The sequence below is a fragment of the Strigops habroptila genome, chromosome 3 (genome assembly GCF_004027225.2).
Source record: "Strigops habroptila isolate Jane chromosome 3, bStrHab1.2.pri, whole genome shotgun sequence".
Taxonomy (NCBI): Eukaryota; Metazoa; Chordata; class Aves; order Psittaciformes; family Psittacidae; genus Strigops; species Strigops habroptila.
In genome coordinates, this window is record NC_044279.2 from 71,306,980 (window position 1) to 71,445,838 (window position 138,859).

The 138,859-nt window shown below is 36.2% G+C and overlaps 3 protein-coding genes across 5 annotated transcripts; 1 reads left to right on the forward strand and 2 right to left on the reverse strand.

Annotated features, from left to right (window-relative positions):
* Positions 1-1,228: 1,228 nt before the first annotated feature.
* On the reverse strand, positions 1,229-17,813 carry WASHC3 (WASH complex subunit 3). 3 transcript variants are annotated; one of them, XR_003990400.1, is made up of 8 exons: positions 17,678-17,809; positions 15,945-16,043; positions 13,519-13,584; positions 11,993-12,121; positions 11,605-11,715; positions 7,502-7,566; positions 2,336-4,202; positions 1,229-2,292 (listed from the first exon to the last, which is right to left on the reverse strand). XR_003990400.1 is itself a non-coding variant. In XM_030478137.1 (7 exons), exons 1-7 carry the CDS (start codon positions 17,726-17,728, stop codon positions 4,118-4,120), a joined length of 603 nt encoding a protein of 200 aa, XP_030333997.1. In that variant the 5' UTR covers positions 17,729-17,813; the 3' UTR covers positions 1,229-4,117. The 3 variants fall into 3 exon arrangements, 2 of the variants coding, with proteins under 2 accessions (XP_030333997.1, XP_030333995.1); XM_030478137.1 differs by having other exon boundaries at positions 1,229-4,202; positions 11,605-11,712; positions 17,678-17,813; XM_030478135.1 differs by having other exon boundaries at positions 1,229-4,202.
* Positions 17,814-24,313: 6,500 nt separating this feature from the next.
* NUP37 (nucleoporin 37) lies at positions 24,314-48,808 on the reverse strand. Its single transcript, XM_030479809.1, has 10 exons — positions 48,718-48,808; positions 47,163-47,373; positions 45,289-45,413; positions 44,325-44,397; positions 37,124-37,218; positions 28,410-28,500; positions 26,447-26,628; positions 25,874-25,924; positions 25,437-25,530; positions 24,314-24,651 (listed from the first exon to the last, which is right to left on the reverse strand). The coding sequence occupies exons 2-10, from the start codon at positions 47,316-47,318 to the stop codon at positions 24,538-24,540; spliced, it is 981 nt and encodes a 326-aa protein (XP_030335669.1). The 5' UTR covers positions 47,319-47,373; positions 48,718-48,808; the 3' UTR covers positions 24,314-24,537.
* Positions 48,809-48,851: 43 nt separating this feature from the next.
* Positions 48,852-99,058, forward strand: PARPBP (PARP1 binding protein). Its single transcript, XM_030479811.1, is given in 14 exon segments — positions 48,852-48,904; positions 49,854-50,006; positions 54,790-55,020; positions 56,883-56,993; positions 58,422-58,592; positions 62,010-62,164; positions 77,018-77,201; positions 82,442-82,465; positions 82,467-82,579; positions 82,581-82,619; positions 86,852-86,933; positions 96,799-96,949; positions 97,596-97,926; positions 98,598-99,058. Coding segments are annotated over 13 exon segments (1,755 nt in total). The 5' UTR covers positions 48,852-48,904; positions 49,854-49,856; the 3' UTR covers positions 98,611-99,058.
* The last annotated feature ends 39,801 nt before the right edge of the window (positions 99,059-138,859 follow it).

Consider the following 138,859-nt stretch of genomic DNA (forward strand, 5'->3'; position numbering starts at 1 on the left):
GGAAGCACTAACAAATTTGTAATTTAGCTCTGAACATCAATCTCTGCTCACAGCTGGAGTAAAATGTTGGTGGCAGGAAAAGGGACTGCTGGAGCACTGTGTTTCTCCTCACGTCTTCCGCTGAAGCATTCAGTAGTGATTTTTACCAGAGCCAGAACTGCAAAACTAAGCAAGCCACAGGCCTGAGCTAATGTGGCAGTTCCTGTTTTGCCTGTAAAGGGGCTGAATGGAGACAACATCACATGAAGGATCAGAATTAATGCTTTGGACACTACTGCAGGCATTTTACCTGCAGTCTCAAGCAACAGGTTGCCAAACTTTCTTAAGGGTAAGAAAATACACATTATGTTTTGCAGACAAATACATTGTAATGCTGTAACCTTCTATCAGCTTTTCAGAGATAAAACTGTAGAAAAGCAAGCTTAAGACCATGATGAACTTCAGTTTCTTGCTATGTAGCATTACGGAAAGCAACTCAAAGTGCTGACCTTAGTGATGTTCTCTTTTTCCAAGTACAGGCTATAGCTTGTTATGACTTTATTTCACAGAATGTCAAACTATACGCTTACATGCTGGTGTACACATAACACACACTGGAAAGAAAAACAAGAGAGAGGATGAGACCCAGCTTGGAAAAAGAACCATCAATTTTCTTTTCAAATGTAGCTGAACAGGAGAGTAGAGAGGGAACAGATTAATGATTAAGAATGCAAACTAGGATTTCAGTATAAATTTATTATCATGTCCAGATGTTGTTTTTGCCTTTGAGAGTTGTTGGAGGTTTCACTTAAAAAATACAGATATGCATCTAGTCTTCAAGCACTTACATGCATTTAAAGTGCCTGTAATATATTTAAGAAACCAACCTTTATATATTCTGCGCTCCAGTTCACCTGCAAAATGAGAAAGATGGTGACGTGGCAAAACAACAACAAAAAATTGTTTAAACATCAAGTACATAATTTGCTAATAGTACATAATGAGTATTAACAGATGCATCCAACAGTTATTCCAGCAACAAGCCTACAAATTGTAATATTGCCCCAGATGATGATTGTAAATCCACGTAAAATTTGGGTGTATTAGGTGTGTATGACTGATATGTCTTATCTTAACAGCACCTTTTAAAAGTTCATTACTGTTGGAAGCTTTTTAAAAATAAAAGTCACCTAAAAATGGACTTCTTCCCTTGAAAGTATTATGTATATCTGATTACTATGCAGCCAAGTTGAAATACTCCCTCCATCTTCTATTACAAAACAGATGGCAAATAATGAGCAAGTTGGAATATTGTCTGCTTATAGTATTTAGCTTGTGGTTAAGGACTTTCCAGCTTTCTGGGTTAGCACCATCTCACTAGAAAACTGCTGTAGATCAAGAAGGACAAGCACAGCTGACATAATTCAGTTGAAAACCAACCTTCCCTTACTTAATAGCCTCTTGTGTCAGCATGTGTCCTAAGCTGAAACATCTTGGATTGAATTTGGCTACAACCTAAGAGTACAAGGATCTGTTTAGCAGATGAGACTGGCAGGAACAGAGGAGCTTAATGTGGTCAGAAGTTCCGAAGGCAGTGGAAGAATTATGGCTGCTGATGCACTGAAGGTAAAAAGTGCGCTGGCAGCCATACTCTGCTTCTTTTACCCTAGTTCCTCACAGTTTACATGCTTGGATTCCTACTGTGCAGTGTGCCACCACTCAATTAGGAGAGGAGACAAAGTGGCAAGGTTTTTCTGAATGTTTTTGCAAGCCTACCAAGGCTGCTATATTCCAAAGTGAACAGCTCCCCTGAAAAAAACACACAAAGTCTTTAGCAGTTCAATTCACCATGCCGACTAATGAAATTGTATTCTGTGACATAGGTGATTACCAATTAATTATCCTTCATTTTAACATGTGACAGTAGGCCAGAGGCATTCTTTTTCATTCCACATAAAAACACATCTGTAGTGGTGTAAACGACAACTGATTTCAGGTTTTTCAGACTTAAAATTACTTTACACAAACAGCTTCTTCAAAATGATAAGCAAGGGAAGTCATACCCCCTTAAAAACGTTTTGCTAACCTTGATTATTTCTTAAAATAAATAAATAAATTCATTACTGTGTCTCAAGTCAACTTGTTATATTGTGCTACTTCCTTACATAGGTTAAGATAATTTCAAAAGCATCAAACATACAGTCCACATTAATTCCAGTCTTCCATAAATTTTCTTGTTAGACTAGCAGCTACAGGATGATCAGTTCTCCTCCAGCCAGAGTGCTAACATGGCTTAGGTTAAACTCCAAACCCCTATCTTCAAAACTCTCCCCTTCGGCTAGCAGACTGATGCAACTTCAGCATAACTAGTTTTGGAGAAACATGAATGGCAGAGATTCCAGAAGAATTTTCATTATCTTTTTTAAAACAACATACAGGACATACAGAAAAAAAATAGAACCACAGCTTTGGTTTACAAAGCATAGCTTTAATTATACAGATTGCTTCAATGAGTTTTCAAATATAGATTTTAAAAAGTTACCAGTGTTTTAATATATGCTTTCTGAAATAACATTATAACATTTACTTTTGAAATACTTATTGCTAATATGTATTTGTTGAGTTTTACGAAGTGTCAACTATTGAATATTTTTGTTTATGTTCAGTAATAACTAACTCATCATTGATAGGCCATCTTTAGACATTCTCTAGTGCATATATGCTTTTGAAGGGATTCAGGTATTACTCTGATTTACAGGTTATGAAGAGCTTAAATATGTTTGCCAGACTCAAATGGGAGCCATGCTTAAGTTACAGAAAGAAAAAGCAGCTAACCTACTGAAGTGGCATAAATAAATAAGACAGAAGATAATGACTTAGTCATAAAAGCTAAAAAGTGTATATACTTAGAGCTTCAGTTTAGTCTTGGTCTTGTGAAGAATGTGAAATACCAGAAAGCAAACAATTGCCTGGCCCACAGCATTCTGGTATAATCACAGTCATCTGAGGAATTCAAATATATCATGAAGAATTTCATGTGGAACAAATTCTGTTAAAGAAGATTCTTTAATGAAATGACATTTTTGACTCATGGAGTAGATGAAGTAATTTGGAGTGAAGCCTTCAGGGCCAGTCAGGCTCCAAGTGGTTTTCTTTATATTGTTCCCCAATGCATACCTTAAGGGGTAGCAAGGTAGTTTTATTATTATACAAACTGAATTTTGGCTTTTTTTCTGAAATTATAAGCAAAGGCACCAACTTGGAGGGAATTTCTTATCATATGTAAACTGCTCAGCAACAGCTCCTTTCGAATAAGCCCAACAGCAGTCAGAAAGTGGCTTCTACTGACCCACATGACAGTGAACAAGTAGCAAGAATCTGGTATTCCATTAATAACCTCCAAGGCACACACTTTTTTCAGTGTCCTTTTCAAACCAGTCTTGCAATGTTTGTAGCTTTCTACACCACTGAAACCTGAGTTTGATAAATCAACTCTTCTAGAGAGCAGGAATTTCTTTAGCAACTTTGTACAGACTCTAACATGACTTCTAACAGCAGTATACACTTTGAAAATAGATTCAAATTCGTTTTTTAATACATTTTTCATTTGGATTTTAGGTTCTTTCAATAGAGAGTATCACAGATTTGCAATCACCATGAGATAGTTGACTTTATGTATTTTTTGTTGTGTCACTTAGAATATATTAGAAAAAAAATATTGTTCATCAATAAAACAATTTCATTTTGAAAAGTGACTTTACGTGTAATTCATGGCACAGAAAGAAGGCAACTTAAATATGTTACAGAGAAAATCCAATAATGACAGTCTTAGAGACCTGGAGGTTTAGACGTATGAACTTTTTAGAGTTTTACAAAGTCATTTCAGAAGATTCAGAATCTGAAATGATGCAGCATAAAAAATGCAAGGATCTCACAACTAACTTTCATGGTGGAAAGGTTCAGGTTGAAACACGCTGCTTATTCAAACTTTTTGGGAGAGAACATGAAGGATCTTAGTTCTTATAAATGCTTTCTGAAAAATCATGTCACCCACATGACTCACACAAAACTACTGTCTGCTAAACTTCCAAACACATCAGCATTTAACAGAGGTTTCCAAAGGCCAAAATGAGTCTCTTCAGTCACTAAATGAAGATTCACTATCAGAACTCTCTTCCACTTTCCCATCGTCTCCCCAGGCAGGCACAGGGGCATCTGGGGTCCTGCAGGCAACAAAAATGTTCTGTGTTGTAAATCCTAGAAGGAGGCTGAGAACACAAGCAACTTATCATGCAATGCTAATGTCCTTTCACCACAAGTGCACACACTAATAAACATTTAGCACATTAACTGTCTACAGTGTACGAACTCGCACCTTATTGATATTGCTTCACTTACAACTGAAAGATAAACAACTAGGAACCATAACTCACTGGACATCAAAACTCTGTAGACATCAGTCTGAATGCACACCTTTGAGGTTATCGGAAAGAATGACAGATCACTAAGAAGTGGCAAACACTTGTAGAAAGAGCTGAAAGCAGGCAATAGTGATTAATTCTTTTTTTTTTTCAACCTTCAGAGGTTCTAGGGCTGAAGGGAACATGCTGTACACCATTCAGCAGTGTAAATAGTACATGAAAAAAATAAGACAGGAAGTGAACGATATTGTATCCAACTAAAACTGCAAGGATAATTTAGAGAAGAAAAAAAGAATTACTCAGAGTGGAATTTGGCTAGAACATTGGGTTAAATCTGACATGCAAGAGCAGCCATGGAATTTTTATTGACTATAAATGATTAGACTTCTTGTATTTAGTTTTTAAGAGAATATTTAAGATAGATCTTAACATCATGTCAAAACATTAGCTCAGGGAATCTACTGGGAATGAAGGGTGGAGAAGTAAACCACCTAAAGACTAACACTACTGACTGAAGATGCTGGCTCTCCCCGGAGCCTCCCTCCTAAATATGTAAGGAGTTTGACAATAGAAGTAAGACTGAGCCTGGTAAATTCTGAAACCAAGGTAGAAAACATAAACAGAATTATACTTAGGGAAGCGGAAGAATGATCTTCACAGAAACTAGCTTCCAGTATGACAGTTAACTGCTCTCTTTTTGATAAAATATTACATTCTAAACTGACAATTGTATTATTTGTCCCATTGTTATTTATCTCAGGTCTACCCCTGTGTATCATGCCATAAAAATTCTTTTCCAGCTTTAGTTCTGTTTGTTATAATTTCTCTGTTGGATATCCCTCAGGTACCTCTGAAGTACTTCTAAACATTTTGGGTGCAAAATAAGAAGTTGAAAGTGCATTAAAGAACTGTAAGAGAGCCTTCTCCCTCACCTCAGCACACCTCTAAAATAAATTAAGAAAGCATTTGCTTTCTCATGCAAATACCACTTCACAATATTATTCCTTGTTGCCGTGGTAATGACAAAACAGAGGAGCTGTACAAAGACATGTGATCTGGAGACATCAGTGCAAAAACCGTCCTCTAGTAAGAAAAGGAAGATGGGAATGAATTCCTTTAGTTTGTGAGAGGAGGGCAAACTCTCCAGGAACTGTAGACAGGCAACAGAGGAAGAATAAGAAACATTAAGTTAAAAACAGGTAAATTGGGAGCTTGATAAAACAGGCAGTTATCAAACTCCGTAAAATATTGAGAAAGGAGTGGTAACAGAAGTAAAGCAGCCAAAGGAAGAGAGTATAAACAACTCCATGTTATTAGAATTAGCACCTCTGCAGCCACAAACACCCCACACTCAGTCACTGGCAAGTAGCTGGGAGAGTCTGCAGTAAGGTAAGAAACTGAGCATACAGCAATAGGTACATTTTCCTAATTTTCAGTGGGACTCAGTAAGGCCTAAGGAATAAAAAGACACAAAAAATGTAGTGTGAATTGCCAATATAAAGGAAAGAAGAGTCTGATATTAAGACAAGAAAGCAAGAAAATTAGAAGAATGGTTACCCGCTCCTGACTCTTTAAAATATTAGTGCATTATGCACCTTGCCAAACAATTAGCTTTCTTTAACCAGGTAGAATTGCTATACAGTTTTCAGAACCAGTACCATTTTAAAGAAAATCTGCCCAAGCATTACTGTTGCACAGAATCTTTGAAGATGGACTTAGAGACCAAACAACAAACATATTCCCTGAGCCCCAACCCACAGGAATAATGTTTCTATCCTAACCCAAAACAGACAATCTGAAAGTAGGTTCTTTATTTTAAGCTTTTGAAATTTTAACCTGTTATTTTTATCTACTATAAAATTCCATCCCAACATGAAGAAATAGCAGCAGGTACAGAAAGGTATGGACCAGAAATGCAGAGTAGAAAATACAAGACATTTAACACACATATAGTAAAACCATGTTTGATAACCCTGATTCTTATTTGTGTTATCTTTCCTTTTTCTCATCTGATTAGTAAAAATATCAAATGAGTAATAACTACTTTAAGCTTTTTTAGACACAAGGAAGTAGCTGGGAGTTTAAGTGACTCGACATACGACGATACTTCAGTTTCCCTGTACTTTCATTTATTTTATTAAACAAGTTGCTGGTTTCAGAGTAAGCCTTTCCAAAATGTAAAAAGATGTCACTGGGGAGGAGAAGTGGACTTTCTAATACAGTGATGGTTCCTGAAAAGGATGCAAAAGTGTTTCAAACAGTTTAGTGGCTATTAATGTAAGAATAAAAGTTAGCATTTTCATCAGTTTAACAAATTCTGTGAAATTGTACAGTAAAACTAAATTATATGTCAAATGTAAAATAAGCCTAAAATTCATACTTATGACCATGTAAGTAGTTTTGAAAATGAGTATCTATTCTTAATAGTTTTCACATCAGATTAGCTCTATCAGCAGTCACAATTTCAAACTGCTGACTTCAATTTACATTGTCAATACTCACGTCAAGTTGTACACTCCATCTACTGAGGGAGTCTGTAAATGACTGTGTTGTCCCTCATGCATCCAGCAATATAAAAGAGAGTTTGTTCTTATTACTCTACAATGATAACACTTTCTTACTGAAGTGTTGAAAGAAAATATCTGGGAGAAAACCTCATACTCAGTACAATGAAAATGCTACTGATGTATTATTTGTTTCCTCATCACTAACTGCACATTGTTAAACATTACCTTGTCACTGCTATATCCTTCTCCTTGAATCTCTGCTTGGCTTGGAAAAAGTCCTTCCATTTCCTTCAAGTCTGAATGGTGAAGTCCTGCAACTTTCTGTTTGGGAGCGTGGAGCAGCCACCCATTTATATCCAGTCTTTATATTTCCTGGGCCTTGCCTCTGACTAGATAATACTGAAAAGACAGCTCATACTTGAGATTGCATCCCTCCTGCTTTGGTACTGATGGCCCTCTCCAGACCTATAAATTGCTAAAAATGCTCTTCACAGAAGAATTAGAAACCTGTTTTAATGCTGATGATTTATATTCACAATACTATACAAGCGCATGGTTGCATTCCAGCCCTACTGAAAGTTATAAATTACTTACTCAAGAAGATCTGGATTTAGCCCTTCAGAAATCATTTTGTTCCGTATTGCCATTACAGGAACACCCTGTGTAGGGAGGAGGAAGAATAATATGAAATTAATGGACACAACAGGTGAACTAAATTCCACAGGTTCTTCCAGGCTATACTTTCATATAAATTTATGGATGTCACTTGCTGAACAAGAACATGGAATGATACTCTCAGTTGCCATAAGTATGAACCTAGAAGTGAGAATGATAATCTCAGTTGCCATCAGTATGAACCTAGAAGTGAGAAATGACAGAGATCAAAAGTCCTTTTAATCCTTCTTATATTTATGGCAGAACATCTAGAGGAAGTTGCAGGGAAAGAATCAGGAATGGACAGATATATTTGCAATTCATGCAGACAAAACCAGGAAGCTGAAGTTATGTGTATAGATGAGAATGTGAGGAAAGCACAAAATAGCACAAAGACAGCAGAGAACACTTGTCCTAGAAAGATGAAGAAGACTTGGACACGCTGAAGGTACAGCCAAAGAGGGAGGAAAATCAGGACAGTGGTTACTGCTCTGGACGGGTATCTTAAGACATTGCTAAAAATCGGAAAAGTCTTAAAAAAGCATGCAGAAAAAGGCAAACAGTACATAAGAACAGAAGCACAATTTAAAAGTAGTTCCTCTGAACACAACTGCTTGTACAGTCAGGCTTGAATCTTCTATGGCATGTGGACAGATTTAAGCCAACTATGTACGTGTTAAAAAAAATTCCTTCCTTTCACTGCAAGTCCTTCCACAGCTTCTGCACTTTATTTTATTCAGCAACACCTAAAAATCCCCTCATCTTGGACCGCAGAAGCAAGAACACTTTGACCCACGTCGTCTTATGAGATACATTCCAACAAACTGCTCCTATGTTTCCACTGGAGTTGCTCAAGGACAACTTGTTGCTTTGCCATCCCCTGTTGCAAACCATCAGAAATACCACCTGGACAACTGCATGCCAAGACAGGAGGAAAAGAAAAACAACAAAGGGGATACAATTTCTGATTTCCAGGGGACAAAGCTACTGGTGGTCTAGGAAAGTCAGGAGAGGCCTCACAGCCTAAATGAAAAGTAGTGTAGGATTCTTTTGGCACAGGACAAGTATCTTATGTCCAAAGTAAGTAAAATAGCGATAAAATAAAGGGCAGCCATGACTAATGTTCCAGAGAAGCATGTGGTACTAGTGACAGCTGTAGTAGCTAACCTGGCAAAGTGAGAGCTAAGCTAGCTGTCTTGCTGTTTTCCTTATGCAGTTTCACAGTAAGAACCACAATCAAGACTTATGCATGAAGATTCTGGAATAGCACATGGGTACATAGTTTTAGCAATTTATAGGCATATCAGCAAAAATGTGACTCAGTTGCAAGGTATTAAGGTTGTAATAAAGAATTTCTCAGTAATTCACAACTAATTTACATTACAAAGGGGAAATCACTGCAGTATTTCATGGCAGTTTAAAATACTCACTTATTTTAGTATAGATTTGGACACCAGGGATTGCGTGTCTATACACCATCTTGTACTACCTAATGTTTTTCCCCTCGCTTGACTGTTCTTAGGGTTCCTTTCCCCTGCTCAGAAGTCACTGATGAAGTATTTAAGCATGAATTCAAACCAAGTGAAAACAATATTCAGTCAGATCAGTCAAAACAGAATTCGTATTTGCTTTCAACGAAAGGGAGCTTGGTATAGGAACTTGTAAGAATGGACTGGAAACTGTTATGTTTTCACATTCATACTTGGAGAAGTGTTTTATTCCAAAGTTGTGTGCATCAATATATGTAAGAAAAACCCCATCTTGGTACACCCTCATATAGCATAGATTTACAAAACATATCTGAAGTTTAACCAGAATATCCTTTAACAGTCCACTTTTTTCCTGAATGAAAACAAGTAAGATTGTACCTGTATCTGTTTATAATACAATTAGGAGATTATAATTACTTAATCTTTTATACTTCCAGAAGTTTTAATTCAGAAAATTACAGCTCAATACTTCTGTGACCCTAAATCTTACTAAAATAAAACAGACAACTATTTTAAACCTAAACCAAAACTAACCTGAGCATACAGGCCCACTGAAATGGCACAGGTGTACTTTTCTAACATAGGAGCCAGCGCTGAATTTCCATCGCATTTGTCTCTGCCCAGCTAAAATCTGAAATAATCCAAATCACTATAGATTCAACACATTGTACCCCGGCCCTACTCCCACCCTGGTCCTGTGGCTCAGGAGATGTGCAGGTCCTGAAGAAGCCACAGTGCAAGCAGCAATCTTTTTGCAAAACAGGTTTTGGTTCTCCATAGCACAGAAGGAGGTCACATACCATCAGCACTGGCAATTCCTGAAGATTTGTGCACTCTCCATGTTTGTTTTTTATTTCAATCCTTTAAAGAAAGGATCAATCTGTATCAGGCCAGTCTTGGCATCTGTGCAGTCATGTTTGGTGTTTAGAACCAAGTCAGAGTATTTGTACTTCAAACATGAAGTTCACCTGAAGTCACAGACTGCTCCTATCACACTCTCAATAGAAGTATTCTGAACATTTATTGTAGCAAATATGATACTGTTTTTGTAAGGTTTGCTTGAATATTATTGTTGTGTATTTTAAAAAAATATATGAATACGCTCGTCTGTACTCCATCAAAATGTGTATGTTACTATTTCACAGAACAGCTGTATTTAATGTAAAAGAACTCTCTTCATGGTGGTAATTCTTAAATACTATAAATACTACAAGAAATAAATAAAAGATCAGTTTAAACAAATCTTCAGCTAGTAACTTAATTTGGGCAAAAAATTACACTAACTGAAATACTTGACTGGTCAAAAAGACAAGTTTGGCAAATACAAAAACGCACGTTAATTTGTAGTATGCTAGTTTGACTTTCCTACCACACTGTTTACAACTGGCAGAGGAGTCACCAGGAACTGCCAGTACAAAGGATAAATGTGGAAAGTGAGATCTCACTCCTCTAGCAGTCACCAATAAAGAAAAGTCAAAGTAATTAGACCATCAGGCATTTTCACATCCACTTTGAAGTCTGGCATTAAATCAATACACTAACATAGGATTCTATTCTCTGCTACTACCCCACTGCTAGGTTTTCCAAATGGTTTGTAATAAGCTACCCATAAAGTGTCAATTTTTGTTTCAAATGAAGAATAAGGTCTGGAACATCACCTGAAGTATCAAACACATCAATCGTAATAATTGCTCTGAAGAGGGAGTGAAACCATGAAGTTAGTTTTAACATAAGCAACATCATACTATGAAATAGTCATATTTTCTAGAATCTTAATATATATTTTAGAGGAAATATATATTACTTTAGAGGAAATTTTCCACTGACAGCTTGAAAATAAGGACAGATGTTTTGCTTTGTTTCCAGTCTAATTTTTAATTTTGTGGATGTGAAAAAAGAGATTTTAAAAAACATCACCAAGAGTCTCCCATTCACCTTTTCTCTCCTTCATTAGTTTTCACACATGTAAATATTAGGATTAAATTCATTTATTTCCTTTTTACCTATAGCATAGCCCACAGATAAAGAGACAAACAAAACCTGCATCATGAATAACAGGAAACTGAAGTAGAATGAAGCAGTGAAGCAATTCTTCTATCTCTATTTTGAACCTAAAGAAATATCAAATACTCCTGCTCTGGACTATAATAGCAAACCTGCGTTTTGCACCTACAGAAAACCCAAACTGTAATCATGTCCGTGTGTAGGGAATGACACTAATTCTGCCAGAATAACTACACTTTCAGTGGCATCTCCTGTGACTCCAGCTAATATCACTCTGCATTTACACATCTTCACACCTTCAGTTCACAATTATACTGGCAGAATTTTGTAGAAAGATCTTGCATGAAGCTGTCTGAAGGAACGTATTATATCTATTCCCTACTTAGAGAAGATGTGCTACAAATATTGTGATGTTATCCTAGCTTAAAGATTACTGTTGCAATATATTTACAGACATTTCCAGACATTTAATGTTCACTTACAGCTGTGTGTGACTTTCCACCTAAAAATAATGGGAGTACCCAAAGAATGATAAAAGAACTGACTTACCACTTGTACCATTTTGAGGTATCTGGCATATCTTGGATCCTTGGCCACAGTTCTGACATTTTCTGTTACTACCTCCATTTTCTGTAACCCTTCTTCATGTATATTGTTCTGCTGTATATAAAGAAGATAACACTTTAACAATTAGGTATGCAGACCCAAAGCATGGAGAGATCTCAATCCATAAAATATATAATTTAAGGATAAAGTGTAACTATTCTTTATCAAGATTATTCTCATCTACAGTCATTAGTGAAAAACATAGTTCTAGATCTTTACAGCTGATTGCTCTCTTCCAATAGATCTGTTTCTTCCACATATTTCAAATGAGACTAGAAACTTGATGCAGGGAGGTATATTCCTTCAGTGTTAGTTATGATTCCTTACTTACGCCAGATTGAGGTGATACCGCTGTCTGTTGATCTGTAGTAGCTTGTGCCACAGGACCATTTGTAACACTGTTCATATTTGCACTGGACACTTCAAATTTCACATCTTCTAGGCCAGGAATAGAGGATAACTGAATGTACAAAACATCATCAAGTAAGCAATGAGCATATCATAAGTCTACATGTACAATAAAATCTGCAATGTGCTGATTATGTATTCCCCAGGTGGGTTTCACATTAGTAAAATGGTAACTTTTTATCACTGGTTTTGGTATTCTGATTGGCAAAAAACAACAACAAAAAAAGATTTTTCTATTCATGTGGCTTCTACAACAAAAAACCCAGAACACTCCGTTGGAGCTCTCACTGCTAACAGGGATGCAGTGGAGGAAAGACTTCAACATCTTCCCAGCATTTTGCTTCTCCACTTACCAAACCACACCAGAGCTGTGCCATCTTCTCTGCTACTTCATCTACAGTGAAAGACACCATGACAAGAACAGCTCTATTACCTAACAGATGGGTGACTGGTTACAGATTTTGCAATCTTCTACATCTTTCACTCTCTTTTAAGGAAATGCTGAGAGTGGATATTAAATATGCCACATAGCTACTTGAAGGAAGTTCTATTTAACATGATTATGAAGAATTCTGCTATAATTATCAATATTAATAATTCCTAAATATTCTGAAATAAACAAGTTAGTAAGCACTGTTTGTACTATTACAGAGATCTTAATGAATGGTTTCAAATTGTCCTACCCCTGCTCCCAGAACAGCCAACCGAAATGGCTTCCACCATTACTGAAAGATTGGTTAAAACTTTACAGGGGTTTGTTTTTTAGAATCTTTTTTTTTTCTTTTAGCAAATTAAATGATAATATATGACTATAGAGTATATCCTTTTCTCATTTTAGCTAAAGAAGATACATCAGACACATTTGTGTTAGCTTAGATTCAATTCAGGTCACATTTCAATATCAAAAGGTTTACAAGGCATCTCCCTAGTTACTTATACCAGTTGAAATCCTCAGAGTCTGGTAACACTTACAAACATACTTTCATTTTACAAAGGGTCAAAAATTTCTTACTAGAGTTTGCATGGCAAATGCTATTGCATAATGCAACCCTGCCACACATTTCATATTTTAATATTGGGAAACTTCTCTCCATTTTCTTAAAACTGAGCACTGCAATAAAATCAAGACAACTAAACTGCCATATAGTTCAGTTGCCCTTTCAAGATCCAAGAGTTCTTTTCCTATTCATTATGCTTAACAGAGATAAAACCAACATTTCCTCTATGTGCTGTTGGTTCCTTTCTTCCATATCAACTACACGTTCAAATATAACGCAATGTAAGGGGCACGGTATACAAAGAGAGAGCTTGCTATGTGAGCATTTCATATTAGCTCCTTCAAATTATTATGAAAATTTATTCGCTCAATTCAGATTATGAAAAGGAAGCTAGTTCATGTAGTCCAGGAGGCTGTTACTGTTAGAAGACAAACTCAGTATACATACAAACCTTTGCATCCAAAATATTGAGTGTTGTTTCGATTTGTTGGATACGGAGAGAGAGTGCTGACAATTTCTAAAATAGAAAACAATTAGGATGTGAAAAGACTCCCTTAGGCACTTGAACCTATAAACCTGTTCACCTAAACAAAATCACTTTTGTCTCCTACCTGCTGAAGGCAGAGTAGAATGTAAATGAAATAACATTATGAGTGCAGCAATGACATCCCTTTTTAGTACAGTAGCTACAGTGGTTCAAATTTTTAATAATTTTACTAGGCAGTTAGTTTTGCCAGATAATGACTGACATAATGACTGACAGAAATGAAGACAGATGATGTACAAAAGAAAGCCAAAGTAAATAGGGTATTACTTTGGGCAACTGGAGAATAAAGGTAGACACATTGTACTCTTGCAGTTATCAAAACAGCTTTCTTCCAAGTTTTTTCCAAATGTGGAAGATGAAAAGATCTGAAGTGTGTGTACGTTACCGAGCAAAAGCAAGTAGAAACATCTGATAAAGAATATAGCAGGTGATTGAAAGTCCTATACAGTCAAAATGCATAGTGAACCAGAACTAATCAGGAGCTTTATATGCTCCAGGTGCACCTCAGTAAAATTTTGACACCTTTTTTTTTTCTTTTTAAATACAACCTAAGTTTTTCTGAATTATTCTATAAGAACTGTCACTCTTTTAACTAATCACTACCATACTCCACCAGACCTGTCCAAGTGAAGTTGGCTAGCACACTGGCTGGCAGACATATACCACTCTGACAGCTTTCTGGCACATTGGCAAGACTGCCTGGCTCTGAAGCAGAACTTTAACACCCTAAGAAAATGGCAGTTTCTGCCAACATGCTAGAAAAGTAAAAAGAGACTGACAGGAGTTAGTCTTTTTGGATAGCGCGCTGACTTGTTTACAGATGGTTCTTTGTTCGTGAAGAGGAGTTAGTTCCTGTTGAAAGGAACTATGTGCTCTACATGTAGCTGGGGAAAGGGGAGGAAAGATGTACAAAAGACAGTTATATAACTTTACGGGTCAGTTTGACTAGGCAAGAGCCAAGAAATTTAGAGTTAAGATGGTGTCAGCCCTAATTTTGAATTTTTTGGCTTCTGTTGATTTACACTGGGACCTTTCATATTAAAAACACTTCTGTACTTCATAATAAAATACATTCATAAAAATACATTCATAAAAATTCATAAAATATAAAAACTTTTCAAGGAGTTTATAAAGCAACTATTTAGCCTCTTGGGTAAGTACACATTTAGGTTAATTAACAACCATTCTATTAAGTAGACTTCACAGTGTTGCTGCATGTCTGAGATGGCTTTAAATACCTATGTTCTGGTTTCTACAGTGTCTATGTAAGAGGTAATATTGAGATCATGTGATGACCAAGTTTTGGACAACTGACAACAGCATCACCAGGCAGTTACATTGCCCCACGTATCAAGTTAAAGTAAGTTTAAGAATTCAGAAAAAAGATTACTTTTGTTCCTCTAAAGCTCCATATGTTGATGTGATAGCAAAATTTCATACTTGTCACGGGTCTGGCTCTAAACCTCACTAACAAATAAAAGAAATTCTCAGATTACAGGGCTTAGTCTAATTGCATTTGACAGCTGCCCTAGCCCTGCTGGCTAGGGCTGTATAGCAGTCTTTGTGGGATAAACTAGCGAACAGTTACAAAATAACCACTAATGACAAAAAGATTAAGCTCAAAGCCACATTAGAAAACACCCTTTCTACAAGAGAGGAAGCACTTTTGTCCCCTTCAGGGGACAATTCCAGTCCTGTCAGTCTGCTACATTTCTATTGACACCAAAGCCACCACAAAAACATATTAACACTAAATATCTTTGGTTTTCTCTTTTTACAAGACACTAAAACTAAGTGCTTCATGTTCCATACTAACCGCTTGCCAAAAATATCTTTTTTTTTACCATGTCAGAAGAATTTACAGTCAGAGCTTAGTGTATAACCCTTTAAAATTAAAGGTGGTAAAATCTGAACGCAAGTTCTGATGCAATACCCTAGGACGCAGATGAGAGGGATACTGACTGTCAAAATGGATTCAGCACCATAGGAGGATGGCATCCTTCTTCCAAAACATGATGATATCCACAGATGGAGCTGCTCAGAACAAATTCCATGTATCAAAAAGTTCAAAGACCGTGCCAAACATAAAAGTCTAAGGAAACAACAGGATTAAGTGTGGTATAATCAGCAGCTCATGTGGATATCTTGGGGAAAAAAAAATCTGTCTTAAGCACTTACTCAAGAGAAACCTTGAACAGAAAGCAGACTACATTTTTTTGGTTTAAGCTACCAGTATTGCTGCATCAAAAATATTTAAGTGAATGGTTCTCATTTCTAGGATTTTTATTTTTCATTGTATAAAGTGACAGCTGGGAAAATGATAAACATACCTCTTCACAAACAGTAGAAAAACGGTTGAGAAACTGCACTGTGTGAACCACAAACTGGTTTAGAAATGCTACAGTTCTTTTCTGCTGAATAGCAGGAACCTGCATTAAATAATAGAAGAAACTTAGATTATACACAGATGTCAGTTCTCACATTTGGATTCAAAGATCTGTTAAAAAATGCAAACTTTGTAAAAGAAATTATTTTAGAAACTGCCGTAAGTGTACTTGCTATGAATGCACATATATAAACAATTCTTTAGTGTCTATATGTATACATGTATACAAATCCTTTTTCACTAAAAATCTACTGACAGTTGAAAAGTTGCAGGATATACAGAAAAGGCAACAAGATCCATACAAATGAAGGACTGTCTCATTTGAGAAAACAATTTCAGATGAAATCGTGAACATTGCTGAAAATCAACGTTAAAACTTTTAAAAAACAGAGAGGAAATTAGAATCTTTCCTTCTGAAGTTTCAGAAGGAAGAGCAAACTTGGTCATCCATACAAATACTCAACAAAGGTGGTTACACCACCACCATAATCAAAAATAAAGAGCATTGAAATTGCCGTCTCAGCCTCTAGTCACTTCTCATACTTTTTATTTGCAAATCCCAGACTATTCTAAAATTACACTTTATTGTCACTCCTCCAAGTCAGACCTGAGGCACATGTATTTTCAGATTAAGAGACAGAATGTTAGTTTGCCAAAAAAAAAAAAAAAAAAAGGTCTGGTGCTCATAGTGTAACAGATAGTTGGCTTTTTTATTTAAACCTTTATACAAGATTGTAATCAGGAACATTCACACAAATGTTTATGTATAACATTATAGTGCCTCAGGGTTAATTACCTTGGACAACCGCTTAAGTCTTAAACTTCACACAGGAAATTACCCTATGGAATCATAGTTGGTTAAAGTGAAGGATTTACAAGGAAAAATGTTTCCATCCAAGTTCAGCTGCACTGAACAAGTTTGCAAACAGAGCAACTCTCTGGTCTCCACCTCTTCTTTGGTCTGCCATTTGTCAGCAGAGCCATTCAGTACACTTTACCAGTCTTAAGACATCCTGATCTTTTGTGAGACTTTTGTGGTTACTATCTCAAGTTTTCAGTCTGTGCATCTGCATGGCAGGGTCTGCTAAAGCCTACTTCTGTAGTTCTGAACCTGTCAAGCAGTGCTTACAAACTTATGAGATTTATGGGGTAGCACAAAGGATGGAAGGATCACTGTCCCATCTTTATGCTCTGTACTTGAGAAACAAATGGTTTTGCATCATTAAAGGACAGGAACAGGTAGCTTTGCAACTATTTGCCTCGCAGGGATTTGGCTCACAGTTCTGAGACTGAAATGGCTTTGCCTTTAAATGTATTGCTATCGCAGAACCTGCAGCAAAACGCCTTTGGAAAACATTCACACCGCGCTCCTGGGGACCCCGCTTAAACCAAGACCCCGCTGCGGGATCAATGCCCCTGGCGCAGGGGCAGCAGTGGGGCTGCACGGCCCGGCAGCCCCAGCACACCGCCCCAAAGCAGCCCTCCTCGCCCGCAGCCGCTGAGCACCCCGGCTGCCCCAGGGTGTCCGGGGTGGGTGGGGTCCCCGAGGCCGCAGCCGGGGCGGGCAGCTGAGCGGGGGGGAAGCAGATGGGGCTCGCCCAGCACCAGGGCCAGCGCAGCCGCCGCCGGGGGAGGAAGCGGGACAGCTCCGGACCCCCGGGCGACCGCTGCCCGTACCTTGGTGAGGTCGATGCCGGAGCCCACAATGGGCAGCCCGTCCTCGTCCATCCGAGCGGCCCCGCGCCCGCCGGCCGCGTCCCGGCGCACCCCGGAACTCCCTGGCGCTCCGAACGCGACCTCCTGAGCTCCGCCCGGAAACAAAAACGCCACTCCGAGCACGGCTGCATGCGCGGTCTTCTCTCCCACCGCAAGGCGTCGTGGGAAGTGTAGTCCGCGGGAGGGAGGGAGCTGGAGTGCCGGGCCTCACCTCACCTGGCCGGGCCGGGCCCGGCCCAGAGCAGCCCGTTGTGGCCAGGTGCTCCCGAAGTACAAACGCACTGCTTTTACCTAAACTAGGTAAAAGGCCAGTGAATAAAGGCCTGTTTCTGGGCTCATATGCCTAATTTGAGTGAAGGGCCATGCTTTCAATAGAGAGAATAAAAATAATGAGCACCAAATGACCTTGGGATGTTACAAAAGAAACCCCCAGAAGCATGGCTGTAGTCATGTTAGGAAAGACTCCTGTACCATAATGCTTACACAAAAGGGAAAAAAGGCACATGACAAGAACAGCATTTCTGTTTTGTTCAGCAGTACCCACTGCTGGTTTCACTTGTTTCTTGGCATTTAAGTACTTCTATTCTGTTTGAGCCAAGGAACCTGAGAGGTACCAGGCTCCAAGGAAATGAGGACCAGACCTTAGGTTTCCAGATTTTCCTCTGGAAGAATTCTGTAAAATGACTGATCAGACCATTTAGAAATGGGATCCCAATACAAAGATGGGTTGAAACCGAACGGACTGCATCATCAGAAAGGGTTTCCCATCTCTTTCACTCCCCACTGATGGCTTCATGCACTCATTTCACCATTTATCAGTTAGCATTTCAGCATTTATCAGTTAGAGCACACAGTGATGCCTGCCTTAAGGCATTTCCCATGGCCACTTCGCCAGAGAACTAGTGTTAGAGGAGGGTCTGTTTTCTGCTTGGTTCATGAGTTGAATCAAATCAGCCAAAGTGTACGTTGAACACCAGTCTGGTGAGCAGGGTTACAGAGTAAGACCTTGCTGGCTTTGGTAGCAAAACCACAGGTAACTCTGCTACCTTGTGCAACTTCACTGTGACATTTCAGAACAGTGACAGAAATACTTCTTTTTGGACACACATCTGATCTGTTATATTGTGCTTGATTGAGCCGTACTGGCTGAAACTGAAAAGCACAGTGAAAGCTCAGGAACAGGACCTGAGCTCCTAGTACTGCCAATTTGTCTAGTAGAATTTTTAATGTGATATCTACAGTTACACACAGTAATGTGCAAGAGATTGTGAACTGAACAGAAAATATATTTGACCCCATCTTGTATAATATTAAACTTGGTTTCTGCATCTTTAACAGGTCTTCTATGAGCTAAGACATCTGTTCTCTGGGATGGCCAGAAAACTGATTGGGATCAAAGCCATTAAGGAACAAGTAATTAAAAATTTGAGAATGTTGCCTTTACGAAGAGTCAGGAATGGCAGCTGCATACAGATCATGCGTTTAATCCCCAAGCTAATGAACTATGAATGAAAAATGAGAAATAACCTTTAAATCCCCAAAGACACACGTCCAGACAGAGCATTACACATGCTTGCATTTTTAAGTAAAACCCAACTCAAACAGCATATGGAAATCGTATCTATTAGGTTATTCCATGAAAACTATTGTTGACTCTCAGAATTTATTCTCATGTTAGCCAGGAATAATCAATACAGAAAGAACCTATCCTTTGGAAAAAAGATGGGATGTCGAACTGAGCATTGAATTCCTAGTCCTGATGTCTTGGCTAAGTTTTGGAGAGTCTAGGCTACACAAAGAAAAATCCTAGAATGATGATGTGTGCTATTTGGTTATAACACTAGAAGAGATGATTATCAGCAGCTCAACCTGTTAAGTAAAACTTCATTTAAATTCAAGGTCCTGTACTACTGGAAGGCAAGACAAATTGGGGTGATTTGTGGTTCTTGTTTACAGCACTGAATCCAAACAGAGTGTTAGTGGAGAAAATATTTAGTAAAAATTATTCACCGTTACCCTAACACAAGGGGGACATGGACCTGCTTGAGGGAGTCCTGAAGAGGACCATGAAGATGCTCAGAGGGCTGGAGCACCTCTCCTGTGAAGATAGGCTGAGAGAGCTGGGCTTCTTCAGCCTGGAGAAGGGAAGGCTCTGGGGAGACATTATAGCAGCCTTCCAGTACCTAAAGGAGGCCTACAAGAAATCTGGAGTGGGACTTTTTACAAGGGCATGTAATGACAGGACAAGGGGGAATGGCTTTAAACTGCGAGCATAGATTTAGGTCAGACATTAGGAAGAAATTCTTTACTATGAAGAAGTGGTGAGACACTGGTACAGGTTGCCCAGAGAAGTTGTGTCTGCCCCATCCCTGGCAGTGTTCAAGGCCAGGTTGGACGGGACTTGGAGCAACCTAGTCTAGTGGAAGGTGTCCCTGCCCATGGCAGGGGATTGGAACTAGATGGTCTTTAAGGTCCCTTCCAACCCAAACCATACTATGATTCTGTAATCTAAATACTGCTACATTTAATAAAAAATATGTCTAAATTTAAAGCTGTTTAGAATCTACCTTGGTCTGAAGCTATCAGTGGGAAGCTTCTCATGTGATGAGATGAATAAAGATGCACTAACTACTTTAATAACTTGAAGATTAGAACCCAAATGTGCTATGCTAGTTTTCATTTAAAATTTAACAGAACTCTCAATTTACTTCCAAATTATTACAGCTTGCTAAGCATTCTACTAACCCATACACAGAATCCATGGTACAAGTACACGGAGCACTTCAGTCTTTTACTGATTTACATAGAATTCTCATTTATGTACTGTAGCAGCTTTTCCTTGATTTTGTATTACTTTCACAATATATTTATTACTAACCTGCTGTCATATGCACATCATTATTACTCTCTTGCTGAAATACTGTCGTGATTTAAGCCTAGCCAGTAACTCAGAACCACACAGCCACCCGCTCATTCCCCACCTTCCTCCTCCCCCTGCTTCCAGAGGGATGGGGAGGAGAATCAAAAGAATATAACTCCCATGGGTTGAGATAAGAACAGTCTGGTAACTAAGGTATAATACAAAACCACTACTGCTACTACCAATAATAATAATAATAATAATAACAACAATAATAATGTAAGTAACAAGGGGAGAGAATACAATTGCTCACCACCCGCCAACTGATACTCAGCCCCACCCGAGCAGCGATCTGGGCCTTCCGGGTAACTCCCCCGAGTTTATATACTGGGCATGATGTGCTGTGGTATGGAATACCCCTTTGGCCAGTTTGGGTCAGGTGTCCTGTCTCTGCTTCCTCCCAGCTTCCTCTCCTCCGTGGCAGAGCATGAGACTCAGAAAGCCCTTGATCAGAGTAAAAATTACTTAGCAAGAACTAAAAACACCGGTGTGTTATCAGCACTGTTCCCAGACTAAAGTTGAAAACACAGCACTGCACCAGCTACTACGAAGGAGAAAAACGACTGCTGCTGCTGAACACAGGGCAAGTACTATAGCCAAGTCTTTTGCCTATACTGTTTGAATTACTGAACAACCTGTGTTTCACACTGTTTTGGAACAATGACACGTAGTTGGCCATTTCTCACATGTCCCAAAAGATGGACAGGGGTTAGCCTATCACTAGTTCAGTAGGTTTAACCTATCTTCTAGGAATTATGCAAATTTTTGTTGGGCAAAGGGGCTGTTTGTTTAAATTATCTACGCGATTTATATTGCCACCTTAATTAACTTAAAACTTCCTCCCCTAAGTTGTATCTGGGAAGAATTCATCCTATTTACCATAAAATATCCGTAGTACAAGTTTTCCAGGCAATGCCACAGAAATTTAATGATGTAAATGCTTAATCAAATCTTACCTGAATCTCCTGGTCTGTAAAGCTGGACAAGAAATCTCACAAGAGTATGCTCTTCTGTGAACTTTCTGGTACATCCTGCTTTTAATTTGGCCAAAAATACTGCATAGAAAAGTGCAACACAGCACTTTTTCTCCCAGCTGGAATTAAGAAATCCAGGGCATGAAAAGTGAAAAACAGAGTAGAGGAAAATGATCCAAAATTTTCCAAAACCCTTAAAAATGTTTTAATTGAACTGGTTAAACTGGACCTATTAATGACTTAAGCCCCAATGGGAGGATTTATAAAAAAATAATTGAGTGATAATATCCAGATTTAGTGTGTATAATTTGAAAATGTATTTTGCACCAGTACCCACACTGGATGATAAATGTCAAATTAAGGAATAAATAGTACAGTATGTAACTGCTGGCAGTTCAGTTGAACAGTAGTATTTTGAAAACATTAACCTTTCAAGATGCTGAGGCTAACTTGGAGTGGAAAAGCTACGGGTATTACAGAAAACTGATCAAAGCTTTGTCTTCATAGTTAGTAAAATATATTTTGTCTTATGATTAGTGTACACTAAAAAGTAAACCAACAGCACAGGTTTCAAAGCACTGTAAGTGATCTACTACATATATTTTTATATTGCACAAAATCAAAGCCTGTAGTCAACTGCAAAACAAAACTGCACAAGCTTAAAAAAACCTGGCAAGTGCTACTGTAACATACAATGTCTGTATGCATTTTGCATGCTTATATACTGTTACAGGTCCCAAGACATAGTATTCTGTTAGAATCAGCACAGAACTCAAATAGCTATAAAACTGAGAGGCAAGTTAAACAGAAACAAAAAGCTGATCCAAAAAATATCCAGACATGGTGTCACCTGATCCTCCATAGGGGCAATAGTTGTTTTTACTAAGGTGGTCCAATGAACAGCTGAAAAGGTCAGAGTGTGGATTAACATTTTTTTTATTTCCCATGGAGTCTTCTAAATCCATGCTTGCAAAGGGTATTCTAGTAAAGCTTTCTATATGAAACTGATACTGCCTCGATGATTTTTTCCCTCAACTGAATTAAAAAGCCTACCTCAATAATCTAAGTATGTCAGAATACGTACAGGTTTAGGAAACAGAAGGTTCAGAGAATTACCAATTCTTGACAGTTAAGTTGTCTGAGAAATACAAATGTCAGGTGTTATGTGGGTTCTTTTAAAAAATAAAATTGAAATTAAATGATAAATGATTTGTAGTTCTTGCAAATGGCTCTTCAAGTTTCAGTTTTCCAGGTGCTATGCTAAGGCAACATCAGAGGATTGACTAATTATTTTGTTCTGCATGGAAGGACATGGGGAACATGCTAAAAACATTAGCTGCCTTTTTTTTTTTGTCCTTAATACCTATTTTATACTGGAAAGAAGTAATATGAATACCCTTGAACTTGGCAAGATCATTCCATTCTTAGTAAATAGTTTTAATTAGTCCTTAGAAACAGAGTATTAAAAACAAGCATCCTGGCTTCTGAATTAACTACAGAACAAATGAGTTTCTGCCCTCTGCCCCCTTGGGTTTTAAGCAATTCTACATTAAAAGTCTTAATCAAAATGCACCTGCACATGCCTAACACAAATTGCCCTCGGGTACTGAGTATGGTGTATGATATTCTGCATAGTTAGGCACTATGTACAGCTTTGTTCTGAGAGTGGACAATAAAAAATAAGTTTCTGTTTCAGTTTCTCTACACATCCAGAAGGATAGTGGTGCTCCCGTCAAATCCTTCCTCTCAGACACACGAAGATTTTTAGCTGTGTCTGTGAGCCAGTTAAACTTACCATTAAGACTGTACTCTGGTCAAACTATGGACATGATATGAACAAAGTGCTGCATCTTGAAACATCCTCCAGTCTTCTTATTTTACAGGTCAAGCACACACCAGTCAAGACTGGAACCTATGAGGAACTTTATATTCATCTTTAAGGTAAATTTTGGTGGCAGTTGGAAAGCAAAATTTCTCAAGGATATGAAATGATGAGAAATAAAATATGGTCTTACTTTTTAAAAGGTGACTGTAATCTCACTTTTTGCTGTCCTATTTCTTCATTGGTGCAGCATAAATAAGGACAAACGACAATATTTTAAGATCTAAGTACTGCTAATATGGATGGCTACGATGCTGTAAAGAGCTGTTACATTAGCTGAACATCTTCATATAATTTCACTTGCAAAAGCATGTAGAAAGGATACTGAAGACAGGAGTTGTCCGTCTTACTCTTTCCTCTTTTACTTCATTTCTGTTTTTTTTATAGAAGGGACAAGAAAAACACGCCTCTAGAAAGCAGAATGTCTTTGATTTTCTAGTAGAATGCTGGAAGTAAAAGACTGGAAAGAGAAAAAAACCCACACGCTCTTTGGTATACTTGAAGTAAATCCCTTTGTCATCTTAAGAAAAATAATACTTCTTAAAATTATCATTCCGATTGTACCATTAGCTTCTTCACTGTTAGTGGTACCTAGATTATTTAGCTAATACATTCACAGACAGTACATTATAGCATTTCTTTCTTATATGATAGTCGTTGTTGGGCAATTTCATACAGAGACAGGTGTTCTTCCTGTAAGTACACTGGACAATTTAAAAGTGGTTGAGCTGTGTCACCTGAGCAAGACTGCAGACTGAGATTGCTGGATACAAAATCTCTTAAAGCAAAACACTTTTAAAAAACTCATTTCACACCAAATATCATGTTAAAAAGTGTACATTTTATTTTAAGGGAAGTATCAGATGTATGATAACTGGTTTTACAAAAGTTCTTGTATTCGCAAGCTAAAAATCAAACACAAATGTTTCGTATTTTACTTGTTCCTTTCCTATATCCTCCACGTGAATAAACACCAGTACAAACAGTAAATTCCTTTGTTTTACGATGATGCTGTAATGTTTCATACTGAAGGCAAATACTTATTTTACATTTCAGATACCCAGAAGAAAATTTTATGATCTCCTCCAACTGCACATAATGGAAGAGTTCTATGCCATGTCAAACCAGATCCTACAGCTGCAGTGCCAGAAAGAATGGGCTTTAAAAAAAAAAAAAAAGAGAGAAATATCAATACAGCCTATAATATAAATGATTTCTAAACCACATAAGTTGCATAGACATATAAACATCATAAGATTTAGTACTCCTTAACAATACAGTTAAAATACAACAGAAATCCAGCTGAAAAATCTGTTTATCCACTAATTAGTTCCAGTACCTGCTTACTACATTTAAGTAACATACAAGAAAATAGTTTCAATTATTTCCATTGTTATTATTATTATTTTAAATGCATACTTTTAAACTTAGAAACCTTTTTTAGTGAAATTGCTTCCCGTTATTTAAGTGTACTCACAACTAGTATGTTTGGAGGTAGTATTTTAACAGTAAGCATTACAAATGTATACGAATGCCAGCAAAACCAAACTATTTCCTATGCTTTGTGTTGATTGTCTCTGGATATACTGTTATTAATGATTTAAAGTATTATTAGTTTAAAGCTGGTTTCGGCATCTTTAGAATTAGCAATACTGAAAAAATTATTAAATAACAGGTTAAATCTGGTTTTCTTCCCCTTAGCACTGATGGGGCAAAGCAAAATAAAACAATACAGATCAAGCAGCTTTTAAAATAGCAGGTTAATTGTGGTATGATCTGAAACCATCCTTGGCATGGATGATACAAACCAAAATGAAATAGATAGACCAAGAAGCATTTCTGGATGGTTTGGGCTAGTTTTTAATTGTAGCTTTTAACTACTTACGAGCCTGACTTGAAGATAACAGATGCAATTCTAGTCAAAAGCCAAACTCAAAAATTTACCTGGGGATGTCCTAAATGATGAATTAGCAGTTGCGTATTTGTCTTTCCTGGATATCCAGTGGTTGCAAACAGATTTTCATTAACTCGGGACCACCTATGAAATGAACATACTTTTCAGATATCCCCATTAGATTATGGGAAGTGCACACAAACCGGAGTTCTCTCCCTTGTGGTTAACTGTGTGAAGCTGTCAGATATTCCACTAACAGCAGAGAAATAAATTCTAAGAAATGGCTTGTAAATGATTCACCACCCGCAGCCCTGAATGCATGTCATTGTAAAATATATACACATTCACAAATTTCACAAAGTTTATAAACCAGATCCCACTAAAAATTACTTAAATGAGAAACAACCTGGTTCCTAAACTCACAACTGCTTGGCATATACATAGATTTATATAGACAAAAACCAGAGAATAGAGACAACACTTATACCTGAATAATCTGGCTCGGTCAACATGGATGGGTCTCTTATCCTGTGGATAACTAAAACAGACATTCAGGGTAAAAAACTGTTCTGCAAACAACTATAGCTCATTCTGTAAGTATGCAAAGCATATATCATTTAAACAGTGCAGGAGACACATTGTCGACTCTCTGTGAAGAAGCTGAGGGAAAACCAGAACATTCCTGCAGCTTATATCTCAATTTGGAGTAGGAAAACTGAAGTAGTTATCTAGTTCATTGTGGTCATCATGTATTTTTGATTTGGAACTAAACTTTAACAAACCCATAAAACTTACTGTGAGGTAAACGGTAGTGAGATACTGTCTCAAATGGACAAAAAGACAATGTTACTTTTAACAGATAAATATTGATAAAGATGAGACAAAGAATACCAGTGAATAATCTGTATTGATTTTGTAATTCCTGATGAATGTTTATTTATTTACTGAAGAGGTGATACAATACATAGTATATTTAAGTACTGTATTAGCGAACTAGCCACATCTCTTTGTGTACTGCTTAAGAAGAGAATAAAGAAACCTATCTCGTGTAGAAAAATACCTGGAGCGAGTGATATCCCAGATCAGCCAATCGCTTCCAGCAACTGCTCCAATTTTAAGATTATTTTTTAAACACCAGTCTGCTGACATTAGTGGCTTTTGTTCACATTCTAGGGAGAGGATGGCCTGCTGTGTAACTAGATCATAGAATCGGATTGTTCCATTCTTCTCTGCTACCATCAGCTGTAAAGAGAAATTAATACCACATAAACTGAGCATGTAATGAATCTTAATCTTTTCTACTCTATAGCAAACATAGCAATACTTTTAAGCAAGTACTAATAATATTAAAATAAGTGCAATTTTTCACTTTGTACCAGAAAATATTCTGCTGAACACTCTTCCACCAATAAATAAAAACCACTTTGATCTACACAACTGTCACACTGTTACACATAACGATTACATTATTTTATCTATCTATATATCTTTAGATATCTACGAATATAATTCTGGTGCTTAGAAGCACCAGGTCTTAATGACCAATGCACTGCGCTTTCAGAGTTATAAAGCAAAGTTATTATTATAAAAATAAAAAGTTCTTAAGTACAAAGAACTGACTGACAGACACAGTGCTGTAACAAGGAAACAACCGTATTAATCAGTGGAACTGTAGAATCTGGATTCACACTTACTGAGTTTATATAACATCTCTTACTTCATCCTATAACATTCTGCAACAGATTTTAGCTAAACTTTTTCCATTAAAATAGTAAGCAGTTGTTTACTAAGTATTGTAGGAAGAGCTTCCTGATTAAATGATGAAAGAGATTTTCTCTATGAGATGATGGTTCTCAGATAGTCATGAGCAATAATTAAGGAAGGCAAAGAACCATTAAAACCAACACTCTGATAACATCAAAATTTGTTTCGAAAAAGAGAGCTGTCACCAAAACATGCTCTTCTGCAAACTACAGGACATGGTACAGCAAGTATTTTGATGGGAAATAAGCTTTTCAGCAATCATCAAGTCTGTCAAGTTTTACTAGCTTTTTGAAGTTTTTTTCTCCAAAACACCCCGCCTCCAAATCCCTGTGCCTATTCTTTGATAGGGGCTAAAGAAAAGACAAGCTAATATGTAAGATCGGTGTGATATTGCAATATTTTGAGGCAAATCTAGTAATTTTGTTGTGCTAACAAAGTTGCCCAGTAGCAAACAGTAGCAAACACATTCAACTGTGATACCACCCAAATCAACAGTTCTCCTAGTTTTCTTTATAAGGACTGGGTGTTAATATTGGTGAAGTGTGATAAGAATAGAGATCTTCCCTATTGCTACGTAACTATTTTGATACCTTATTTGACCATTTTCCTCTGGTTTAAGTGTGTGTTTTTGTGGTAATCTGAACAACTATTTGTAGCTGTTTAAAGAACTTACTGATTGGCACAACAAGAATAATCAATCCAAGATTGCAAGGACTACACTATTAATGAGTATTTTGGTATATATCAGCTGATTAATTCTCCCCAGTACAATAGGTAAGTATAAAATCACAGTTTATTGCTTTGTTTTGATTTTTCAGCATATACTTCATATATTCCAAGCAAGAACAACAACAAAAAAAATCCCTGCTAACTTCAGATACTTTTCAAAACTTGGCATGCTTTTTAAGAGTCTGTGTTACTGATGAACTGTGTTACCATGACTCAGAAAAACTTGAACTTTTCTCTAGTAACTGTAAATTAATATCCAATCATCAGAATAGTTATCAACAATTGATGTATGTAATCAAAAAGGAGTATTTCCGATGGGAGGAGGAGGGACTGAGGGTAAAATGACAAGAATGGGAATAAGAATTCATTTACAGTGACTTCACATAAGCAGATCCAACCAATATCCAGTTACAATGTACACTAGCTCCCCAAACTTCAATCTTACTACAGCATCAAAGATTCATAGTTTAGCTAAGTCCACCCTTCTGTTATTTTAAAGGTGGTGAAGGTCAAGAGCTGAAAAACAGCACCTTAAAAGGCTCCTCAGGATGCCAGCAAACACTCATTCCAGGAGAACGTAAAACAAAATGGGCCTTCTCATTTCCTTCCAAATCCCAGACCCTAAAGCAAAAAAATAAAGTATTTATTGCCATTTGTCTGCAAATACATTAACTTTCAGTGCCTCAATACATTCAAAAAGGAGGTGACCAAATGAAACAGTTTGTGTTTTATCACTTCAGGAAGTCAGCAAAAGCAGTCAGTGCTGAAGATAATATATTCTAACACTGATGAACTAGGAAAAGCCTCAATTTAAAAGTGCAATATCCAAATAATTTGACAAGTTTAGTTGTCTAGACATGAAATCTAGATGAGACATTCCTGCTTTATTCCTAAGTCCACACTACAGCCTTTGTACTACACTGTAAATAACAAAACAGGAAGGTAAGTGTTGGTCTAGCTGACAAGAGACCTCAAGTGAAGTACCAAACAACTTCGATCATCCACATTACCAGGTAAAGGCTAAGACCATGCAGTAAGTATTTTGCTCATCTAATATATAAATTTCAATTTTTTTTTTTTCCTGGCAAGAAAAGATTGAGTAATAGAAATACAAGAAACTAAAAATGAATCTAAGGCAAACAAAAGAATCTACGACAGAGGTAACACAAACTCACAAAGGGTCTTAGTAAGCTTTCAACAAATAAATCCTATGTGCCAGTTTAGTATTTTCCTTTAGAAGCACCTACAGTACACATCAAGCAGTTAAGAAAAACAATAAAATCAAAATACTTGGTTAATATGGATTGACAGGGAAGTGTATGTTGAAACACCAAAACTAGGTCAGGTGATGAGTGACTTTTCTTTGAATGCATTCGATATAGAATCATAGAATGGTTAGGGTTGGAAAGGACCTTAAGATCATCTACTTCCAACCCCAATGAGCCAGGAAGCTACTTCATTTACAAAATGCAACAAAACCAAAACTGAGATTATTTTATCTCCCAGCCACTGCTCAATTGCCTCTTTTCCTACAAAATCAGTAGCTCACTTGTAGGACAAAGACATCACAGTTGTTAACACCAGCCTGAAACACAATGCTGCGTACTATTTATATGCATTTGCACACCAAAACGTACACATATATCCTTCCTCCCTGACATGCAAAACCTTAGAAACAACCAATTTTTTAAGCAGTGTTCTGCCCAGTCTTTTGAGTTAGATGAGTGGGTACGTACTATTATTGTTTGTTCTAGAAGATTTTTGCTGACTTCCTCCAGACTTTTTCAGTTTATATCTCATCAGGGTGCTTAGAGCCTTATATTTAAGAGATTTCAAAAACCTCTTAAATAATACATCATAAGTCTAGACAAAATATATGGGAATAGAGGAAATGAACAATGTTGTTTTCTTATGCTAAACCACAACAGATCAAATATTTGTTCTCCCTGTAGAAAACACAGGGTCTCTAATCTTGAAGAATCAGTGTCCTTATTAAAAAAAGTCAAAACAAAAACCTGACAACTGTTTAAAAAATGAAATATCTACTTGATTAGGTAATTTAGAAACATACAATACTTTCTTCTACTGCCAAAAAATTTGCCTTGTAGATTTGTCCAAGTCAAATCAACACTTTCCATGTGTATTTACTGTGCAGGGAGAAAATTATGATACAACACAAGACGGTGAATCATTTTGGCCAAGGACATGCCATCATGTTTCCTTCCCTGAAGTGAGTGAGGTTATTAGGTGTTGAGATAGAAATTTATGCTTTCTACCTCCCTAACTTTGTTATTTATAAAATGCCAAATTGGTATCTCTCACTTTGTAAGAATGGCAAGATTATTAGTATTGAGCAGTATGGGCTGCGGGGGTGGGAAATAAGTGCCCCTCTTATATTTTCTTCTCTCTTTGTCAATAACAAAGATGGTATAATTTAGTTTTGGGGAAGAAAAACCCCAAACAACAAAACAGACCAGGCAATACGTATCAAAATAGATCTTTGTCTGAATGCATCAAGTTCATGCTGGTATGGAAGTTTACAATTACATATGTGTTCAATTAACTCTTTTCAGTATTTTTTTGTGACTAACCCAAGTAAAAAAACATGCAAAGACCAAAAATTTAGCCAAACTGAATTTCAGTTACTCAATTACTCCATAATCATAACCAAACCAGCTGCAGATGCTAAAAGAAAACCCTCTAGTTTTGTCCACATTCCTATCATGAAAATCAATCCAAGACTGAGCATCTTGTCTCCCATTCAAAGGCCTTGAAACTTTACTAATATTACCACGATTTTATAACAAAGCAAACTAGTATGTACTTCTCTCCAAATATTCTTATTTTTTGTAACTCTGCAAAGTGTCACCATCTTATTTCTCCTCCCCGCCCCACCAACCATTGTTGCACAGACATGTTATTTGGCTTGTGGTGGTTTTTTTATATTTTAAAAAAAAGCTTCCACAATATATTTAAAGGAGAAAAGTTTGAATAACCCCAGTTGAAATAAGGGCCAAAGTCTGAATAATGGAAAGCCTCAAAAATAATACATAATCTGCTCAGTAAATTCATTATTTTTAAATAACTAAGGACTGAGAAATTAAATACTGCAGAGCTCTCATAATTTAAACTAACACAAAATACAAATAGTTGCAAATGCTGCTCAAGAAAATTCTTGAGATATGAGTACATTTCTCTTGTCACTCATATCCTGTGATTAAACAAACAAATGACAACTGCAGTTATCTGAAAGTACAAAGATATTCAACTATGTTGACACAACTATATTGTATGTCATATGCATAAATATGGATAATGACATGCTGCATATGTGCAGTAATTTTATCACACAATGGACTTTTATTAAAGTTGGCAAAGTATTCATCAAAACATCTGAAAACCTGTCTTGTGGTAATGGAGATTATCCTTATTTTATATTCTAAGTTTATGAATAATTCTAACTAGAGAGCAAAACCAAACCCTAACTGAATAAAATTGTCATTTGCAATAGTAAAAGAACAAAACCATATCTCCTGACTCGGCATACACGTTTCTAAATTTGTGCCTGTACAGCATTTTCTTCACTTATTTTTGATCCATGAAATAGCCTTTTCATAGAGGAAATGTGTAAATACTTTTTCAGAAAGTTGACCCACATTCACCATTTTCTTTTGGTGGTCAAAGGAAATGCCAATGTTATTAAAGAATTAGTAATGAGAATCATTCAGATTTTGGCATTAAAATCCATTTTACCCACTGTTTCTTGTAATATCTACTTGGATATGTAAGCATTGATCTATTTTTCACTGGTAACTCTGCCATGTAATTCTAATTATCCCCTGCAATGTTGGTAGAAGTTGGAGAGCCAGGGGAACTGCACATATAATATCTATCTCAAGCATTTCAACTGATGGTTCTGCACTAATACGCATTTCAGAACATGCACACTTAGAAATAAATCCAGGAAACACACACTGCTAGTACTACTACTGCTGAAATTCCCTTAAAGTTATCTAAAGCAAAGCTAGAGACTAAGCAGTATTTGGGGGTGAGGGAGGGAGGGGAGCGCTAGGGGGGGAAGCTTCAGTTGTCTCCTTTCAACCAAAGAAAAATTAGCTGTTAAGAGTTATAAGATTATTGTTTCCAATGTAGATTTAGAAAATGCTTCTGTGGTACAACTGCTACTGAGAAACTCAACTACAAATCTGCCAATGACTTTCAAAAATACAAGGTAACTGCTAAACGAACCTAATGCAATGATTTATATTTAAAACAATTTATAGGCTAGACTATGTTCTAGGATTGTGTGACCCTAAATGTAAGTCATAATGCATCACACAGGAAATAGCTACCATTTCATCCACGTATTTTGAAGACTTTCTAACTAAAGACTTACTCATCCACACTTAAGACCAGACTGAAATAGTATTCCAAACATTTGATTCAGAAAATATTTGTTTGTTTATTTTAAGTTGACTGGATGCTGAAACAGGAGACCAGTCAATACATTTGCACAGTGATTGTGAAGTACAACAGAAGTTGTTGGTTAATACTTGCATCGTGGCTGTAAAGTATAACTGAAACTTTGTAAGGCTACATTTGGGGGATATACAGGGATGCATACAAAAAAAGTGCGAAGTCAAAGACTAAACTTAAAAATAATCCAAAACTCTTATTTTCATCAATTATAATGTATAACTAACTTGATAATTGTAATTAGCGTACCTCAGAAAGGATAAATTTTGGTATCACATTTCTTATATGAAGAAACACTGTGGAATTCTATCAAACAGATGAATTTAGAACAATGTGAAATAAGACACCATTTTTTAACAATTTTGGCAAAAATCCATAATTGCATGCACTGGGAATAGGAAGAGACAAATAAAATATAATTTTAGAGGCAGGAATAAGTGAGAATGGCAATTTTTCAATACAGCCAAAGACTGAAGTATTTATTGAATTAACAAGATAAGACTCAAGTGCAACAAGTGCTGGCAATATATTAAGGAATGTAAGGCAAAAAACCCCAAACAGTACTTACCATTTAGTTTCCTTCATATTGTCTAGAGAAAGACCTACACAAAGTAACTAACACATAAGAGTACCATGGTAAACAAATACACTACAGATTAAAAAACCCCTAAAAATAGATTAAACGCTACAATAAATTCTGAGACTCTTAGTTAGTTTCCAGTAATGTCAAACCTTTCCCCTGAAAGTCTGTCCAACCTTCAGATAGGCTGGCATTTGTGGTCCAGAAAGAAGGCAACAGAGAAAGCTGAACTCAACAGCGACTCATAAACAAATTCAGAATCTTTCTCTGAAGCAACATGAGCCGCAGCCTAACTGAACATAACTTAGAAAGGGGCCTAAAGAGCAAGTATGTTCACAGATAAAGTGGAAGGTAAGTCAACCATACATTCCTTTCTATTACACACATAAACAGAGGAAGATGATGTAGTTTATGCAATAATAATAATATAATAATAAAAAGAGAGAGGCAGGGAGAGAGGTAAAGATGAGTTCTTTTCAACTTTTTAAAATACAAGTCAATCCAGCACTTGATGACCATAAGAAATTGCTGTGCTGCCATTAAGGGCCTGACACTGTCAGTAATCTTTCAGTTCAGTATGAGGATGGAGCATAAGGTGGTTGTCAATCACATTGAATTGACCTTTTAACAGCCAGAGGTTAATTTTTAGCACGCATATGAGACTAGTGAGTTTTACCAAGATGGTATTTTGCATGAAATAATTCAAGAAACATCAGGTAAGTCTCGCCAACTACCAACAGCAGAGGGGTGTCTATTAAGCTCCTGCTGTTTTCCAAACACTTCCTGTGTTCTTTTTGCAGAGTCTTCAATAAGTATCAGAACAAAATGATTTGTACGTCTGAATCCCTGCAGCCTCCCATACTGTCTCTGCAATTCATAAAGAAAAAGCCAGCAATAAATTTTGTTGTTTGGTTTTTGTTGTTGGGGTTTTTTTGTTTGGTTGGTTGTTGTTAGGTTTTTTGTTGTTGTTGCTGTTGTTGCTTTTTAAAGAGTAGTGTCCAGGGAGTTGTGTGCACACAGTTCTCGTCTGAGGAATTAAATTAAATTTTCCTTAAAGCTGTCATAAAAGATTTTTTTCTTATTCATTAAGCATGCTCTTAGGATACCAAGAAATGACAAGCAAATTACTTTAATGACATGTAAATATTATATAGAATTTTGAAACTACATATGAAAGGTAGATCATGAAGGGAAAAACCCCTAGATTTGAAGGGAAACAATTAGATTAAATCCAAGAGGTAATTTACTTTTCTGCCATGACCAAGTTTGGCTTTCAGCAGAAATGTATAAATATCCTAAATTTGATTTTTTTAAATGTATATACAAAATACTTTCATTTATTTTTACTTCAGTTGTACTCCATGTTAACACATATGACTTAAAAAAAAAACTGAGTCAATTTTTTATTTAAAAAACCAGTAGATATTTAACAGTAGATATTTTCGCTATTTTCTCTGCTAGTCTTTTACGATTGTCTTTAGAATTTTTCAAATTTTAAAAATAATTTTATTTTTCTATTTTTAAAGAAAGAATAAAGCAATTATGAAATATTAAAAAAGGGAAATACAGCAAAAATTTTAAAATTACAATATTCTGCCAAAGAGATAAATTAACTATATGCTTATGAACAGCTTCATCCATCTTGGAACGCAGCCATCCTTGGGACAAAATGAAGCAAGTAATATACCATATTTAGGACCCAGGATTTGAATTTTTCCATCAAGTTTGCAGATGTAATTTTCAGCTACAGGAATTTTGATCTTTAATATAAGTAATGAAAGTAACTACAACACAGTGGGCTTTAAGAGTCTTCCAAGGTGGCTTCTTTCAGAAAAGCAATTCTTTTTAAGGTTATATTAATTTTGAGATTCTTGGTGCAGGGAAATGCGATATTATTGTTTACATACCTTTTTACACATAACACTTTTACTCACAACTACATAACACAGATGGCTGCTGCAGTTATTTTTATGCAAGAGTATTTTTAATTCAGTTCTACTTCACAGCTGGGAAAAAAACAAGTCTTGCGTTGGCCAACAAAGTCAACAAAGAGTACATGCAAGAAACAAGAATTCCTGAATGACATAGCAGCAATTTAAATGTAAGGACATCAAATATAACCAGTATCTGAGGTTTTTTGCTGTTCTGTATTCCTACCACAATGACTGAAACAGCTCTGTCACTGTTGCAGCAGCTTGTGGCAAGATTGTTTAGTGCATGAAATCTGAAAATCTGAGTTCATTAGAGATCTCTGCTAAACTAGACAGAGTGAAAACCAGGGAAGATCTTAACATGTTTGTATATATTCTTTACATACCAAGACATTGCATTAAGACTTTATTAAGACTTAAAAGTGAAGCTCTAACAGAACAATACTCAAACACTCAAAACCTCCTATTCTTGTACTAATTGTTCTAGAACTTTATTCCAAAAGGATTAACAGATGATGTATCCTGAGAACAATTTCAGGATAGAAACTCAGCACAGACAGAAGAATTATCCCTCTTCTTACATTACTGCTGAAGCAAATTACACAGTAAGTAAGGAATGATTTTGGTAAGTCCCAAGGAATGCATTTTCCATTAGTTTTGAAAGTGTAACCTTTAAATTCAATAAAAAAAGTCTTCATGCTCCACATGCATGAATGGAAAAAATAAGAACTCAAGTAGCCAAAAAAAAATCCTACTTATTTCCCATGGCTTTTAACCAAAGACTTTATGGTTTACTGCAAAATGTCTTTCAGAGTTACTAAGTTGAAATCTTGATAGTGTACATTAAGTATATAATTTTGATTTCATTTTATTTTCAATCAGTATCAATTAGACTACTGGTTTTAAAACTGTTCTCTTTCATCCCAGGAAAGATGAACATACAAACAGCTCTTTAAGCCCAATATTAGTTTAGATTTAATGAAGAAACCAAGGATAGAAAATAAATTAGAACAAGCTACGAATAAGTAATATGTTTTTATTATTCATTCCTAATGATTTTGTTGGGAATATGGACAGGACATCTATGGAAAATCTCCTTGCTAGTCAAAGTAACACTTCTGAGTTCCCTAGGGGTGTTACAAACACAGGCCTTTTAGATTTTCTGTTTATGTAGCAGAGTAAATCAACTGAAGCTACTAAACTGTGATTTATACTAGCTGATGATATAACCTTCAAAAAAATCTCATACACAGAGTAACAATTTAAGAGCTATTCTCTTTCTTAGCATGTAGAAGATGGCTTAAGTCAAAAATTACTGCCCCACCCTGAGTACTACCTGGTCATTTATATAGGAATTGATATGGTGGTAACTTCAAAGAGCAAATATACAGTTTGTATAATCAAAGAAAAAAATAAAACAGTTGCTTAATCAAGTTTTGAGTCATCACAGTGATTACAAGGAAAAGTAAAAGATGACACTTTCTCAAGTTTCTTGCTGCTACTGCAGTGACTTACAAAGCACGCATAGCTGCCCTCCTGATCTCTCCAACAGTGAGCTACACCGGAGGGATAAGAATAGCAGCTTTAAAGATTCATGTGCACTACTAGAAGAGGAAGATGTTTTTCTGACAAGGAAAGACTCCTGTACTACAAAACCTTAAGCAGCCTTTTTCAAAGTATTTAACCATGTTTCCCTTTTACTTCCAGTTACAAATAACTAATACATGGGCTTGAAGCAGCTATAATCATGGTATCATGAGCTGCTACAGTACCACTGTATTAATATGGCACTGTCCTTAGGCTACAAAATCCTACCTCCTAGTAAGGCTAAGAAATTTGGGTAGGCAGACAAGTTCACATACATACGCTGGTTTTAAACTTGACTCATCTGATAACAGAATGCACAGAGAGGGTCTGTACAGTTCAGTGCTGAGCTGTGCACGTCTTCACTCTTCAATTCTCATGCCTTTTATTCCTGTCCCAGCAGGGGAAATTATAGCGTGCTTAATTCCAAGACAGAACAGTTTTCTTCACACTGTGTCTAGTTACTTCAAAATATTGCTTTGAAAAAAAAAAAAAAGCAACCAACAACCCACAAGTCACGAGGAAAAGCCAGCCCGCAACCTTGTTAGTGAGCTATGAAGGTCCACTAAAAATAAACAAATAAATGCTTATTTATTTAAGAAAGCATATAAAGTATACACACAGAGAAAAAGCCAAATACTACTATTTCAATAATGTTTTGAAAATTGCATACCTGCAGGTGTGATCATCACTTACACTTGCAACTTCTTGACCTTCTTTGGGAGCAAACACCAGATCATTAATGTAATCTGAGTGGCCATCAAATGTCTGTCAACCAGAAAAAAATAAATACTTTTACCTTAGAGCTGACTGTTCCATCAGTCCACAATGTATTTAATAGACCCACTAAAGGAAAAATGTATAAGTGTTAAGATAAAACTATCATTTTATATGGAAGGTAAAAAAAGTACTTATCAGTAACCAGAGATCTTTAAAATAGTTAATTCATGTGTAGATTGACACTGTAGGTGAAAAGACCTGCCCCTGTAGTTACCACAGAGGTCAGCTTGATGCTCTTGCTTGACTAAGAACAGTGAATTGCACAAGAATTTTTAATCCTCCTTTCAACCACTGAATTTTGCAGGAAGACGATAATAAATCTCAGAAAGAAAAAAGAGAAGGAATGGGAAGTAAATGTAGGCATGATCTACATAGAATGGTTAGGGCTGGAAAGGACCTTAAGATCACCTAGTTCCAACCCCCCTGCCATGGGCAGGGACACCTCACACTAGATCATGTCACTCAAGTCTCCATCCAACCTGGCCTTGAACACTGGAAGGGATGGAGCATTCACAACTTCCCTGAGCAACCCATTCCAGTGCCTCACCACCCCCACAGTAAAGAACTTCTTCCTTACATCTAACCTTAATCTCCTCTGTTTCAGTTTAAACCCATTACCCCTTGTCCTATCACTACAGTCCCTAATGAAGAGTCCCTCTCCAGCATCCTTGTAGGCCCCCTTCAGATACTGGAAGGTTGCTATGAGGTCTCCATGCAGCCTTCTCTGCTCTAGGCTGAACAGCCCCAATTTTCTCAGCCTGTTTTCATATGGGAGATGCTTCAGCCCCCTTATCATCCTGTAGCCCTCCTCTGGACTTGCTCCAACAGCTCCATGTCCTTCTTATGTTGAGGACGCTAGAACTGCTCACAGTACTCCAAGCAGCATCTCATGAGAGCAGAGTAGAGGGGCAGGATCACCTCCCTCGACCTGCTGGTCACGCTCCTTTTGATGCAGCCCACCACAGAATTGGTTTTCTGGGCTGTGAGTGCCCACTGCCAGCTCATGTTCAGTTTCTCATCAACCACATATCTTAGAAGGACTCTGATTACTGGTAAGTAACTCTTATCTCCTGAAGGAGCAATAAAGCAGCCACTTGTCCAAGCAGCCAGCACGAAATTACATAAAAGTATAACTTCTACTTTTAGGAAAAAAAAAAAAAAAAGTGAAAAAACTCTCAGTGAAAAAAGATGAAACAGAAGACAACGCACACTGAAGGCTTTAAGAAAACCAAAAATGAGGAACAATGTACAAACAAAACCAAGCAAGCTATACAACACCTTAGCTATTAAGCACAATTTCTATTCAGCATTTGAGAACAGATACAGTGCCTTGTGCTCTCTGCTTTAAATGCTGTCGTCCTGAAGAAGCAAGAAAATGGGGTATAGTGCATACTCTTACTGTGAATTAATAGATCATCCATTTTCCAATAGAATATGAGCACTTACGGTGTGAATGTACATATGATTTGTCACTCTAAGGCAACCGTATACAGTTGTACCAGAAAGTCATTCCAAATGGAACCTTGTAACTGTGTAACTGTTCTCACCTAGAGCTAGTTAATCATTACATTTTTATTTCAAAGAACTGATAATAATGTGTAAGAAAAACCAACTTTGCAGCATAGCTTTTCTGAATAAAAGCAAAATCCCTGTTCTAGCAGAAATTAGAAGGTGAATAATTTTTAAGTTTTTTTAAAAGCTTTTCAGTTATCTTGGCCATAATAAAGACACCTTTCCTTCCCCTCTTCCCTCAATTCTATTAAGTATTTTGTACTTATCTACAGACATTAGGAATCTTTTGAGGTTTACAATAGTCTCAAAAACCTAAGTTAAAGAACTTATACACATTTAGCTTTAAGCAAGCATGCAAAACTTCTCATTTAGGGTGCAGTCAAAGTTCAAAGTACTGTCAAAGTCATTCACATAGGAGCTACGTATGAATAAATCACCTCTGGTCTCATTAGAAAATCCGTAGCTAGTTAAAATATCAGTTTGCTCCATCTGAGGATTTACATGTATTTTCTGTCATTAACCACAGCTCCAGTCTTTTCACAGAAATCTCACTTAAAATTTGAAGTCAGGCAAATGTAAATGTGTAGATATTTCATCTGTTACTGTTCCATCCTCTTCAGTCCCACTGATTAAGTCTCAAGACATAGCTGCTCTTGTTTTGCTCAGCAAGGTATCATAAAAAGGAGACAAAAATATCCTCTGGATAACAGCATGACGTAGAGAGATTGCAAAGGAAAACAAGGTCGAATGAAAACAACCAGTTCCACACTCTTCTGAAAGGAAAACACACTATCTGTTCTCTAAGTGTAGCTATTCTGAGGAACAAATGCAGAACTGATTAAAAAAAAAAAAAAAAATCTCTCAAGCACACTCAATAACTAAATCCCCCTCTCTAAAAATTTTATGAATGCCTCATCAATTCAATACAGATACATTTTCAGCAGCCAACTTAGTTTTTTCCAATAGCTCATAATTTTATTAAAACCTAGTGGATTATACTAGAACTAATGCATCCTAAGATGATGCTAAACTATTTAGACAGAAATGCCAAGTCTTTTGAAAATTTTCAGCATTCTGAATTCTAATATCCTGCCTCATTTTAATTCTACAGTCCTGATGAAATATGTTTTTTATTAAACAAAATTTGAAGCAGGAGAAGGAAGCCACAATTCATTTCCAAATGAAAACCTCAAAAGAAGAAAATGATTTCACGAAGATCCATCAGTCATACTTTACCTTTTGTTTGTTGTTCTGGGCTTGATCCAAACCATAAATTTTGGATTAGTCGTGTTGACAAAGTAATGGAAAACTCAGTATGCTTAAAGTTCCTTGTTGATAATTACATCAAGACAGTTTTTCCACTGGGAAAACAGGGTAAGATTACTCTGTCTCTCCCTCCAGAAGCAACACATACTAATTGTTTACTATAAAAGACGAAATGTTCAGAGATTACATTTTGACTGTAATCACATACTTCTTTCAGCTTTGTTTGCACATTCTGTACCTCTCCTGAAAATCCCATGTGTAAAGCATGCATCATACAATGGATCAGAATCTTCCATGTGTTCACAGTGAGCTCAAGCCCGGGTTTATGAAATAGCTTTTCTGAGGTATGAATTGACTGTTAGAAAGAAATCACTTTATCAAATTTTCTTGAAAGCCAGCTCAGCATAGCTCACCGAGTTAACATTTTTTAACATCAAGGACTTTGCAAATACTTTAAATCAGAGTTAAGTGTTACTTTTTTCTTGACAAGTAGTATATAGAACTATGATTGTCCAGGTATAAGAAATGATGATTACCCAGAGAAAGCATCTTCCACACTTTTTGTCAAAAAAAGCCCCAAACAACCAAAACCCAGAAGATAGTCTCAAAGACAACATTTTTACCAATATAAACACACTAGTCCACATTCTTCCTTTTTACTAATGAGTTCCCCATTATTAGGTAAAAATGTATATTTCTAGCTGTTTTCTGATTATTTTTAACATAAACAAACCTAAAACTTTACTGTTGAATTCAAACAAACACTTCTCATTTGTATTGAATAAGCATTAAACGATCTTTAGGCTTCTATAGTGTCAAAAATGAAGAAGCACCCATGATATCTTCAGCTGAAAAAATAAAATTTCATTATCTTTCTATCTACATTTGACACTGGAGGAGCTTATTCATGTCAACTGGAGCCAAATAAATAAGATTGTAATTACTTGTTCCTTCTGGGGCAAAATAACTTGTATATTTCTCATACTTACAGCTGTGTCTGTTCAGCCTAAATAGTACATTCTAATGTCCAACACCTGTTGTAGTAATGCTCTGTAGTCTCTATAATCACTACCTATCATAAGTAATCACTCTGATGTGTTATGCAATGAAAACACTTTTGCAGTAGAAGTTTGTAACTGCAAGTCAGGACATTCTGTGTAGAAAGAAGTCTTAAGGGTAGATGAATCACTTCTCCAACGAACCTTTTTGTATGAAAAATAATTGCTATCTTAATGGAAATGTAAATGTGGCATTTCAAAATTATTTCTAGGCATCCAGTCAAAGCTACTGTGTAATAAATTCCCCTAAATTAGAAGAGCATGTTTTTAAGTGCCATTTGTGTTGGTCAGATACCAGAAAAAAAATCTTGTCAGAACTGGGAAAACAATAACCCATCACAGAAATTCTATTCTGAAAAAAACAGCACTCAGCAGACTGTGCTACTGAGCTGCCGCCTTTGCTTCTCTGGTTGTAATATAGATCATAAATTGATAATAAGCTAGAAAAGGATCATCTCATTTGGTATATTAAAAATTACTGTTATTTTAAAAAGTGTTTGAAATCTCATTCTAATTCAGTAATATACAGATTATTATATTTTTTCATTAGAATAAACTTATTTGAACTTGTATGTTAAAAATTTTAAGGTCAAAAAAAGTATCAAAGGTGTGTTTGTGTGAAGTTATACTGATTATTTCTCTGGAAGCAACTAGTTTCTAATGAGCAAAATGTGAGATCCCATTGGTAATTCCTAGTGCTAAGTCTGGGCTGTATACCACATTAATGTAGAGAGTCTGCAAACTGGTGCAGACATGAAGTCCACTCTGGAAGGTATAGAAGAGTACCTTTTGCTAAGGACCAGATGATGTTGGGACAAGAAGACGTATGAAAGTTATGAACTATCACAGCTGACATGTTCAATTTTTGGCAAAAAAAAACCCCATAAAATTGTTGATCACTAATTAACCCCCAATGAAAGAAATTAACAGCTTTGATATTTATTAAACACGTGGAAAAACCCCACTCATCCATGGCTTGAACCAATGTCCACTGAAGTCAAGAGACTTCTCATTGATTTTAGCAGACAGGCCATTGGGTCCTTTGTTAATCCAAAATGAGTTTAAAACCTAGAATTTAGATGCTGAATTTAGCTGAACAGAGCCTGTAGTACCAGGTTCATCCATATGTTTGATTATTTGCACTTGTTAACCATTCATCTACACTGTTATTAATGATGTCATCAATTCTCTTTTTTCTGTGTGCTTATGAAGTTCTATAAAAATCTCAAATTGCAATACACACATGTAATTAATAAGTAATTTTACATTCTGCTAAAAAGTTAAAAGATTTAATTTAGAACTTAACATGAAAGCCTATCGTCTGTAATATCTGGAAGATATTATGCAGATAACTTTAATAAGAAATGACAGACATGAACTCACAAGCAAACAGCACTAAGAGCTTGTAGAAATATTTTGTCAGAAGTTACCACCCAAGTTGATTGTAACTATGTCAGTTATCCCCCCGCCTGGATGACAAAGCCATATAAGATGACTAAACATGAAACAAGGAAATTAATCATAGAATCATAGTCAGGTTGGAAAAGACCTTAAGATCATTAAATCCACCCGTTACCCCAGGACTGCCACTAAACCATGTCACTAAGGGCCTCATCAACGAATTTTTTTGAACACTTCCAGGGATGGTGATTCCACCACTTCCCTAGGCAGCCTGTTCCAATATCTGACTACACTTTTGGTGAAGAAATTTTTCCTAATATCCCTAATTTTTTTACTAATATTCCTAAACCTCCCCTGGCACAGCTTGAGGCCGTTACCTCTTGTCCTATCACTTGTTACTTGGGAGAAGAGATCAGCTACCTCCTTGCTCCATCCTCCTTTCAGGTAGCTGTAGAGAGCAATAAGGGCACCCCTGAGCCTTCTCTTCTCCAGGCTAAACAACCCCAGTTCCCTCAGCCACTCCTCATCAGACTCGTGCTCCAGATATTTCACCAGCTTCATTGCCCTTCTCTAGACCCGCTCCAGCAACTCAAGATCTCTCTTGTAATGAGGGGCCCAGAACTCAACACAGTATTCGAGGTGCAGCCTCACCAGTTACATGCACATACGAAGAAATATAAAAAGTATTTTCTTTAAAGAAAAGACGTTCTGTTTTATAGTAACACCCATCTTTACATCTTATGCTATGCCTTTATTCATTCCATTATCAGTATGGCCATGTAAGTGACATTCACTTAGTTTCTGTATGTCAAATATCATTGTCTTACTAATACAAATTACCAAACCACAAATGAAAGTCTATTATTTTCTCCTTTATACTCAATACACAAGTCTCACCAAAAGAGGCATTATCATATTTCAAAGCACTAAAAAAAGAAGGAACCCTCTTCCCACAATTTTTTAGTATTAATTAACCTTGTTTATTCTTGGCTGAGGCCTCAACAAAACAAATTCAAACCGGTTAGCACAAACATCTAATAGTTGGACTGGGACATTGTTTCAAAGGCAGAATTTTGAAGAATATCTACACATAGGAGAATATCACACAAGTGACATAGGAGTTGACATGTCTTGCAAAAAAAAGAAATCTCCAGTAAACCAATCTTCAACTTATAAAGTGAAGTCAGTATTTAGGCCTGGCTTCTTTTATATTACTGGTTTAAGAACACTACCACCTACACTGAAATAAGGGGAAGTGAAATTGTATTTGAAGTAGACATTTCCTTTGTTTCTACCTCAGAAATAAACAAGTGACAGCCTATGGGTGTGTTTAACATACTTGTATGCAGTTATGTACTAAATTCAGTATTCTTTCTTTATATTTTCTACCGTTTGAAAGACTTGAAACTTCCAGCTCATCATGAATGAGAAATTACTAAATTTCCTTTTCTTACAGATGAGTCCAATAACCAATGCCACATAGAATTTTACATGTCTTTATATAAAGGAACCTTATCCAACATGGTACTTGAAATTCATCTAATGAATATTCTGTTTATGAGTATATTTTAGATGATCCATAAGCCTCTACTTGCTTTTCTTTAATTTGGTTACATTGTTACATAAATACTTTTAGATCAAGAGATCATGTAGCTGGTAAGTAATTATTTCCACTTTAAAGACAGAAGGGTATATTATACAATGATTTTTCCTAGAGATGAAGGATATAGGATCTGTCACAGTTTCATGCTTTATCTCATACAGTACATTAAACAAAATGGGACAGAAGGGCAGTTAAAAGACTAGACTTCACTAAAGACTAAATATATTTTTAAAAATCAGCTTAGCTGCCCTTACCTTAAATTCATTCTTGTCCTGCAGGTCTGAAGTATATAGCCTTAACTTCCTATCAGAAGCCGCAGTACAAAACCTACACTCAACAGACAAAGAAAAGCCCTTCAGTCAATTAACACTGCAATAGTGGACTAGTGCCCTTCAGTTTGGTTTGGCAACAAGCAGAGTTATAATTGCAACTTATCTATAAAATAATGTGTACGAAGCACCAAGAATACTTTTTCATAGAAAGAAACATAAAACATTTTACAAAGCTAAATCTGAATCAATTACTAATTACCTGAAATATCTCTCATAACTGCCATTGAAGCTTCCCTTGGAAGAAGTGGCAGAGCACAAAAAAGTACCCTCATTATCAGTGCTTTAAAATACCAAAACATAAATTCATAAGCCCATTTCTAACATTTTAAACAAAAGACTGTATGAAAATCTAGCAGTAAGCAGCCGTCATAATTTTGAAGAGGCTTACAAGCTATTGAGAACATTTTAATTCTTAAGTGCATATTTAATAGTCAACTACCTTTCTAGATTTACACCTCAATGGGTCTCACAATAGCATCTGACCTATTCCTAAACACAGCCCTTATTATGCAGAACATTACAAATAGCTTTGTAAAGCAGGCCATTACAGTAGTCTCATCCTTAGTAAAGTTCTTAAAAGAATTCCTTCTTGACAGATGTACAGAGAAAGAGCTAACTACATTTTAGATCCATTTCTAAGAAAAAAAAATTACTGCTAGCTTACTGGGAGGAAGGGCAAGGAACACAAGCAGTAGAACACCACAATCCCCCCCTGCCATTACTCAGAATTAAAATGTTGTTCTGCTGAAGTAAGCATTCAGAGACTTCGTCAGTGATTTCTATGGAGTCAGATTTCACCCATAAGCTTTAAACATACTCCAATATTAAGGAGTTAGGGAAAACAGATTAAAGACCTGGATTCATTGTACTCATTTGTTCTAAATACCTTATCTGGGGAGGTAAACCATCAAGCCTGGTTTCTGGACTCCATGCTATGGCATCAACTCGGATTCCATGATGAAAAGTTCTTAGTGTCTTATATTGCATGCCTTCCACTTCCGCATCCTCCTCCTATAGAAACAGTGTAGTTAGCTAATTTGGAACAATGTCTTGATAACTTCTAACAATTCAGATTGATATGGAATTAAAAGGCTTTAAAAATGTATCTAGGATCTTTTTAGATTATAACACCATCAAAGTGAAAACCTGGAACTTAAAGTATTAACGTGAAATATGTAAGTACTTAACATTAACATTACATGATTGCAGTCTCAAGCCAGAGGCCAACACAGAACAGAAAAAGCAGAACTGAGCTACAAAGATGCTGAGCATACTTTTTGTGCAAGTAATATCTTCACAGAAACAACTAATGCCACTTATAACAGCATGCTAAGAACTTCCAAATACTCAGCGACTCCACATGTGGAAGGGAGGATATGAAAATTACAGAAAAACTATCTTGTACCAGTGGCTGTCAAAATGTTAGTTCCTTTTCAAGGCCTACACCAGAAACAAGATAGAGGGCAATACCAGATGACATAATGTTTTTGTGGTTAGCACGAGGTGCTTTTCAGAAAATGTCCAACAGTAAGACTTCAGGGATTAATAATAAGAGCACTTATGCTGTTATGCATATTAGATAAAGTACCAAAAATTACTGTGTAATTGAAATGGGAGTTGAGGAAAAAAAGTTTAAAAATAGATTACAAAGATAACAGTTGTCTCCTGCATCTTTCAAGCGTCTCGGCAAAAAAAACCCCCAAACAAATCCTAACTTTAAAAGAATCTTATACAGCATATACAGTACTCTACATTTTAAAAACTTTCATAATATGATGATAAATATGATGATAAATATGATAAATAATTTCAAGGTAAGAAAACATATTTTACTGTTTCTAACAGTCTGTGAGGGAGAGCCAATGAAAACAATTCAGAAATTAAAAAAAAAAATATTTCTACAGTCCTTCTTTAAAAGATTTATAAAATTAACAGACACTAGTTGTAAAGGTGAAAGTAGTTGCAATATTCACTGTTTTGCAGGCTAGATGAAAGCTTTAGAAGATAATTTAATCTAAATAGCAAATGTACATAGAACAAAGTATAACTGTGCAAAAAAAGGAGCCAATTATCCTGTGATAATAAAGAAAAACATACAGTAAATATTAAGCCACTTATTTCCAAAGTTGCGTGCTTAAGTTTTCAGACAGCAGTCACCAACATTAGCGAGAGATACTAAAATGGGATTACTCTTCCCGTAGAGTACTCCTGATTTCTTTGCAGTCTATTCAGGGAGTGCAGTGAGAGAACAAGAGGTAATGGTTTTAAACTAAGAGTAGATTTATAGTAGATATAGATAAGAAATTCTTCACTGCGGGGGTGGTGAGACACTGGCACAGGTTGCCTGGAGAATCTGTGGCTGCCCCATCCCTGTCAGTGCTCAAGGCCAGGCTGGACGGGGCTTGGAGCAACCTGGTCTAGTAGAAGGTGTCCCTGCCCATGGCAGGGGTGTTGGCAATAGATGGTCTTTAAGGTCCAAGGTCCCTTCCAAACGAAACCACTCTATAATTCTGTTCAAAAGGAATTTTATACCAGCAGTATGGTAATTTATACCAATGTGTATTTTATATATATACACTTATTTCTTTTTCCAAGAACAAATATCCCAGACTTGTTTTGTAATACGTAAATAAAACCCTCCCCTGGTTACATGGGAAGGGGAGGAAACAGGTAAGTGACCAGTATCTTTGTGCTGTAAGAGGTGCTGGCAAAGTAAGTTTCAGGAAGCAACTAATAAAATCAACAATAACACAAACTAACCTGAAATCTGCAAGTCCCAACAACTACGTAATTATTGCCACCGTATGCAATGAGGGAACATGCATCTCCACTATCAAATGGATTGAATTTTACCACGTGCACGTAATCTTCACAATCCACAGTGTAAGCACTGTTTCTAGTAGAATCTTGCTTCATTTTCAGTGGACTAAGTCAGGTATCATGGAAGTGATGTCTTGTTCAGGATGAAAATCTACAGTCCAACACACAAAGTTTTAAAAAGGATGCATTACTCATTTGCATAAAGAAAACTCTAAGTAGTATTTGTGGCAAAACAAATCAAAATTTCCTGTAGCATCATATTTAGGAACACAAAAACTGCACTTAATCTCATTATTTTTAGATGTAGCATGTAGTTTCATCAATCCAAAGACTAACTAACCTAACTAACATATATTCAAAACTGTCTCTATAGACTTTAGCAATAACTGCCGATTTTGTGCTACTGTTGGCAGCTCAACACCAAGACAAGAAATAACTGTACAGGCCAGAAAAGCCACATACAGAATTCCTGAAGTTTCAACCAAATGACAAGAAGTGATAAATTACTACCTTCAAATTCTTCTTACTCTTGTTACCTCTTTAAAGACTCTATGTGTCTAATTCAATGCAGAGTTAATCAAGGCTGAAAAACTGTAAATAAGAATACAGTCATGCATAATATTTAAACACGGTTTCATGACTTCAGCCACCCACCTGCTGACAAAGCACCTATACCTCTGTGTACCAAAGAACTTTACTGTATTCAACCAAATTTCAAGATAATCAAGTTCCTGTGCTAGAATACGAAAGGCTGAGATACACAACTGATTTCAGATTCACTCCTTTTAGTCCCAGTACATATTTGACACTAGTTTAAGCCTTTTGGGGAAATCCAACTTTTAATTACCACATGGAAGAAAGAATTTTAAATCTCAAGACCTTTGACAGATTTTGCTGTGTTTAACAATCTGAAACTCTAAGCATCCAAGACTGCGTATTTTGCTTGGGAGACACCCAGGTCTGACACAGGCATCACCAAGACGCAAAGAGACTCTCCATAGCTGCAATGTTTATTTATAAACTAATATGACAAACCACTGCATTAACATAAATACTTTACCCACATAACTTGTACAGCTATGGTTCTAAGGCCAAATGCAAATTTTAACCGTATCTGTAGTTTTCTTCCTTTAAGGCTTCCCATGAACACAGGCCACCAGACTAGCTTTAAGTGAAAACACCAAGAATGCTACTAGCTTCATCCATTTAGGAAACACAATGCGGGCAACTGAGCCGTGTGTATGGTGCCTGTTACCTTCTCCCCAACCCCTTCCTCCTTCTTTAACCTCCCAGTCCCTCCTTTTCTCCCAGGGCTCAGTTCCCACTCCCAAGCGAGGCTGCCAGACACCGTGCCAGCCCCCAGGCACGGCCGAGGGCGCGGGCTCTTCGGCACAGCGGCTAGGCCGGGCCAGCTTCTAGGTACAACCGGTCGAAGCTCCGAGTTCCCCTTCACCCCGGCACGGACGGGAGCTCCCTACCGCCGCCTCACACGCACCTCTGCGGCCCCAAGTCACACACTGGCAGCAGCACCACTTCTCCCGCCAACGACCGGCAGCACCTCCCACCCCATGAGCATCAACGCTGTGCTTCCGGGTCAATGGCTCCCAAACTCTAATTGGGCAGCTGCGGAGGATTTAAATTTAAACCGCCGGGAGAACGACGCTCCCCTCCTGGTCTCGCAGGTAGCTGCGCTGGTAAAGCAGGGGTGTGTTGACCCGGCTGCGGGACGCTTGTAAAGGCTGTGTTCACCCCCTTTCTCTTCCCAGAGAGAGGGGCTGTGCCGCTGCTTCGCGTGGCACCTGCAGCGGGGGAGCCGCGCAAGGCGGGGACCGTGGCGAGGAGGGACCCCTGAGGCAGACCCACCGGGGGAGCGGGGCGGCGGTGGCGGTAATAGTGATGTAGGCTCCTCAGGTTTAGGATTTGGGGCTTGTTTTGTAGGGGTTTTGGCTTATTCGGGCTGTTTTTCTGGGAGTGACGGGTCGTGTCTGTTGGAAACTTCTCTGAGCAGGGGTGGAGAGAGAAGAGCCTTTAGAGAGATTTTTGTTTGCCCCATGCTGACTTGCCTGCCCCCTTGTTTCATCCCCTTTGGCCTGCATTTGGTTTCATTTATGTCCATGTAAAATATTAAAGTAGGTTGTCCCCTTTAAACATTTTAGAGAATAACTGTAGTTGCTGTTACAGTCTTACTTCATGTCTCCTGTTCTTCCTGCCCCTTTCCTTCATTTCATCATTTTTCCTGATTACACCAATCACCAAAAAACCCCTGCTGTGGACTGTGCCTTAGCTAGGTGAAACAAGTGGAAAGGCAGATTTTGTGTTCTGAGAGTAAATGGTACGGATATTGCTTCTCTGCTGTCACAGCAGTGTTAAGGAACTGTGTTTCAGCAAAGTACAGGAAAAGTAAGGGGTCTTCATGAAGACATGTCACAGATAAGCACTTTTAACCCCTTGTCTTCATAATTGCCCTGGCACAGTAAGGCAAGTCTAGCTAGTCTTCTGGTTTAGTGGGAAGATTTTGTTCTAAGAACTTGATCTGCAAAAAGATAAAACAGGATTTGCACAGCTTATTGGAAGGTGAAGATAGAGGCCTCTTGCATAGTTATGTTAGTTTTTATTTCTCTTCTACTCTAGATTATGACTGCTTTCCAGCAAAAAATTTTAAACTTGATCAAGTGTTTCAGAAGACAATGGCATTTATTTTCAAGCTCTGAAAGGACTACTGTATGTGGAGCAGACTGCATGATCATGGCATTACAACTATCAATGGCTGAAGTCAATAAGCAGGTTAGCATTCCTTCAGTATCTTCTTGGTACTTAGTGCATCTCAAGCTTGTTCGCTTACTGGACTTTTTGCTTAGATGCCTATTTGAAATGGCCATTTTGGTCACTTTGTTATTGTTTTAACTAAGGGTTATATGGAAGAAAGCACTAAAATTAATATGGCTAAGCACACTGTTGAATCAGGGCTTTCAAAAAGAACCGCAAGACAGATGTGAGGGTGAAAGTGTTTTAAGTGTACATCTGAGTTGTAAACTTTAGTATTAATTACTAGTGTATTTGAGAAGTAAACTTTAGTGTTAAATACTACTGTATCAAATGTTTCTTCTGTGCTGTAGATTAGGGTGGGAGAACTAAGGTATTTGGGATGTCTTTTCTCTGAGTGCTCTGAAAATGCTTGAGAATGGCATGAGAAGAATATAAAATTGATTTGGTACAGTCTACATGAGTTGTACTTACAGCAGTCCATTTTTGGCTGCTGTTTTTCCTGTGGCTCATCAGATGAAGACCTATCATACAAGTCATGAGTGTGCACCCAGTACAGGTAGGAAATGTATGTCCTTCGTTGCATGTGTACAAGAATTGTTTGCCAAATGATAAATAAGAGATGTGACTCTTAATTGCCTCTTTAATAAGCACTGTGGCTGTCACAGCTGGAAGGTTGAGCATTAGCAATCATCTTAAACATACCAAAACCTGTTGCAATATACCGTCAGGCCTTTGCATGGGTCTCATCTAATAAGAACAATTGCAATAATCATTTTGACTATCTAAAGATACATATTTTCCTTTTTATTTTATTTTTTTTTTTTTTTAGGTCAGGAGGCTTAGTTGTTGGAAACAAATGACTGTTGTTGTAAGACTTGCCCAAATGTTGCATAGTAAATTAAACACATAGTATAAAACTTCAGTTAAAAAAACTCCAAACACAAACAAACCAAAACCAAACACCCATAAACAACAAAAAACTCAAATAAACAGAAAACCTGCTTCAGTTCCTACCCTCCTAGTTACAATGTATTATTTAAAAAAAATCACCATCTGTACTGGAAGAAGCTTATATCTTGAGAGAGATGTTTCCAGAACCACTCTTTAATTGAGTTCATCACCAGAAAAGGTTTTGCTGTGTAAAATGTAAAATCTCTTGTCTAAACATTAAATATAAAAATGGTCAATTCATCCCCACTGTAATAAACATTAGCAGAAATATTAAATTGCAAGATTCTAAATTGGTACTTCATGAAATGTAATATATTTCAGCCATGATCAAATGTCCTCACTATATTTGTGTAGGTAAAACTAGAAAATTATTGTGTCAAAATGAGTTCTTGGAGAACTGATGAAGTTCAATAATGCAAAACTTCCTTAAGCTGTTGGTCAGTTGGCATATGCTTACTGCAACACACCATGTTATTTTTTAAATTATTTTTTAAAACCAGAGACTCTTGATGAATTGACTATGTAAGTCATAGAATACGTTGTCACAGTCAGCACCTGCTCATGAGGGAGTACAATTTGACTTAGTTTTAAAATATCTTTGCAGCACTAATATAAACTTCGTTAATCTCTGCAGGTCCTTTGTCTGGTGAGGAAAGATTTTGATTTATTAGATACTATATTAAAGTTGTACTTCAATTTAGTACTCCTGAAGGATTTTGTTTCAAAACAAAGTGAGAAAACAACTTTTTTCTTCCCCCCTGACCCCCACCCTACTGCTGTTTTGATTTGTTTAAATTGGATTTTGACATGTTTACATGCCATTTTAATATTCTGATGATCTGGAGAATAGCATGCAAGTTCATAGTACTGCATTATCATAACCCATGCACAAATTAGAAAGCAAAAAAGTACTCTGAAAGTAATATGTGGGGGTACTGTTTAATTTTCACTCATAGTTCTTAGTCTAGGCAATATCAAAATAGTTGATATTTTGATGTTGGCTTCGTATATTTTAATCAGGTCTGCTGGGAAAGTTGTGCTACATATGCTAGAACCCAAAGGAGGGATCTCTTGGGTGGAAAAACTTAAATTATTAGAACTGCTTCTGACCCATTTTTATATTTAGTTTTGTGTTCAGTTGCTAATGGTGTTTGTAGATAATTATTTTATCCAGATTAAAGTTGCTTTATATGAAAATGTAATGAAATAAAACCTTTGAGCTACACAGGAGTTATCTGCCTTTACTGACATAGCAAAGCAAGGCTTGCCACTCAGTTGCAGGGCATTTATATCATGTTATGTAATGAATTACATGACCATAAAATGTTGGGGTTTTTTGCTGCCACATTACTGGGGAAGGCTTTAGGTACTGGTAGTATGAACTCTGTTTCTTTGATGAAAACTGAAAAACTTGCTAGAGTTGCAAAATTACTTGTTGCATGTATTCTGATGTCTAACTCGAAGGACCTCAGCTGAAAAAGTTTAACAGCTTGAAGTGAGGGCTAGTATGTTGATCAAAGAGCATGGTGGGGACAAAAATGAGGAGCCTGGTTGTGAAAGAGGAGGGGGAAGAACAAGTAGTAAGGAAGTCACAGATTTCATGTGAAGGAGGAAGTGGTGAGGGGAAGTTGGATTGGGAGGATGCAGAGTATAGCAGTATGGAAAGGTCTGCAATAAACATGGCTATGAGAAAGCAGAGACTGTGATGGACATTGGCTAAGAGTGTCCCGAGATTTGAGAGCAAGGTGAAAACAGGCACAGGATATAAGTTATGGGTGTGTAGGGAGATCAGCAACTTCTAGCTGGAATCTTGGAAAGCTGGAGAACAGTACAGGAGTAGAAGCCCAGGGTCAGTGGTCAAGAGATGATGGAAAACAGGTTAATAATTAATTAGTGAATAAAGAACCAAATTGTGAATTAGAGGCCAGAAATATGTGTGTGAATCTGCATCTCAAACCCTGTGTTTTGTCTCCATTACCATTAGCTCAGCCTAATCAGTAGCAGAATTCTCTGTATTTTTGCTTTGATAAGTAGCATCTTCATGCAATTCTTTGTTTGTGTACATAGCTTAGTTTACAGGGATTGAAACTGGTTTTCTGGCTTTCTCAGTGTTGTAGTCTTTAACCATTGACAATACATTCATTTCCTTTATTGGCAACCAAAAGAGATGGGCTCAGATTTCTTGCGGTTCCTTATACCCTCACACTGAACTGGAAAACTTAATTAAAATGTCTGACGCTCAGTGAGCTAATCCACACCCCCGCTCCCTCAACTGTGAATTGCTTGGTTTAAAAACGGGTACTTTACTGAATGTATAAAAGACAATGTGAAGGATTAAACAAATAGGATTATGTATTGTACTTTATTTCTTTCTTAGAGTGCAGCAATAACTGCTCTCTCCTGTTGCTGCTTATTGACACAACTGGATAGTATCTGGCTTGCATCCTACTTCTTTCAGTAGGATGCAAACTTTTCATCACTTGATTTGTGACTCAAATAACAGGGCTTTGTCAGTTACATGGCTTGTCTTTAAATTTCTGTAAATTTCAGCTCTTCTCTCTGTTCCTATCTCCTGTTACACTTTCACCTTTTTATCTGTCATTTATGCTGTGGTGCTGTACGTGTGACCTTTGACTGTACTAGGTTTACTCACAACTTTGTTTCTTTAGTTATTTCTGCTTCATAAATGAGATTACATGTAACATTATGGACTACATAGTGTCTCTCATTCTTAGTCTCCTGTTCTCCCATGTAGATATAACTTTTAAAGAAAAGTTTATTCCATTTTTTCCTCTTAGTTTAGAACTGCACAACAAAACTACAAGCTTATTGCTTTACAGTTAAGCATTCACATTTCTAAATGCTTACGTATGATGACTTAATACACCCCTACATATAAATGTAGTAATAGCAAATGTCCCCATATTAATGTAAGTCCTTTGGAAAAAATATGAGAAACTAATATATAAATATGTTTTTAGTCATTCTTGTTGATGCATTTTCTGCTTCTGTCCACCAAAGTTCAACAGGGCACTCCTCTCAAGAGTTAGAGAAGAAAGGGTCTTCTGTGATACAAGCCTCTTAAGTTACTTTGTGATAAATTTGAGTTTTGTTTTTTTTGCCTAGAATAGGGAAAGGTTCTTCAGTTGCTCTAAAATGCTTTAAGTTACTTTGCTACCCACACATTTGTTATTTAGTTACTTTATCTGCTATTTTAAATTAACTCTCTAATCAATAATTCTACTAATTTTCTGAGAAGCTGTAATTCTTTTTCATTGTTGGAAGTTGGGGAGAATGCAGAGGGGCACATAAAGTGTAATCTAATAGTTTTGACAGGGAGAATGAGCCAGAAGCCTGGGTATAAGGTTGTAGCCTATCCTGTTACTGTTATTGTACTAGTAATAGATAGGTGTGGGTTGCTTTAATGTATTTGTTAGACGTATGTAGCAATACTATCAATGTTATGCTAAAGTACAACTGTACTAGCACAGGGGAAAAGAGCTCTTTTTTTGGACATGACATGTTTTCCTAGATTATTGCTTGAAGCAAGGTGATAGAGCTATAATTGTTGCCTTTGGGATGTAAATGCCTGCTGTGCTGAAAACTACTTCTGCAGATAAATAACTGTGCAAGCAGTAGTCCTGTGAAAGTCAATGTCTCTTCTTACGAGTAAAGTTCAATATGCATACCTGGTATGTAACTTCACTGTAAAGGCAAAGCGCTGGAAGAACTTCGACTATAAGACTTTATTAAATATTAGTTTATTTTTAAAAAATATATATGCAGCTTGGTTAAAAGTTATTCTTAAAGCTACATTGAATACAAAACAATCTTTGCTTTTTTCTATTAGAAACATGGAGATTTCACAGTATCACTTAGTGATTTGTTGGAAACTTGGAAATACTTGTTATATGACAAACTGGGATTATCATATGAAAACATGAAAGAACCTGAAAATTATGCTGACATGAAAAAAGCCTATCATGCCTTCTTAGCAAGAAGCAGTATGCTAGATCTGATAGATATATATGAGAAGTGCTATGGTCTTGGACTTGTATCTGAAGATGAAAGCATAGCTCCTGTGAGTATTTTGTTTGTTTGATCTCTTTTTTTTTTTGTTGTTTTGTTTTGGTTTTTTTGGTTTGGTTTTTTTTTTTTTTTTTGGCATATTTTTATTCCAGTTATGGATTTATGACACTTCTAAATATACATAGGAGCTCTCAATTATTCACGAGTTACTTTGCTCTTCTACTGGAGAAACAGATGAGTTTAAATTCTTAACTCCTTTAAAGAGATCTTAAATTCACTCAAACTATTTCTTCCTGTTGTCCTGATGGATAGGTGAGTCTCATAGCTCTTCTATGATTGTATCGCTCTTTGCCAGAAATGGAACTGAAAAATGAACTGTAGAGATTTGATAAGACTGGAACAAAGCTTAGTGATTAACACGTAATGGAATTTTGATTGTATGTTGATATCCAGTAAAAATATTTTTAATGGTTATCTTAAAAATACCATGCTCTTTAAAAGCAAAAAACTTCCTTGTACTACAAGTAGTTTCATTTTTCCAGGAGCCACTTCAGCCACTCAGTCAGCAGCTCTGTTGCAGTTTATTGCAGCTCAGATGCTCTTATGACGTTGCATGTGATGCCGTGCCCTAAGCTAGAGAAGTTCTAGTGTGTATTCCATTCTTAGACTGTAAAAGTATGAAAAATGAATATGATTAATTTTTTTTGGATAAAAATATTTGTAAATAGCAATTAAGCTTGAAACACAACCATTCCACATGATTTTATTTGATTTTGTGCTCTTTAGAGCATGGAAAGGTCAAAAGACAAAGGATATCTATACTAGAAAATGAATGGATTGGATTTGTAATAAATATAAATATAAATGATGTTGGATTTAGATGCAGGTACTTCTAGCTTTTAATGATAGAGAGGAGTTAATTGTCTGCTTTTACTGTCCACTCACAGTATTACAGACTTAAAAAATTACTGTTTATTTAATCTTCTGGATTTGATGTATGTTTAATTAGATGGTCAGTTTAATATGAGGGAAGATACACCTATCAGTAACTGAAAGTTAATTGAACCGAAGTATGTTATGGACATACCATACTACAGAATATATAATAATATACCATGAATATATAATAACATAACCATGAATTACTAGCAATAGCATGATTAAAACTGTTCACCTTCCAGCCCTAGTAAGAATGAAAAGCTTTCTCCATGTGGTCAAATATTGCCAAGAGAGGTTGTGGAATCTCACCTCTGGTGATATGAAAACTGCGCTCAGTATTTCACTGAGCAACCTGATAAAACCGATCCTGCTTCAAGCATGGTTTGTGCTAGATGATCTCAGTAGTTCCCTTTTAACCAGTTTATTGTGTGATTCTATGACAAGTATGCTTGTAACCAGCTTGTCTACTTACTTAAAGATTCAGAGAGTGTACACTCAAACACTCATGTGATCATTGGGCACAAAAGAGATTATAAGCAGAACTTAAATTCAGTAAAGGCATGGAAACTGTGTTTTTCTTTTTTTTTCTTTTTTTTTTTTTTTTTTTTAATTCCTGTTTTTGTGGGGAAAATGGAGAACTTGGATGGGTTAATGAGCTCTTCCTAAACAGGAAGAAAATATAAGCAAATATAAGCAAAATAAATGCAAAATATAAGCAGCTCCTTTTAGGGCAAATGTATTACATACCTTAGGAAAAATATCTTAAACAGTTATTTTGAATCTTACATCTCTACTGAATGAATCTTATTTCTCTACTAACACAGTTGTACTTTTTAAGACTAAAACCAGAAGTAGGTTGTAAGGGCTGTGTTAACCTCAAAACTCTAGCAAACTGGTGGAAACATAGTTTTGCCAGGTTTTAATACTACTTTTGCTTTTTAGTTATCTCCATATTTATTCTAATCTCTGTTAAAGGTACAATTGTTGGAATTTATTTCTGGAATAGTGAATGTACAAGAAAACTGTGATTCTGTTTTTTCTACTCCTTCCACACCAGTCAACAGACATGGCCATGAGAATGTGAAGGTAAAAATTTTTTTTGTCTCTTTTGTAGTGTTATGTATATATTGAAAAGATGAAATATAACATAGTTTCCTTTTCCAGTCATCGGCATTAAAATGTTATGTATTCAAACTCTGTATTAATTGAGGATATTGTAGGTGTGTGTATGAGGCTAAGAGCGGAATTCTGTAGTCTGGAAGTCTTCTTTTATGGCAGGCATTTGGTGTAGATTTAATCTACCTTGAAACCCCAGGGAATAAATTCTTCTACAAGTACACCATCACTTAAACATTGTCGTGACTAAGAGTTAAATAATTTGCCTAATACTACAAACTGAAGTGGTAGGTGGAGTAAACTTCAATTTCATTTTATTAGCTCCTACTCCCTTACATATGGAATAAATCTGAAGAGCCACTGCAGTCATAGCTATAGCACAGCAACAATGTTTGTCTGTCCCAGTAGAGGACTTGAGGACTTTCTGGGAACACCAGATGCTTTGATTTTTAGCCTTTTAACCCCCAAAGCAAGAATCTCAGAATACTCTGTAACATTACTTTAAATGCAGGAGCTTTAGTTATTTCCAAACATGCTTTCCTCATAATAAGTGGCAATTTCAATTCAATAATTGGGTACAGCTCAAAATATTGCTGAACAAGAAAACATTTTCTGAACTAGTGTTCTCCCCTAAATAGCGCTTCTACCACTTACGTAATGGCTTTTTTCCTGCTCTCACTTGTGTAGTAAAAATAGTCTTTTCAGACTATCACACATAGTTTGGTGGTTTTAGTGCCTATGATTGTCATATACATCCCATCAAATAAGAAGACATTCCATAGCAAATATAGTTTTTTCTCATTATCTTTCCTCTTGTTAATGGCCTTTATTTGGTCTTTTCTTTGCTTGCAACAAAACAGAATTCTTTGGTTCTGGGACCGTTGTTCTTACAGGATCCAGAATAGTGCAGCAATATAAGCAATTACGATCTTATGTTTCGGTTATGTGGGTGGAGCTGGGTTACAGTTTATGTCCAAACTCAATCAGTGGAGTTTCTCTGATTGAAATCCCTTGAGAGCCAAGGGAGAAATTACTGAATCTGGTGCTGAGCTGGTGAGTTGTTTAAAATCTTAGCCTGTTGGAAGTTAATGACAAATGACAAATCCTTATGTGGTTTAATAGTGCTAGTTTTTTGCCTTGGGATAGAGAAGGATTGTACCTGAAGAGGTTTCTAAGTAGAAATTGATAGCCAATTTTAATAGCTGGAGATTCAACCCTCAAATATTTTGTGAATATTCAAGTACAGTATAAATGATTTTAACATGTTAATCATGCTTGCCTTTCAATACTTCTGGAATCCCCATACATATCTAATTAACAAAAAAAGTATATATATAAAAAAAAAAGAATATAACTTAGAGACAGGATGACCAATTTGTGTGATGCTTTCTTATGCAGGTGACAATCCTGGCAAAGAAATGTGTTTGTTCATATTTAAGCCTGTTGGTGAATTCTAAGGATGATCTGGCATTGGCTCATATTCTGAATGTTCCTGACAGAGGACTTGATAGAGAAGCCTTCACTAACCTAAAACATGCCTCACAGGAGAGGAAAATGTCCATTTTCCTGGTACGTGTCAAGAAACTTGCTGTAGATCAGAAGAAATGAAAAACATTTATAAATATAAAATACTGCTTTAATCTCATATGCATGACTGACATTTGCAAGCCAACTCAAATGCCACCATAAATATGGTTTCTAGGTTCAAAAGATGCAGCAGAGATTCTATGTGAATAAACAGGTGCTTGCTTGGTCATAAGATTGTAAAGATGCACAGAAAAATAGTTGTGTGCATGTGTACATTGAGCTCTAAAATGTGATGTTGTAAAAATGGGCATCGAAATTGTTCATCCTAAACAGTGACTGAAATCCTGAAATATTTCCTATCTTAATAATAAAAAGCATATCTTATGTTTGCTTTTAAAATTTTGAAATCTTGGTAAGTAGTGTGAAGTGAGATCATGGCTATGCATATCAAAATAAAAAGGCAAAGGAAGAAAAGATAGCATTAGACTACATGTTGCTGCTTACCAGACACCTCTAAAAGCAGTTGTGGTGGATTAATACTTGCCAGGTACCTGCCAAAGCTGCTCTATCACTCCCCTCCTCAGATGGATGGGGAGAGTAAAATAGAATGAAAGGCTTTTGGGTTGAGGTAAGGACAGGGAGAGATCATTCAGCAATTAGTCATGGGCAAAACAGAGTCTACTTGTGGGAAAAATTGGTTTATTACGAATCAAATCAGAACAGGTTAATGAGAAATAAGCCCAATTCTTAAAACACTTTTCTCCTACCCTTCCCTTCTTCCCAGGCTTAACTTCACTCCTGCTTTTTTTCTCTACCTCCTCCCTCCACAGTAGTGCAGGGTCACAGGAAATAAGGGTTGTGGTCAGTTCATCACATGTTGTCTCTACCATTCCTTGACTCCTCACACTCTTCCCCTGCTCCAGCATGGAGTCCCTCCCATGGGGAAACAGTCCTCCACAGACTTGAGTTGCATCCTCCCAGAGGCTGCAGTTCTTCACAAACTGCTCCAGTGTGGGTCCCTTCAATGGGGTGCAGTCCTCCAGGAACAGACTGCTCCAGTGTGGGTCTCCTGCAGGTTCACAAGTCCTGCCAGCAAATCCGGTCCATCATGGGCTCCTCTCTCCACGGGGCCATAGGTCCTCCCAGGAGCCTGCTCTAGTACAGACTTCCCATGGGGTCACAGCTTCCTTTGGGCATCCCCCTGCTCTGGTGTGGGGTCCTCCGTGGGCTGCAGGGTGGTTATCTGCTCCATCTGGACCTCCATGGGCTGCAGGGGGATGGCCTGCCTCACCATGGTCTGCATCATGGGCTACAGGGGAATCTCTGCTCCAGCACCTGGAGCACCTCTTCGCCTCTTTCACTGACCTTGATGTCTGCAGAGCTGCTTCTCTCACATATTCTCTTTCCTCCTCCAACTGCCATTGTATAGTTTTTTGTCCACTTCTCAAATATGTTATCCCATAGCTGCTACCAGTGTCACTGATCAACTCATGTCTGGCCAAGTGGCAGGTCCATCTTGGAGCCAGCTGGTATTGACTCTATCAGCCGCAGGGAAAGCTTCTAACAGGTTCTTACAGAAGCTACAGCTACCACAAACTTTCCATGCAAACCCAATACAGCAATGAGGTTCACTAAATATCACAAAGCCGTGTTAACATTAACAAAACCAACCTACATATTACAATGCATTTCAGTTTTAAAGTGCTGTATGTTGATTATACTAACACAGCATTTTCTGTGCATGTTAAACTTGAGACATCTGGAACCTAAAGTATTTTTGTGTACAAACTGCTTTTCTTAGAGCAGTCTTGTCATAAAACTGTGCCTTTGACCTCAATACTAGAACAGAGAACAAAATTTGAAAGGGCAGTGCAGTTTTCTCACCTTTGACTCAGAATTTGGAGAGAGTAATGCTTTCCAGTCATTGATAAGTCTTGAAATATTCTTCAAGATGTGATTGATATGGGACACTCTTGATCCCAAAGGCACAGAGATGGAAAAACCCCCTCAAGACAGTGGTATATTCTTTCTTCAATGCTCTTGTATAGGAATATAAAAAGCTACAGAATCAATGTGCAGTGCTTACAGAGGCTTGTTGATAAATAATCTAGTCTGATATGTGAGGTGCATTTATACTTCCAGTTGTTATAGTCAGCACAGAGCCATCTCAAAAATAGTTGGAATAAGATGAGTAAGAATTCTTTCTCCAAATAACCACCGTAGGCCCTCATATTAAAAATAATCAAATTTTGCATGCACAGTGGCCTCAGTGCAGACAAAGGAAAAACAGTATGGGTATGTAACAGTCACTGAAGCAGCTGCATTCTCTGATTTTTATGGTTGAATAAATATGGAAAATTTGTGAAATCTCAATTCCAGAATTAATTATTTTAGCTCCTAATGCTCTGTTAACATTGTATATATATAAAAAAGCATGTATTTGGACTGAATTTGTTATGTCTTCCTCATGGTTGCCAGAGGGGAAACTTCTCTACCGTGTAAAGAAGTCATCTTTCTGTCATCTGTGTATTGTAGAAATCTTGCAAAGCCAGAATATTTTCCATTGAGAAGGCAAGGTCCTATGAACTGCACTTGATCCACAGGAAATCTTTAGCACAAAGGCAAGAATACTGGCAGGTTTACTTTCTTTGCTAGAGTAATTCCAGTTGTACTCTTTCCAGTCCTAAGAGCTTTATGATTTAGCTGTATAGTCTGAAATTAAAATTTATATGTAGAATTAATATTACTGCATCTGTGTCAAGTGTATTGGATTGTTATCTTTGCTTTCACCTTTCTGGAGAACTGCCAGGCTTTTTATTCTGACTGTTGTCTTAAACTTTGAAGGATTATCATCTAAAGTATACTGCTTTTGGGACATCTCTTGGTTTAGTGTCTTTATAGCATATAAAAATATATAGGAACTTTTAGAATTGGGTACCTGTGATAACTTGTAATTTTTCAGAAGCTTTGATTATACATTATTTTTATTTGCACCTTTGAAAATAGATACACTACTGTGGTCACCTTTTGCATGCTTTGTGTTAAGGTTGTTCTTAGGTCATAGAGAGCTTTCTGGATAGAAGAGTAGTTTATGTGGGATCATCATGAGCATTTAAACAACAGCAACAATTACAGAAAAATCCATACCATGTGTTAATAAAGTTTTTCCTAAGCTGTCAAGAAACCAATGTAAATATCAAATTAGCTGGGTCATTTTTGCTTTGGCTTGTGATTGTTTTTTTTAATACTGCTGCACTCTAAGTATTGATCTTGCAAATATTTGTGGTGAGATGTACAAAGCTTGACATTAAGAGGTGTTCTATTGATTTCAGTTAAATTATTTCTGCTATCAACCAGCTGTTAAGCAGTGTTTGCAAATCTGTATCAGAGGCTTACTTCAACACACATACATTTTGCATATGTCTACAGTTTCATATTTCTGAATATTTCTCCTAATAGATGGCAACATCCTTTATCCGAACTGTAGAACTTGGAGGAAGAGGCTGTGCATCTTCATTATTTGATCCTTTAAGAGCTCATGTAAAGGGATTATCAAACTTCATTAATTTTATTGATAAGCTGCAGGAGATTCTTGGGGAAATCTTAAATCCAAGGTAATAGAATTTTCTGTTATATTTTTGTCTTGTCTAGCACCCTTTTTTCTTGTGCATGTGTCTTGAGGAATGAAAGAAAATCTAATTGTTTACTTGTAAACATTTATTCTGAATTATTAAACAACTTAAACCTTATTAGAAAATAGAAATATTTGAAAAACGAGTGGGGTAAGCATGTATATTTTTGAGGTTATTTGTATTACTTTTTTATCAAATCAGTGTATTTATGGCTATTTGGTTAGTTCTCTAGTTGTAGATGAACTTGCAAAGATTTCAGTTTAGTGGCTCTGGTAAGTACATAGACTGATACATGCTTTATTTCTTGCTAGTTAATTACTTGTCATTTCATTGTATATGCCTTTATATGAAGGAGTCTTTATTGCTGATGACAAATGACTACATTAGTTATTTATACTTAGCCTTTTCTTTTTTTCTTTTTTTTTTTTTTTTTTTAGCTACATATGTGAAGTACAAGAATTATTTCTTAGGAAGGTTCTGATGAAGTCACTGATTTTGAATGTTTTTAAGACCTGAAGTTAAACTTTTGGGCAGGCTTATAAATGTGAGATTAATTAGAGAGAAGTGTAGTTGTAACACAGGAATTCGAATTGGTAAGTGCTGACATTAGTACACAAGGAAGAGCAATTTTCTAAAGTAGTTTTTTCATTTATCATCACTAATTTTTCTATGCAAAACTTCAGCAAATAAGCTGTTCTTGACAGTTAATTATTTTAGTTTGAATTGAGTCTAATCCACACAGTTGAAACCAAAATGCTATAAGCAAACCATAAACATTATTTTAATTACTGTTCAGATTGCATTGAAGCTGGAAGTGGGAAGTATTTCTGAAGCTGTTTTGCAGGTTTTGTTTTACTTTTTGATTCTGCTGCTTTGTTCTTTCATTTCAATGTTCTGGATGCCAGAGACATGCTGTCTGTGCTGGTGATTAAAGAAAACTTTTGAGTTAACATCTAATGTATGCTTTTTTCTTTATTTAAATCTTATCTGGCACTGTACATTGATAAAAGTGAGAAATAAAAAAAACATGTGCATGAACTTTTTAGGGTGGAAAGACCACTTTTTCAGGTATATACAGTTCAGAAAATTATAAACAAACATAAAATGCTACATCTTCTGCATAAGGCATATGAGAGAGTGGGATAGTTGCTGGGAATTTAGTTTGTAGTTGGAAATGTTCTCTGGAGCTTGGAAATTCATTTCAGCATTTGGGTATTTATTCTGTTGCTTTCTCTACTGTACCTGCTATCCCATTTATTCTGGGATATAAAAGTTGTTAATGTAAGATTCTAGCATGTTCATTAGGTTGCATGTATACCTGTAGGTGGTGTTGGTTGTATCACTGACCAAGAATGGAAGCTAGCTGTACTGTGGTGCTTCTAGCATCTCTTGTACTCTATCAGGCTTTATAACCTCACAAGGTAGAATACTAGTATTGTTTTTACATATGTATCTATATAGTAGCTCAGTGCTTATGGAAATATACCAGTTAGTTGGCTGTCTTTGGGAGAACCTTCATGAGTGTGCTGAAGTTCTCAAATGTTATAGAACTCGTATACAGCTTAGAATCTATAAGGGTCACAACACTGGTGAACAGAAAGATAATATCTTTCTTTAGTTTACTGTTCTTTAGTGTTTGGTAAGCCGTATGAGGGGGGACTGTCTATATGTCCTGCCTGTGATATTACGGTTACTATGAATTCCACAAGATACAGTTCTATACCAGAACTAGTTCTAAACTAGTTCTGTCACTGCTGCAATCTAAAGAGTAGAGGGGAAAAAGGCTACAATGCAGCAAAAGTTTCAGTTGCTTAGTCTTTAGAAACCTGCTGAGAAATCTAAGAGCAAACTGGACAACCAGTCTGTGGTATTGCTGTTTCTCTGATATAGAGATTAGCTAAACTGCAAAGCCCAGGTCTCAGTATTTGCTATGCCACAAATGTGCAGTATTTTGGGGGTTTTTACTTAATTATTAGAAGTCTTTTTTATTTCAGTTTCATCTTGTTACAGTGGGCATCTTATGAAACTTTCAGGTAAGAAAGTGAACAGTAGATGAGATGAGGGAAGGGAAAGTTGTCAAACAGTGGAAACACAATTGAACTATCATTATTTGATTCAAATATGGCACAGTGTAAGCAGATGTGGTAGCAGAAGAAATGGAAAGGTATGATGAACTTTGATAGTTTCAGGGTATTTACTGAGCAAAACAAACGTTCTTACAAATCTCGGGAATTTTGAAATAGTGCAACTTTTCCTCTCCTCATTCTCCAAATATCTAAGATTAGAAGAAATCTAATCAAGATCTTTCAAGAATCAGTAGCATGAACATTCCTTAAAGTTTGTGATTGCTGTAAAACTTGTAACCCTAAAACTGTTTACACATTCTGTATGTATAAGACTTGGACAATGTTTATGCAGTAAATAGCTTGAATGTCCTACTTTCTGTGCCTTGTTTCTTGACAAGAAACTTATCAATGTTGTGTTTGTCAGTGAAGTGGATGAGGATTATATACCTGAGGATCTGGAAACTCTTTTCTGTTGGTATAAATGAAAAAGTGTAGCACTAATCAATCGTCCTAGAAATCCTTCTCTTTTAGGCCAAACTATAAAGCTTCTTGCATCTGAAAGACACGTGCTTATTTCCAGAATGACTTTTTTCAAGTTCGTAAAAGATGTGGGTGACTTAAAACTGAATGATGGAAAGACATTTTGCTTACTGCTTACTGCACTTGCTAGTCCATATAGAGATGTGTGTGTGTGTATACATATGTATACTTCAAAAGTCCCCAACGATTTTGTAGAGAAGCAAAGTTGGTAAATTTTCTTCAGTTGATCGCTGACTTCGCTGTAAGCACTGACCACTAGGTGACACTATTGCACAGCTCACGTTAGTAGCTGTTTAAAGTTAGCTGTATTGTTCCATTCAACACGCTTGAGCAAGCGCGATGCTTTGGAGTGGGTCTTCATTTCAGGTCCGTGAGTAGTCTTCTACAGTCAATTGTAGAAATTATAAAGCTTGACTTGATCATGTACGTGCATTGGTGCATTTAGCTTTTCCTTGACAGAGAAAATGCTATTTTGTAGGTGTTGCTGTGATTGCATCTGGAGATGCAATAGTATTTTGGGAGAGAAAGCATATGAAACTTTATCTGGTCTTGTGCCGAATGTTTGGGTTAACTGAATAGTGTCCACCCAGCCCTGGAGTTGTGTTCTAAAATTGCTGGAAAGTTGTGCAAACATGTGCAAAACATTGTCTATAGGGCTCCTTAAACATAGCATCCTGGGTTCAGAGGTAACAGTTACTTTTGTCCTTCCTAGTAGCTGGTGCAGTGCTGAGTTTTGGTTTTAGTCTGAGAACAGTGCTGATAACACACCAATGTTTTAGTTGTTGCTAACTAATGCTTACCCCAATCAAGGGCTTTTCAGTCTCATGCTCTGCCAGTGGGGAGGGGCATGGGAAGCCAGGAGGAAGCAGAGACAGGACACCTGACCCAAGCTAGCGAAAGGGATATTCCGTACCACAGCATGTCATGCCCAGTATGTAAACTGGGGGGAGTTACCTGGAAGGGAAAGATTGCTGCTTGCGTCAGACTGGGTATCGGTCAGCGGGTGGTGAGCAATTGTATTGTGCATCACTGCTGGTTATTTTTTTTTTTTTTCCTTTTTAGTTTTATGTTCTCTCCCCTTGTTATTTCCCTTATTAGTAGTAGTAGTTTTATATTATACTTTAGTTATTAGACTGTTATCTTGACCCATAGAATTTGTATACTTTGTATTCTCCTCCCCATCCTGCCTGGAGAGGGGAGCTAAGGGGGGGGTTTGGGAGGGTATGAGCGAATGGCTGCGTGGTTCTGAGTTATCGTCTGGGCTTAAACCACGACACTTAGGAACACAGAGTAATTCAGGTTGGAAGGAACATCAGGATGTTTTGGTCCAACATCCTTCTGAAAGCAGGCCCAGTTACAGGGTCAGCTGAGGTTAATCAGGGCTTTATCCAGTCAAGCTTTGTGCAGTCTCCATCCTTGGAGGTTTTCAGTCTCCCTCTTAGCAACCTGTTCGACTGCTTGCGTGTCTCATGATTAAAAGTTTTGGTGACCATGTCCATTGTTGTTGCCCCCCACCCCCTCCCCCATATTGAGCGGGACCTCTCTCATTTCAATTTGTGCCAGTTGTTTCTTTTCCTTGCATTAACTGCTAACGTGAGAAGCCTGGCTCCATCTTCTGGATTACCTTTTCATAGGTATGAGAAAGCTGTAAGTAGATCCCCCTGAAGCCTTCTCATCTCCAGGCTGAACAAGCTGTTCCCTTAGCTGTTTCCTACAGGGCGTGACTCCCAGACCAACTTGGCAGTCCTCTGCTGAGCTTGTTCCACTTTATCAGTGTCTTTCCTGGTCTGGGGGGCCCAAAACTGTATGAAGTATTTTAAATTTGGTCCAACAAGTGCTGATTAGAGAGGGATAATCACATTCTTCAGACTACTGGCTACGCTACTGCTGAAACGGCCAAGGATACAGTTGGCTGCCTTTGTTGCCAAGGCACACTCCTGGCTCACAGTTAAGTTGCTGAACATGCACCAAGGCTCCCAGGTTCTTTTACATGGAGCTGGTCCCCAGCCTGTATCATTGCAAGGGGTTATCCCTTTCCAAAACTTTATATATCCTGTTGAATTTCATAGGGTTCCTGTCAGCCCATTACTCTCATCTCTTTAGGTAACTGCGTGGCAGCTGTGCCCTCAAGTATATTGACTGTTCTATCTAATTTGGTGTCATCTGCAAACTTGATGAACATGTATTTTTATCACTGAGTCACTGCCAAAGATATTTAAAAGAAAAAACAGGTTCCAGGCTAGGCTCCGTTGGTACTCCATTTGTTACTGGCCTCCAGATACAGTATAATATGTTTAGTATCTTCTGAGCCTGATCGTCCAACCTGTTTTTACTCAGTTTTCTGTCCATCCAGACTGTAACATCTAGACTTGTATGTTGAGAGTATTTTCTAACAGTGTTGAAAGCCTTGCTACAATCGAGGTAAATGGCACCCACCATTTTTCCCTGGTCTGCAAAACCAGACATTTTATTATAGGAGGTAAACATTTGGCTAGGCATAATTTACACTTGATAAATTCATGCTTACGCTTACCAGATGCCACCTAATCCTTCACATGTTTTCTTACAGTGTTTTCTCAGGGAACAAAGTGAGGCAGCTGAACGTGTAGTTCCCCAACCTGTCATTTCAGTCTCTTTTTGCAAACATTTGCGTTTTTCCATCTGTCAGGGAGGTCTCCTCATCATCATGACTTTTCAAAGATGGTATAGAGTGGCCTTATGAGGACATCAGCCAGTTCTGTTAGTGCTCTTGGATGCAGCTGATTTGGTTCTATGGACTTACATGGGCTCAGTTCTGTCGAGTAAACCCTGACTTGGTCCTTATTCACTGCTGGCAGGTCTCTGAAAACTTTGTCTGATCAGAGGCCTGGATGTAGACTGAACCAAAGAAGGCATTGAGTTCCTTCAGTTTCATTTGTGTTCACTGTTGCAAAATCTGCCTTGCAGCAAAGGTCCCTCTTTGTTCAGCCTCTTAATGCAAAAGCAGCAGGTGAAGCTTCAACATTCCTTGCAAGCCTCAACTCCAGCTGAGCTTTGGCTTTCCTGACAATATCCCTAAATGCCCAGGCAATGTTTCTAGATTATTCCTTTGTAACCTGTCCTTTCACCATCCTATGTAAAGCCTTTTTGCATTGAAGCTCACTGTTTAGTTTACTGTTTAGCCAAGCCAGTCTGCTGATATTTCTACATGTTTTTCTGAGTATCGTGATGACTGTTCTTGTGCTTGTAATATGCTGTCATTAATAACACATCAGCTTTCTTGATCTCCTTTGCCTTTTAGGTCTTTCTTACAAGGGATTCCATGGACCTGTTCACTGAATAAGGTGAAATCTGCTCTCCTAAAGTCACAGTCTATAATCTGCTACTTGCTTTCCTCACTCCCCTAGGATCTTGAACTCCATTACTTCATGATTGCTACAGCAAAGGCTGCTGTTGATTTTGTTTTTTGTTTCCTTCACATGCCTGACTAATTCTTCCTTAGTGACAGCAGACCAAGCTGTGTGTAACCCTGTGTATTGCCCATCCACTATCCCTGACACCTTTTAGAAATCTTGACTGCATCTCATTTTGATGTTCTTCCAGCAGACATTCGGTGGTGAAGTGCCCTGTAAGAACCAGAGTCTGTTATACAGAGCCTACTGAGAGTCATTTTAAGATTACTTTGCCCATTTCCTCATGTGTATTGGGTTGTCTACAGAAAACACTGACCCTGATTCACCAGCTCTCAACGAGCCTCTTGTCTGTTCAATAGAAGAGCTCCTTCGTACCTCTGAGCTGCTGTTGCATACAGAGGGCACTCCCCAACCTTGTGCCTCCTGCAGTTGGTTGTATTCATCCTTTGCAATACTCCAGCTATCAGGTTATCCCACCATGTCTTGGTTATTCCTTCTAATTGTTTTATTGTGTTTTACTGGCTAAATCTCTTTACACTGCTTTAGAGTATTTGCAACATGCTGTTTCTCAGTAAAATACTGCGAACATAGACACGCTAATCTTAGTTTCTCAACTCATCATCACTGAAATGAAGAATATTGAACATCATTGAATGAAGAATATCTCGGTGCTAAATATTTACAGTGAAAGTTACTGATATTATGTAGGATGAGTCAAATTAAGACTATATTACTGTATTACCATGTTAAACATTGTGCTTGTGTTTTAATTAAAAATGTTCTTGCATTTTGAAGAAATAGAAAAGTATTGTAAAGGCTTATAAGAAAATAATTATAAGAGAAAAAAATAGGTTTAAACCAGACTCTTAAATTTTCCCTGAAAAGGCTTGCCACTTCAAAGACTAATGTGCTTTAACAAAATTTTGAAGTAAATAACCTGCTTTCTCCACGCATTTAACTTTGTAATGAAAATACTGATATACCTTAATTTGATTGTCTTCATTTAAACTTAACATTGAGAATGTTTTAAAAATATATTTAGAGGTAGATAATTTTTTACATAAACTTATTTGTGGTTTAAATTGGATTTTCAAGAAAGTAGAAATCTGGTAGAAAAAGCTGATCTTTTGAGGGTAAGTCTGACTTAAATCATCACAGTTGAAGTGTAGTATCTTAAGTGCTCCAATTGTACAATACTGCATTTAATTAAATTGTGATTTTTGTAAGTTGCTGTCCCTTTCCTTAACTTTCTAATTTAGGTTGGTGCTGGAGAATACACTGACTGTTGTGTCCTAAATATTGAAATTCAAGTGTAGTCTTAGTGGGGATGATGACATGGAGGCTGGGGTTGTATGGCACTTTTATATCAGTGCTGGATTGAAAAATTTTACTCTTATGTGATCATACAGATATTATTAGTTTTTTGTTTCCAAGGCCTCCCTTTAATCCAGATTTGAGAAGCAGTCTGGCAGCTCCCTGTCAATAATTCCAATCCTGACTATTTTCAGTAAATTGCAGGGAAGTGATTATGTCTAGAGGGAACTGTTAAGTTCGATATGTTATGGAGGAACAATGGAACTGTAGCATGGAATGCACATGGCTGCTCATCAAGAATCTTATTATGAGAAGAATATTTATTTAGTTTTATAGTAGCTACATCACTGGACCTGAGGAGTTATTACTTGGTGTGGAGAATATCCAAAATTAATCTTGGTGAGAACAGACACGGACAGAAGACCAACTTTGTTTTTTTTGCAGTAAGTTCTTGGGAAGATACCAGATCTTTTAGATGGTGGCACTTCCTGAGGAAGAGTCATTCTGGTTTCTTCCACCAAAGAAAAATATAGACATTTTTGGCAATAGAGCAAAACCGGCAGCAGCAATATAAAAAATAGCAACAGAATTATTTTTTGCTGTGCTTTTATTGTGGATCTAATAAACCGCAAAACTCTGAAGGGCCTAAGGTAGGGTCCTCACCTAATATTTAGTTCTGTTTGGTTTAAAAAATTAGAGTAATAATGTGTGTCCATTGTTTGAGGTGGAATTTTTGAGTAATGAGTGCTTTGGTATAGTTGCTTTCTATATTCAAAATTGAAATAAGTTCAGTAATACAATTTCGTTGTAGAAAATCTGAAATTAATTTAATATGAGCTTTTTTTTTTTAATTAAATTGAAACTCTCTTCATATAGCTCTAAATTTAAAAAAAGGTAAACTTTTCAGTTCTTATCAAGTTCTAAAACAACTTCCTAAATCCGTGACAAAGAAAAAGGCTGTGATCCCCTCCTACCCCATGATCACTAGGTGTTTGCAATCTGTTTTAAGACATTCATTCCCACTACAAATAAGTAAGATAGCTGTACATTTGTCATCTATTATTTTAGCTCTGTTGGAGAAGTTGAAATGAATGAGTAAAAATATTGACCTTAATATAATAGAATTTTCTTTTTTTTTCTTCTGCTCTTGGAATAGACTTCAGGAGTCTGTTCTGCTTTTTATCAGGTTTTGAATGTCGTCCATATCCTCAAGTTTTGTTTTTTTTTCCCCTTTCTGTGTGCTACTTTAGTCTTTTCTACAAAGATGTATTTCCAGAAAATAAATAAAAGTACTTCTGCATCATATTAACTTTGCACACTAAAGCCCCAGTTCTGTAAGAAGAGCTCTTGCCAATGTCATGTAGATTTTAGGTAAGCAGAGGAACTTGTTTATGTGATAATCTCAGTAGGAACAAAATAGATAAGACATACAATCAGTTTCTTAGAAATTACTTACTGCAACATAAGAAAAGATGGTTTAATAACAAAAATGAGATAGAAATAGATGGGACTAGGACACAGATGATGTAAGGCAAACGGGTTCAAGTAGGCACAAGATCTGAGAATATTTTTAGTAGAAGCAACTAGTGACAGAAGATAAGATTTATACAATGCCTCGTTAACAGGTAGAGTTTTACACTGTACTATTTTTTTTAAACTCTTTAGAAGCACTGAAGCAAATAAGGAATTTTTAGCATATGATTCATTTTATCTTCATGTAGACATCTGTTTTTCTCTGGCTATGAGACAGGTGAGATAAATCCCACCTGAACTGTCTACTCCTCTTTCGGTGCTGGTTCATGCTGAAGATGGTAAGGCATTCCTTCTGTCAGTTGATGTAAAATGTTTGGGAACTTGTTAATTTAAAAAAGAAAAAAAAAATTCAAAAATGTTAACTGAACATTGTCTGTAAAACTAAACACTTAGAGGCTGCCAGTGAAGTCTTAGTTCAGTTGCCCGAGATGCATGTGTTAACAAAGTCTTTAATTGTGCAATCACATGCTTTCCCGTCACCCACCCACTCTCCAGTCCTGTTTTTTGTGTATAGGAAATAAAAGTGTAAATTGAGACTGTGTAATGGTAGATGGTAATGTTTGTTGGACCCTTTCCGGCTGCTGAAGCAAATGAAGAATAGCGCAGGCCATGAAAGAAGGGAAAGGATGCTTGGTTCTAGGTCTCTTCTGCTGTGGAGTTACTATGGAATACTGGGCAGATATGCTGATGGTCACATTTGGACTTTGCTGAGCCCACTCGGTACTGTTAGATCCAGGCTTTCATGTCTGAACATTCCCTGCTGAACAGTTTCTATAAGGTTGGGGTTTTTCAGTATTTATAATGACTCTGGATTTTCCTTCGTTATTTCTATCATAGATAAAGATAAAGTGGGTTTTCTAGCTGTGGTTTCTTTCAGTTCATGCCTTTTGAACAAAGAAATATTGTTGGACATGACTAAATAGAAGACCTTATTATTGGCATTTATTAAATAATTGCTATTTTACAACATCTCTCATGGTGGTAACTGACAGATGTTTATTGCCAACAAGATTTGACGAGTGCTCCTTCAATATGGTTTAAAAGATCATGGATGCAAGACTGAAGCACTTCATCCTAGAATGTTTCATGTCAGCAGAAGCCTATGATCTGAATGAAACGTCAGAGAAAGCTTGCTAGCAGACACCCTGACTGGAAAGGGACAAGGTCTCTCCAGTTCCCTATTGAGTTAGACAAATGGTATTGCTTTGTTTAATGTATGAAGTTCATGCTTGAATTCAATTAGGTTTCTTGCTCCTTTTTCAGAATTAAGAACTAAAACTCTTAACTTTTGCTGCTGTAAAAATTATCCGAAGACAGATAACTTTGCCCATATAATTCCATATTCAAAACAAACCTTTGCTGCCCTTCTAGCTGTTAGGAACTCCAAAGTAGGTAATAGTTTTCAACCTTATTCTGTTCATATAAACATGTTTATCTAGTACAGTGGCAGATACCTTGAAGTTCATTTAAGTTCAGCTGATCTTCTACATAATATAAACCTATAAAAGAGTAATATCTGGCATAGGGTCTCCTTTTTGTAAAAGGACAACCAACAAAAACCCACAAACAAACAAAACCAAAACAAAAAAAAAGGGAACACCACCACCCCACCCCACCAAAAACAAAAAAACCCCAAAACTCCAAGTTGCATTTTTGCAATATTTTACCAGTTTTATGTTCATGCTTTTAATTAATCTTTTTAAACCTCACTAACAATGAAGTCGTGCTAGTGGATTTTAAGTAACTCGGGTAACTTATTCGATTGCTTAATATAGAATTATTATATTTATTGTTAAATTAATTTATAGCATCATCTTCAAGATAGTTATTTCTTAAGTTGTTTTTTGAACCAGTGAATTATCTTTTCTGGGAAAAGGATGATACTCTTTACCACAGAAACGATCCTATAAACATGGACAGAGCCCTAGCCATCTTCATTTCTGCTTTTGATGGCATAAAGAGATTAAAAGAATGCTTCTCCTACTGAGACAGGCTTGACAGTACTTCTTGAAACTTTTAGACATGGTTAGTTAAGACTTTCTGTAGCAAGCTGTGGAATATTCATGAAATAGCACAAATTATATGGATTCAACATTTTATTAATATATTCAAGACTAATAAAACAAACCTTAGTGTAACTTATTTTGTTATATCATATCCTGGTGTAAAATGGCATAAGCTGTGGCACAGTATTTGAGTACTAATACACACGTTAGATCAGCATTTTATGTCTTGACCTGTTCATACAAATTCTAGTTGAAGTATGAACAAACTTTTCCCTTTCTTTGCACAAGTTAATACTGTGTATATCTGATGGGGGACTGGAATTCTTTCCTGGAAAAGAAAGAGTATGGGGAGAAAAAGAAATTAAATGAACTTTACTTCTAATAGCAAATATCCTTAGTTGGCATTGGGTAGTATAGGCAAAAAATAAATGTAGAAAAAGTTCATATCGGAGTTTGTTTTGTTTTCTCAGTGGAAAGCTACAAGGTAATAGTCACATACAGAGCATAGCATTTAAATTAAGCACATGATTATCTTAATTAACTGATGCCCAGTGGTATATGTATAATAATACTTCTTCCTGTAAACGTACATGTTTACATATGTAAAATGTGTGGAAATTATAATGATGTAGATAAGCTCAAGGTATCTGTAGACAGAAAGGACTGAACCTGGCTTTCAAAGACAACTTCAGTAAATCCCTTCACCTGCTGGTTTGTCTTGGAGTTCTAGGTTCAGCATGGTATTTATGGAACAGATACTACTCATTTAATGCAGTGCTATTCTCATTTGAGGGTATTATTTTGGAAAGTGTCAGTTTAAGGCTCAGGGAAATAAAGAAGTTTGGCAAGAAGCATCAGAAGTCTTGGCTACGCTTCCTATATGCATCTCTGAGACAAAACTTTTCTTCAACAGTGTTCTCTTCTTACCTCTTGACAACTTGCGCTGGATGATATTCCCCTCTCAAACTTTTCATTCTCTTGTGGCTAGACTAAATTGTGGGTTTTGGAGCAGAGGTACACCAGCTTTTTTTTTTTTTTTTCCCTTTTTTTTTTTCTTTTTTTTTTTTTTTTTTAAAGAGCTGGATGGTTCTTGACCTCTGTGCAGAAAGATTTCACGTAGTGATTTTTCTTTTGGCTAAGTGCATACATTGTGCTTAAATTTCTGCAAAGCAGAAGTTTTTCTGTTTAACCAAGCCTGCAAATCTAATGTGAATTGAATAATCTTTAATCTGCAAAAGTTAAAGCTGAGAATTATGTGGAAATATTTGGTTTTGACCTGGAAAAAAGCCAAAAAAAGAAAAAAAGAAAAAGTTTCAAGTTAACTTCAGGTTTTCTAAGTTATTTACAAGACTCTTGTTCAGCCAGAATAAGCCAAAACAGCGAGGTCTCTGGCCCAGTTCCCTCTATGTATTTTGACAAGAAACAATATAAACAAACTAGTTTTTCTAACTCAATTCCTATTATTACCTAGCTTTGCCCACTTATTCTATATTTTATGTGAATGTAGACATGCAGAGTTTCATTTGATGGATGTTCTTCTAATTAGAATTCTAAAATTCATCTTCAGAATTTAATGTCTATAAAATATACCTTTCAATTTGTAAGGTATCCTTCTAGGGTAAGTAGGCAGGAGCATGGAGGGAGCTAGTAAGCATTTAGAAAGCTGAAAAATTAGTCATCATCTCACTCTTGGCTATGTCACTTGCAGTAACAAAGCCATTGCCATTGCTTTGGGTTTTTGGCGGAGCTATGATTTACAGCATCATAGATGTACCTACATATTCTACCATAGGTGCCATAGTGTTCAGGGTGTGTGAATCAATATGGAGTTGTTTTATACAGTCCATGTTATAATTAAAACTGTTGGTGTCTGAGCTAGGTAGATTGATATTAGGTTACACTCAACATGCTGCATTTCTGCTTTGATTTGGACTACAAACCTAACTCTCAGAAAAAAAAAGTGAAACTTCAGTAACTCTGCTGTTAAAGGCAAGATTTAACAGGCTACCTTTTTTTTTTTTTTTTAGAGTTGTCCATCCTACCCACTTATTAGACATTGCAGGAAAGCGGCTAATGTTTCTTAAAGTCTGGATAAAGAAACTGTAGGTTAATTGTAAAGAGAAGATGAATTATTGCAATAGATTGTGAAGCAGATTGGCTGTAAAGGAAAAATTCTTAGAGCAGGAGCTCAGAATGAATGGAATTGCTTTTGCTGCTTTTGCTGGTTTTGCCTGACATTATACTTTTGGCTTTATAAAACTTAAATGAAAAAAAAAAATGAAAAAAACCCCAAACAAAACTACAGAAACCCCAAAGCTGACAGGAAGGCGTTCTTATAACTGAACTTAGCATTGCAGCCATATCTAGCTTCATTGGAAGTTTTTTGTCAAAAATGTTGGGACTAGAAGGCTGGGGTTTTTTTTGGTTTCAAGTGTAGGAAACCTGATTTTACAACTTAAAAAGAAGGATCCAGGAGCACAGGAGCTTGTCTCTCTCTCTGGCAATAAATACATGCCTTGTAAAAATAGAGAAGATGTTTATGATACTTCTCCTGAGTGCTGTCTTAATCTCTAATTTCAATTCAGGGTATTTTTGGGACACAGAGTTCTACCTATTGTTCCTGAGAATCGGGTATTTTCAAAAGAATGGGTCCTTTATGCCTCTTGCTATGATTTTATTTTTTCCTTTACTCTTATACGTGTTATTAAGCAGTATTCAAAGGTGAAAAAAACTGTACATGAAAAAGTAAAATGGAAGGGAATCAATTATAAAAATTATAAATTAGAGCTAATTTATAAATTTTCTTAATTGTGAGCACTGTTGTTCAGGGGAGCACTTTCAACTCCTGAGTGGAAAGATGGACTTATAAATGGCCAGTGGAATGAATTCTTGGAGTTGTAACTGCTTCTTCTCATTCAACAGAACTAGGTAAATCAAGGTGCACTGTTAGAAGAACTTCAGTTTCTGTGGCCATTTTTTTTTTGACACAGGATCTTTGGGTTTTGACACAGAATCTGCAAGAATGGGTTTTTTTTTTTTTTTTTTTTTTTTTTTTTTTTTGGCATACTCAGAATAATGTAGTCTGCCTGGCAGCCTGCTATATTTCCGTTTTTACGTAATATGTGGATCTTGCAAGTCTGAGGGAGCAAGACATGGTGTAGTTCTCTCAATACTGCCTATTGGAGCATTATCCGTATAACTGTAAATGCTAATCACTCAAGAGTTTCACTGGGGAGAGATCTGGTAGTTCTAATCCAAAAGTGATCCCAAATGGAGTCTATCATACATGCAATGTGGATGGTTCAAGGTACAGGACCATGAAATGAAATTAACAGTTTAAATGTAGTTTAGGTGCACTCACAAATGCCTTTTTATCTTTCTGTAGGCATTGAAATAAAGCCCCTATATCAATTAGATTCAATTATTTTTGTTTTTGATGTCAAACTGCATGGACACTTCTTAATTAAACTACTAAGTTTTCTCTGTAGCCATTTTTTTTGTAGTTAGTGAAAAAAGGGTGCACTTTATGGCAAACAGTGATGTTTATCTTGTCTAATTACTATCTATTTAAATAAAATTGAAAGCAAATTGATATTTTGAAGCACTTTCATGTAGCAAAAAAGACTCAAAAATCCGATAGGCTGTTAAATTGGAATTCATGTTCCATCGAAACATTTTGTTTCCACTTAAGAGCTTATGAGCAAAACAGTAACTGTACATTTAAAGAAAGTACTTGTATTTGAACTTCTATGGAGAAGTTAGTTTTGTGTTGCAGCTCATTATGAATTCGTTACCTTTCCTTATAATATTTTTAAGCAAACTATTATATTGGACAATACTTCTACACTGCTGTTTGATTTGAAAGATCAAAGCTGTTCTCTGAAGCGTTTTGATTAACTGTGAAGACTGGCTATGTTCAATGCTAATAGGTATACTAAAGTGCTGCCAAGATTAATGTGGAGATGACCCTGTGCCTATTTTCAGAATGGCAGGGGGGCGAATTCTGTCAACAGTGAAGATGCATTTGATAAAAGGCCGAAGCAATGGGGATCCTTTCTGTCAGGCAGTAGAGGAAGTTGTACAAGATTTGGATTTGAAGATTAAAAATATTATCGATTCACGACATGAAGCCTTGACTGCCAGCACTACTGGACTTAGTCCAGCACGGGTAATGGGACTTCTTTTGTTCTTGTTACTATTTAGCTTTACAAGAAAGCAAATGTCTTTTTCCTGTTTAGTTTCTTCTTTATATTTTAAAGGACTTTCTATAGGCTATTATCTTTTGCAAGCAGTACAGAGCAGTGTCATTTCCTTTACACTGGGGTTTTAAACTTGTTGAAAGACTTGAGGATTACAGTGTTGGTTTCAAAAAGCTGATTTACTTAAACTAAGCTTCTTACCTCAAAATTGTAAATAAAATGCTCTTCAAAACTTTACTTGTGGTACAGTTGTTATAGATGTAGATACTTATAACCATGATGCTTGCCACTAATTTCAAGCCAACAGAGCTATAGCAGATTTCCAAATAAAAACCCTCATGAAAGTGAAATTAAGATTTGAGAACATGTATCAGTAATTTTGATTAGAATACACAGGTTTTAATTAGCTCAGCATCAATATTTCCAAGGGTAAGGCATTCAAAACAAGGTTAAATAAGAATTCCAAAACATGGTGAAATGTGGAGACGGAGGGGAGTAAAAATAAACCCCCAAACAACCAATGTCTAAGTTTTTCTTTATTAGTGTTTCAAGACAGTAATGAAACTATTAATGATTTTAGTTTCATAGAAGGAATTAGGACACTTAAAGTTCTCTGTTTAGTGTGGAGAACAGAATACAGACTTTGTATTTGTGTTTTTTGTACTTAAACCTGAATCTACTCAGATTTATATTATGGTCTCTTTTGTGATGAAAACATCAACTAGCTTTAATGATTTTATTTTACATTGTTGATATATAAACTACCCAATTCCATGTATTTTTGTCTAGGAAACTTTTTAAAAACTATAGACATTTTGAATGTGTGTACATTGTTAGAATGCTTTGTTTTGTGAAATCACTGGAATTACCTCATGGCAGCATAAAATTTAAACAAGTTTTAATCAGGCTTCCAATGTGCTTGTTCTTTTGAATCTTTCATCACTGTATTTCCCTGTTTCCTTATCATATCCTTCTATTTCTTTCTCTTTCCCATCTGAAAAACTGATCACTGTCATCAGTTGTATGTATTTAGCTACTTGTATTACCGATAAAATTTAAAAAAGTTTTGATTGTTATACGTAATGTAAAACTATTTTACTAAAACTTTGTTCCTCAGAGAAATTAACCACAAAATCCCACAAAATTTCCAAATGGTTTGTGTTTCTTATTGTTTTCCATAGGTCAAGTTCGTAGTCTAATGACTGTAGAAATGTTTACCACTATCCTTGTTGAGGCAAAAGACAGAAAAGTTGGTTGTATCGTGATATTGTTAGGAAATGTGGTTAAATACTTAATCCCATTGAGAGCAATGTAAAGTTAATATTTTTCTCAAAATAGGCACCTGAGGGCAGCTTATGAATTTAATTATATTATTGTAAGCCTGTGGTTCTATGTTGAAGTTTTTCCAATTCTTGAGTTTAAGTTGATTGCCAGAACATCCCATCTGCTTGTGGATGAGCAGATTCTACTGTAGCTCTTCTCAGTAAGGAAATTTTAGTACACAGCAGAGGATGACCGGCTTTAAGCTAATCCTTTTCACCATACCCAGTACAGCAAATCCGTACTCACGACAGTATGGATGTGACTAAGAGCCACTAGAGATGGCTGTGGTCTGGATCTGACTAATATGCTGCTTGGCTTGACAAATCTAGTGCTATATTGGGTTTACATAGCAAGGTTTTGGTAAGGGGCAAGGTTTTGGGCAGGGCCGTAAGGTCTTCTGTGAAGAAATACCAGAAGCTAGCCCCATGTCAGAGAGAGCCAGCCAGCTCCAGGGTGGGACCCTCTGCTGGCCAGGCCAAAGCCTAGCCAGGCAGTGGTGGTTGTAGTGCCTCTGTGATAACATAGCAGAAAGGGTAAAAAATGCTGCACGACAGCAGTTGGGAGAGAGGAATGAGAATACATAAGAGAAAAAAACTGCAGTCACCAACCTCAGTGAGAGAGGGGGAGGAGGTGCTCCAGGCACGGAAGCAGAGATTCCCCTGCAGCCCATTCTGAAGACTGGAGATGCAGGTTCTCCCTCTGCAGCCCATGGAGATCCATGGTGAAGCAGATAGCCACCCTGCAGTCTGTGGAGTACCCAGGTTGGAGCACGTGGATGTGCACTGAAGGAAGCTGTGACCCTGTTGAGACGCCATTTTGGAGCAGGTTCCTGGCAGAAACTGTAGCCTGTGGAGAGGAGCCCACGCAGCAGCAGATTTTGCAGCAGGACCTGTGACCTCATGGGGAACCAGTGCTGGAGCAGTCTGTTCCTGAGGTCTGTTCCACCCTGTGGAAAGGACTCATACTGCAACAGTTCTCGAAGAACTGCAGCCTGTGGGAAGGACCCACATTGCAGAAGTTCATGGAGGACTGTATCCTATGGGATGCACCCCATACAGGAGCAGAGGAAGAGCATCAGGAAGAAGCAGCAGCAGAGATGAAGCGTTAGGGACTGACTGCAACCCTCATTCTCCCATCCCCTGTGCCACTTGAGGAAAGGAAGTAGCCAGAGTTGGGAGTGAAGTTGAGTCTGGGAAAAGGGAGGGCTCCTATTCTGATTCATTGGCAATGAATTTTATTAATTACATAATTTCCTTAAGTCTATTTTTCCCTGATGGTAATTGGTAAGTGAACTCCCTGTCCTCATCTTGACCCAATAAGCTTTTCATCATATTTTCTCTCCCTGTCCTCTTGAGAGAAGGTGTGATAAGCAGCTTGGTGCACACCTGACAGCTAGCCAAGATCAACCCACTGCAGTCCTTTGTGGTGCCCAATATGGGGCCTGTTGAATTAGAGATAAGACATAACTGGAGAGGTTACTGGGCGAAATGTGTACTGACATGCTATAGAGCAGAGTAAATGTGGGGAATCTTTGTTTTTGTAATTGTGGTGATAGGGACAAGGGTAGAGTGTGTGTAAATTGCCTGCCTTTGTCAGTGGTGTGATGATGCTATTTTGCTTTTGGTGTGGGGAATAATTTTGTGATGTAAATGAAGCTTGTGAAGATCTGTGATGAATGTATATTGTAATGATAATCCTAAATACGTGATTCACGGAGATGAGGGTCGAAAAGGGAGCTTAAGCAAATGTTAAGAGACGGATGTCAAATTGCATTTTTAGTGGAGCTTAATGTAGAAGAACATTTTACTAAGCATATAGAGGGGTAGGTTACTAATTAAAAAGAAAACAAACAGAAACAAAACAAAAACAAACAAAAAACCCCATAAGTTTTCCAAATGAATTTGAGCTGCATAAAAAAATTAGAGCACCTGTATTGTTCCATTAGATCTCAGGACAGCAAAGACAAATGCTCTGTGCTGAATTTCACATACAGCTTTGGTTTGGTTTTTTATGTGTTTTTGGTTTTTATTTTATAAGAACCTGATGCTATAATTTTCAGAAAAAAATAATTCTCATTCAGAAATAAGTTCTGCTTTTGATAGGATGTTATGGATTTTTTCATACGTGGACTGAATTATTCTTTGAGTGCAAATTTAAAATACGATCGTAACTACAGAGGCTGAAAACTATGCCTCCACTATCTACTGGGAAGGCTGCTCCATCATAAAATGTACCTGAAAAAGAGTCACTTTGTTAGAAAAAATATTTGCTTTTCTCCTAGCAGTGGCACTTTTCTTCCATCGTTGCTCAGTTTTCCTGCAAATACCTGTTTTATAAGAAACTAGAGCTCCAGGAAAATTATGACTTTTATGCAGCAGGAAGCACTACTTTGTGTTGAAGCCTGCATGAGTGACTATTAGGAATTATGATTAATTTCTTCCTGAGAAAATTACTACTGTAAATGGAAACTGGCTGGTCTTTCTGTAACTAACCAGAATAGTCTGAAGTAGCTAATGATCACAACCCTTGAAAGACTGATCAACTATTTTATTGAAAAAATAATTTGAATCATGAATATAAGCTTCCTAATAAGCAAGACTTTTTATGGCAGGGATTGTTGTCTTGACTGAAGTTCTTATTGTGCCTTGGACAATAGGATTTTAGTCTATGGCTAGTACACCAAGTCACTGTTGTGCTACATGAGATTTCTGAAGGTCATGTTCTGGCAGTTAGGAGATTGTATTATACTCTAAAGATTTATTTTTTTTTCCCCTTTTGTGTATTATCAGTCAAGATGATGCCAAATTTATACTTTTCTCATTAAGACAATTTTACCATGACACACGTGACATTTTATAAAAATCTGTGATGTGGTGATGTAATGACTGAAGAGGTTCAGAATAAATTTTGAGGAAATTAAATAGTACTGAAATAGGCCAATTCTGTAAAGCCAAGTAACAACCATTTCTGTAATTGCTATTTCTAGCTATTGATTATAACTTATACTAACTGACTGACATGTGTTGCTATGGTTTCTTGAAAGCTACATACACTAATTGATGTAATCAAATAGAGAGAGAAATCGAATTTGATCTTTTCAAGTCTGTGTTTAAAAGCAGTTAGCTGATTAGATAAATGCAGTTCATTGCTTACCCTGTCCTTCTGAACCAAGTTAGGCTATCCAATGTTTCTGTGTGTTAGTAAATAAGAAAGCCTGTAGTTTTTAAAATCTACTACTGTGTGTTAAACCCTAAATTTCTTTATGGAACTCCTAGTACTTTTAAAGAAAAATATAGCGAACTTGCAATTCTTGCAGTCCCATAGTGGCTATGGAGTTCTACATCTGTACTGCTGACTGTAGCATTGAGCACTTCCAGATGTGGATTGTTATTTTCTTCAAGGAATTCTTTATTCTTGAGGAAAATCGTGAGGAATCTATCCTGTTCTGAACAACAGGAAATTGTGCCAAGTATCTCTGTTGTCAAATCTTGATGAAAATCTCACTTTTAACCAACTGCTTTAGCAGATTCAGTTAGTCAGAGGAGTTGGACTTCACCAGAATGTGTTTGTGTACCCCATAGCACTCAAATTGGTTGTGAGAAAATAATGTGTTAATTTCTGCTGCATGGTTTCATCACAGATTTGTATATTTATCTGTGTGACTTGCTCATCAGTGTATACCTCCAGCTGGCAGTGATCTAGACTCTTTACTAATTGCTGGGATGAGCAAGAAACTTTCCCATGGCAGTTTCCCCATAAATTGCTTACTGTGAAAGGAAGGAGGGTATGCTCACACCTTGTGCTTGATATGGTTGCTTTGGAGGTGAGCTATTGGTCGCTTGTTGACCTTTCCTGTTGTGTGTCCTTTTAATTTTTTTGCTTTCAGCCAAAATTGCATTCTGTAAATCACCGGTACTGCGTATTGTGGCAGAGATACTGTAAAGGTCTTACTAGTTCTTCTGGATGAAGAAGCTGTCAATCCTCCCACCCAGAACAAGCAGAACTATTATATGACAATGAAAGTTGAATTTGTTTGGTATCACCTCTGTTTTGACACTCTTCAGGTGAGTACTAGAAGACTTTTTTTTTTTGTTGGCTTTGTTTCTTTATTTCTAAAGATCTACTAAGTGGCTAACAAAGCACTGATATTACATCTACAGAGCAGATGACCAAAGTGCAGGCTATTGTGAGGGTAGGTTTCCCTATTTAGGTGTAAAGGGAAAGCATTCTTGGAATAGTCTCAAGTTCTCCTCCCCGTTGCATTTTATGTATCTTCAAGATACTTTTGTAATATGGACTTTTTGAGCTAGTACATTTCTGGGCTGCACAAAAACCATTGCAACAAACTTCCAAATACTCACCTCTTGAGTTCGGACTCCTAAGTTCAAATACTGTCTGTTCAGTACCTAATTAGATTACTAGTCAATTTGAAGATGCCTCCTTTGTCTAGCTATGACACAAGAGATTTTTTAAATAATATCCTGTGTTTCATCTATGTAGTAATTATTTTGTGGAGACAGTTTTAAATATTTTTTTCTTATCCACCAGTCAGGATAGTATTGCACAATGGATGCTGCAACAAATTTACATGCATGAAGATTTATTAATCGGGTCTGTAGCTGATGGCATACATTGGTTTTAATGGTGAAAGTTACTTTTGGAGAACAATAAAATCAAAAGAAGAGGAAGAAGAGAGGAAAGGAGAAAACCTCTCCCTGGTGGCTAGCGGAGAAGTAAAGCAGCCAGGGTTCGAAGACAAGCATCCTCTGTAGTACAGTGGTTAGTTCCCCAAAAATCCTTTTCTCAAGGTAAATATATTGTCTAGATAAGGACCTGCTTTTGCCTCTTATTGGTTGTCCCTGCTCTTGGTGCCTTTAGCAGTGATTGGAGCATCTGTTCAGCAGGGCAGGGGCTGTGTGGCCAGTTGCTCATCAAGCTCTGTGCATGCACAGTTCTTGGATTCACCAAGTTAAAAGATGATCTACACTGAAAAGGGTAGGAACAGTGGGGAAGATGGAGGTGTTTCTTATGCTGATAGCAGTCGTTTCCCACGACCCACCATAACAACACTATCAGGGTGTGGAGGTGCAGGGCTGTGAGGATGACGGCAAGGAAAGAGAAAAACAGTGACAAGTCCTAAAGTGGAAGATGGAGGATTCTAAAAGTCAAAGAATGCAAGGGTTTCATTAGATTTGTCATTCAACATATTTTATGAAACCAAAGGAAGCACATTCTAATAGAACTTAAAATCAGTTTCCCTAGTAAGAATTCTAAGTAAACCTGTAATTTTTAATAAAAGGCTGCTTGTAACAACATGTTGTGGAATATTTGTTTCACCTCTCAATATCTGTGGATAGCTGTAGTTATACATTTCTGTTTCATTATCTAACAAGCTTAAAATAACACTGATTTTAGTCTCTTATTTTTCCATTACTTCAGATTCAGGAAAATTGATCCACATTACTTTTTAAATTGCTTCATTAATTTAATTAACCTCACCATGGCTGTATTTTTATCAGAATGATAAGGAGCTTAATCAGATTTATGTTAATGCTCTATGTGAATGGAATCAAGGCCCACCTGAATTTTTCTGAATTAAACACTGCTATTATTCGGAGCTAGAAATCTTGATTTTTTTTTTTTTAATTTTTTTTTTTAGCAACTCTTTAATTTAAAATGGATTTAAACCCACTTATTTCTAATAAGTGTGCCTACTGAGTGCTCTCATTTCACTTACCTAATTTGATTTTTCAGCTGAATTAATTTTCTTGAATTGAATATTCTTGAAAGGGTAAGACATTTGCTTCTCAGTGTAGGTGTGAGCAGGTACTCCTCCTTGGGAATTTATATTGTAATCTAGACAATTCTTGTGATTTGCTTAGTAATTTTTAGTGGTTGACTTGGTTTAGATTTTATTTTCCAGTGTATATATATATATTTAATATTAACTGTATGCTTCCATTTAAAAAATTGATTTGGAAATAATTTATTCAAAGTATTGAATTTATAATCCTAAATGTGTTAGGAATAAAAAAAGAAACTTGAAAACAACACCTGTTCTCAAATCTGTGTTTTGCATTTCTCTAGCAGCTTTACTGTAAGATTCCAATTGCTTTATGAACGCTGAACACCTGAATACTACACAAAATATTAGCTAAGGTGTCACTCTGATTTGCATCAATGTACAGGCATCTCTATGATACAGCACTTTTTTGTTAGTGCTGATGTATCAAATATTTAATCTAGAGTGTTTGCAGACTTTTTGCCAATCTATTTTTAACAATAAATCTGGAACAGTTTACAGGATAAATGACACTACCTTTGGCAGTAAGCATCACTGCAGTTTTCAGTCTCTTTCAGTTAATCCGATTCTGTATTAGATTGTTGGTCACCTCATATGGTAGTTATTGTTTTATGGGTTTTTTTCACATGGTAGTTATTCTTTCCAGGTTTTTCACAATGATTTTTGTTATTTCTAGAGATTTCTTTACTGCAGTATCCCAAAATATGTTTAAAGTTTGTGGGTAGCTTTGTCTGGGTTCTGGAGAGATCATTGTCTTCAGGTGAAGACTGAGGTTAAATGAGAGCTCCTCTTTCTCAAAACTTCAGCATTTCAGGAATTCTTGCCTTTTTTTACTCTTCTTTTAATGAACTTCTAGTTCGGTTGAGTAGGTTTTTTACTGAAATCCTCAAAAAAAGTTACTGCTGAGAAGCGTCTATTGTGTTGTTCAGCTTTGTTGGCTTTCTTTAATTAAAAATATTTTCATTGTAATTTGTGAAATGCCTGTGTCTTTGGGAACTGAAAATGTAAACCCTGACAACACATCCTTAATGAACATCCTAACCAAAATGAAGTTTTTCTTATTTAATGTGTCTTTTAGTATATCCGTCAAATATTTTCCTTCTGTAAGCATCTCATTTCAGTCTTCATTTCCATTATAGAAGTGCAAATAAAAATATCTTCCTTTTTTTTTTGTATTTTAAGCTGCATGCAAGGCAGAAATATGCTTTTTTTCTCATAGTCTTTTTAAAATTTTTTAAGCAAGCATAAAAACATAGTGATATTGAAATCAAAGTAAGGTGAGAGGCGATTCTTCTATAATTAATGATATTTATTTTTAGAGTTAAATTTTGCATAACTATGGAATTAAGTATTTTCATAACCTTTATGGAAAAAGGTTATATTTTCCTGATTTTGCAGTTTCAACAGCTGTTCAGGGTTTGGGGCAACTTTTTGTTTGCTGCTGTTTTTTGTATCATTGCCATTATCTTCCTATCATATTAAAGTTAAAGCCAGTTCATTTCTTTTCTTGCTTTTTAAATTTTGTTCTATTTAAGGAATGCCCATGTTGATCTGGTGTACAAACCAAAGAATCTCTTGAAAATCCGTTTCTGTGGGCGCAGAAAAAGAAGCTAACCTATCCATGTACTGGTGATATAATCAGTTGCTTGTTCTGAGGAATCATCAGTTGATGGGAAAATAAGATGCTGAGAATTTAGTCATTTCAGGTTACAAAGGCTTATGAACCAGAACAGCAGTGTAGACATGAGCATGGTAAAGCTACATATTTTTGCAATTTAAATAACAAAACCATTGCAAGGTCCTGCAGAAATTTTGCACCACAGACAAATAGAAATAAATAAAATATATTGGGCTAAATAAATTTAATTTTTTGAATAATTGAGTAGAATGAGCTAAATAAATTGAGTTATTTTTGAAAAAAACTTCCCTCATGCACACTGCATTGCCATAAGCATAAACAGAGGAAGTAATTATTTACAGATGCACAGATTGGTTCTTATTTCAAACCAAAACCTCCCTCTTACATGCATCAATAATTTTGTTGCATTATATGTGTCAAAATTTTTCATTAATATATGTAACTATTCACATACTGAAATATAGGAGGGTGGAAGCATTTTGTTTGTTTGAGTATTTCTATTGAGAAGTCTGTAAATATGAGGAAAATTATTCTGGATGTGAACCAGATGCTTTTCAAGGGGATTTAAGTGGGATGGTGACCTGGTAACACAACACCAGCATTGGAAATAATAGTGTGGTTGCGGCTCTACAATATTGTAAACATACTGCAAAATACCAGAAATTGCAACTGTAAGTTTTATTTCATTATGCTGTCTTTAGTTGTCACAGTACATGTGGTTACCTAGGAAGGGAGAAAACAAAGTACGGCTTGGAGAGCAAAGATACTTCCTGTTTCTGAGGGACTTGGTATGGTAACTGGTTTTCTTAATAATTGCATTTGTATTTTCTAAATCTTATCTTTTTCTAATATAGATCTCCAGCACAATCCAGTGGATCTTCTCCGAAACCTCTCAGACAACGTATTCAGAAATCTATGAATGAAAAAAAAATGACGGTACTGTGTAGGAATTGCGATGCAACTATAGGTGTACTGAAATAATAATGCTAAAATGAAAAGTGTTACATTTTAGCTGAGTGAGAATTTTAACCCATAGCTAAAGAAATGTAATTGTGATTAAACTGTGGTAATTAGCTCAACTGCTGTACTATGAATGGAAATATCTAAAACGTAAGAAGAGAGGGGCTTTAAACTTAAAAGTACTTCCTAATGAAAATCTCTTACTGGAGATGTGCTGAATTAATCTGTAGCTCTTCGTTTAACCATCTGTGTGTTTCAGGACTATAGGAATAAAACTGAAGCTATGTGAAAATAGAGAGAAAATGCAGCACAGGCACCTAATTTCAGTTCTGATAACATAGGTGTTCTAAAAGCATAATAATGTCTTTTTCATTGCATTTGGGGGAGGATTCTTTTTATTTGAAACATTCTTAGGACATTCCCATAAAATGGCTTTGAGAACAATAAAATAAAGTTGCTAATGTTTGCTATTTTATAGATGGAATGGAACATTAGGAGGGTTGGTATTGTGAATGACACTATTCAAAAGAACAACTTCAGTGTTTCTGAAAATTGAAGTCTTCCAGTGTACAGCATTTTACATAGCCTTTTTTCCTTAAAATTGTCAGACTTGAACATTGGGACTATGGAAAGAGGCAGAACTTGTATCTTCCACAGCATTTCAACAGATTGCTAAATAAAAGTGACCTAATATTTTTTACATTAGTCCTGGCAAGAGGTAAAAACACAAATGTAATTAGTATATAAGGAAGAAAACAGAGGTGCTTTAAGCCATCAGAATCAGTTCCAGAACAACACAATGGAAAATTTCTTTCTGCCACTGGACATGAGAATTTTAACATATTACATGTTTGAGAAGTAGTTATTAAAGGAAGTAAAATGACAAGTGCTGTCAGTATTTTCAGCATTGTTTTAAATATACTCTAACTTGATTCTGAATGCTTTTTTTGGAGTGGGAGTGGGGTGGATGATGGGTGTTTTGGATACATACACTAATTATGGTGAAATGCAGCTTAAAACTCAGGAAAATTATGAAAGATTGAAGATGATAAAGGATCTTCATTACATTAATTTTATGATGAACAGCATATTTAAATGGCAGCTTTACTCATCAAATAGCAAAAAATGTGATTTGCTGTTTGCATAATAGATTGAAATAGTTTTCTTATCTAAATAGAGGTTTTATAATTGGATTCATGAACAGCTGTGTTCAGTATCAAATTACAAAAATTATTGCCTAGAAGTAATTACCTGTCACATTTGAGACCTTTACTGCAAAACTTATACGTTTTTTGGCAGAAACTGCCAGGAGGAGCTGTGCTTTAATGCCAATCACTTCTGAAGCAGCTCAAACCCCTTGATACTTTGAAGTACCCTCTCCTGAGACAGTCTGTGCCAAAGATGCATGGAGCCCCTGGACCAGTCGCAATGGGGTGCTTTTGCCACTTCCTCCCAGTCAGGCTGATTTCAGCCTCCATTATTAAGATTACTTGATGCCACTGCAAAACAAAAACCTTAGCCCAGGCTCCCCAGCCAATATCACTAAAACAGCAAATATTGGCTGTTTTGGCAGAAACTGCCAAAAATAGGAATCTTGAGACTGATTAATGTTATGAAACTATTTTAACTTTTTCTGGGAAATGCTTTTTTGCTAATCAAGAATACCAGATTAGCTACCGTAATTTCTGTGCAAATAGTAGTTCTTTCAGAGGTCTCTGACTAATTGAATGAGTTCTACTTCAGGAGCAGGATTTGTATGCCAAAGGGTCATCTTGACGCTCTCCTGTGCTGCTTTTGTAATGCCTGACTCTAAGTTTTGTGACTCCTATGATCCTTGTTAATACAATACAAGAATCTGTCTTTTTCTGCAGGACTCTTGTCCTAGTCTTGCTTTACCATGATTGACAAAATAAAATATACTTGTGGCAAAATAGAATGAAACATCTAATGTTTTTAACCAATAATTTTTGATATCTTTCAATCAAATTCTAGGACTGATTTTGATGCTCATCAGGTGCCTAAGCTAGTTGAAAATATAAATGACCTTTTATCTTATGACAAAAGAGAACAGCAGGTCTTAAGTCTGTGCCTCACACTTCTGAAATTTCTTTGGCATCTTAGAAGACTGTAAACTTGCTTATAGTCTTAGCTTTTGTAAATAAAATCTGTGATGGTGGACTCTCTTCCCCTACTTTAGCAATATGAACGGTAACGTGTGATTAACATGTTAAAATGAATGGCTGCTTTGGGCTATACAACTTGTATCTTAGAGCAACACTGTGGCTGCTATACTGCCTGTAGCAATCACATCAGTCTTCTTTATGGCTTTCTCCAAGTACCAGAGAGACAAAGTACAGCATGAAACTGAAGCCAAATATCTCAAGATGTTTTTCCATTTAAAAAAGTGAAAATAAAAGTCATGCAGTTCAGAGTGTAATTTTTCGTCAGTTACATATCAGCATAGAGTCTTCTTACTCAAGATATTTCGGTGTTTCACTTGAAGTTTGTAATTCTCTTTTTCTGTGTATCAGCCAAACAATACCATCTAAACTACACTATATTCCTATGAAATCTAGAATTATTCTTCTGGCATTCCTATGTTCACTTTAGACTTGTTTCTCCTTTCAGTCAACTAAAATTGCTGTTGCCAAACAACTAATGGCTTGTAACTAAAACTCAGGTAGTTCTCTGTCATTTATCCTTGATCTCCATTTTCTTACATAATATCCTGCTTGTTTTCTTGAAACAGTCATCTTGTAATTTTGTCTTTTTCTGTTTTTATTTCTGCCTTTCTAACAATTTCTACAGACTTTCTGTTGCATGTTTCTACTCCTTCCTTTTCTTCTTTTTTCTATGAAGATTTTATAGGGAGGACCCTGTCTTTCTCTTCTCTTTCAGTACATTTTTTTTGTGGATGAGTACGTTTACAAATAGAATTTAAGCTATCATCTTTGTATGAACAGTTCACAGATCTACACTTGACCTAAGTATTTTCTTTGTAAACACTGACATCTTTTGTTACTTCTATACCATTCTGCCAATACCCAGCTGTTGATCTTGAAGTATGTCTATCTTTCCTGGTATATTTAACATTGAGGATGGTATCCTACTTGTTACTTTTTAAGTCCATAATATCTCTGGAATATATTCTTCTCTATCTGTATGTCCACTCAACTATAACTTATGAAATATTCATTTAGCTTTTTGATGTGCTGCTATGTATTTTTCTTGGACTTCATAGCTGCAGCTTTGTCCTGTCTTTCTTCACTTGAGATTGCTGTAAAAAAAGTTATCGAAGTGGTTAGACACTAGATGCCATTCTTCTGTTTACATCTCAGTCTGCCCCTTTACATTATAGTGCATAGAAACTACTTGTTTTAACCTGTGCCAACCCGTTGGTTATTATTGATTTGCTGTTTAGAGATATCTGTCCTTGCTTACATTCAGCCTACAATACCAATCTTCATTGTTCCTTTGCTAAGTTTCAGACTAGCTCTTTCAGCTGCCTGTTTTGTACTGTTTCTTATGGCTGAAGAGATTTCCTATAGGTATCTGCAGAACTCATTACCCTCCTTTAAAACCTTTTTCAGTACCTTTAAATCAACCTCTCCCCAAAACCTAGCAGTGCTTTGTGTTGAGATGGATGCCCATTATAATGACTAATTTCAGTTCCTTTCTCCGTGAATCCATATATTTCTTGTCTTCGATTGTAATTTCTCTTGGTAGAAATAAATCTTGTTCTGTCTTGACTGTGCAGCGCATAGCACAATGAATTCCTTGTCCATGACCATAGATCTCAAGTGCTGGATTAATATTTATCACCTTCTTATACCGAATATCAGTCTTCATTATTATTAATACAACCATCTTACAGGTTACTTGTAAAATTCACAGTTGTAAACTTGTTATGCATAATGCCCTCATTTTAACAATCGACTCAGAAGGGATACCATGGGGTTTTCTTTAATAAAACAATAGCAACATGATGTTTCTTCTCAATGTCACTGATTATTCTGAGGCGTTTCTTATGCAGTGTGTGTGATAATAGCATTAGTTCTATAAAATTGTCCTAAGGACCTTTTTAGCGTGCTGCCTCTGACAGGTGGTTAGAGGTTAGTCTGTAGTACAGATTTGTGATGTCTCATTAGAACTTGTGCCATGAAAGTCTCATTTTCCATGACATTTGATAGGGGAAGAAAAACATGGTAGTGATGATTAGTTTGTATGCTTAGTCCCATCAAGATGTGTGTGTTGAATATAGAAGTTCAGGAAAATCTAGAAAATGAAAGGAGAAACACTTTCCACTCCCCCTCACCCAAAAAAAAAAAAAAAAAAATAAAAGGAAGGGGGAGAGGGAAGGGAGGAAGTAGAGGAGAGAAAAAATCATTATGCCCTCTCCTTCCTTAAGAGGAACTGATCTCTCAACTTCTGAAGAATTATGTGGAGGAGTGGAGATTGGTAATATTTAGACCTAGAGCACAACATCATGTGTATGTGTTTAGTATCTAAAAATATGGAGACTGGATAAAGTTAACGAGTAGCTATGCACTGGAATTGGTGTTTAAAAATAAAATAAATCTGTGGGTATTTCCATTGTGCCAAAACAAATTCCTGGCAACAGTGAAAGACAAAGAAATATTTTTGTCTTTCAATCCTCATTAAATATTGGAAGAGATGCAGAAAGATCACCTAACTATAATGGCATTTGTTAGAAGGCGAAGCTGTAGCTCTTATCCCTCGAGAAGAAAGAAGTCTGGGGAACTAGCATGTTGCATTTTTTAATTCCCTCTAGCAGAAGCAGGTAAGAGTAATAATGAGAAACTCAATCTTCCTTTGAGAGACAGTTAAGAGTTTCAAGTTTGTTATCTATTGTTTAAGTGAAGTGTCTTCTGGTGAATGCTGTTTTGTGGAAGGACTCTTTAATTCAGAAAGGTCTATAGAAAGTCTATTGAATTATGTCTCTTGTTGTTAGTTGCCCTTATCACTCCTTTCTGCTTTATAAAAATATATAGAAAGTTTAATTATACAGGAGAGGTATTTTATCTAACAAAGGTTTATCTAACCTTATGTCTGCTTCTTCAAATCATACTTCCATTTATCTGAAATAGGTAGATACCCTATTGTTTGACTCCTTATTTTGTTGATTTCGATCGGGTTATGTAAGTCCTGTTTATTGGTGAGAGGAGGGGAAAGAAGGGCTGTTAGATCAACTGCCTTGTTTAGGTTAAAGAGTAACTTAAGACAACAAAAATGTTACATAATAAGATTTTCATCTTTCTTCTGCATCAGAAAAGATTAATTACACTTTTAAGGTGTATGTACTGTTCCTGAACTAATGGGATTGGGTGAAACTGAACTTTAGGAGTTAAGAAGGAAGCAACAAAAACTATTAGGATATGAGCATGCAATATATGAGAGAGTAACAGATTTATTTTTTTTTTAAACCTAGGATTGTTTTGGCCTTTTGATACCTTGTTTTAGAAATCCTGCTGCATTGTTAACACATTTACCCTGAAACAGCTGCCAGGACTTTCAGTAGTTTGGCATGTGTTTTTCTTAATGTAACTGGAGACAACCTTTCCTATATGAGGCACTATTTCCCTCCAATTGGGAACATAACCATAGTTGTAGTTTTGAAAAGAATTTATGGCTTAAGAACTCTAACAAATCTTGGCATGCTTGAAGTTCATTGTAATTTTACTGTGTATAGAAATCCTTCCAAGGAAAAAGCTCCACAAAGCAAAAAATCCCTGTCTGCCTTTCTCATGTGACTTGTTCATGCCTATATAAAATGGCTTAATATCTAGCTTCATGCACTGCTGTTATTTTTCATTGCTTAGTTCTCCAAATGCTGTTACTTGAGAGAATTGTTTTGCCTATTTGTGATTCCAATACAAATAAACCGTGACTTGGAAAGCTAACACCAGGAAGTTATCAAGAGGTTTCTGTATGCCCACTATAATTGTGAACAGAAAACTCATGGTATTAGAGAAAACAATCTTTCTCAGGTAGCAGTCTCATCTATTGTAGCAAGAAATATTTATTTCTAAGTGGAATGTAATTATGGAGAATACTAAGCTGACTTGCAGCTTCAATGTGTATGGAGTATGCTAAGAATGAGTGTATGGAGGAAAGTGTAGGAGAGGAGAAAAAGGTTGTGTTCAGCACAAAATCTGAGGTAAGACTTTATTATTAGTTTCAGTTGATAAACTACACTTGTGTAGAAAATACCATTTTGTTTCTACAAGACTGCTAAACTACTTTCCTAGTATCCATAGCTGTGAGTTCTGAATACTTTTGAAACCCAATAATGAGGTGATTTGAGGCTAAATGTTCTCAAAACAGTCATAGGTTAATTTGGGATAGCAAAGGCTGGTACAATGTCATGCTAAAAAAATGTGATAGTTTCAGTACAATAAAAGCTTGCTATTACCTGAGCTATTCAGGACACTTTTCATGTTTGGATAACATGATGCCTTGGTTTGGCAATGATACTTCCCATTTATTCTTTCCTTTGCATTCCCTTTCTTTCAATTTTCTCTTTCAACTTACCTTTTTTTTTCCTCTAAAAGGACAAGGGTAAGAAAAGATATTTTTTCTTTTTATCTTTTTTCCCCTTCCAAATAGCGCTTTAATTGTTTGGCTAGAAAATAAAAACATGTGTTTGTTGTTACTGATGTAGGTTTTCAAATTCTATTATGCCATTCCAGTGCATAAAAACCAAATCTCAACATTCTTAGTGACTCAATATTGGCAGTACTGTCTGTATGCAGATGCTGAAAGGAGATCTGGAACAGATTATCAGCTAACTTTTAGAAATAAATAGAGCATGCACCATGAATATTTCACATAAAAGTGAATGTTTATATCTTGAACAACTGAAAAACTTCTCTAGATATAGAAATCAAAGTGGGAGAATATCCTGCTTCCTTTACTCATTAGGACTACTAATTGACCTACATGCACTAAAACAGTCTTAAATTCTAACAATTCCAGCCGAACAGCGATAACTGCGAACCCCTTTTTCTGAAATGCAGCAGAATTTCTTTTTTTGTATAGTTATAAAGGCAACATCCCAGTTGCTTGTGAAGAGGAGAGGGGATACTAAGTCTGAGTTTTGCCATTTGTGTGCATTTGCATGCCATTTATGTGCATTTACATCCCATTTGTGTGCAACTACTTGATTAGCAACCTGAGCTCTCAATGTATTTTTGCTCTCCCAGAGCTGTAGGTCATTAGGCTGGTTCCCTCAAAGCAGTGGGTTTCAGGGAATTTAATGTAAAAGAACTCTGATTTCTAAGAGCTATTTCAGGCTGTCGACAGGCTTCTTTATGTGTGCTTCAATAACGTTTTAAGTTGTTCTTTTTTCCTTAAAAACGTTCCAGTGAAGCTCTACTTCTAAATTCAGCACTGGACTTGTGCTCTTTTGTTCTGCCTTCAGTCCATTAAAATTTACTTATTGCTACCTCATTCAGTGTAATACAGTTGTTTTTATGACAGAATATCCATTCCTAGACTACTTGGGAAGTGTGACTGCTTCAACAAATTTAGTCTTGCACTCTTGATTTATATATACCCTGTAGATTAGTATTAGCATCAGCTGAAACAGTCATATATTGGTAAAGCTTTGTCTGCTGTTTGCAAATGATTAAATGGTATGTGATGCAATATGGAGTGAAGTTTGGAGGCCTATTTCAAGCTTCACTGAAGTTGAAATGGACAGATGGGTTTGTGCAGCAAGTGTTTCAGTATTTGAGCTTGACTTCTGTCCTTTTACTCTGTTTTTTTTAATCCCTGCAAAATGAATTAGTGAAGCACTAGATAGGTGGTAAAAGGAAACCCTAATGTTCCAAAAGGTAACTGGATTTATTGTTGGTTATAGAAGGGTAACTATCAGGCTTTCTTGCTCAAGTTTGATGTTTTGTGACGTGTTTCTTATAGCTTCATCAACTCAGCACGAATTTTAGTTTATTTGCCTCTTGCAATCTGAATATGTGTTAGAACTCTGTGCAAGTTACTGTTGCATATTTTTTAATGTGTGACATTTGCTGAACAACATATAAGAATTGAGAGAATTTTAAAGATTGACATGAAGTGTTTAAGAAACAGCAAGTACAGAAGAATATTTTGCATTAGTATTACAATAACGTTAAGCTTAAAGAAGATGTAAGCCCTCTATATTCTGAATATTGTAGTCATACAATTAGATATTAATTAAGTTTAAACTATGTTAGAGTTACATTTTTAATTATTTCACATTCTTAAGCTTATTCTGGGTGTAGATTCTCCATCCTTCAAAACACTTTCTGAAAAGACTATAAAGTTAATGGCATACGCTTAATGACTCAGTGAGCTAAAGCGTAAACTTGGAGCACTTGTAAATGGCTATGTATATTGTCTTACCTTAAGGTAAATGTTTTAAGTACAGAGTAGATTAACACCTAAATACTAGAATTGTTGAGAGTCGGGCTGGCTACTTCCCCCCCCCCCGTTAAATCCACCTTTCTTTCTCAGTCTGTTATCTGGCATAGGTAAATTGCGGTTTGGGAGTGATGAACAACTGGGAAAATTGGGTCTGTAACTCTTGAAGGGAATACTGAGTTTTAAAGTAAAAATATATATGCACAGGCTTATTAAGTCAGAAAGAACTGTTTCTGTAAACTTATGGGATTTTTTTCCCCCCAGAAAAGTCTAGGTATGTTCATCTGACCAACTGCAGCTATCACAAAGAGATAATTGGGTTGCATCTCGGTGATAAAACCCTAGTCTGTTAGCTTAGCTTATATGCATGGAAACAGTATTGATGAAAGTGGCATAAATTATGACTGAATTTTGTGGATGAAGGCCTCTGTGAAAGCAGGTTTCTGGGAACATATTCTTTTCTTTCTGTCTAAAACTGAGATTTTGTGTTGGAGGAAAAATATTTCTATAAGGGTCAAACCCAAACACAAAGATTTTAACATGCATTTGCTAAGAAGAAAAGTAGACTTGCATAATACAAGCTTTTTAATAAGAAGTGAGTTGATTTGCCTGTGCTATGAGACTAGGTTTCAAGCTTCCAAAACTAGGAGGTGGAGATGAGCATGCGGAATCAAATACAATATTGTTCTTTAATACTGTAGATCTATGGCAACTTACAGTAGATTGGAATGTATTGACGAATGTGGAGTTAGACATTGGGATTCAACAAAGAAATGTCTATTTCATGAGTAAATGGGAAATTTGTAATTTGCCAAAAAAGATCAGAAATAATACTTTAGATTCCAGTTTTTAGGTATAAGTATACTGAAGCTTAGTTTATATTATCTGTCATTCCTTCTCAGTATTTCTATTATGCTTTCCTCTGTTTGAATTGGTGAAGTGGTGAAACTCATCCTATACTTCACATTTCTGAACTGACAGCTCAAAGATGATGACCTGTAGAATTATGAGAATCAACTGTAGCTGCAACAGCTATTCAAAATGGTAGTCTGCAGTCCATCAAATGCAGGGGCTAACTAATTTTTAAAGCTTTAACCTAAGTTTTCCTGTCAACGTGTAGCTTTCTGTAAGAGATTAAAGAAGTTTTTAAAATTATTTTAGGACTTTAATAGAATAATTTACTAGTAGTATTGAAACCCTGTGCGCTTTGTAAGTTAATACTTCACAAATATTTTTTATGTGAGCATACTCATTTTTTCTGGCAGGGTGTTTTTTTTTTTGTTTGGGTGTTTGTTGGTTTTTTTTGTGATCTAAAAGCTTTCATGACAGAAGAATATGGAAACATTATATTACTATTTTTGCAGGTGTTGTCTTTTACTTTTGTAAAGAATTAAAGCTAGTACCAAATTGTTATTTGCAGATGAAGCAATCTTCAATCAAATCTCAGTTTGCATGTACATATAAAAGTGAGTTCAGTGAAATAAATTGTCGGCATTTCCTCAGCAGTAGCCAAATTCCAATGTGCACAAATCCTGCACCAAAGCAACAATTAAAAGCTGGATATGTCACAGGTAAGCTGTGGCAGGACTGAATAAGTAAATATGATAGCTAATATTTTAAATGTTAATCAAACAGGACTTTAGTAAAGAGCAAGTATAAATGTTTTCAAGAAAAAAGACTGTCATTGCTCTGTGTATGCTATATCAGTTAAATGTCTTTGCATTAAAATTGTAATACTAATGCTTTGAAAATATAAATCTGCTTGAAAAATATGTATTGCTGTCTTGAGGTAAAAAAAAAGATACATTTTATGCACATTATGTAATGTTTCTTCTTTTTTACAAAAGTAAGATAAGTGAAATTTGTATTTTTGCCATTAAAAAAGGGAAAAATTACTTTTACTCCACTATAAGTCATATCATATATATGATTTATTTCTGGGCCCTTTAAGCATCTTTTTCAGTATCTTAAAGTTATAAATCTATTTTCCTAAGTTAGTTGCTGTTACATGTTTTTGAGTAATGTAATTTTAAATTGGCAATGCACTTATGAACACATAGCAAATGTAACTGCAATAAGCAGCATAGTTTTGTTTTACTGATAATGCACTAGTTTTTTTAAAAAAATTGTATGACAGTCCTCTGATAGAAAAAGGATGAATAATCCCAGGTAACTTTTTATTTCTTCACATATGTTTTTGATATTCTTACATGACAGAAGGTATGAATTCATGTCTTGATGTACCAGTGCTTGGAACTATTTCTGAAAATGTTCACCAGACTAGAAGTTATACAGAAATGGGAAAGCTCAGTTGTCAGCCAAGAAACAAGAACTCCAAGAATGAACAGATGGATTTGAATAATGACAAAGTAATCTGTGATAAGGAAAGTGAACCATCTTTGCAAAAAATTACTAAAAGATCTAAGACTTCAAACAGTCCTCAGAAGGAATTGGACAGCAAAATTGCTGGAAAAAGAAAACACAGCAAAACTGCAACCAAGAATAAGTTGATTGCTGGTCAGGCAAAATTATCTCACTTTTTTCGACTGTAAGTTTTTGCTTTGACATACATGGTACGTTGACTGGTTCAGAAGATGTAAAATTTTGTGAAAATAAGGTGAAATTTATTATTGCTTCCTTTCATACTCAAATAAGTGGAAGTATCTTGCGTGTAATATTAGACAAATACAGGTCTGGATTATGCAGAAGTATTTTATTTTTTGATAACAATACATCATTAGTAATTACAGCCATGTTCTTTTTCGGTAATGAATTATGTTTCCCACTACAATGTGATGGGAATATATTTTTTGATGCATACATATAGCGACACTGAAACACAGTAACTTCAAATTACATTAAGTTCATAATAAAATGTTTGATCTTCAAAGGAGGTGATGTAGATCAGTAGTTTTCAGATTTGCCAACAAGGTCGATAGACTCTTCCCAGCATACACCTGAGCACTATAAGGGGAAAAAAAAATAGCTAACAGATTAAATCATGAAAGAAATAGAAATCTTTATGACCTATGGAAATACTAATTCAATAAATTTAACAGATGCGTCCTCCCTTGTATACTGAATCACAATAGACATGGAGTTTCTAAATGAACCTTTATCAAATTGCTATATAGACATTGCATTATACTTTACCAGAATGAAATAATTTCTATGTAAAAATAGAAATATACTTGCCGTCAAAATCTCTTCTTCCTATAGGGAATTTAGCTGAATTTTCTTCGTCTGCAGTCTCTCTTTCATGTATTGATTCAATATTTCGAATTTCAGTGTCAGCTGGAAAAAGCATGGTTCTCTTCAGTGCAAGATAAGGTAGTTGCTTTTTACCCACGTTGATTGGCATAACATGATTTAAGAAATCATGTCTGGAACCTGTGTCCTGTTTTAAGGAAAAACAAGAGTAGCAGTTTAATTCAGTTGTGTTCACTTCTTATATTCCAGTTTTTATACTTAGCAGTGCAAGTATTTTATCTTTCAAGTTGATATTTTAAAAGTAATGACCTGCATTACATCTCTGGCTGAAATGGTTTTATGGTAAAGATCATGATAAAATAATGAGTCTTATATTTTGTGAAGTTAAAAACCTGTTGCTTCATATAGGGACATGCTGAATCACACAAATATAGGCTTTTTCCCCCCTTGTTTTCGCTACATAGAGTTCTGTAAAAATCAAATTTCTTCTATTCAACTGTCCAAGGCACACATTTAAAAGTCTTGGAATTAGATACTTACACTTAAAAGTTCATTCTTGATTATAGTATGCTAAACTGATATTTTTGTATATTCACCAGATTATTGCTTTAATTTATATTTGTTTTTTAAAGGACTATACAGAGAATTTCCATTTTACGATTAACCCAAAACATAAAACTGAAAACTCACCAAAAACGTCATCTTTCTGTCATCCTCTTCATTCAAAATGCTGCTGTCTTCACTCTTATAATGCTTCACCAAAGGTATAGTGCCTCTGCTCACAGTTCTATCTCCATTTCGAAGAGTTTTTCCTAGATTTAATGTGGTTAGCAACATATCTTCATCTTCTGCCTTTTGCAGGGATTTTGAAACTGAGAGTTGAAAACCTTGAGAAAAAAGAGAGAGAATTAACATGTATGATGAGATACACATTCTTAGTTACTTAACTCTTGCATAGAAGTTAAGCAGTCTCCAAATTTCAAGAAAGCTTTTCCAGTTGTAAATTAATGTTCTCCATCTATGCCCACTTTATATATTTTACAGATTGAATGGAAACTACTTCAATGGATGATGAGTTCATTCTTTTAAAATGACTCGTACTAAGGAATAACCTTTTCTATAATCCTTCTAATCCCATCTGTTGTTTAGAACTACTTAAACATTTCTTTAGCATGGATAATTTGTTTGTTTGTATGTTGGAACAGCACAGATTAGTTCCTTTTGATGAATCAGTATAACAAAGTTCACAAAGTGATGTCCATTTGTGTTCTTTATAAAGCCTTACCTCCAGTTAAGCCAATTTAAGAAAAGGAACTAATCTAAATAAATCAGCATGGCTGTTGTAAAGGTGTGATCTATCATAGTTTTTGATCAAAACTGGTTCACTGAAGAGTTGAAAAGCTTAAATTAAACAACAGCTTAGACTGCTATTATGTTAGAGCTGAAATCATTAACTTGTATTTTGATATCCATTATGTCAGGTTGCATTATTCAGAGCTTATGTCTTGAAATCCTTATTAATACCTAAGTAATTGTATTTGTCTGCATTTTCTTTCTGAAAATGGACCTTTCCCAGATACAAATATAATATAGTCAGATAAGCTTGCTAAAAATGTAGAAAGAAAAGTGAACTTTGTCATTTAAAAGGTCTCTGAAGTCTGCCTATTACCGTCAGGAAGGAAATGGAGGAGTTTCTGCATAATGTTTTTGGTTGGTGGGTTTAGTGTTTGTTTGGTTGTTTTTTTCCCACCTTATCTGGAAAGCAAATAGGGCCAGCTCAGATTTAGCTAACCTCTTTGTCAGTGATACAATCCACCTATTCAGTTGCTGTGTGCCTCTTAGCTGGTACCCATCTCTTAAATTCATGTTTTTTTGAACTATGGGTTAGCAGGGAACCAAACGTCCTACTAGTCAAGGCAAACCACCAGCAAATTGACCAAGAAGCTGGCAGCAGGAAGAGTACCAGTTCCTCCTAGTTCTTCTTCCTCACTCTCCATTTTACTTTTTCTGCTTTTTGTCTGTACTGTCGTACACTAGGAACAAGATTTAAACTTTTATTAGCAAAAGTGATTACTTATAGTGGTTGATATTTAATAGTCTAATCAAGTTTATAACACATCAATGGCAGTCATAGATAGCAAGTAGACATTTTGATTTTATACCTGTTACAAGAAGTCCAAGGAAGAAATGTGAGTGCTGCGGAGAGATGTTGCATAGTCTTAGGGAAGTGGGGAAAGAACAACAATGGTTCCTGCTGAAAACAGGCAATGATACAACACTAATGCACAAAGTGAGGATGTTACATAGAACAACTGACCAGCATTGTTGGAACTGTGGTGTTTCTAATCACTGATGCCTGCTAAACTTCCTGGAGAAGCAGACTGCCTTGCCAAAGCAACCCTTCATGGGAAAATATGCCCTGGTGTACTAAGCAGATTTTGACTAAGAGACATTTTGGGTTTACCCACTTTTTCCCGAATGAGGAAAATGCATTTAATCCTTTCTGGGCAGACCATCTCTGACAAATAGAATTATTGCTTCTCATTCCTTTCATCTACTTGCTGTAGAGCCTGTACTTGCCTCTGGGCAATTGGAGTGGTTTCTTTTCTTTTACTTTAATTGCTTCTCTACAGGAGAGACAAATCTAAAGTCAATTGTATATGGGTTTATACTTCTCATCCAACCTCCCTTTGTAATTTGTATTCTTCCCTCACATTCAGTATTCGTACAGTCTTGTTCAATTATTAAAGCAAAAACCATGCATGCTCTGTAATGGCACTTTTCATTTAGCTCAGTTGAGGCAAAAAAGGAGGGCTTTGGGAGCTGCCCTTTTTATATATTGGCATTTGAATTAAGAGTTGGGGACTAAGCTATCCACTCTGTAATTGTGTATGTGGCAATAGCTTCTGCTTATCAAGTTATAGTACCCACAAGTATGCAGCATATATCGCATATAGCTTACTTTCAAATGCTTCTCTTTCATTTAATAGAAAGCACAGTTAAAATAAGAATCGACCTGGATCAATTGGAAAATCTGTTTACAGTGTCTCCTTAGTTGTCTACTGTGTCTATAAGCTGATGTCTACAGAGGAATATAAGATCAGGGCAAACTTACGGTGCTTCCCTGAGTATCCTCTAGAGCTTCTTGAAGTGGCTGTTAATTTTTAAGGATTGTTGAAGATCTGAAGTAGTTCTAGTAATAATTAGTAGAAACTCCTACCTAACTGCTAAGAAATCAATAGCATATAAATGCATAGAATATGAATAGCAATAAATTCAGTGACTTTTCTGCCTGTTTAGAGCAGCGGATAACATTCGTACACCTGCAGGTTTGCAACGCACTGTGTACATCTCTTCATAATGCCTTTGTGAATCCTAACACTCTGATGTGTGCATTCTTTCCATTTAGTTTTGAAACTTTTAATTTTAGTAAAAAATTAAGATGTTTTAATGTATCAGTTTCTATGTTTTATCATTGTTTAGCAAATTGGCTTTTTAGAGTAAATAATAACTTAGTGCTGCTTACAGAGTAGTAATAATTATTTTGAGAAATTCTCCTTCTACATTGTGTCTTGATACAATGAAATATAAATGCTTAACATCTGAAATCTGATGTGGTATCTATGAGTAAATAAATCTAGGTGATAATGTGCCTGGAACGTGTCTTATGCTCAATTTGAATTCTTCTAGGAATGGGATACAAAACAATTGTAATAGTTTTATTTGGTCTTGTAACTACTGCAATTGTCACGTACAAATGTTTGAGCCTAATGCCTAGTATTGACTGAACAATTAAAAACCCGTATTTTGTTATGTATCTTATATAAAGCCAATTTTTCTTTTTTTACTACTAGCAGAATTGAAAACTTTGCAATGCGAGAAAGTATTTAAGCGACCTTAACAAATCATTTCAATGAATCTTAAAATAGCAGAAAAATACCTGCTCAATGTTAATTTGCCCAGTAGCATACTACTTCTGATTTTAAAAGGTGGTGGGTTGTTTTCTGTTTGTTTGTTTTGGTTGGGTTTGTTTCTTTGTTTTATTAGATCTTGTAAATTTTATACAAACAGCTATTTCAGTCTTTTTCGGGTTCAGTTGGAAGATATTTGACATTTGACCAAGAGCTACACATACTGAGACTTTCGAAGACTGATTTAAAACCAAGCCCAAACTCTTCGCAATATGCTTGTTCATTCGTGTGATCCTCTAGTAGCAGAGAAGGAAATGCAGGCTGTCTTATACCTACACAATGTAAAAGCATGGCATTATGTGCGTAAGACATGTATTTCCAGGGCGCTTAAAACATTTGGGTAGTTTTGAGTAACAACATAGCATTTTCTTATTTTGATAAATAACTGACTGTATTAGACTCTTTTTTGTATTAGAAAAAAGATTTTTGTGGCATTGAGATCCATTTTGGCAACAGTTAACAGTATCCATTGTGCATTGTGTCAGAGACTTAAATGAATCTGTTTTAATTTCTGAGGCATAGATATTTTTTTCCCTGATCCTTTTTCTTGTGATCTTGGACAGAGCAAAAAACCCAGAGTGATGGTATCGATTTGTGCATTTTATTATTTTTTTTTTTTTAACACTGATACAAATGGAGATAAAAAAATTCCAGAAAGGATTTATTTGCAGAACTGCAGTTCCTTCTTAAGCCTTGAATAGGAAACCTAGATTTTCTGTGCTGACTTTAGGCTAGCCAGTTTTGCTTAAAACTAAAATGTAAACAATATCTAGCAAGCACATTTGACAAGAAGCTGGCTATAGTCAGTCATTAGGAAGTGATGAGGTTATGAGTTGTATCTGAAATCCCACCCTCTTCTTGGGTATTAGCTGTATCACTTATTTACCCATACACTTGCTCATTTTGGACCCAGAGCCTCAAACTTTCTCTTGAAGGTGGATGCTTTCTTTCAGTGACCTTAGCACCTCATATAGACTGTCTATTTGAAATGCTTAAGTGTGTTAGTTCCAAACTGTTCCCACCCCTAATCCCACAAGCAGGTGGAGATTCACTGTGCTGTTAATGGAAAGAACTTCTGATCAGCAGTTCACAGGACATAACAAAGGTAATTAGCACACTTCATTATTGACTGTATGAAATGAAATTAAATGAAATTAAGATTCTTGCCTATCACTGATTCATTTGTTCCTCCCTGCTGAACTGGTAGTCACCTAGAATAAAAAAGTTGAAGTATGCATTATGCTGCTCAAAACAGGACAGCTCTGGACTTGTTCAGGAGCACACCTCTAAATATTTTGAGAACTTAAAGTCATCTTCTGATTTTGTGGCAGGAGAATGTACAAGTGGGGATGAATCCCTGCAAACAAGGTGACACTGAATTTCTGTGCAAGATCTAGAATAGCCATTTCAGTCCTCTGTTAATTGTAGTCTATGTATTTATAAAATGAAATGTTCATTTGTTTGTGTTGCAAATAAATTTCACAGTTGGCAAAACTTTAAAAGATTTTCTGCTGTTTGTTATTTTGAAAGCAATTTCAGAATTTCATTTGGCAGAGCTGCAGAGAAACACATTTCTTAAGGAATTCTACAGCAGAACTGCACATATAGTTCCTTCTAGCAAAAGATGATGATAGGTGTCTGTTTTTTCTTGGGATTCTTCTTACTGAATAAAATGGTCTGTTCTTGTGGGAGTAACTTGCCAATACACTATGCTTTAAATTAATTGAACTGTTCTTTTCAGTGTTTAAAAACAAATAAACCCCCCCTGAAATGTCTCTCCCCTCCCAATAGCTAAGATTCTAAGAGACCTTTCACAAAACCATCTATATGAACCTCTATTAATGGATTTCCAATTAATCAGTAAAGTAGAAAGAGGAAGGAAGATTCCTCAAGCAATATTAGCTTCTTGATTAAGAAAAAAGCAGTGGTGATGAAGTTGCATAAAAGCTAGACTACTAGGCAAAAAAAAAAAATAAAAAAAAATTGCAAATATTGACCTATTGCTTACAGCAGATTCAAATAAATCATAAATTAAAGATAAATCTGTAAGCACAGAAGCTTTTTAGTGTCATAACCCAAGGAACAGCTTTGGACTTCAGAGTACAGATGAAATCCTTCTGTCATTTTTTTAAGATTTATTAACCTCAGTCTGCCTTTAGAAGGCTGTACTATGTCTCCGAGAATGCCCGGCCTTTGTCTATGTTATCTTAGACAACGTGGTTTGTCTTCAGTCAACTATACCTCATCAAACAAACTGTATTTTTGTGGTGGGTTGAACCTGGCTGGACATCAGCTGCTTGCCAAAGCTGCTCTATCACCCCTCCCTCCTCAGCTAGATAGGGGAGAGAAAATATAATGAAAAGCCCTTGGGTTGAGATCAGGAAAGGGAGGGATCATTCAGGAATTGCCATCAAGGGCAAAACATTCAAATTGGGGGAAAAATAGTTTCATTTATTACCAGTAAAAGTAATGACAAATAAAACTGATTCTTACAGCCCCTTCACCCCACCCCTCCCTTCTTCCCAGGCTTAACTTCACTCCTGCTTTTCTCTACCTCCTCCCATGCAGTGGCACAGGGTGATGAGGAATGGGGGTTGTGGTCAGTTCATCGCAGGTCTCTGCCACTCTCTTCTCCTAAGGGGAGGACTCCTTACTGTCTTCCCTGGCTCCAGTGTGGGCCTCCTCCCATGGATGACAGTCCTCCACAGACTTCTTCAGCATGGATTCCTTCTATGGGCTGCAGTCCTTCAGGAGAAGACTGCTCCTGCATGGGTTTCCCCATAGGGTCGCAAGCCACATGAGGTCACAAGTCCTGCCAGCAAACCTGCTCCAGTGTGGGATCCTCTGTCCATGGGGCCACAGGTCCTGTCAGGAGCCTGCTCTAACATGGGCTTCCCATGAGGTCACAGCCACCTTTGGGCATCCCCCTGCTCTGGTGTGGGGTCCTTCATGGACTGCAGGAGGATATCTGCTCCATCATGGACCTTCATGGGCTGCAGGGGCACAGCCTGTCTCACCATGGTCTGCATCATGGGCTACAGGGGAATCTCTGCTCCTCCCCTTCTTCACTGACCTTGGTGCTTGCAGGGCTCTTTCTCCTCTATATTGTCATTCCTTTCTCTGCCTGCAGTTGCTGTTGCACCGGGGTTTTTCTTAAATAAATCTTTCTTAAATGTATTTATCCCAGAGGTGCTACCACCATTGCTGATGGTCTCAGCCTTGGCCAGCAGTGGATCCATCTTGGAGCTGGCTGTCACTGACCCTGACGAACATGAGGGAAGCTTCTAGCAGCTTCTCACAGAAGCCACCCATGTAGCCCCTCTGCTACTAGTACGTTGCCATGCAAATCTCATACAGTTTTATATGTCCATCTTTGCACTTACATTTATATTCTGCATAGAAAGTTTTAATTAGTCTGTTTTGATTTAAAAATCTGCATTTCTGAGAGAAGTTTCTAATGCACAGAATTATTGTGGATGAGCCACAGTAAATTTTTCTGAAACCAACCAACATCAGGAATTTCCTTATAAGAATAATAAAGAGAGTAGGGAAGACTGGACCCCTTTTCTTTGCAGGCAGTTGGGACGATTTCAAGCAATAGAAAATACAGGAAAAAGCAGGAGGTGCAACTGCAATTATTAAGTTTATTTGGGCACATGATATCTGGGAGAGGCCATGATCCTGTCTATCAAGTGCAAGTCTGCTAGAATTCCTGTGATTTCTACTCTTCACCATTACTATTCATAGGTTTTGATAGGGCTCAGGTGAGTAGTTTGTTTTGCGTAGCTAACACTGAGGCAAGAGGATTTCTTTAGAAGAATTGTCTCTTGCAAGTGCTGGATCAATGCTACTGGAAGCATTAGTGGATCAAAACCTCTAAGGACAGTGAATACTATTGCTGATACAGAGTGATGGTAAGACTGACCATGGCTTGCATTTCAGAGGAGCAGCAGTTGTATTTCCAACTTTATATGAAAGAAGTCTGGGTGAGGTAAAGGAATGTTATTACCAATGTTGTCACAGGTCTTATCTGTAATTTCTATTGAAGGTGTATTTGTGTTCCACACATATGAGTACAGATTCTTTTAGTGAACTGAATCCTCAGAATCTGTTTGCATGATGAGAGTTGACATACTGCTCACGTGGGGCTATATGGTGAATGAATCCAACTCTACTGCAATTCCTTTTTGCAGACTATGTGTACAGTAAACTGTCACTTTCTAAAACTCCAGCCAATTGATTTGTTACCTGTTGCTTTTTTTTTTAATCAGTGATGTTAAATTTTGGTTAGTTCTTCTTTACATTTAATTGTTTTTTAAAAAGAATTGCATTTTCATCTGAGTTTTTTCTATTAATGTTTTATGTTCTTATGACAGAGTATATGTCTCAGGTTTTAGAATCTTATTTCTTGTGAAGCAATAACATTGCATGATGAGTCCACAAAGTATTTTAAACTGCTCTGGATGTGAGATATCATCTTGAGATACACTATACTGTAAGTAATTCTCAAAATGAACACAGAGGTCAGAAATGTTTCCAAGAAGCCATGTTGCCTAAAGAGAATACAGAAATGCTTTAGTATACTTTTTACATGGTAGGCTGAGTCGCATACCTGAAGTGTGGGTCTGGGTTTCTTCTCCTGGGTCCTAGCACAAGGAATCAGGTATCTTTTCATTTTGCCATTGTGAAGTGAAATTCAAAACCTACAAACGACCCACCTGGTATTCTCTCTTTTATTTGCCGTTACCAGTCCTTGATACTGACTCTTCTACTGTTTGCTCCAGCAACACCATCTACACTAGCAACCTGGTCTAGTGGAAGGTGTCCCTGCCCATGGCAGGGAGGTTTGAAACTAGATGATCATTAAGGTCCCTTCCAACCCAAACCATTCTGTAATTCTACAACTCCTATTCATATGGTATTAGCACTGTGGTGTACAGAAGCTTGCAATATATGTAATCTCCTAATTACAGTAGTAGGTCATTACTGCAATGCTTATGTTTGTTATCCAAGATCTCAGAGGGATATTATGATTTAGTGGCTATTGTATCCTTGCAACATTTTTTCTTGACTGTCATCTATGCCAGCAATCTGGCCAAATTGTACCTGCTTCTGTTATACCAATTACAATCAAGTCTTTTTCATCCCAAGCATGTGAACTTTGTGTATGATTGAAACATCTGTCTCACAGGCTCTGAGGAAGAGGAGTTGCAGGCTGTTAATCATACAGTTTCTATACTGTATTACCTTTGTCTGCAGATGAGACTGTGCTACCACTGATACTCAAAAGTACAGCCAATCCTTATAAATGTTTTCAAGACTTACTGCACAGAATGGCAGTCACACTGGAGATTCTAAAGGAAGCTGTCCAGGAGAAATCGCATAAGTTTCTGGACATATTATGTACCTCTATGCCAGCATGCCTTGCAATTCTAATAAATGAGGGCCTGTTGGAGTCAGCCAAATTACTCTGGCAGATGTCCGCTTCTTTAGCATTGACAATCCAGATGGGTGGATTGTTGTTATCCAGTGCTTTCGGCAAGCTTTGAACAAGTCTATAAACACTGGCGCTGGGATTGTTAACTGTGGCAGCAGTCCACTGAACAGATGAGCATCAAGGTCTACAAAGATCAATGACGCAAGAGAAAGAATTACAGAAAACTAGTTAGTTAGAAGCGAAACCAACCTGCTTTTAAATGATCTCATTCTAGTTATGAACTAATACGATTTTAATCTGGGATATCTTTCATGGAACATAGCATTGTTAGTGAAATATCAGTCATTATTCGCATTGACATAGAATCGCGAAAGGTTTGCCTTAGCCAGAGTTAAATTTTGCCGGACTCAGTTAATTTCCCAGAAAAGATATTAAAATGGTTAGCCTAGTATATCCCTGTGTTTAACACTTGTTTGGCATACCTCATATTTTGAATATTAAGGATCATTTTGCCCAAAGGTAAGCAACATCAGCTATCCACTTAGAGAATTGTACTGCTGCAGTGACTTTTGCCAGACATTACGACTTCAACCTGGTCATTCATTTAGATGCCAAATTCTGGAAGAAAAGTACTGTTTGTGGCTACACTTACTTTGTCTCACCACTTTGGGGGATGCTGTCTGCCATTCATAGTTGTATCCACATTGACTCACATTCAAAGAATAATTATTTGCTGACATTATGTCTGATTCTGTGAGATTATATCAACAGCCATTCCATAACATACTCTGTTTTCATATTTGCTGGCCCTGCCTGCTATGGTCATTGACTTGTAAGTGACTTTTGTGGAAGCAAAGGATCCCTACCCTTTATGCTATACATGTGCCTGTGAGGCAGCTGAGTACACGATAGGTACATACGAGATCTTCATTTTTTAAATGAAAGTGGTACATACACACAAAGAATAGAACGAATCTAGATTACAGCTTCAGTTGGAGGACTCATTGCTACTTTGCATGGATTCTTTTTGGATATATAGTGGTTCTTTTTGCATATATAGTGGTATGCCAGTGTTGTTCTATTGAGCATCTGAACGCAATGATAGATTTTGTTCCTCACTATCTACTGAACCCTGGTTTATTGTATCACACCCCAAACCAGTTTACTTGTTAAAATACTGAAAAAAAAAAAAAAAAGTCCACAGCACTGTCTTAATTAGGCATGGTACAATCTCAAAACCTCATCTATGTTTTTGACATATATTTTCTTGATCAAAATGAAAGACAGAGATTGAGCTTTCGATCCAAGCTGTATGGGAGTTCCTGAGCAGAGCCCCATGTGGTCCCAGCAGCGCTCAGCAGCCAAACAGGAGAGGGGAGGGCAGGGCCAGGTCTTATTCAATTTGTTCATCAGCGACCTGGATGAAGGGCTGGAGAATACTCTCAGCACCTCTGCTGATGATACAAGCTGGGTAGCTGATTGATACACCTGAAGGCTGTTCAGCGGGGACCTTGGTAGGCTGGAGAATTGGGCAGAGAGAAACCTAGTGAGGTTCAACAGGGGCAAGTGTAAGGTACTGCACCTGAGAAGGAAGAACCCCAAGTACCAGTACAGGTTGGGGGTTGACCTACTAGAGAGCTATTCAGCTGAGAAGAACCTGGGAGTATTGGTAGGTAATAAAACTACATAGATTTTTCTGGAAAGAACAATCAGGTTTTAAGATCAAATTTTGTCATAAAATCTATAAATTCCCGCTCAGTTGAAGGGCAACACAGCAGGTCACAAGCAGTCCAGGAGACATCTGTAGTATACTGATGATGATTTCTTGATACAGGTTGACTGATGAGAGGAAGCACTCTGATACCACTGGTACCAATAATTGAAAACTGGATGTGAAGGTTGATGTGGCTTTGGCTGAAATGACCATGAAATGATGGATTTCAGGATCCTGAGACAAGAGAACGGGGCTAATGGGATCACAGCTTTGAATTTCAGAATTAAAAACTTTGCTCTGTTTCGGGTTCTGCTTGGGAAAAACCCCTGGGATGAAGTCCTGAAGGGAATAGGTGTCTAGGATTTCCGAGTCACCTCTAAACTGAGGATGTGTTCATCTAAAGTCAAGGGAAGTTGGCAGGAAGCCTGCATTAATCTGCAAGAAGCTCCTGACAAAACTCAAACATAATCATAAAGGATGTGGAAGTAGGGATCTGAGAGACTAAAGAGAGACACCGTCTGAGCGTGTATGGACTCACCTTGAAAAAACAAAGACCAGATGGAGTTGAATCTGGAGAGGGGTGAGAAGGGCAAAAATGAGTTCTACAGCTTTATCAGCAGGAAAAGGGAGAATTTGTAAAATGTGATTCTTCTGCTGAGTGGGGCAGAGGACTAGGCACCAAAGGACATAAAAAGGCTAGGGTACTCAATGGTGCATTTGCCTCAGTCTCTGCCGTTAGGCTTTGCATTCAATAATCCCATGTCCCTGAGTCCAGAAGGAACATCTTGGGTAATAAGGACTTTCCTTCACTAGAGGAGGATGAGGTTAATGGGCATTTAAACAAACTGGACATACATAAGGGGAGTGTCCCTTCTTTGAGCAGTGAGTTGGACTAGATAACATGAAGTCTAGTCCAACCTCAACCATTCTGTGATTTATAATTCTGAATTCACTTCTATATCTCAGTGGAATTTCATGTTTGCTAAATTTTCATTTTCCCAAATATTAGTATTCCGTTAGCTTAACTTTCTTTTAATTTATAGCTCCTGCTCCAGCAGATGTATATTTAACCTGCATTGTCTACCTGATTTATTAGTTCATCTACCAAAGGATCTGGAATATTCAACAAAAATGTTTTCTTCAGGATGTAAAAGTGAGTGGAAACAAGTTTAACAACATGATCTGTAAGTGATCAGAGTGAACTAGTTTTCTTTCTGATCTTTTGTAATGAAAATTACTCTTGTTAATTTACTTAATGAATAAATGTCTGAGTTTAATATTTAGCAGAAGTATTTTTAACCTGAAGTGAACTTGTTCTTTCTGTCTTGCAAGTCAAAAATATCTGTCTTGCAATATCACTGTTTTTTGCAAGAACAATTTTGATCATTAACAACTTTTCTCAGCATTTGTATTTGTGGCTTCTACTTCTTACACATTTAACATGACTTTTAAGTTTAAAATTGAATTGCATTAGCATATTTTAGGTTAATATGTTTAATAAAGCTATAGAACATTCCAGAACATGTTATACGTATTTGATGAAGGGACAACAAGTGCATATTTATTACATTCCACAGGATTGTTAAGCATGAATAGAAACAGAAGTTGGAGAAAATACAGAGAATTCAACTCCTGTGGTATAGTTCCACAGTATAGTTCACAGTTTTGTACAAGGGATATGACCTACTTGATTTCTGAGTCTGACTTAATTTCTGATTTATGCATAATATGTAATATTTGCACTAAACTGAATATATATGTTACTGAAGTTATAGAGTCATATGTAAAATCTGAATATGTCCAGGGTAGATGCTAAGCTGGTTTGTTTTCTTCCTCCCCACATAGAAGTTAAAAAGAGAAAAAAAATTTCTTACCATTATTATGATATTTTTATAGTAAACTGGTGTTTAGTCCTTATTTGGCACTCTCCTTGCACTGTCATTTCTGATTACATAATCTCTTGAATATTTTTGTAGATGAAGTCATAGATAATCTTAAAAACCAACAGTGTTTTAAAGTTATGTATGTATGTATAGGAAAATGTATTGATTGCAATCATCTGGATTTGTTCCTGTTGTTGATTTTTCTTTCATAAACAAGCAAACATTTCTAGATTGGTAAAGAAATTGTTTATCATCAGTATACTTAAACGTGGCAAAAGCTGAACAGTTACATATGACATTATTATATTGAATAAGATCAATCCTGCAGTATTTGCCACACAATTTTACAAAATCATGCTCCCGATGATGTGCTTAATGGCAGTCCTTTAAATGATTTTTTGTTATAAACAGGCAAGCTCTACATTTTACTAGGTATTGTCATTAACTTTACATATTTTTCTGAGAGCTGTGGTGCTTAATGAAAAAGTGGTTTTATTATCAAGAGAAGCTTTATAACATTTCCTTTCAATTTTACGCAATAACTTGTTACCTCTTGTAATCATTTAGAGATGAAGCTTGTCAAATCATTAAGGATTTTACCAACCAAAAGAGATCACTGAAGTTAAACTTATAATTAGACTTACACATATGTCTCTTTTAGGAAATCGGTGAATTTGACCATCAGGTAATGAAGTAGAATAGTGGAGATGTGGTGAAACAGAAAGCAGGTTGGTTTTATATAGAAAGTAATTGTTAGTTATAGTTTTAAATATAAAGATAAGAAATTAATGTTGATGATGTATTCTATTGTTTATTAGGAAAAGTATGATATACGTTGAACTAAGCCTGCCAGAGAAAATGCAGTCTTCTGTTACTTGTGTGTACATGGCTAGATTTACAATAATTTGAAAATGTAGTTGGTCTCTGACAAACAGAAATTTCACGTGTGGGAGCTTGAGGCCTTTTGCTCTCACAAATATCAAATCCATGACATCTTTAAGTAGTGTCATTGAATACATTCGGTATATACGATCTGCTATAGAACTATTGTTTAAAGAAATAAAAAGTCTCAATGCAACTTTCTTGTACTTCTTGATCAGAACAAGCCAGAATATTTAGTTGCCATTATTCCAAAAGAGCCCATAGGTAGAGCAGAATGAATATAAATGCAAAATACTTCTGGTATTGACCAGCAATAGCTTTTCATTAAGGTAAAACTATCTGTGTAAATGTATACATATACATTTACATTTCATATACATATACATTGTACCTTTCATGTATAGATGAAAACATAGTAAAGTTAGTTATCTTTGAGTATTCTGGGACTGGGAAACAGGTCTCATGGAGATTTTTGCCTTGACTTGACATTTCTAGCTTAGCCAACCAATGAAATATCTGATCTTACATGTTAAAATGTCATAAGCGTAAAAAAAACATGTTGTTGACATATGACTGAGAAGAAAGCCTACAGTCAGAATATTTGGTATTTGTTGCAAAATTCGCATGGAGAAGTGTAAATGTTTCTCTGATGTTAGTTTTAATACTAATAACAGCAGTTACTAGTATTAGTCATTAGCTTATTGGAATGCCCAAGTGCTAGGCATGTTAGTCTTGGCAAATGGTGACAAAAGGCAGGTAATGAAGTCAAAGGTCAGTAATAAATTCTGTAATATTACATCACTTTTAAGTGTCTAGCAATACTGGATCTCGGAGACAGCTGGCTTTTATAAAAGAAGAGAAAGAAAGCAGATATGTATGTAAATATTAATTCTAAGTGTAATCCTAGTTTGCACAAAAGCTCACTACTCTGGGTAGAAGAACATGTGTCCTTGGAGGCTTCCAAAGGGAAAGCCTAGAAGATCACTGCTGCCAGCTGGTGAAGATAGAAAGCATCAAGTCAAGAGACTGTAAGACTGGTTTGTGATTTAGAGATGTTTATAGGTGTTGCTGATGAGGAAAGGTTATGCTGTGAACTAAATGTAGCTTTTTCCTTTTGAAACTGATCATATGCTATGTCCTGTTTGATGAACAGTGCTAATATGGTTTACTTGCTTGAGTAAGAGTGGTTGCTTGAATTACTAAATTTTAATGTTAGTTTGTGGGTGTAAGCCCTTTTTTAATGTGACCCCTGCACACTGAACAAACATAAGCACTCCATAGCTATTGGAAGTACCTTTTACCTGCATGTCTAACATCATTTTTGCAGCTTAAAATGAGACCATGACTCCTTCACAAAAGTTATCATCCTCCTTCATTTTAGTGTAATATTTTCTCGTAAACATAGCTTGTTTTTAAATTGTGTGTTCTTTCCTACGATTCATAGTTAGTCTGTAAATTAAAATCAAGCATGTTTATTAGCTTCAGTTTCAATGGACATGTGTCTTGTTTGATGATATTCTGTTTGCAGAACCTATGAAAAGAATGCACTTTTTGAATTGACATTGAGTTGAAAATACAAGATAACTCTGGAAGTTCATGGAAGATGGCTCTGTGCTGTTGGAAACTGGTGAGAAATCAGTTCTTTCTTTGATATATATGTCTCAGTTATATAGACATCTATGGTAAATTATGAACTTTATGTCCCTTTAAGTTTTTTGATCAGGGTAAGCACTACTTAGCTACAACTGAAACATCGGTGTGTTATCAGCATTGTTCTCAGACTAAAGCTAAAACACAGCACTGTTGGGAAGAAAATTAACTCTATCCCAGCTGAGACCAGGATGCTATGTACACTGTATCTATTTTTAAGTTATAAGAAACAAATGTTAATGACATTAAGATAATTTTAAAAGAACAAATTAAAATAAGATAGAAAGGGATGCTGGAAGATAATTTGGGAAAAAAAAATAGGAAATTGCAGAACACATTTTATTCTTTGTTAATTCTTTTGTTTACCACATAACATTTTTTCAGTCTTTGAAAATATTCTGAGGTTGCAACGTGGTGGAGAATTTGGCCTTCTAAAATAATAAGGCAACGAGTAGTAATCTAACAGTAGGATTTTACCCTATAAATGGAAAAGGTTAAAAGAGGAGCAGGAGATTTAGCTAGCTAAGACAATCTTTCAGCTAAATCCTATAACTCCACCTTTTTAATCATCAGTTTCCTGATGTGTATAGTGATTTGGATTCTGGGTGACACAAATAACATAGTTAGATTTTGTATGCTTTGTTCATAGGGTTCATTTGTTTCTTTCATAAGTGAAATGTGTTAGTTAAGCATTTAATAAGACAGTCAAAATTGAGCCTGTCTGAAGTATTCACAGATATACAATTATCACAGTTTAAGCAGAACACTTGTTATAGTGTGACCTTTCTTGTAAAATGCACATATACACAGCCATAAAAATACTTTTTGTGAAGAGTTTATTCTGTGGAAGTATATTTGTACAAAGTGCTTATGAAAGTGAGAAACTACTGGTAGCAGGAATACTATTTGTGGAAGGGGTGACAAAGAACTGCTGCAAATAAGATGGTAAATAATTGCATTTGCTTCATCCTGTTTAGAGAATAAAAAGAAAAGTGGATTTATATCAATAAAGCACACAACCCCACTTTTAACTTATGCATGTCAACAGTATAGCCAGAGATTAACTTGGGCAACTCTTCCACTTTGCAGCACTGGTCCTGTGTTACAGCTTTGTTCTATTGCTGTTCTATTGCTATTCTACTGCTGTCAAAGTTCCTAAAATGATTTTTAATGTCATTGTATATCTGTTTGACTGCTAGTATACTACAACAATATGTTATAGTATACTACATATTGTATATATATAACATAACAGCTCTTTCCCAGTTCCAGTTTGGTGATTTCATGTTTAATTAGGACAATTTAGGACAATGATGGTGAATATTAGTTCTTGTCACTGGCATTTAATTTTACCCTCAAATGAAAAAAACTACAGTAGTCTAATTCAACTGTTAATATAACCCTACACTGATTTGAAAAAAATATTCCTTGGCATAATGCTGGGGAACAAATGCTTCTCTATGACATACACCATCCCATTCAGATCTTAGTTTTATATCTGTCTGGCTCCAGAAACTGAGATAAGATCATTTTCACTCCATAATTCACATAGACCTAAGTAATTTATTGACCTGTAGATTATTCACTGAGAAACGTACTTGTGGTTTAACATTGTATCTGATTAGAAGCTGAATTTATTAACTAACGTTGTCTGATCTGCAAATAGGAGAAAGATTTAACAAAATTATCATGCTGCTATTCTCCTTCTACCCATTGCCCAGTGGTCAGGCAATTCGTATACTGTTTGTTATTGACAGAACATCTTTTAGTTTTCACTGAGTGAAAATAGTATAGTCGATCATGGCTTCTGTGAACATCCTTTCCTATTCTTGCCTTATGGTCATCATATAATACTGAGATTAACAAAGAAACCCCAACAAACTTGGGGTTGATTGAGCACAAGAAGGATGTTCCACAAGAAGTTCAATGTTCTCTAACCCAAAAAGGAATGTTAAAATTTCTGACATATACCTGATGATTTTTAGCCTGACTCCTTAAGGAAATGAGAGGCACACTGACTGTGTAGATTTTGGATTGTGTTGTCAGATTCTACTTCTGCCAATTTCAATCAAGTTTGGTTTGGAGGGTTTGGAGGGTGGAGGTATTTATCTTCCAGACAAATAACTTCCAATCAGTTTTGGGAAAGTAAGTGGATAGAAGAAGAGAGACCCACTAAGTTTCCCAACTGAAAGACGAACTTCTGTCTGGGTCCATGTTTTCTTAGTCTCTGAGGAATGAATGTGGATAAGAGTTACAACTACAGCAAAAGTTTCAATTGAAACTCATAATAATGGTAGAAGTTTGAAGCAAACTAAGCTTCACTAGTTTCAGTACCATAGAAGTGTTTCTTCAGGTTGAAGCTGAGTACTAATTGATGCAGCATGAGGTAGAAATTTAATCACAGCTGTCCAAATGGTTTATTCTATGACTGGACATGGACAGTTACTTTTCCTGACACACACACACACAGCCCCGCCATTTAGAGTATGCTGCAGCCCAGAAGACAGTTAGTCTTCATTTGCAGTAAGGGCACATTGCTGGCTCATGTTCAACTTGGTGTCCACCAGGACCCCTAGGTCCTTTGCTGCCAAGCTGCTTTCCAGACAACCCACAGCGTGGGGTGTATTCCTTCCCAGGTATAGGACTTTGCACTTTGCTTTGTTGAGCTCCATTAGGTTCTGGTTGGCCCATTTCTCCAGCTTACTGAGGTCCCTTTGAATGGCAGCACAACCCTCTGGTATTATCAGACACTTCTATCATGAGCACACTTGCTGAGAATATACTCTGCCCATCATCCAGATCATTAATGAAGACGGTAACCAGATTTTACCTAGTACTGAACCTGATTTACACCCTGGGGTGCATGGTTGTTACTAGCCTTTAACTGGACTTTGTACCACTGAGCACCAACCTCTGGGCCTCCCCATTCATCCAGTTTTCAATCCACCTTACTGTCTGCTCATCCAGCCCATATTTAATCAGCTTCTCTATGAGGATCTTACAGGAGACAGCAATGAAAGCCTTACCAAAGTCTAAGTAGAGACAATATCCCCTTATCTACCAAGCCAGTTGTTTCATCATAGAATGTTATCAGGTTGGTCAAATATGCGTTCCCTTTTGTGAATCCATGGTGAATATTCTTGGTGATTTGTCCTTCATGTGCCTGACAGTAGTTTCCAGCATTAGTTGTTCCATCACCTTCCCAGGGACAGAGGAAAGGTCAACCAGCCTTTAGTTCCTGGGTCCTGCTTCTTGCACTTTTTGAAGACAGGAATGACATTTGATTTCCTACAGTCCTCAGCCACTTCTCCCAATTGCCATGATAATTCAAAAAATATTTAGTTGCTGCAAAATGTCATCAGCCAGCTCCCTCAGCACTAGGGTACATCCCATGAGGGCCCATGGGCTTGCATATGTCCAACTTACATAAGTATTCCCTAAAGCCACTGTAATTCATACATATTCTACCTAATAGAACTTCACTTACAGATTTATATGCCAGACGCATCTGTAAATAACCTTGTGAAAGTCCTTAAATATCACCTGTGTCCTTGTTGGAAGATTTAAATTAAAGGAGAAGCCCCACTCTGGCGCCTTCTCATATGAATTTATTGAGTTTCTGATCATTAGTTTCAATGTCTTTGTTGGCTAGCTAGTCAGGAAAAAAAGCCCTAGTATAAAAACCTTTATCTTGCTATACTGGAAAAATCTAAGCCACCTATTAAGTTTTGTTAGACTGTATGGCTTGGGTTTCTACAGTTCAGTGTCTAATGTAAAATCTTGATTCAACTGTGAAACAGCAGTTGAACTTCCTTTGCTCTAAGTAGTGACATTTAAATTTCAAAACCTTGCACCAAAATACACATTGAGATTATGAACTTCAAGAATTCTTACAATGTTGTAATTCATTGTTATTCTGTTATTTTGATTTAACAGCATGCATAGGCTTAATATACCTGACACTTTGAACCTGAAAATTGGAATATTATTCTTGCTGTTGCTCTCAATAAGGCAAATATTCTAAAACAGTAGAGCCATAAAAATAATAGAAAATGCATTAAAAAGAGAGAAAGCATTTTTTTTTTGTGTTCTGTTGATACCCATTCAAATATATAAAAGGTATGTTAACTCTGTGAAGTAGTGTACCATATGCAAGAATGCCACTGTTTTCCAAATATTACATCTATTCAGTATGACAATAGCTTTAGGTGTGAAATAAAGCTTTGATTGCCATTATTTTAAACTTATCTGGAAAGATGTTTATGGTACTGCTGGAAATACTGCATTGAATTGCACTTATTTCCTAGATTTATATTGGGCTGAAAGAAGTCATTAGCAATTTGCATTTTGAGAGCATCGTTGGTACAATATGGTGGTGTGAGTCACCAAAAGCTTAGTGACATAAAGAATTACAGCCTGAAGGAATGTTGTTTGCCCAGAGAACAGCATCTGCTTTATTATATTATGATCAGAGATTTGAATTGCCTTTTTATATCTTGTTTTTCAAAATATGAATTTAGTGCTGGTAAAAGGTACTGACTCCTGTGTGTCCTTGAACAGACAGCACAGACAGCAGAATTGTGATCTTCCCCACACAATTCAACTCTATGCCTTGAATATGACTTTAGAATAGTGATGGCAAGCTTCTGGGTTGCATGTCAAAATTGACATGTATTCCCATTGTCAACAGAACACAGAGGTGCCTTTACTCCTGCTGTGCCAAAGTTCACTTTTCCATTGTCTGTTGCTCAAATGGGCTACTAACTGCGTGAAATGGACTGGCAGGATGACGATGGCAATATTAGCAGGTGATTAAGAAAAAAGATAGTCATCATTTAACCCTTAGTTCCTCTAAGAGGCAATGTAACACTTTAGGGAGACTGGGCATGTCTCCATTTCTGACTGTTTTCGCCTTAGGGAGCCTTAACTGGGAATATAAGAAGTGCAACCTCCATTGCTTTCTGATAGACACTCCTATTTCTTCAGAATTCACTATGTATATAGTGAATATTTGAAAGGAAGAAAATAAGCACTTTTAAAATAGATCATCATAAGCAGAAATCTATCTTTGACAGTATTTGTTTTAGAGTTACTGTGTAGAACTTTGTCAGGATCCTAGGTAGTTCTTTTCTTTATTGCTGTTGAGAGTCACCTAGGTTCTGCTGTGTGATCTGGTTTTGGCTGGCAGCATGGGGACCAGGATTTGCAGGTGGAGGGCAGGCTCTGCATTCATACTATATTTGAGAAAGAATCCCATGGAAAAGCTAATTAAATATCAGAAAGCAGCTAAAGGGTTAAAAATCAGGGTTCATTTTTTAATCAGCTATTTTACTTTTAGAATTTAGGAAGTAGCCCACCTGTGAAGAGAGAAGTCAGCAAGATGGAGCTTGTGCTTTGAAATCCTTCAGCTGGTAGTTCAGCTGGAATTTTCCTGAGGGAAGTCACTGAAGTTTTACTGCATCTCTTCAACCATCAGCAGATGGAAGAAAGACTGTCAGGAAAAGAGGAACATAAGGTCAAGTGAGCCCTATCAAAGATTATCTAGGGCAATATGATGGCCAAGTACAGTCCTTACAAATGAGAGGTGAAATGAAGTTGTAAGACCTTAAATCAATGCTCAGCTTCTGCTTGCATCTGTATGTATGAGGATTTGTATAAAGTCTGGCAGCACCTTCAGCCTCAGTAGTAGTGGAAAGAGACCCACAGACCCACTAAAACTGATCTTATTTTGGGAGGCTCATATATAATATCACCAGACATAGACAGCACAGAGACGTGATATAAGTCTCAGTACAGTTGCCTCTCATTTCAGCACAAAGGGTCTCTGACACCTTTACCTGTTGTCGGCCACTGAATTATGTGTTAAGGGATTGAAACTGCACGAGCAGTGAGATAATTCAGTGACAACAAAGTTGAAAGATTCTTTTCTTGGTCTGGCACTCAACTGTAAAGTTGCATCTTGGACTCTAATGAGCTTTAACAGCTATCTGTTGTCAGGTTTGTCAGTAATCTCAAAATTGTTTTTTGACAGAAACTGTTGCTCTTCTCTTTTTACCCGCTTGTTTCTCCTTAAAAAGTTTAGACTCGATGATATTGCTCAGTCATGCAGTTCATCCCATGAGTTTTGAGTAATATAAACTGGACTAAACATATATTCAGGAATTCTAATCGTAGTTTATATCAGAGTTCTAAGAGCCTAGGTGATAGAGAGATACATTCTTTACATGCCTTTTGGTGGCATGATTTTGTTCTTGGTGATTCAACTTTGTCTTAAATAAGTGTTCATTTATTTCTATTTTTTACCCTCCTTTATTGTTATTAAATGTGTTTCTCTCTAGTTTAGCCAATAGTCCTTGACTATTGAAACAGAGGTGATCCAAACTCTCTTGCCAAAGAATATGAACTCCTTTTCTATAAAACTATTTACAAAACTATTTACCCAGTAGACCCAGTGATTCACTTCTGAAACTTCATTTCTCTTTGTACAGAATATAAGATCTATGTTTGGAAACATTTCATCATTCCCAGTTTATAAGTTATAGATTTATTCAGAGAACTGTCACATAAAGCAGCAATGGTAATAACTGCATATCTACATTCATTGTATGAATGTGATAAATTTTGAGAGACTCCACAAAGGATTTTAGTTCAGTCTAACCAATCTTTTTCTTAAAAGAAGGTAAATATTACTATCAATGTCAGTATTCCCATATGTATAAAATTTGGCAATGAGATTCAATTACTTCTTTCACGGCTCAGCATCCTATATTTCCTTCAAGGTAAGTATGATTTCATTCTGTACCATGTCAAATTATGTCTCTAATCGAGGCCAACAAACACTGTGAAAAAATACTTTTTTTTTTCTCTAGTGGAGAAATGAAATCTTGACTAATTCTTGACTAGAATTTATATATTTTTGATCTTTTTTCCTTTTTTAAATTTCTTTATTTGGTGTTGGCATTTTCTGTGCAGCAGGAAATCTCCAGTTATCAGTCAAATATACTTGCATGCTTTAACAAAAATTGGTAGTTCTTTTAGAACTGAGGAAGTTAGCTTTGTTTAAAAGTAATATCTGTAGCTATCGGTGGAAGTTAGTCTCCAGCAGCAGAAGTTAAGGAAAATAAAATAACTTTAGTAAATTTACTTAAATTTAAGAAATCTGTACTTGGATGTTGTCTGATTGCAATTCCTATTTCCTACTAGCTAACTGAAATCTTTATATAATTTCCACTAACACAGGAGTCTCAGCTCATAGTGTTTGGCCCTTAGTTGGATGTCTTCTAATTTCTTTTCAATTTTAGTCAGAAACCCTGTTGGCGTTTTAAGAGATTTGCAATCTGTAGCAGTCATATTATACAGAACAAGAGGAAGAGTCTGTGCTTGGTCTTCTGTTTAACAGGAAGGCTGTCTTCAACAGAAGTGCTCCACTGCTATTGCTTTTGCAACATATCATTACAATCAGTATCATTTGTTCCATGCTTTTTCAGCATCTGTGAAGCAGCAGCTGGTTACTGCTTTCTTCATCATGAAAGTGCTTTCAAGGACATTGGACTAGAAACTTCTAGGAGAATTTTATTAATTTGCAAACACAAGAGTACAAGTATTTTGATGTTGGTTTCAAGTGTAGGTCAAGTAAAATGTTAAAAAATATTGGCGAAGGCTCATCCACCATGGGAATGCGTGTGTTGATCAAATTTGAAAAGTCTTCTTGGAAGCAATGGTGTTTTCTTCTTATAATTTTGATGATTCTACATTATTTTGATTTTGATTTTATTTTTCTTTTTTTTTTTTTTTTTTTTTTTTTTCCTAGGGACACCAGAAATAAAATTGGTTCCTTTAAATCTTCATGTTGACAAAAATGTCTGCATTTAATACACTTCACTCCTGGGATTTACACAGCTTTAACACGAATAAATCTCCTTCAAACAGAAATCTGGGTACATTCTAGCCACCTCTAATCCTTCTGCAACGTTAAGCATCTATAAGTATAGCCAATAGCCTACATTTTACTTATGTGAAGTTTGGCAATAGAAGCAAAAAAATTTGAACATCTTGATTTAGAAGGCATCTTGCTATTGGCATGTCCTTTACTTATTTGGTCATACACGTAAGTGGGATTCCGTTTTTATGGTAAAGTTATCAAGAAATGCACCATGAAGAGGCAGTTGTCTTGGCTAATTAGTAAATTCTTTTTAGTAATAATTCAACATAAACCTAGGGCAAAGAAGATCCAGAATGATCAACAGTTAAATGTTTTAAATAGGTAAGAAATGGTGGTGGAGGCTCCATGGCACATGAGAGTATTAGGTCATTTCAGAGCTCTGTCATATTCTTCAGTTACTTAAGGCCAATCCATTGCAGATGTTAACAATAGCAAAAGCGTGATACAATCAAATATACAACTAAAATAATTTGATCATATCTTAAGATGAAATCTGTGTGCTGTTTGTTAGACCTAGATACGCAAAATAATTCTTGCTTTCAGAGTTCTTTTAGAATGAGTGAAACTACTGATTTTGGAAAGAGACACAGCAAACTTTGTGTTCGTATTTCTCCACCTATCAACATATTGTTGAAGTATCTGTAATTCCGTTGACTTCCTTTGGTAAATGTAAATTCAAGAAAGTACTTTAATTAGCTACTATTATTTCCCCCAGAGAACCTCATTTATTCTATTCCGTTGTTGGGAAATCATAGAATGGTTAAGGTGGGAAGGGACCAACCTCCATTCACAAAGCAGGCTTAACTACAGCATACTGTTCAGGACCATTTCTAGTTGGGTTTGAATATCTCCAACCTGTTCTGATGTTTGACTGCCCTTACAGTAAAAATGTCTTTTTCTTATGTTTGAGTGTAATTTCCTTTATTTTACATTCTATTGCCTCTTTTGCTTTCACTGAGTGTCACCGAAAATAGTCTGGCTCTGTTTTCTCTACTGCTTTGCATCTGATTGATATTTATACACACTCACAAGATCTCACCTGAACCTTTCTTCTCATGGCTAAACAGTCCCAGATCTCTCACCTTCTCCTCTTATGTCAGAAATTAGAAATTATTTTGAATAGGTGAGAAAGCCATCTTTTACATCTTTGTAACAAAATTCTAAAGTTTATTCCAACTCCCTTATTTTAGGATTCAACTACTTTATTGTTAGGATCAGCAGTTACACCACTGCAGATCCTAACAGCATGACATTCTTCTCCCCTCCTCACCCATTAAAATACCTCCTGTGTCCTCTGCATGTTTCTTTAGTGTGAAAAGTGAAAGGATATGTCTAATAATCAAATATTGCTCATTGTAGTTTGAAAAATGAAAAAATTTTGGTAAGTTTCTGCAGTTTTACTCCATTTAAGGTATAGTGATTGGAACTACTGTTGTGGAATACTAAGGTATATTTATTTAAGAGGTCTACTCTGCTTTTGATTTCAGCCACTAGGAGGTGAAAGTGGTCCTTTCACATAATCAGTACTAAGAATATGTCTTGCTCAGTGCCTTTTTTATCCCTCCACCTATTGGTAGAATAGCAATGTATTGTGTTTGGTTTCTCTTTTATAATGCTTTCTTAGTGTTTGTGGCTCCCCGTACTCACACAATAATTTCCTCTTGGTTGATAATCTGTTCTTCTTTCCCTCAAAATGGTCTAAAAGCATTTCCTCCCTTCGCCTTTTCCAGCGTTTCTGCCTGACATTAAAAAAAAAATAAAAAAATTAAAAAAATCTCTAAGCTGGCCTTTCCAAACTGGAAGCCTGGTCGCTGTAGCCCTGAAACCCCTTGAAGCCAAATGCTTTAAGGCCACTTGAATTCAGGGAATTGAAAACACCTGGTAAATGCCAAGATCTAAGGTTATTCAACAGATGTCGTGAGGACATCACCTCTAGTTTTTGGCTCTTTAAATTTTTCACTGTTTGTTGATATTTATGAAATTGATCTTTTATTTAAGTGCCTTAAAATTCCAGCAAAACTACTGACAGAAGCTATCTATGTTTTTTCCTAATTTCTTTTTTTCAGCAATAATATCATATTTCTAAGTAGCTTGCTTTCTTCAGAATTTCTGTCCCCTGAGTTATTTGCAACTTCTCAGGATAAATATTTCCCAACTGCAGTATTAAACGCTGCAAGTTTGCACTCTTGTCTACTCTCCTCAGTGCTCTGTCTTTCAACAGATACAGGGCAGTGAGAGACAAGAAATGTGACTTCAATTGAACAAGACCAGTCAAAAAGCATTTCGTCAGGCTTGCATGCAGTAGCAAGTGCTAAATTATAAGATTTTTGCTCTAGTTCAGGTGCTCGGAGATGTCTCATTCTTGTCAAGCTACTAAGAATCTCATTCTGCAGAGATGTGTAAGAGGCTTTCAGTCTCTTTCTTGCAAGTCTTTACACCCACAAATGAAAACATAAAAAGATCAATATCAATCAGAAGAATTTATTTTTTCATTGGAATATGCCTTAAAAGAACCATTCTTTTATGCAAACTGCAGGAGATAGAAATAAATAAAATACATGACTGTGACATGTATTTTCATTAAATGATGTTTATTAAACCACAACATCCAGGTGTTGTGGTTTCATAAGGACTGAGGATGAGGGATACTGCATCCTCTTTTTTTTCTTTTCTCATTGGTTTGAAAATGAAGATATATGAACTCCATATCTTTTTACTGTTGATACATTCCTGCGCATTCTGACAGTAACTGAAATGAGGTCAGTTAACCATATCCCTGCCATATGTTTTCAGGGAACACGGCAAGGATAAAATAATGTAATAAGAACTTTCTTTTTCTTATTCTTGAAGTGTAAAATATGTAGCAGATTATTAGAATTTATCTTTTTCTTCCTTTTTTTTTTTTTTTTTTTTTTGGTAACAATTCCACTTTTCCTTTTGCTGAAGTGAAGGAAGCATACGTCTTAAGCAGACCAAAATAATTTATATTTTTTTTTTACAAATTGTTGTAAGTCCATGGTAGACTTTCCTACCACTATTTTTTTAATTCATAATTTTATAATTTCATTAAAGTTTTTTAATTAAGCAAATTTATCTATAGAGGTAGAGGGCTTTTTTCCTATCTTAACTGATTCCTGCCATGTGCTGTTCTTCTTTATATTAACTTTCAGGTAGCATTTTCATTTATTGAAATCAATTACTTGGAAACCCACATAAGTTAATGGTTAAATTCCTTCCTCCCCCCGCTTCTCTTTTCCCATTGCCTATGTGTTTATGAGCTTTGTTGTTGTGGGGAATGTTGTGATAGTATAATCCATATAAAATTTTTCAGTAACTGAATGATAATTCAGATCTGTCTTGCATCAATCATATTGAGCCAAGATCTCTGATTTCTAATCAGGAAAGTTCTTGACTATCATGGGACTTTTGCTCAATTAAAGACCTGCAGTATTTGGCCTGTAGTTTTTCCTGTACTAAAAGAACTTGATCGTGTTTTCATGTAGTAGTCTTTTCTATTGGTTTTCCTTTCCAGGATCTCATTTCCTCAAAGACATCTGGCATGTAAAATTGGCTGATGGGAATGTTGCCTGGTGCATGAGCCTTAGAATATTAGCACTCTAAAGCTCAGTTCCATATCATGCATGTGTTTTTCATAATGTCGGGAAGGACGAGTTTCCAGTTTATTCTTTTGCACAGGCTCAGGATGTTTCTTTTAGCAGTGCCTGGAGCAGTTGTTACATGTAGGAGCTGAACGTCTAGCTGGTAGTGTACAGAAAACAATAACCTGTTCAAGTGACCAGTCTCAAGACACCAAATCTGAAAGGCTTGATTTCCTTTCAGAGTTGAGTTACATGAATACATTCCGAATGATTATAGATGATTTTCCCCTAGTTTGTGTTTTACTTCTCTGTAACAAGGTTGATGGACTATAAAAATACTTGTTTTGCAGAATAGGCACACTTTATGTCTTTTTAGTAAAACAAACAAACCCAAACTCAAGTAAACCTAAAATCATTCTTTAGTTCCAATATGAAAGGAGAGGTTTTCATTGATCATACTAAATTTTAGGGCTCTTAGGCAAGCTTATAGCTGAACTATTTCTAGTTTTCTAATATAAGGAATGTATAATTGAAATGTTCCGAGCTGCTGTCACCTACTGCACATAGCATATATGAGTGGTATTATTCCGTTAGTCAGACTTGCATCACATTTAAGCTGTCATACGTTCAGCTATACTGAAGTCAGGGAGCTGCAGCTTCTCTCAAAACCCTCTAAAGCTTCTGTGTCTGTCATATTAGACAGTCAGGTGAGTGCCAAATTCACTGAAGCTCAGTGAACTGAATATATTGAGGCTGCAATTGCTGCAACAAGTTAGAGAAGTAAAGCTATAGAGCAAGTGGGGGTGGGGTGGAGGAGAAGGCACGAAATGAGAAGGTAGGGCTGAAAGCTAGCAAGCAAGAAGGATTTATTAAAAACAGTAAGGAGAGGAACCAAATCTGCAACTGCTTAGGCTTCCTCAGAGGTACTGTGATCAGTCATCCCTGGTATAATTTCCCTATGCATCACATTCTTGGGGTGTTTAGGTCTTGATCTCACTGCTCCTTTTTCTTGCTCGTAGCAGCCTAATACTTTCTAATATGTAGGTTCCCACTCCATGGCATACTTGACCTTCCTTTCCTGTCTGGTTGTCCTTAATTCTGCATTATGCATAAATTTTGGCTTTTGGCTGCTTCACATGTCTGGGATCCCAAGGGGAGAAATTAGAATATTTTTTTCTAATCAACAAATATAACAGCGAAGTATCCCACTAGCTGTGAATATCTTCACATTGGCACTGTAATAAGTGTGTTTAAACTTTTAGGATTTCCATTGCTATGAAGGTAGAGAGGTTGCCTTGATTTCTGTGTTATTGAAAGATAGCAAGTCATCAAAATTATGCATTAAAAAAAAAAAGCCTTATTTTAGAGAGCAGAATATTTTCCATGCTGAGCATAGCCTTGAGTGTCTGCTAAGAATTTGAACCAGAGACAGAACCTAAAATAATATAGCCATAGAAAGGATGCTGAATGAATCTGAAATCTGTGCCCATTTCAATTTCAGTTATTGGCTTTTCACAAAGGAAATAGTTTCTCATTTTTCTGATGTAAAATAAGGCTTACTTTGTTGCATATGTGTCCAGTTTAGAGGAACATTTTTTAAACCTTTGAAGGTAGTTTATTTATAATTTTCAGAAAATTAGGTAGTTTTGTCAGAATGTCATATGTGTAATGAATTTCAAGATTTACAGCAAAAAACAGATTTCAACATCTCCTATGCAGAAGTAAAAAGAAATCTGCAGAACAGAAAGAGGAAGAAATTTTCTGTCTTCTCTCTAGTGAGTCAAGCAGGTGCTAAGGTAAAGTTAGAAGTTGAAGTTAGCAGAAATTAATTGTAATACAGAAATCAGAAATTGCTTCTTCAGTGTCTCATGATGTCTAAACTTCTACACTGAGATAGGTGTGTGTTTGTTAATATGGATGACCAAAATTAGTGCTTTAACCCCAAAGCTGTAACTTGACATTTAGAGGTGTCCCTGTGTCAGCTGGCATTCCTCCTCAAGTTTCTACTGTAGATTAGCTCCTCTGCATGCCCTAGAATGTCAAAATGAGAATTTTGAAACAAATGTTTTCACTTGATTCTGCTTTGTCAATGCATAAACTACACACATAATCTTTATATTTAAATGGAGTTTTTTCAATGACACATTTAAATTTTTGAAATGTTCCATAGTATATTTTCCAAATATAAGTTTGAGGCAGTCATCTGATTTGTTTTAAAGTAGGAAAGCATGCACTGTAATTTCTTATGAATCTGATCTTCTTCAGATCTTGAACGTAAGGTGAGATGAATGTCTTTCTTCAATCAATAACAAGATGCTTACATTCTTTCACTACTTTCTTCTTGACACAAGTTCTAAACACAGATGTCATTACCAGGCCTTTAAAATAAGCAAAATCTTAGTCCTCTTCTGAGCAAAGTGCATGACAAATAATTGGCACATGAATTTGGTGTATTGTGTTTTCCATATTCAAAACTCGTCAAAATCTTATTTGATTAAGCATAAAATCCCTCTGTGAACGCCATTGGGAGTATCAATATTCAGTTTTTCATTGTCTCCGTTTTTTTTAGAAGACATTGTTAAGTTGCATGTTAGTTTTTCCATTTATATGAATACAGTTTTAATCTCCAGAGACTGCAGGAATTTTTTTCACAGCAAGATTTTTTTTAAGCACTTCCTTTTTCAATTAAAGTTGGAAACTTTAATTAGCTGGTAAATTAGTGTGTACTTGTTACAGCTTGTTTGTCTGATGCTCTTGTTTCCCTCATAAATATATTACAAGACTCTTAAATCTTACCATCCACATGGTGATTAGAAGAGGGGTCTCAGTTACTAGTGATTCAGAAAGTATTGGTTTATCATCTTCTTGAAATAGTTCAATTTTCCTTTTTTTCTGTTTTGAAGCTTTTGGCCTTTTGACAAAGAGTCATGTCTGTTGTGCAGCCCTACTGACAGAGCAAGTGTTGAGAAATACGTAGCAGTTGCTGGTTTCTCCTAATTCAATTATCACTTATCTGCTTATATGATGTAAATTCTTGGTTTGGTCCCCTATAAGCATTGATTTTTCAAGAGATTATTAGAGAGAGATAAAAACTCCTCTTTTGGTAGCTGAGTTTCTGTGTATATTGTTCCAGGAGACCAATGAGGCTACTTTTTGGCAGAAGGATGATAAAAATAAACCCGTTAGGAGTACATATATAGTTTAGATTGTAATTGGAACTGATACACGTGTTTACAATGTTCATAGAAATCTATATGTGGTTTTGTTTGCAGGCTTTTTTAGAAGTCTGTGGTATCTGAGGACTGTACTGTGTGGTGTTTTCAATAAGAATTCTAGGCTGATGTCAGGATACCAGCTTACTGTCTTTAAGGTTCTGAATTTGCAGTCTGGTAGGTTCTGATGTTTGAGACTTCCATACTTTTAGGATGATAACGTTAAAAGTGGGGTAAATATATTCCCTGTATATATACCTGATATGTTTATCTAACACTATCTTCAAATGAATGTAATAGCCTAATTTTTCTTTGAAGTTACTCTGAAAAGTCTGGGTTGACTTTACATATGCATTTTAGTACACAAGTTAAATTCTTCATCAACAAATACAGAATTTGAAACAGTGACTAGGAGCGATTAAAAGGCAAACTTAAAGAAAGAGGCAGTAAACTGAAATGTGTGAAGTAGCATTGTCCCATAACATATGAACATAGATAATCTCTTTGTAACTGGAAAAAAATGTCACAAACATTTCAAAGCCCTTGACAGTACTTCTCATTGATTTCAGTAGCTTTCTCATCAGATCTGTCCTGTGCTTGATGCTTAATTTCCCAAATCTAGAATAATAGCATTTCTGTAGAAGATGCTTGTGTTTAATAGCAGATAGAAAAACAGAGTTGGATTTCCTCAGTGCTGCTCTTGGTTCTACTATGGACTAGCTGTATATATTTTTAGCAAGTTAGCTAGAATTTGGTCTTTCACTTCCGTCTGATGCAAAATTACGATAATTCTGCTTCATTTTCTCCTGAAAAACACTGTGAGATGTTCCATAAGTAGAAAGAATTATTCACTCATGATCTCATAATGTAATTATCTGTACCAGTTACTGTCAATTTTTTATGTTATGTTCAAATTATATGTCATACCACCTGGATAATGTGTTCAGGCTTCAGTAATCTGAGGCACCACATGACACATTTCTAAACTGAGTTTCGGAGGGGCCCTCATCATAGAGTATTATATAATTACTGTTATGTTTCAGCTTTTACATTTTTGCATTTGGCCTTTCAGTTTCCTGAAACTTCTTTAGAGGTTAAAATTTTTGCAGATTTGTTCTCTTCCTGAGTAGTATCTGGAACTGCATATACACTCTGAAATAGGGCAAGTAATAGACATTTCTGTGTAAGCAGGCAAGCTGGGGAGGAAAGAATCCACTATATTATTATAAATTACTGAGTGTTGAATATTGAACAGATTTTTTTAGAATGGGAGAGGCATTCCAAAGAAAAGTTGCGTTTGTGTGTTCCATTGTTTGTCTTGATAGATTTATGAACCTTTCAAAATATTATATTGTGCATTAAATCAGCTTTTTGTGAGGCTGGAAAATCCCTCATCAATTCAAGCTTATGCTGCATATGTCCATGTACTTCTAATAATTCTAACCCTTCCTGGTTCTTGAGAGAATTTAAGAAACTAATGTAACAGGTCAGGAAGAAATTACAAGGTGCTGGAGAAGCACTCTGGTGTCATCGGTTAAACTTTGATTTATCAAGGTGCCAGGGACAATTTACCTGTATCTGACACTAGTGTGCTAAGCGATATTGGAGAGGTTATTCTGCCCAAGTCATAATAAAATGGAAACACTGCCGTTCATTTCCCACTTTTGAGGATGTGAGAGCCATAATGAGGGAGGTTTTATAATATTCTTTGAAAATTTTCAGCATTAAGCAAATGAATTACTATGTTTATATGCTGCTGGAAAGCTTGAAGGAATAACGAGCACTGCAAAGGGAAGGACAAAGTATCTTCCTCATGACCTAGACATACTCTCACACAGAAGCCAGATAGCATAGAAAATGCCTCCTGAGAGATTCTCTGGATGTAGAATTACTGGAACATAAGGGACTGGGAAAGAATCATAAAATCATGGAATGGTTTGAGTTAGAAGGGACTTTAAAGATCACCTAGTTCCAGGCTCCCTGCCACAGGCAGGGACACCTTCCAGTGTACGAAGACACTTGTGCACACACAAAACAATACTTGAAAAAGAAACAGAGAGAGAAAGAAGGTGCTTACAGTACTGGTGAATGCTCAAGATATACCAGAAAGGATAGTCTTAGAACCAGGTATGCAATGAATGACATTTTCTGAAGTAATAATTTGTCAATACGTTGGAAAAATACTTTCAGATGTAAATTTAAACACACATTTACAGATTATTCTTATCTTGGGTACATTGTGTTAGCTAAATGTGATTATATGGATACATTCTAGGAAGCTAACTTTAATAAGGGTGATTGTAGCTCCTTAATTAACAGTGTTACATGAAAAGCAAAGATTCAGCTGCATAAAGAAAATCAGTGAGTCTGAGGAAATTAAGAATCTGTTGTTAGGAGACAGTGAAGAACCTTACTCTTCTCAAATATCCGAGAGAGAATGTGTTGGGTTTTGAGTTGGATAAGGGAATAGAAAAAATGAAGAAATAAAGGAACAGAGAAAATAAGTAAGGCAGCATATGTAAAAGGGTAATTAACAGAACAAGATCAAATCAAGGGATTTGTACTCTGACAGGGGAAAGAATCAGTGCCCTATGAAATATAGGAAGCCTGAAGTTTATAATTTGCAATTTACTTAAAAGTCATGTAGTAATTTTAAATCCTTAAATAAAATAAGATTCAGATGTACCTCTTATAAAATATTATTGAAAAATACCAGTGAAGGAAGCAGAATGGGTATTTTTTAGCAGAGACAGAAATTGAAAAAGAATAAAACTCATTGCATGGCTTTCTGTTGAAGTAGCAAAAGGCATACCATGAGTTAATAAAGAAAATATATAATAGTACATCTATATTAATAAACTTACATGGAAAAATAATTATGGACATAGAATTATAACAAAAGTCAGATGAAGATCTGGAAAAGCAATGGTATAAATTATTTTTGGAAAAGCAAGGATTTGAAGCATGTGAAATGAAGAAAACTATCCCCCTTGCACAGTATGAATACAGACTTTGGTAGGGATTCTGCAGTCAAGTAGTTTCAATAAAATCCATATGAATTCACATAATGTATTTGAAAGAATTAAAGAAAATTATATCTGAAATACCCAATAATGAAAGTGAACAAAAATTAGCAGCTTCTCTGTGACATGTTAGTGGTGGAAATAAATTATTTTCCCTGCTCTCTCTGCTTTTAAACCTATAAGATCTTAAAGTGATTAGAATTCTATGGTGTGTTGTATGCCCAGAGCTGTTCCACTGTGCAGCAAGAATAGGTGATACATGGAACAGAAGGAAAAAGCAAACAAAGAGAGTCAAAACATTACTTAGTGGATAGACAGCATGCTGAGCAGGGGAGTCCTGGAGGGCTTGGAGTCTGGTCCAAAGACAGTGCATTTTAATTGAAATGGTTGTTGCATTAAAGGTTATGTGCAAGCACTTCTCAAACAAACAAAACCAACTCAGTGGTAATCTGGAAATCCTGCTTTAATCTTTGTTTTATCTCAGCTTGACTAACAATTTTCTTCCTGTTCTGTTCAATTTCTTCTCAATGTTTTGGTTGTCAAAATATAGAGATGACAAATTACCTCTTTTCAGAAAGCCAGCAGAAAATCTGTGTACCACTGATGCATAGTGTAATATAAGCAAACTGTTATGAATGTTAATAGCTTTGTCACGCTCTCAGTTGGTAAAACATACTTCTCAGAGGCAAATCCTTTTTGCAAAGATGAAGATTGGATTAGAATCACCACTAATCAACTCTATCTGAAAAATATGCACAAGAGAGAGAATCAGTAAAAAGATAAGGTCGTAAACCAAAATCAAGGCAATAATGTGTGAATAAAGGTATTTTTAACCAAATGTAAACCACTGTGAAAATACAGGACAAAACTATGTTTGGCTGAATGAAGTTGTCCAAGTAAAAAAAAAAAAAATCAGTTAATCTGTTTAGTTCTCCACACACAATGTAAACTTTGCACTAATAAGAATTTCTTCCATGACATTTTTAACAGTTGCTGTAGATAGTCCTAATTTTTCCTGCTTTATGTTTTCTGCTTTTTAATCAGTGGTATGTGCACATGAAAAACTTCCCACTCCTTCCATGACTGTTTAGTGTTTTGAGGAACTTTGTATGAGGGACCTAATTTACAAGAATTTTGGCAATCCAAGGTCACCCTGATCTTCCCTGGCTACATGTTTGTCCTTTCTTCCCGAGAACTCCTAGCAGACTTCTGAGGCTTAACTTCACAACCACCATCTTGCTTTACCTGCATGATACCATATTTATCATATAATATTTATTCACGTACCCACAGATTCTGTTCTTGAGAACATTGTAAGTGATAGAAGGCAATGTAATGTAGTTCCTTAAATGTCCCTTGGATATCTTTGGAAGAGCCAGTACAAATTAGCTACTACCTAGTTCTCATGTAGCAAAGACCTATTGAGTGAGTTGTTGTATCAGAGTGAGTTCAGGTATCTTCATCTGTGGGTGAATACAGTTTGTTCCTCATCATTCATTACTATTAATTTTATCTATAGGTTCCATAATTCCTTCTGCTGACACTTCTGCTGACATTTTATCAAGGCTTTTGACTCACTGGTTAGATTTCTGCGTCAGTCCTGTCTTAGGAGTGAAGCCTGCTCATCCTGTCAAGGTATGCGTATGTCCTGATTTTGGTGTATTCTGAGAATTTAAATGTGTATGCCACAGCAGAGAAAGGAAAAATGCAATTTACTGCAAAATCTATATGGATGAGGAATTTTCAACGCATTTTTTATTAACCATAATCCTTTATTAGACCTCACAGAGGTGTAAACTATACATACAAATACATTAAAAAGATACCCTCTTAACAGTAATGCTTCACATTTTGGACCTGATACCAAGAGGGTTGCAAACATTTCAGTACATTCTACAAACCAAAGGGTGCATTAGCCTTTATGAATACAGAGTGACAAAGCCCTTTACTGAAATCAAAGTAGATAAAAGTGAAAATCAGTCAACTACCTCTTCCAACCTTTACCTACCATAAATGCATATAAAAGCCTTTAAAAGCATGAATACACTATTATTTATGGAGCAAAGTTTACTGTTCTAGACAGCTCATATAGAAAGGGGAAGTGAATGGTCAAGATGGCATTACGTGAACTGCAAACTAGCAAAAATTCTTGACTTTTTTTTTTTCGTACATATTCAGAGCTCCATTTTTTGATTTATTGGTTGTTACTAGAAAAGCTTATAAGTGCTAAATGGGGAGAATAGCGCAACAAAGACATTGTTGAGGTATTTGGGGGATTCTGCAACACAATGATGTTACATACACAGTATGAAATATTATTTGTCATCAAGTAGTGACATTGTATTATGAGCAAGCACAAGAAAATAAAAAAGAAAGAATAAATCCAGTTAGAACTTTAATAGAGAGTTTAAATGTTTTTTAGTGAATGAACATTTAACACTTGTCACTGTTTGATTATAATGACTTGAAATGTTAATAGTAGTATTATTCAGTAGTGAAATCAGAAATTCCTATATCCACATTCATGCTTGCATCATGGAAACCCCAGTTTTAGTCAGGATACCAATTGAAGTCTAACAGTGAAGAAAGGAAGGACAGTTAATATTCCTACTGGAAAGGCCATCCTCCTGAAAACCAAGTGCTATTGATCTCTTCAATGTAGCATTTTTTGAGTGTCTTTGCAGAAAATTTGAGAAGAGAGAAATCTCATATGATTTGATTATCAGCAGCAGGTGGTGCTGCTTCTTCTATTTTGTTTCCTAAAATCCTGAGGCTTGATAAACGTGTTTAATATTCAACCCAAAGACTCCAAGGATTAAGAAACTATAAAACAGAACCATCACATTCTGATAAAAGCAACATGAAGTATCAGGCTACAGGTGAAGCTGTTCAGAACATTATGAAGTACCAGTATGCTTTCAATAGAGCATTTTATGACTCATTTTGATGAGACTTAGTTTAATCAGGCAACTATTATCATTATATGTTTTTTGTAATTGTTTTTTTCATCTTGCACAGGATTTCTATAGAATTCAGTTAAACTAATTCCTTAGAAATGATAATAAATGAAAAGGTACAATTTATATACTGTATCATGCAGTATAACTTGCATGTGCTTTATTACATTCAAACTTGCCACTAAGTGGAAATAATGAAGAGTATTATAATTTTTATGCAGTATTGATATAAATTTGATGTAAAATTCTAATCTAATCTAAAATAAAAAAAGAAAGAAAAAAGTTAGAATTCATGTCACAAAATAAGGACATTGTACCACTTTCATTGGTAGCACTTTAGTCTATTAGTCTTGGATCCTTTGTCCAAGGATGTTGATCATTGTCCAAATGATGTTGATCAATGTCCAAATGTTGATCATTGCTAAGGTGGTCTTTTGTTTCATATCATAAGCCAGGATAATGCAGCAAAAAAGGAAGACTGGAACATTCATTTGATTTTAAAATTAGAAAGTTAAATATTTCACTACAAAATATGAATTTCATTGAATCTGTTGTGAGTATAGTTATCTGGTTAAACCTTTTTCTTTAACACAAGTAAACGAAGTATGATCCTATTTATCAAGCTAGAGTCCTTTTTGTTCTGCAGGTATGTTATTGTTGCTTTAGACGAATGAGATGATACTTATAAATGTAAAATACAGTAAGATGGAATTTCTTTAATTTAGTTAAAAAATGGTAAAAATGGTTCACACCTTTAAAATACAAAAAAAATTCCCCAACAATATTTGTGCTGTTAAGAACTTTAAACAAGTGTGAATATGTAATACTGTAGGTGTGTGTATGTATGTTAAATATTTATGGAAAAGAATGTTTAGCAGCAGAAGTATCATATTGGTGCTCTTTATGAGTTTTGTGATCCAAGCTGGCAAAATAAAAAGTTACTGAACAATACAGAGAGATCAAAAATTATTATAAGTAATTTGGGATATAAGAATTTACAGTGCAATGTCTTTTCCATTTCTTAATTAGTTATAGGTATTACAGAGGGGCATGAATTATTCTTACAGAAAACAACTAATTGACAAATAAGGTGATATTATTAAATGACAGAAATTTTCATTCTTCTATTACCCATTACTCTTACTTTGAAGGGATGCTTACACTTAAAAAGTCTGACTTAACAGAACTTATCTGGAGAAGAATGAAATAAAAGACAAATTTCAATTCAATGTTTTCTGAACAAGGCCCTCAGAGTAAGTATGTTATATCTGCACTTAAACAGATAAACAGATTTGCCTGGTGACAGCAAAGAAATGTCTTAAAAATCAGGTTATTTCTTTAGGTGTGAGAAACAAAGTCACGATCTAACTTGTGACACCCATATCATGCAATGTTCTTCTAAAATTAGATTCCAATTGGATTATTGAATATAATCCAAGAGAAATAACATGTAAAAAGCAAGAAGTTCAAATTTTACTTGAGAGGAAAAAGAAGAAAAGCATAAAATACACGTGCACACATACATGCACATACACATGCACACATCAGAACATTATATATACACATATACATACATATGTCTCTATATATGTATATATCTATATATACATACACACACTCTTTATGCAACTAGCAGAAGATTTCCTAATGTAAGCATCAGGGAGGTCCTTCTTCGTTTGGTCTCTGCTAGACTAATATCTCTATACTGCACTATATGTAATCAAGTTTCAGATATTCCCATAACACCCTTCATGTAAAAAATCAACGAAGATTTATATATATCAGATACTGTGTGTTTGGACAGGTACAGTCCAGTAGAATATTCCAATGCTGTGAGAAGAAAAATACATAGTGTAGGATTAGAATGAGTAAAAACTTTGTGTTAATAACTTTTTCCTTCTTTCATGACACCTTTAACCTAGTTGCTTTACTTAATGCTACTTCCACACATTAATTGGATAATTAGTAATCTCACCAAGGCAAATTCTTTATTTTTTGTGGATTGTACCCGAGAGGAAAAAATCTTAATCACTTGAAAGCCTCATCTCCTCCTCCTTACCGCTGCCTCTCAAATCAATACAAAGTGAATTAAAGCAAAACACCCCCCACCCCAAACAAAGAGACAAACAATAAAATTATGTTGCAATAGTGTTTTAACTAGGTTTGCTGGGGGGAGTGTAGGGGGAGGAATGAATGTTGGTTTTGAATAGAAGTTTAGTGTTCAGAAGAATTGTTTGCACTGAACAGTATCCATAAAGAGGGACCAGAATAGGTTGAGTCCCCAAATAAATTATTACTATTCCTTTTCAGACTAAAAATAAAACATTTTAAATATATTGATTATACCTTCATCAGACAATAAGTATTCTATCTAGCCTATAGGTTCCAAGAATCTCTATTTGGGCTTAACTTATCATCATTTCAAAACAAAACAATGAAATGTGTAACTTTGCACGTTGGATGTTCATAGAGACCACATAAAATAAAATAATAATTAAAAAAAAAATTCACAGACTCTTAGCCATATATTTCAACTTTTTTTCACAATGAAACTGGTAAGAATTAAAAATAGCATCAGTTTCATGTTGGAATTTTTTTTTTCCTTCCTTTATAAAATCAGATGCATTTCTTTATGCTTTTTTTTTTCCCCCTTGTTTTCTTAAGAATTTTGACATTTTGGGGGCATGCCATGAGTGAGAAGGTAATCAGGCAAAAATAAAAACATATGCTCAATGAAAATCTTGAGCATATCATGCCAATGACTTTAAACCTAATGCTACACTGATCTCAGGCTACAGTGTGGCTTAAAAATCTTTGTTATGATAGAGGACTAGCATTACTCTGAACAGGCTTTTGGTCATATCCATTGTTCCCTGACTTGAAATGCTTTTCTTCACCTGTATTTCTGACTTGGAGTAAAGATTCAGAATTGCATTTCAAGTCTATGAATTTTTGTGGCATTTTGACTCTTTTTCTGCCCCACCTCCATCTACTTAGGTTTTTTTTTCTGTTGCTGAGTGACAAAAAGTTGAAAAGTTATGGCTAGTTGTATTTCTATTTTAATAAGCATACCTATATAATTGTCATTTTCATACATTAAAAAAATATTTATGCTTTCTTTTATATTTTAGTCAAGTACTTTCTTAAACAAAACAATAGCACCACTTTGGCATTGTTGGCCAAATCGGTAACAGGTAAGCAAATATGCATACACTTTTCTGAACTTGTCTTATCATGCACTTGCTTGTTAAAATGGAGGGCCAAGAATACACGGTACTTGGCCTAGAGTCTTCATTAATCAGCTTTAACCATCGATAAAAAGTCAACAATCAGCTCATGGGGCAGCTGAACATAGCTACTTGTTGTATATGGAATTTTCTTCTGTAAAGAAAGTCTCCCCTTTAATTGACACTGTAATCTGTCTTGGGCAAAAGGTGCTTGCTTTAATGTATCATCTACAAGGACTGGATGCAATATCTCATTGTTTGATTTTCTTGTGTCTCTTGGCTGAATGGTATGAATGTGCCTCATATAAGTCTTTCACACAAATGTAAGTGTAGGTTTGTAAGTACATTTTGAGCAGAATATAGAATTTATTCATTTTCCATTTAAACTTTTAATGATTATGGTTACTATGGAGGTGACGCTCAAATTTTCTACCTTGATGAAAGAGATATATTAACTTCAGCGGGTTTAGATTTGTAGTTATTTTTGAACTAACTGAAAATAATGAGACTTAATTCACATTTTTACTGCAGCACTTCAGTGACATTCTGTGTAATAACTGGAATTTTATGTCTATTCTAGAATGCAAAAATCTGTGACTTCTGTCGTGATTTACATTATATGGAAGGTTAGAGAACGGGATTTTCTTTACCACTTAAATGATTTATGAGAATCAATGGCATCCAGTGGGAGCCCCATTCCTAAATATCTGGAGTGCTTTTGAAAATCCAGCTGAACCTTTCAATCTCTCTAATTAGAAGTTTTTCAAGGCAGAC

What these genes read in the sequence shown, in the direction of transcription:
- NUP37 (XM_030479809.1), bottom strand. Translation starts at nt 47,318, where the DNA reads ATGAAGCAAGATTCTACTAGAAACAGTGCTTACACTGTGGATTGTGAA. An exon ending in TTGGGACTTGCAGATTTCAG is followed by an intron (nt 45,414 to 47,162) that starts GTTAGTTTGTGT and finishes CTGTTTCTATAG; the next exon opens with GAGGAGGATGCGGAAGTGGA. An exon ending in ATCATTTAGGACATCCCCAG is followed by an intron (nt 24,652 to 25,436) that starts GTAAATTTTTGA and finishes TTTTTTTTAAAG; the next exon opens with CCCATTCTTTCTGGCACTGC.
- WASHC3 (XM_030478135.1), bottom strand. Translation starts at nt 17,728, where the DNA reads ATGGACGAGGACGGGCTGCCCATTGTGGGCTCCGGCATCGACCTCACC. An exon ending in TTTCTACTGTTTGTGAAGAG is followed by an intron (nt 13,585 to 15,944) that starts GTATGTTTATCA and finishes TTTCTATTTTAG; the next exon opens with AAATTGTCAGCACTCTCTCT. An exon ending in CGGTATCACCTCAATCTGGC is followed by an intron (nt 11,716 to 11,992) that starts GTAAGTAAGGAA and finishes CTTTATATACAG; the next exon opens with CAGAACAATATACATGAAGA.